Source organism: Hyaena hyaena, unplaced genomic scaffold (genome assembly GCF_003009895.1).
Source record: "Hyaena hyaena isolate Hyena2069 unplaced genomic scaffold, ASM300989v1 scaffold_113, whole genome shotgun sequence".
NCBI lineage: Eukaryota > Metazoa > Chordata > Mammalia > Carnivora > Hyaenidae > Hyaena > Hyaena hyaena.
This window is the reverse complement of record NW_024080745.1, coordinates 3,111,972-3,220,016: the sequence shown is the minus strand read 5'-3', so window position 1 is coordinate 3,220,016 and position 108,045 is coordinate 3,111,972. Positions and strand designations below refer to the sequence as shown.

General features: G+C 44.9%; 1 protein-coding gene across 2 annotated transcripts; it reads right to left on the bottom strand.

Annotated features, from left to right (window-relative positions):
* Positions 1-467: 467 nt before the first annotated feature.
* On the bottom strand, positions 468-65,798 carry ELK3 (ETS transcription factor ELK3). Of its 2 annotated transcripts, XM_039236562.1 has the most exons (5): positions 65,458-65,798; positions 38,778-38,986; positions 16,553-17,332; positions 8,715-8,837; positions 468-2,962 (listed from the first exon to the last, which is right to left on the bottom strand). In XM_039236562.1, exons 2-5 carry the CDS (start codon positions 38,982-38,984, stop codon positions 2,864-2,866), a joined length of 1,209 nt encoding a protein of 402 aa, XP_039092493.1. In that variant the 5' UTR covers positions 38,985-38,986; positions 65,458-65,798; the 3' UTR covers positions 468-2,863. The 2 variants fall into 2 exon arrangements, with proteins under 2 accessions (XP_039092493.1, XP_039092494.1); XM_039236563.1 differs by lacking the exon at positions 8,715-8,837.
* Between the last annotated feature and the right edge of the window lie 42,247 nt (positions 65,799-108,045).

Sequence of the window (108,045 nt, the reverse complement as noted above, 5' to 3'; positions counted from 1 at the left end):
ATTCCTTTGGTTAGACTTTCGGTACTATGTTGAAGTAGAATTGGCAACAGAGAGTATCCTTATCTTGTTCTTTATGGTAGGGAAAACACTTTCAGTCACCATTGAGTATGATATTAGTTGCAGCTAAAAGAAATAAATGATCATTTCTTTTTTCCCTTCCTTACCACCTACCCTATCTTTCAATGTAGAATGATTGGGAGACCTTAAGATTTAAGAGATCAAGGGACCACTTTTCAAACCCATTCTCCTCCCCAACCCTCACAAATGCAACCTTAATAATTGTTTCGTTAATAATTGTTTCATTAAATACCTCTTTAAAGCAAATTATGTATACAATAGCATGTTTTGATGTATCATATTTAAGGCTAGAGGCCAAGACTTATTTTTCAACTTGTACCCATGTGGAAAAGTAAAATTTGGATCATCCCAGGTAAATGGAAGTAAACCAACCCACTTGCCTCCTCACACCTTTTATCACAAAGTATTTATTGAACAAAAATAATAGTAAAATTGATACATATATGAAAGTGAATGAAGATATGCACTCATAGAAAAGGTGTGTACAAAGAGACCAACGTTTAGGTTATAATTCTATAAAACCTTAGCCATAGCAATTTAACACTGATCAAGCAGACAATAAAAAGGAAAAAAAAGTTATTTAATATGTTCTTTTAAATCTATTCTCTAAAATAATTGTTAACACACACACACACACACACACAGAATGAGGCAGAGCTATAAGGGTTACATTTCAATACCTCCAATTCTCTATTTGTGTCATAGTTTTCTGATTCATAAAAATCATTTTTCCATTTCTAATAAACAGAGCTAGAGTTCATGTTAATCATAGTATTTCAAGGAAGGAAATACAGGAATCCAGCTTATAGTCATTTGAGTATTTCCAATCAGCATATACACTTAAAAATATTCTTGAAGTTTTTGTACATTAACTTTCTCTGTTAAGAATCTTAAATTGGGGGTGCGTTCTTCACTTATCTGATTGAATTTTTTTTAATGTTCTATCTTTATCTGCTTTTTTCTACCTCACATACAGCTTGGGGCCAGTAGTTACTTACAGCCAGGCATGGGAAAGCAGAACTGGACTGAGCACCAATCACTGTTCTACCTTTAATGAGCTGTGTGGCCTTAGGCAGCTCCCAGTTGCTTCTGTAATTGCCTTATCTGGAAACAGGGGTGAGAAGCATTCCCAGAGGCCCCCTCTACCTCTGACATTTCATGTTTGGTACATCTCAGTTCCCCGGACCAGCTCTTGTAGTACAGAATTATCCTCAGCACATGAGGGAGTGACAGTAGTATCTGTGGATTTTGGAATTTATGTACAGAGGTGTATATTGGAGATGTACAGAGACGCTTAATTCCAATTGAAAAATCTCAAGATTTTTAGGTTTTTTGAAAAATTCCAGAAATGTTTGTGTTTTTATAAGCCTTATTTTTAGTATGCTTTTTCATAATCCTTGCCATTTAACACCTACTTTGGAGTCCATTATTTAGCCACAGTTCAAATTGGTTACTTCTAGTTCAGGATAATTAATCTGATCTTGAACTGAAAGCACAGAGTACTTTCCAGTTCTCTTCATTGGAAGAATTTAGAATTTTCCTACTTAGTGTATAGAACAGTGCCTTAGAGTGGTGCCTGATGTTTGTGCCATCACTGTTCTGAACTGTGCTGCACAAGAGAGCTTACAGCCAGGTGCTCCAAATTGTTACTAATTCAGTTCCACAATGATGAGTTCCTGAAAAATTTTCTATTTCTTGTATCCAATTTTCTTCATTCTCCCCAGAAACTTACTTATTAATACATAAAGCAATGTATCCTACCTCTCAATTTCCACAAGCAAGGCTATGCCTATATACATGAAGATCCTTGATGTTACAAAATTGTCTGTGAGCCTCTTCCAAAGCATAGGATTTTTAAATGTTAATTGTAGGGCTTCAGAGAAACGCTGTAACTTCATGATGATACAGGAAATGTATCAAGGGTGTGATTCTCTAGGAAAAACTGGGAGAACCACAGCTAATTTTTTGAAATAAGAACATGCTTACATAGGAGATATTACAAGGGCATGGGTAGAATGAACTTGATGTAGATCTCTATCTCAGGTTTTTGCCTGGAGAAGTCTAAAAGATTGTAAACAGCTAGGTGGCTAGCCTTTCAAAGTTCATTTTTTAAAAAATGCACTTTAGAACATTTTATGAGTGTTTTATTTTCTAAATATGGCTTAGTTTCTTTTATAAAAACATTAACTTGGACATTTACTGAATTTCACTTCAAAAGAGGTTCTAAGGCAATTCTTATACAATTGAAAGCAAAAAGGAAAAATATGAATATGCTTTCATGTTGCCTACTTGTGGAAAATAATGAAATTCTACTAGAGAGCGGTTTGATACTAATTTTTGTCTTTCAAACATTTTCTCTTAATACTAAAAAATATATAAATCATTTACATAAAACTAAATGCAAAGGAAGGCACAGCTGGTTATAGTGTCTATAAGCATAGTTCAGCATATGCGGAATTAAAGAGGAAAAAAAAGCTTCACATCCTTATTAGTTATACTGAAAACCATTAAGAAAAGTTCTTCACTGTCAACAGTGTTCAACACTTAAGAACTAAAAGGATATAAAAACAAAAACATTAAAACTCACTTAATGCCAAACAGATCTTCATATATACTTGAATATAAAAAAAAGTTTTAAAAATGCTAACCTAGACCATCCATGTTATGAAAAGTGCAAACCAAATTAACAGGGTTTCACAACGTCCTTCTCATGACACAGGTAAACTAGCCCATGGGGACAAATTTGTCTCATCAGTTAATAGTCTTTAATTGTGGCCAGATGTCATCAGGATTTCTGAGAGTTCGAAGAAAGCAGAACTGGAGAAGTAGCTCTATCCAGACTGGGGATTGGCACTGGCATGTGGCCGTTAAGCAGTGTTGGAAACTGTAGGGAAAAAAAGATTTTCAAAATAATTACTGCAAACCCATTGGATGAACTGGAGTTCTTTACATTCCTACACAGACCATGGTGGATCGCCCCTGGGGCCATTTTACAGAATGAGATCATGGTTACACAGAGCAAACTAAGAATAAGGCCCAGAAAACCTCCCTAATGATTTTATATGCCTAGGCCACTAGAAAAAAATGTATACTTTATATGTTGCTAAAGCATGTTCTAATACTCCTTTTAAGAGGTTGCAAGCTACTCAGAATGCTAATTTGCTTTAAGTCTTGTTTTTGAGAACCAGAGACAACAAACTTAACTGATTCCCATGTAAACTTTCTAATAGTATTTTGAAAATGGCCATGGTTTATCCAGAGTGCTATAAAGATGCTTCTCAGTAACTATTAAAAATGAGTATTTTACCTTAAAAGATTTAGGAAGCAAGAATATATTTTGGGCCTGAGGAAGTATTCTTCTTAATTACGATGACAATATCACACTTCACAGTGAAAAACTTTTTAACTGACAAAAAGTAACATTAATTCTGTATTGTTGGTAACTAAGATGGTAAATGGTATAATGGTATATGGTTTGGTGACAACTTTCAGGTCTGAAAGAAATACCACAACTATACTCCCACGTGAACAGGAATAATTGAAGGCCTCCCTTTAATACATTACGATTGCATGACTAGATTTTCATTGTCCAGAATGAAAGGTGTCAAAATGATCTCCTGGGCCATCTTCTAGTTTAAATTTCTATTTCATCTAGATAAGTTAATATTAAGTTTCAACACTAAATATCAAACTGCAAAACCTAGCACAAGTTAGAAGTACTGTGCAATAAATACTTACAGAATATATTTTTTTCAGTTTTCAAAGTATCTCAATAACTTACATCTAATATTAGCCTTAGAGTTTATCAGTGGCTTTCACTTCAGTTGATACCTAGGAGCCTGTAAAGTAAGTTGGGTTATCCCCACAGAGCATGGGAGGGTGCCCTTTAAATACTATTTCAATTTCCTTAATGGTCATTAACATATTCAAGGTTTTGTTTCTTTTCTGACACTTTGGAACTTTACTTGTTTTTAACATTTTATCCATTTCAACTGGTTATCAAATCTATTAAACCTATAGCTTCTACTCTCCTAACTACTATTTTCATTGACTTAAGAGTGGATCCCAGAAGAGCAGATTTTGAATTTTCATTCTTTTAGCTTATTTGCAATCTTACCTCATTTTGATTTGTGTCCATTTTACTGGTGTTTTCAAAAGAATGAGCTTTTGGTTTTATTAATCTTCCAGTTTAAAATGTATATTATTGATTTCTGCCCTCTGCCCTTTATTTCTGGCTTTCCTGGCGTGCTTCATCTTTATTGACTCCCAACCTCTACTCCCTTTTCCTAAATTGCAACATTCCTCCAAACTTTACTCTCAGCCTGTCTTTCTCCCATACGGGATTCAACAGGCCTTTCCTGCTATCAGTTGGATGTCCCCACCAATGCGTCTTCCCCAAAGCCTGCAGTTCCGTGCTCACTCTTAAGTCATGACCCTAAACTTGAATCCAGGTTTTGCTACTTATTAACTTGTGATCTCAGGTAAACTGAGCAAAATCTCTGGGCCTTAGTTTCCTTAGGTTTTCAAAAAGAACTACTAGGAGTACAGGTGACTCTTGAACAACACAGGTTGCAGATTTTTTCAACAAACAGCATAGTACTATAAAAGTCTTTTCTTTGTGATTTTCTTTTCCCGAGCTTGCTTTTTATAAGAATACATACGGCATATAATACATGGAACATGCAGAGTATGTGTCAACTGTTATCAGAAAGGTTTCTGGTCAACATTAGGCCATTAGTAATTAAGTTTTTGAAGAGTCAGAAGTTATACATGGATTTCCAACTGCAAGGGCAGTGAGCCCCCCCCAACCCCCACATTGTTCAAGGGTCAACTGTATTAAATGAGAAGCCACGAAAAGTGCTTCGAACAATGTCTAGCCTATAGCAGCCCTCAAAAAATGTGAGCTTCTGCACAAAGCATTTCCAGTCTTGTAATCACATAAGTAATCTTTGTCTCTTCCTAATTTTCACACCCTCTTACTCCTCAAACCCAACTAAAAGTCTTCTCTCAGTTTTACCTCTGGAATGCCTTCTAAATATTCCCATTTCTACTACTTTAAAAGATTATTTTTCCCCTCAGTATTTGGAGCAATATAAAATTTTCTCATGCATTCCTGCCCCTTACACTTTCTGCTTTCTCTTCAATTCTTTCTCCACATCTTTCTAAAATCGAGATTATAGGGACGCCTAGGTGGCTCAGTCAGTTAAGTGTCTGACTTCAGCTCAGGTCATGATCTCATGGTTCATGGGTTCGAGCCTCACATCAGGCTCCATGCTGATAAACTTATGAAAAATATTTAAAATAGAGATTTTATTACGCTATCTCCAGCTAAGAAAGCCTCCCATGGTTACTTAGGGGATTATGGTGGAAAATTCTGAGCATAATATTCAAGGCCCACAGCTGCTTTTCCTGTTACCCCGTCGCTGAGCAGACTGTGGACTTGCATAGCCAGATCATTCACATTATTTAGAAGGTGCTTTTCTGTCTGCCAATCCTGTCCTTTCTGTCCAGCACAGGTGCCACTTCTTCCTCAGAGCCTCCATCTGTTCCCCAGCAGAAAACTAGACATTTTGTCTTCTAAATCTATTCCTACAGCATTTTGTTTATAAATCTGTTAATGCCCATATTTTAGATCTTCTACAATCCCTGATAACAGTGCTACAAATCTCTTCTGGGTTAGATATGTTGAATTACAAGTTACAGAAAACCTTCTTAATTGAAAAGCTTAATTAGCCCTGCCTTGTTCTGAGATATTCTCTGTACCTATTCTAAATTTGATCAAAATCTGTTTCAAAAGTGGAACAGACATCCTCTAGGTAAGTTCAAAATGCCAAACTGTTCTGACCAGAATCACTTTATTTTTAAATATACCTCTTTCAGAAGGGCTACTATCTTCCCTTAAATTCCTCAATATATGCTATAAATTACCACAATAATTACATCAGTGGACATTCTGTGCAAAAACTCCTCTACTCGGTCAACAGCTACCCTAAGGATCCCGATCTACGTTTCTAAGCATCACAATAGGAAACTTGCCAGCATCATTTAAAACGTACTGTAGCCCAAGTGTATTTCTTTTATTCCTCCAGTACATTTACAGTATATGTGAAAGGTTTGTTATTTTTAAAGAAAATTATTTCAAAAAAAGCACTATTGATAATCTGAATTTCAAATATTCTTCCCACATTTTATTTCGTGTTTTAAAAACTGCTATTTCTAATTTCTGTCACAACTGGTCTCACCCTAGGAAGAGTGCTAATATTTTAAAAGGTACAAAGTTGCTTTTCCTTAGTTTTTTGCACCCCAAAGACAGGGCACAAGGAAGGCCCTGCCAGCCATCTAAAAAAGACTGTATTCCCCGTCCCAACCTCCTGTTTGTAGTTTTTGCTGTGGCTTTGTTTTGAAAGGCTCTGGTAGAGAGGACAGGTACGTTTTGTGAAAGGAAAATTTTGAACAGGTGGTCTTTAAATGCAGCAGTTTCTTCTGCCGAATTCTAATCGTAACTTAGGAACCACTGGCCTGCAGTGGTTCTCAAAGTGGATTCCTGGGGCAGCAGCATTGCTAGGATCTCAAAAAGATGGTATTTTCAGCCCAATCCCAGATCTTCTGAATCAGAAACTCTGGGGTTGGGGCCCAACAAGCTTTTATCCCACCACTTAAGCACACTAACTTTGAGAACCACTGGTTTACATTCATGACCGAAGAGAAAAGGGGATGTATACCCAACACCCAGAGCTCCTACTATCCTGATAATGTGTAGAAACACTATAGACATGGGCAACTGTCACTGTTAGGAGTGATGGACTGGAGAAGGTGTAGATTCTAAGGCAAGGGATCCCAAAGAAATCCCAACCAACAGTTCTCCATGGAGTCCTTAGATCACGAAGTCCTGTGCCAATCACGTGGCAGAATTCCCAGTAAGAAAGGAAGAGAGATTCCATTCGTTATTCACAATCATCTAGTGAACCCTACGGAGGCCTTGTAGATGCTAGGACTGGAGTAGTACCGCAGCCCCTCGGCCCATGGAGCTTACCATACACATGCCCCAAACAACTTGTGCTCTAATCAGGAGCTCCAATACTAGAAGAGTGCCACTCCAGCCTGAATACCAGGAAATAAGGTCTTTTAACTTTACACCAAACGATTACTAATCTGAAACTTTGCTAGTACTTCACTTGCTCACTGCTTCTAGTTTTTATTTCTCTGCCTGAGTCCAGATGGATAAGTATCACCATGTTGGCCGTGTATGACCATAGCTCAAGTTCTTGTGATGAGAAGAGGGCCCGAAGAGAAACCTGATTACTCTAGGGATATACAGTCACATCATAACAACCCTACCTCAACCTTCCTAGGAAACCAGAGAAGCAAGTTAGCAATCAAAACCTCTTTAGCTCCACCCTTCTTCCGAGACCCTAAATCCCAGCACGTACAGCTCCTGACACAGAGAAGGTAAATATTAACTCTGACAAGTAAAATGACCAACTCAGAAAAGCATGGAGACCTCATCTTTTTAACACTTAACATTCCTAGACAATTCTTATTCTTTTCTTTTGAAAGTAATCTCTACATTGAACATGGGGCTCAAACTCAACGACTATGAGATCAACAGCCACATGCTCTACAGACTGAGCCAGCAAGGTGGCACCCAGTTTCTTGGTGAATTCTTAGTCAGCGATAATTACTAAGTATTTGTGTGCCCAGCAATGTGCCCGACCCTGAGGGCACACCACAGTAAACAAGAAACACAATGTGGTTCCAGCCTCCTGAGGACCCACAGTCTAGTGGAGGTTGCCAGGCGAATGAGCAATCATAAATACAGAGTGGCCAGTGCTAGGTACAAGGGGGAGAAAAGAACTACATTTACCTTGGGTAAGCCACACTGGGGGGACAGGCATGGGATTCAGGGTGGGTGAGCTCAACAGGCTGGAGAGGGGGTTTTCACTGCCCCCTGCTCTGATTCACTCCTGTCACTAGGACTCTTTCTATTCTCTTGGTAATAACATCTTGGTCTGGGAGACACAGTCTTTGGAGTCTCTCGAAGAGGAAATACTGATTACCACCACATGATAGCAGGCATGCTACTGCATAATTCTAGTGTGTGAATGAATAATAAATGTGCCCACCCAATAACAGGAGCTGTGCAAGAAAAAGCAGCTAAGACTTCGTTTTTAACCAAATGCCCTGGATGTCATGGAACAGGGAGAATTTAATGATGATTCACAGAATTCTACAGATAACTTTTCTATTACAGTATGGAGACCTTCACTATCTTTGTTCTTCAGTGTATTTCAAGTAATGTCAATATGTTGATTTTGTTAAAGTGTGAGATTCTATAAAAATAGTTTTAAATGTGTCCCCTTTCCTTAATAGATTTCCAGTGTTCACAGTCAGTGAAGATATCCAAACACTTCAAGAATTAATTGTTCCATTTGTGGATATCTGACCTAAATACGCTATGTCTGCCTTAATGAAAATGTCTGCCTTTGAAGGCTGGCTTTTACAGCCCCGTCAACTCCCTCTGGAAACTTAACATTTTAACCAAATGGAGGGCAGAATTCTGTAACCTCTGCAGGATTTACTAGGGAAACACATCCCTTAGAAGTTCAACGTGTAAAAGTTCATTTCTAAATGCTCACCTGGAACAGCGTGTTTGGCCCTTGCAACCGGGCAGGACTCAGAGGAGCAACTGGACTAAGGCTGCTCCAGAAATGTATGCTGGATAGCAGTGGACTCGGGGTCAGAAGCAATCCATTTGGTGTCTGGGGAAAAAGCACACAGATTTTGATGAAGGTATCACCTGACTCTGGCCGTGATCAGCACTGAGGTACACTAGCCCGGAACCAAGAAACAAGCCTCGCCGTGTTAGGAAAACCTGAAAACCATGTTATTTCTGCAAGGCTGTGCACAGGTTAATTTTCTTCAATGCTAACTGTATTAGCAATTTTATAAAGGAGAAAAGTATGGACAAGTTACCTTCCCTAAACCATTCTAGTTGTAAAGCTCAAGTTTATAGCAACTCTTGTCCAGGTGGTTTCTGTAATTGGCCTCCCTTCCCACAGTAAACAAGATCTAGTGTACAATATGGGATTCCATGAAGGCACTATATTTTTATCTCTCTTTTCTTACAGTGGGCATCCATTACTTGGGTTACACACACACACACACACACACACACACACACACACACTTTTTAAAGGGCCTCTCAAGACTCACTTTTCCCAGACATCAGCAGCCCTTTAAGATTTTAGGACCTGCTGTTAAAATACCCTGTAGCAGCTTCTTCAAAAGTTCTGAACTAGCTTTTCCAGATTCCACTCCGGATGTGGGGCTGATGGGAATTCATCACCCTGGCAATGGTTTGGACGGGGGGAAAAATTCTCTCTTGTTGGACTGGGGGTAAAGCCAAAGCTCTGGGTTTCCTGGGAGAGTGCGGAGGCCTGCATCTGCACGCATGCCGCAGGCAGTCAGCGGCAGGGGGGACAACTCGCCGGGCTGCTAAGTCTGCAGGGTTTTTCTCCTCATCTGAGGCCAACTCCAGGCCCAGGGTGGTTTTGCAACTTTGGGGACTAGAAGCAGCCCCTCAGCGGTTTTGTGATGTCAATAAGGTGCTTTGTGTACTGAGAGCTGCGGCAAGGGCTCCGGTGTTGCAGATTGCATCATGTTGGATGCTAAAGTGTTATTTTTTCCTAGAATTGGCTTCAGCGGCTTCGTTAATTATCGGGAACATTTGGCATAAACCTAAGTTGAAAGGTCTGCTGTGTTCAGCAGAAAGGAGACAAGCCTCCAAAGGTTCTCAAACTGTGAAGCTACTGAAAGGTGAACTAATTTCTACCAAGTCATTTGAATCTTTGATTCCACAGCATTGCCTACATGTGGAATGACCAGTGAGGTCCCCGGGATAAATACACGTTCCCGAGCGGCTTCCGCTTCCCGGTTCTAATGCGAGGCAGCTTCACAAATACACCGGGCCATCTGGTCTGACGATTAAGACTTGAGTACGGGCTCTGTCAGGGTTCCAACCTCACAACCACTACTTACTACCCTAGGTCACCTCTCTATGCCTTGGTTTCCTCATCTGTAAAATGAGGAGGAAAAAAATGCCTGTGTTACAGGATTGGTAGGAAGAGGAAATAAGATGATCTCTGTAAAGCTCTTAATGTGTGCCGGGCACACAGCAAACGCTCAAGAAGTCATAGTGAAAAGTGAACCTGATGGATTCTGTGAACTTCATCTGTTCATGGCAGAAATTCTCAACGTATATGTAAACGTCCCCAATGTCCTGAAACTCGTACCTGCCGGTACCTTCAAGGCTCCTCTCAGTCATATTAGGCTCAAGTGCACAAGCTCAAGTGATCAGAGGCTAATTTGCACGTTACTCTGGAACGGAATTCCAACCACAATACGCCACACTAACAGTATGTTCAGGGCCTCCTAGCTTGCTTATCAGTGGAGCTCCCCAAGCTCACAAGAGAGAACAAGCCTTCTGGACTACAAAACCTAGCTAGCTAGCCTTCTCTACTTCGTGGCCGTAAAGTATACACCCATTCCTTTGAGCAATATGTAAAGTGTAGAAGTTTTATTTTAGTCTAAGATGTGTACCCATGTCTGGATGTGTGTGCACACCTGTTTCCTAGGGATACGGGATGTGCTCAGAATACACTAGCTATTTTGCAAGTCTGACATATCTTCTATAATATATGCAAATACTTTGAATGGGCTTCACTCACTCTTCTCTCCCATCTCCTTTCTCCCTAAAGATCCTGAGGCTATAAACAAAAAAACTATTTGGTTGCTCTTTTAAGGGAAGTTCCTCTTAACACTCACCCTGGCTAGTCTCCAAGACAGTGAGTTTTCAGAGCCTCTTTCCACAAGCTCCTGGAAGGCAGGCAAGGTGGTGTGGGCTCAGCCTGAGGGCTCGAGGCTACAGAAAGAAGCCACAAGCAAAATGCATGCTTCCTCTTCCTTCACCAAAGAAAATTTTAGCAAATGGGCTCTTCTGAATGGCAGACAGGGAGTTCTTGATCCCCTCAGCTGTAGGGAAGCAGAGGCCCTAGGACCCAAGGCAAACGGCAGTGATGTTCAAGGGGAAAGACCTTCCTATTGGGATCTCGTTTTCATCTCCCCCACCCCAACTCAGGTCTTCCACATTAAACAGGGACTCCTAAAAAGCCTGCACATTTGAGCTGAACCTGGTGAGCTGGCAATGCCCAGACATAACCTCATTTGAGGGCCCTAGTTCAAGGCCCTCTGGACCATGCCATCAGACCTCCTCTACCCTACCCTTGCATCCCTCTGCCCATCAAACCACCACCCCCTCAGAGGAGACTTTTCTGCTTCTCCCTCAGTCGGGTGACCTTTTTCTTCTTCCTGAATCTGTACAACACTTTATAACCACTTTTTTCCTTAACATTTTCTGCCTCCTTAACAATTTGCATATTATTATTATACCTCTTTTCTGTTGCTCTTAAGTCATCTTACTCATCCTTATTCCTCCTGTAGTACCCAGTTTCCAAATACTTGATGAGCTGAAGTGATCTGTAACTCCAGGTGCATCCCCTCACTTATCTGTCACCTGCTGGACGTGTCCATTTGGAATATCCCACATGTTCAAACTGGAATCCCTCACCTTCTTTCCAAATCTAGTGTTCCTTATGACTTCCCATTTCTCTCAACAATACCACCATTAATCTATCCACCCAAGAAATACTGAGCACCTGGTACGTATCAGGTGCCGAAGATACAATGATGGGAGGAGACATGATCCGTGGACGTACAGCCCTGTCTACAGCCCAGCATCCCAGTCACTGAGATGCAAAATGCCTTCCCACTGGCTACAGCCTCTGGGCACGGCCAGTGGACTTTGAGGTGACTCTCTTCTTTATCCTACCCCCCATTTCCATTCCTGCTGCATTCAAGGACCTATCACCTTACCAATGGCATTCAACAAATGCCACCTAAACCAGTCCACCTCTGGTCTCTCTCCCAATCTAGTCTTCGTTTTATTTTATTTTATTTTATTTTATTTTCTTAAGTTTATTTAGAGAGAACAGGGGAGGGGCAGAGAGAGAATCCCAAGCAGGCTCCAACTCCCAAACCGTGAGATCATGACCTGAGCTGAAACCAAGAGTCGGACACTTAACCAACTTAGCCACCCGGGTGTCCCTCTTCCAGTCTATTTTGAGCACCACTACCAAATCAGTCACCCTAACATAACATTTCCCTTGAAATTCTTTGTTTCAGGGGGAAACATCCCTTAGCCACAATTCTAGGTTGCCCCATAACTCCAGAGCTGGGACACAACGCAATACATCCTCAGTGCTCCGCCTCAGACACATCTGATACTTTACTCCAAATTCCCACCTTATGATTCTGGCCCATCGCTGTTACCCCCGCCAGCGCATGAAGAAAGGAGGTTTTGGCCCTGCGGTCCTTGGCAGGCTCTCTCCACTCAGTTAGTGCCAGTCAAGGCCGCCGCTAAGAAAACCGCCTGGGGCGCGCATGCTCAGACTCTGACGGGGAGTTCATGCCCGGCCGCCCGCACGTCTCTGAGGTCAGCATCTTAAACGTCACACGGGAGATCAACAGAGGCCTTGGCATATATGAAGGGAAAAGCAACGTGGCGGCCTCCAGTTCTGAACCAACTGCACGTTGCAAAGAGGTGAGGAGGGAGACCCTGAACAGAAGAGACACAGAAGGAAGAGGGACAGAGATAAGCACGGTGCTGAGGGCACACGGAGTCAGCACTTCCAGCCGGCACTATCCAGGCCTCTATGGCGCCTGGCTGGGCACCAGCAGGGTTTCACATCCCGGCTCCTCCCTCGTCTCAATTTCTGTAGCTCCTGCCATGAGAGAGAACATCCTTGCTCTTCTACCAACAGTCCAATATGACCTCGGTGGCTGAGCTCCAACCACCTCACTTCTTGGGACACGGCCGACTTTAGCATGTGCTGCCCTCAGCTCCTCACAGTGCACGCGTGAGGGGTGTCTGGGTGACCATCACGTCCGTCTATAGTCCTGACCTTGGTTCCCAAGAGTAATCTCAACAGCACCAGCAGACGCACTGCACCGAGCCTAGAGGCGTGGAGGTTATGGTTTGGGGCGTAACGAACATTTTTTCATGCACGTCATACCATAGGTAACATTTCGGATCTGAATTTGGGCCTACCCAAGGGAGGTGGTTTAACAGAATCCCCAGAGGAACTGTAACCACAGGACCCTGCTCATGTCACGACTCTCCCGATCCTATCCTTCCTCCTGCCATGGTTCTGGCTGAAAGTAACTGGGAATTATTCTTGGGATAAGTAAGTAAAAACTAAATACATAAGCGGTGCTTGGGATAAATAAAGGAAATTCTTGGGAATTTCATTTTCAGGCTATCAAGTTGTTATATAGCACACCTTTCGTTTCTCCTAAAGCCAAGAAGGGTTGATAGGAGGTTCCCACTGGTAACATAATGTTTGCATGCAAACGTGTCCCTCTACCCACAGCACAGCCCATGGAGGGAAGTAATTTCTGTGACAGAAAGAGCTAAGGTAGAAGGAAAACCAATGAGCTGCAGGAATGAGGCATCACTGCTGCCTGTGGGAGAAAAGGCCCAAGTCCCCTTCGGGAGAGGAAACCCCCGGAGCTGACCTGGAAGCCAAGGGAGAGTTTTCACTCCTACCCCCTGGGAAGGTTTCAGGGACATGGGCTCACCCCTCAGGATGAGGCCGGCTGCTGAGAGCGCTGACCTTGCCTCGGACTGTCCACTGAGAAGAGAACCGTGGCTCCAGGGTTAGTTTCTGAGGCACCCAAAGCAGTTCCTGGGGGAGGGAATCTGAGAATCCAGATCCTACACTGACTCCAGGCCTGCCCTGCACATCTGGAGAACTGTCAAGCCGAGACAGGTGTGGCCATCCTGTCTGATCTCAGAGAAACCACTTGGATGAACACCTGACCTGGGCCCTGTCCTTGCTCTGCCCTCTCCGGTGTCTTCCTCCCTGTGGGCCACTGCTGGGCACAGCGCTGACGCTGCTGGAAGATGAGGGAATTCAAGTCCTGAGACTCCACCGTCCCCCAAAGGCAGCCCTTAACTCCTCGGAATCCATCCGGAGCACTTCCCAGTGGCCACCCCCTGCCCCCTTGGCTCGGTCCAAAGGCACTCTCTGCCCTTGGCCTCTCTCCCCTTCGGAAGCCCTGATCCCATTTCTTGGACTTCCTGACACCAACTCACAATCAAGATCCTACCCTCGCAGCGTAGCTGAGGACCACTCACTCTCATCTGCCCAAGGCACAAGTCCTCTATTAGAGTATCTGGCTTTCCTGTGCTGTCCCCTCCCTGGTTTTAGGCTGTTCTCGTAGGTCCTGCCTCCCAGCCCTGAGGTTAGCATCCACGTGTTCACACCCACGCTCTACCCCTGTCTCATGTCAAGGTTCCTCCTCGCCTCGGCGCAGCCATACCAGCCTCAGTCCCACTGGGCAGGGCCCCCCTAAACTCGCTGTGTCTGGTCCGAAACCCCAGGGAGGCTGAGCTGCGTCCCTGAGACAGCCACAGGACGGGTATCTGGTCAGAGGCGGTGATACGGGCTCACAGAGAACGCAGATCCAGAAATCAGAGCTGCCCCTGGCCTCGCTCGGGACCTCCCTAACCCTTACAGTTGTCCACACAACGGAGGCCAGGGGAGATCATCCTCGGACTGTGCGTGCCCGCCCACTCCTGCGCGTACGTCTCCGAGCTACTCCAGCAGCCACTGTTTCTGAGCCGTTTCCCTCAGCAGTCCTTGCTCACTGGACAGATGTGTTTGACTAGAAGCTGCATGACTGAAAGCACACATGCTCGTTCTGCCCAGTAGCTGAGCCCTCAGCCCTCCCTCAGGCCGACCAGCTCACCAGGCTTGAGCTGACACAAAACCCTGGTGACACCACAGATTTGGGAGAAGCCACGGAGAGGAAAATGGCCAAGAGCGCCTTTCAGTTGCCTTGGCAGACGCAGCAGACTGTTACGATCAGGGACAACTGGGTGCTTTCCCAACAGGCATGCCAAGAACATTTTACTCAAGAGGATGGATTCTGGAGCAGACGGACAGGGTTCAGTTTGCTTCTACCACCTGTTAGCCGTGACCGTGGATGAGTTACTTTACTTCAAGTGCCTCATTTACCTCAGCTGGAAAAATGGGACGTGGCATCTACTTCACGGGTCTGCCACGAAGAAGAACCGGAGTGGCGTGTGGCAAGTGTTTAGAACAGCAGCTGGCAAACACAGAAATCCGTGCTGCCGCCGCCCCTCACGAGGGCTACGTCAAGGACATCTACGGCAGTGAGTGCGGAGGCCGGTGATGAGTGTCCGCCTGCCTCAAAGCCCCAGGAGCCGGCCCGCCAGTGGTAGCGAGTGCTCTCAGCGTGCCCCTTCTCCCGCTCGGTCCTCACAACAGTCCACTTCATAGGCAGGCTCAGGGGTCAGGTGTCCGCAGTCACACTGCCACCAAGCAGTGTAGCCAGGAACTGACTCCAAAGCCAGTGTGTCTAACCTCTGCCACCAAAGTGTGTCCAAGTTTCCAGAGGAAGCAGAAATAGGGTTTAGCAGCACCTGCTCCGCTTTGCCTACAGCTGCCAGCTGGACAAGAGCGAGCATCTGCGTATCGTGTTTAAAGGAAAAGGCTGGGGGCGCCTGGCTCGCTCAGCTGGTGGAGCGTGTCACTCTTGATCTCAGGGTCCTGAGTTCGAGCTCTTTGTTGGGTGTAGAGATTACTTAAAAAAACACTACCAGAAAACAAAAACAAAAAAACCCCAAACCCAAAAAACAAAACCAACAATAAAACTTTTCCTTTAGTGCTTAAAGGAAAAGGCTGCCTTCTCATGGGAGTTCGTAACACTGATGACTTTCTCATGCCACAAGTTTGCTTCCCTCCCCCTCGTGATGTGGACCCGGGTTTTCTCAAAGCACTGCTTTTATTGAAGAATCTCTTTCTCACCACTTGGTGTGGCCGTTACGTTTCTTGGTGGAGAATACGGGACAGCGCACGTCCACCCCGGCGACTGCAAAGGCAGGATCAGCTAACATCTATCTTCTCATTAACAGAAAACACATGGCTACTTTGTCAAGTGCCCCAAGAGAAGACTCTGCCATAAAAATGTCATGAAGCCCAAATGCCTTCCGAAACGTCACGCGGCCTGCCTAGCTTTCCCTAGGAAATTATTGTTCGGATCTCCTTTGATGGTCAGGGCGTGTGCTCTATATCATGACCACTTTCAGCCACTAAACGCGAGAAACCAATCAAGCATCGCACTGTAGTCAACATCCCAAACCTCTTCTCTTGTGGACGGCTTGGTCTGGGGAGGGAAAAGGAATTCCCCTCCACATTCACACAGTGCCTTTGGATTACGGGCCCTAAGATGACCTTTCGAAGGGCAGGAGGAAGTTGCTCTGGTTGCTCTTTCTTCCTTCCTGCTCTGCCACTGAGTCTGCGTGCAGCCCGGGCGACAGGGGCGCTCTTACCTGTGCGGTGAAGAAGGCTGGGGTGAGGGATCCCGAGGGGAGAGCTGGGCTGTTGAGGGCGATGGAGCCGATGTCGGTGCCAGAGAGCACCAGCGGGGGCGCAGAGATTTCCAAGCCTTTGGGTTTTTTGGCCTTTGGGGGAAGAGATGGAGACCTGGTCTTGGAGCCCGATGACAGGTTCAAGGGCTCTAGGGAATCGGAGTCATGGCAGGCGGCCTCCAGGAAGAGGCTTCTGTGTTCAGAAGGGAGGGGCGAGCTGGGGGACAGGGACGGGGACCGAGACGAGGAGGGTGAAGCGGACGAAATGCTGGCGGCATTTGGCAGCATTAGAGAGGAGACCTTGGCCGAGGCGGACGAGGCCAGGAAGGCCTCGGATGTGCAGGGCAGGGGCGCCACGGGCCTGCTGGCGTGCTTGTCGGTTTTATTGGTCACAAACCTGATGACAGTCCTGACTTCTTCCACCGGAGGGCTGTCTTCCGGCTGCTCCTCCAGCTTCTCCGTCTTGATGGCCTTGAAGGATTCTGGCGGGTTCTGCAGGGAATTAATGGTGAAGGACGAGTACAGGCCTGAGTGGATGTATTCGTTGCGGCTTGCGCTTTTGAGGGCTGACAAGCCGTGTCTGTGCGCCTCGCGGCCCTCGGGAGGCGCCTTGCAGTCGCTGTCCTGCAGCAAAAGGCTCTCCCGGCTGATCTCCACTGCGTGAGGGTCCATTTTCAGTATCTCCGGGAAAGAGACAAACTTGTACACAAACTTCTGCCCAATCACCTTTTTGATGATGTTCTGTGAATACAAAAGGAGACATTGAGAAGATAAGTGCACCAGAGATACGGAGTAAGGCGTTTGTTGTCATGGGGAATTTAGCCGGCAGAAGCACTAGAACGTTCCTCCTGATTCGCGCCTCCTGGCTAAGGTGTAGGGGAAAGAGAACTCAAGTTGGAGGCAGCAGAACTGGATTTGCGATTTGCTTCTTGTTCTGATTACTAATGGTGTGACCTTTAGCAAACTGGCTGTCATTTTTAGTCTCCTCACCTGTGAAGTAAGGATTATTTACACCTAATGTCATAAGTCGCCATTTATTAAGCACTTACTGTGTGGCTGGCAGTGTCCATGCATCGTCTCATATAATCTGTACAGTAATCCTAAAAGGAAGATATGATTAACTAAAAACTAAATTATTAAACTCTCATTTTAAAACTTCAGGAAATAAGCTTGCAGTGCTTCAATAACCCACATAAGCCACATGGTAGGTAAGCGGTAGAAGCAGCATTTCCTCAACCATGATGCAGTATTGTCTTACCCACCTCTGAGCAGTAATTCACTTGCGAGAATTTGATGAAATAATAATGGGAACGTGTTCTGTAAGCTGGAAAGCATTACAGGGATGTAAGTCATTATCACCAAACACCACAGTGTTTTCTTAAATCATGTAGCCATTTTTTCCTTTTTAATTTTCTGCCAAGAAAGCCACTGGAGGAAAAACAAATTGTCTACTTTGATATTTACATCACTCCCACAGTATTTTCAGTTGCTAGTATCGACTGCTGGTTTTTCAGTTTATGGCTTCAGCCCTCACACATTAGGATGTAAATGAAAACCAATAATCACTGCAAAGGTTTTCACATCCCTTTGGAGGAAGGGACCTCATAAGAAAGGCTTTATGATGTCCTTGAGGTTTATTAAATTGGAACATGAGCAAATATCTATCAAACGTTTGTGGGGTACAAAGTGCTCCAAGGAGACAAAGCTGGTCTTCCCTCAAGCACAAAGAGATAGCAGCACCATCCTGTGGGAAAAAGATTCAGAATGGTTCCTTACAAACTTTTCCTCCTAAAACTTAGGTATGGGTCACGGTAAAAAAAAAAAAAATCATTTTGGGGAGGAGTACTTTAGAAGTAGTAGCTCCTAGTAACACCCACTGTGTACCGGGTGTTGCACACAAGCTCTTATCTGCTCTCACACTCGCCCTCCTGGAGGGAGAAGGTGTCATCTTATGACACAAGCTCAGACATAGGGACTAGTCTGCCCAAGAACCACCTAGATCTACTCATTTTGAAGCCTAAGCTTTTTCACATTTCCATAAAAGTTTGGGTGGAATCAAAGGACCCCTTATAAAGGTGAAGTTTTCTTTTTTTTTTTTAAGTTTAAATTTATTCATTTCGAGAGAGATATAGCATGAGCAGGAAAGGGGCAGAGAGGAGAGGGAGAGGGAGGGGGGGAGGGGGGGGAGAGAGAGAGAGAGAGAGAGAGAGAGAGAGAGACCCCCCCAAGCAGGCTCCATGCTCAGCGTGATGACGCAGGGCTCTATCTCGTGAACCCATGAGATCATGACCTGAGCCAAAATCAAGAGGTGGACACTTAACTGACTGAGCCATCTAGGTGTTCTAGAGGTGAAATTTTCAAAATGGAGATGTAACTGACATGTAATATATTAGTTTCAGATGTACTATGTACTGACTTGATATTTGCATATATTGTTAAAGGACCACTACCAAAAGTCTAGTTAACATCACCACAAGAGTTAATTTTTTTTTTTCTGGGGCACTTGGGTGGCTCAGTCAATTAAGTGTCTGACTTCAGCTCAGATCATGATCTCATGGTTCATGGGTTCGAGCCCCACGTTGGGCTCTGTGCTGACAGCTTGAAGCCTGGACCCTGCTTCAGATTCTACATCTACCTCTCTCTTTCTCTATGCCCCTCCCCCACTCATGCTCTCTTTGTCTCAAAAATAAACATTAAGAAAAATTAAAAATTTTTTCCTTGTGATGAGGACTTTTAGGACCTACTCTCTTAAAAACTTCCAAATATACCATAGGGATGAAATTTAGTTAAATGCTGATGTTCCTTTTGTGATGGTAGTTGAGTTCGTAAATGTATTATGTTCTTGCCTTCCCTCTTGTTACGTCACAGCATGCTGATTTGCAGTTTTCCTCCTTAAGCAAATTGTCAAATCCCAGAAGTGAATTTATCTAGCAGTCAGGAGGAGAGGCTGCATTTACTATGCCACTGAGATTTTTGAGCAGGAATCCCTCAAGGCAGGTATCTAAGGGCGGGACACACAACGTCCCCATTCAGCACCGGAAATCCCAGTAACGCAAATCCTGGCGAACCTTTGCTCAGCACCAACACACAGGAGGCTCCCACCCCTGGGCACGTTAGATTCAAAGCTGAACAATTCTAGTGCCTGGCACCCTGGCCCAAGGGACCGCAATTTAACTAAATGAATGCCATTTATACCCCCATCTGATCTCATTTGCACACTCAACACTAGGAAAGCTGAAAACCACTTATAAACCTTCAGAGAAATTTGAAAAACTGAAAAGTCCCGCCGGCGCCTGTGTGGTGGCATCTCAGCGGGTGCTCCAGCAGGCGCGGGGGGGCGGTGGGGGGACAACGCCCCTCGGAGAAACCCGCTCCCGTAGGACAGGGTTCAGTAAGGGTGTCACTGGTGCCAGGGACTCAGAGTGGGTTCTCAGCAGAAAGGGAGCATGCTTGCCCGGTGTGTGCTGCTGCTACAGTATTTTTGGTTTTCACTAATATTTTTCTCCCTAGGGGAACACTTTACTCTGTCCTCAGCCAATTGGACATCCCTCTGAACTGACTGAATTATTAGAGCCTAAATAGTTACACCACAGAAAAAGAAACTGTACAGTGTGAATCATTTCTTCAGGCACATCTTGTAAGCCTTTTCTTTAAAACCTTTAATTTTATCATGGGTATTCAAAACATAATGTCTGAGCAGGGATTATATTTATAAGCAAACCAAGGAGTAATTTGGGGCTGTGATAAAAATAATAGAAAGGTCTCGCCTCCTGTAAAATGGTTGGGAACCGAAGGGCAGTCTCAAAGAGTGGGGCTTTGATGTGTCGAAAGAATGTAAGGAACAACTCACGTGACCATCAACAGACAAATGGAGAACCAAACGTGGTATATTCCTACAAAAGATTATCCAGCCATAATCGGGAATGAAGTATGGGCATCACTGTGGGTGCACCTTGAATGCATTATGCTAAGTGAAAGAAGCTGGTCCCAAAGGCCACGTTTGTGAGAGACTCTATTTCTATTAAATGTCCAAAAAAGACAAACCTATAGAGACAAAAAGCAGATTCGTCATTTCCTAAGTTTTGGGGTGGGATGTGGAGGAATTGCAGGGTGACACCAAAAAGTAAGGGTTTGGGAGGGGTAATGAAAATGTCCTAAAATGTACTGTGCTTTTGGATATGCAACTCTACAGATACACTCAAAACCACTGAACTGTATACCTTCGATTGGTCAATTTGATGATATGTGAAATTATGCTTCAGTGGAGCTGTTTCTTTAAAAAAGAAAATGAGGAATCTTTTCTGTCCAGCTTTACTGAGATATAATTGACATAGAACATTGGAAGTTTAAGATGTACAATATGAAGATTTGATGCACGTACACATTCCAAAATGTTTACCACAATAAGGTGAGTTGACACATCCCTCACCACACATCATTACCATTTTGTGGTGATGGTGGTGGTAACATTAAAGATCTACTCTCTTAGCAACTCACAAGTATATAATGCAGTATTGTTAACTACAGCCACCATCTGTACCTTAGATCTCCAGAACTTATTCATTTATGGCTAGAAGTTCGTGCCCTTTGACCAACATTTCCCAATTTCCACTCCCCTCAGCACCTGGTACCCACTACTCTATTCTCTGTTTCTAAGTTTCACTTTTTTAGATTCCACATATAAGTGAAATCATACAGTATTCGTCTTTCTCTTATTTCATTCAAACCACTTAAATGTTTAAATGGCAGATGGTGGGAGCCTCCTATGGCTGGATGGTGACTGCCATGACCCTAGTCTGAATGTAAAAAAGGAGCTTCTGCAAAGGTTACTAAACTCAACCATAGAAAAAAGGCCCTTCAATAGCTGCTGCCTCTGTGGGGAGAGCTGTGAGGATACCACCAGAGCTCTTTAGGAAAAAGTTATAGTGACAGGGATAGAGATGATTTAAGGAGCTGACCAAAAGGAGGAAGAACCATTGGAAAGAACCAGGGAGGGGCTTGTTGATCTATTTTATCAGAAAAGATGGATGGGGCGCCTGGGTGACTTGGTTGGTTAAGCATCTGACTCTCGATTTTACTTCAGGTCATGATCTCATGGTTCATGAGTTTGAGCCCCACAACCGGTTCTGTGCTGACAGTGTGGAACTTGCTTGGGATTCTCTCTCTCCCTCTCTCTCTGCCCCTCATCCACTCGCACTCTCCCTCAAAATAAATAAATAAACTTTAACAAGAAAAAAAGAAAAGAAGGAAAAAGAAAAAAAAGAGTAGATCTGGCTACCTGGGCAATCTGGAACCTCTGGGAAGGAGGCTGGGCAAGAAGGCGTGTGGAGCGTGCAGGAAGGAGGTCAGAGCACAGTAGCGCCACTGTTTGAGAGCCCAACACTCCACAGGAAAATCTGCTCAGGAGAGGAGCTGGTAAGGAAAGCCCCCCACCAGGATGCCCATGGCCGGAGACCTCAGGAGTAGGCAGACTCAGAGGAGGCATGTGCCTGGCAGCTGACCTCCCAGCCCCCAACCTCCAGGACAGAGCCTGGGAGCACATCAGTGGCAGGTATGTTCAGAGATCTCTCTGTGGTCTCCAAAGGGAGATGTCCTTTCAAGAGTTTGCCCAGGAGGAGTTTGCTGAGAAAAGCGACAGTTTAGGGAGTAACAGGTAGTAGTGGTTGAGCACATATTATCTGTCAGGCTGCATACTAAGAACCTGACCACCGTGAACTTATTTAATCCTCTGAGAGGCTGGAACTATTATGATCCCCATCTTAGAGATGGGCAACCGCAGGCTCAGAGAGTATAAATTACCTATGGTCACAAGCTAGTACGTGGACAGTCTGATTCCAGAGCGCCTGGTCACAATGGAAGGTGACTCCAGATTCAGGCTGAGACTGCCCAGGACACAAGAGCACTTGGGGACAGTCTCTTATTATAAAAAGTGAGGAGAGTATTTACAGAAAGTCCATTTTTTTCACCCCTTCCTCCCAGACCCACAAGTATGTGTTGCTTAGAGTTGCCTGGTAACCTGACCATTGCTGTCTGTGTCCGGTTGAGCTAAGTGACTTTCTCCAACATGGTTTTAGACCAACAGTTGCACACATCTGCTTCCCTTTACACATGGGAGACCAGCCTCCCTGTTGGTAATTTCCCATTAAGTGTATATTCACAACCAGGGTGGACTCCTGACCCCGCATTCTGTGTGAGGTCACAGGCAGCCGGGAAGAGATGGACTTCAGGAAGGAAAAGAACATCCACCCGACACACCCTAAGTGGAAGCTCCAGGTGACGGAAGCTACTCCCACCAGTGCCACGTCCAACTTGGCGTTCTGAGATTGCAGGAGCCTAAGGGCAAGCAGTCTGCTGGGGACAGGACGACAGCTGGCCATATTGTGCAAAGCAATCCTTCCCACCGACCAGCTACCTCTGGCAACAGAGGGGCCAGTGAGTCTCTCCCTTCGTTATTCCAAATAACAGGATGGAAAACACAGCGAGCAAGTCAAATTTCCATTTCCCTCGATGTTGTCTGTTGCCCTGATGGGGTCCAGGCTTACTGATAAAAATAGAAGCGTCTGTACGTGTGGTTTAAATACATACACATGCACTCAACTCTGCTTCCTCTTCCCACTGAAGAGAAAGAAGGAGACTGTGTAAGTAATGCCATCGAGCAGATAAATTAGAAATGCATCTATTAAGTACAGTGATCATTAAAAAAAAAAAAAAAAGATAGGCAGTGGTCAGTAATGAAGAGATGCTTGAGGAATTCAATTTACCCTCTGAATTTTGATGTTATTAAGGGTAATATGAAGTTAACTACATGTTTGTGGAGTGAATGACTCTCACTGTGAAGAGAATTGACCCAGGCAGGAAACCAGAGGCTTCACCCCCTGAGAGACACAATTTTCTGTGGCTAATCCCTGGGCTGGTTCAAGCTGCATGTGAATGTGTCCCATATGTATGGCTACATGTGCTTTCTTGTTGGCATGTTCAGACTGCAGACTCCCAGACACCGAGGGCCATATGCAAAACACTACAGCCCCACGCCTCCTGTGAGGGCTTACTGCATTTTAATTCCGCTCATCCGTGGACTCGGCAAGTATGTGCTTCATGCGTCGGCTCTGCCCTGGCACCCCAACTGTGATCTGACGTCAGGCACCGGACTTTCCGGTGCTCAGACTTCTTATCCCAGTGCTCCCCTCCCCACCTACCACCGCTCCTGGACCAAGGAGGAGCCAGACTAGTTACGGGGAAGGGTTCCCCATGGGTATGGCTACCACTCCCTTGATTTTCCACCATTTGTGGGCTGCCAGGGACTCGGGACTCCTGCCCTGTGATCCTGCAATTCACCCAACTTGTTCTCAAAACCACGACATGTCAGCAGCTCCTACCTCAGCAGGAAAGGCTGTGCAGGAGATTCTTCCCCACAGCCTAACCTACTGCTAATCCAAAAGCAGCAGCAACAGGGCTGAGAAGACAGAGTGATGGATCCTTCCGCAAAGGCCCACTTGTCCCGGTCACAGGCTGTCACTGGCTCTCAAGTCACTGTCTGAATTCAACTGCCGCTCCTGTCTCTTAACAGCCATGTGTCTCAGTTTCCCCATCTATAAAATGGGGACTGATCTACCACCTGTCTCATGAAATTGAATGAAATAATCCATTTAAAGCTTATAGCAAAACACCTGACACAGCCACAAACGATAAGCCCACAATACACAGTAGCTCTTAGCAGTATTATTTTTACACTCCCATTTAAGCAAAAGCAAAACAAAACATAAAATCTACTCTCTGTCCACTCCAGTGACAAATAAATAGTCAAAATTAAACCTCACAGAAGGCTGTGCATACTCCCCTCGCTTTATCCACAGTTCTGGGTACCGAGCTGGGTTGTATGGCAGACAGAATTACATCTGGTTTATATATCTCGACCAACGGGGGAAACATGATGTTTTATTTAGTTGGGTTCAGACAAAAAATAGATGCAAGCCTTACAGCAGATCATACCTAGCATGGCCAGCACTTGACATGCACTGTGAAGAAAACCCCACACACTCCAATTAACTCAGGCGTGGGGTGGAGGGGGCTGGCCCTCAGGGCAGCAGATGTGGAATCCAAGTGTCCCACTCAGAAGGCAGAAAAGCAGCTCGTGTAGCCTGGCAAGTGGTACAGACACTAACCAGACACCCCGGCTGATCTCCACTGATCTCCGATGCCTCTCAGAGCAGGAAACACCCTGCCCAGACAGGCGGGAGCAGCCCAGCTCTGCGGTGTCTGCCACGGCTGGGCCCCAGGGGAGGGTAGTGCGGGCTGCTGGCCCTGTGCGCCTGTCATCAAGATCCCTGGGCAGGGGAAGCGGGATGGATTTATTCCGAGGACACTCATCTCCCCAAGGGAGATACCCTACATGAAAGGAACCCATGGCCAGAAAGGGCAAAGGCAAGAAGCAAGCATTTATGAGAGCCTACCACATGCCATACTCACACAGCCACCTTGCAAGATGAGCACTGTGATCCCATTTTAAAGATGAAGAAGTCAAGGCTGTTGATGGGAAGGGAGGTTATATCCAACTTCCTGTCTCACAAGACTGGATTAAATACTGGAAGGGCCCTAGTGGAATACCACGTGGCTATTTTACTTTAAAATATTTTTAATGTTTATTTATATTTGAGTGCACACACATGCACAAAGCAGGGGAGGAGCAGAGAGAGAGGGAGACACAGAATCCGAAGTAGGCTCCAGGCTCTGAGCTGTCAGCAGAGAGCTCAATATGGGGCTCGAACCCACAAGCCGTAAGACCATGATCTGAGCCGAAGTCAGACGCTTAACTGACTGATCTCTCCCCACCCCCCACCCCCGTTGCCCTCCATGTGGCTATTTTAGATGACAATGCATTGTGAACATTTCCCATGCCTTTAAATAAATGTACAGTAAGTGAAGGGACACCTGGGTAGCTCAGATGGTTAAACGTCTGACTCTTGGTTTTGGCTCAGGTCATGATTTTGAGGTTTGGTGAGTCTGAGCCCTGCATCCAGGCTCTGTGCTGACAGCATGGAGCCTGCTTGGGAATCTCTCTCTCTCTCTCTCTCTCTCTCTCTCTCTCTCTCTCTCTGCCCCGCCCTCACTCACATTGTCTCTCAAAATAAACAAACTTTAAAAAATAAAAAATGTACATTAAGTGAAAAGAGCAGGATGCATGGGATGCTTCCATTATTTTAACGAAATAACTAAATAAAAGAAAAAATCTCAAAAAGATGTATAATAAAACTTAAGAGTGGTAGGATTGCCAGTGATTTGTAATCTTTCTTTTTGCTTCTCTGCATTTTTACATTAAAGAACATGCGTTTCATATGCGCTAGTTGTCAAATTAAGCCCTTTGTTTTTCTTGTCGAGAATGAAGCAGGCTCTAAAAAGCTTACCAGCCTAAGACCACGCAGCTTGCAACTGATGGAGCTGAAGCTGCTTAAACCAATTCCAAGCGCCAAGCCGGAAGCTTTTTCTGTCCCCGCCACACCCTCTCCCAGAAAGCAGCCACTGTGCTCAGAGGCTACTGCTCAGGGCAGCTGGCCAGGGCCTTGGGGCTCTGCATTCCAGAGTAACAGGGAGGGGGTACCTGCGGAAAGCCTGGGAAAACCAGGTTTGTGCTAAGGAAGCACGGTCCTTGCTCAGGAAGAGTCATTTCGAGCTCTCTGGGAGGAAGACCAGCCTTCCCTGAAGTCTACTCCGTAGCTGGAAATACAAGTGCGTCTGCCCACCCACAGAGGAGAAGAGGGCCCTGCTCTGATGGGTAACGCTGCGCGTGGCACCAGAGGGACCCGGCGGCTCCACTGCAGCAGACTGGACCTCAGAAGCCCACCTCAGAGAGGGTGACAGCCAAGAGACATGGCTGACAGAACAGCAGGAGGCTGGCATCCACATTCACAGGCTGGTCGTGGCCCCACTAAGCAGCAGAGGTGTTTGCAGGGGAGCATGGGGAGCGCGGACCAGCAGCTCTGAGTGCCCACGGGCCTGAGCCTCGATGGGCCAGATGTTAGACGGAACCAGCACTGGGGGAACTGACCTGACAGCAAATCCCAGTTTCTCTACTTTCTCTGACCTTGGGAAAGGTATTGAACTTCTGTGGCCCTCAGTTTGCTCACCTCTAAAAGCAGAACAAAAATACTGATTTTTTTTTCTAGAAAAACCATAGAGGTCCTCAAAACGTGACCTCTCACCCAGTGCACTTCCCCTTAGCAAGCATTGATCTAATGGTAGGGCATCCCCATTATATCACACTGTCTTTGCATTGTTTTCTGCCTTCAAATAACCTAAATTCCTTTTTAAAAAAGATTTTATTTTATTATTTTTTTAATCTTTATTTAATTTTGAGACAGAGACAGTGCGCGACCAGGGCTAGATCAGAGAGAGAGGGAGACACGGGATCCAAAGCAGGCTCCAGGCTCTGAGCTGTCAGCCCTGATGCGAGGCTTGAACTCACGGACCACAAGATCATGACCCATGCCAAAGTTGGAGGCTTAGCCAACTGAGCCACCCAGGTGCCCCAAAGATTTTACTTTTAAGTCATCTCTACACTCAACATGGGGCTTGAACTTTCAATTCTAAGATCAAGAGCGGCACATTCTACTGACTGAGCCAGCCAGGCACCCCTCAAAAATCTGATTTCCCTATCTGGGCACCTCACTTTATAGTTTACTGAAGGCTTACGCACGATCTCATATAATCCTTACAATATGCTAATACCCATTTTACAGATGGGGGACCTGAGGCGCCAAGCGTAGTTCACAAACTGGTAAGTAGCCGAGACGTGTCTCTCGGCCACCAGTTCCCAGCCAACACCCTTCCTTCAGCTCCTCATTTTTGGGTTCCCATCCAGACCACGGGCTGACTCACTCTTTCCTGACACAAAACCTGACTGTCCTCTCTCCAAAGTTAGAACAAGTACTCACTGTAGGAGTCAGGCTCAAAGTTCCTCCTCTCTAACAAGCAAGCATTCTTTCAACAACATTTCAGACGCTTTCATATGCAAGGCTCCTTGGTAGGCCCCGAGGAACAGAAAAGGAAGTGAATCCGGCCTCTGTCCCCGAAGCATCTGCCGGCTGCTTGCATCTGGCCCCTCTTACTTCCTGCCATCTGAACCCAAAGGCACACGGAGCAGTCGGTGAGCCGTACAGAACTCTGCTGCGAATCTGCTGTGAACGGGCTCACCCCCCACCTGCCATCCTAAGGAACAGCTGTGGGAGCACTCCGACCCGCTGTCAGCTTAAGCTGCCTCTCCCTGGGGCAGTCTTTCCTCTCTGTAGTGAGTTGAACAGTGCCTCCCCCAAATTCATCGCCACGCAGCACCTCACAACATGACTTTGTTTACAAACAACATCTTCGCAAATGTCATCAGTTAAAGAAGTTGAGATGGAATCATCGTGAAGACAGTGGGCACTAAATTCAATGCGTAGAGTCCTTACAACAAGAGGAAAGGCACGGGGAGACACACAGGGGAAAAGGCACAGAAGGAGAGCAGGGACAGACGCAGAGGCTGAAGCCATACAGAAACACGGACGGCTGCCGCAGCTACCAGAAGCTGCAAAAGGCAAGGAAGGATTCTCCCCTAGAGCCTTCAAAGGGAGCGTGTCGCAGCCGACACCTTTATTATGGACTTCCGTCTTCCAGAACTTTGAGAGAATAAATTTCTGTTGTTTTTGGGCCAACAAAATATAACCACTCTCTTTTTTTAAAGGCTCTGTCCAGTGGGGCGGGGAGGCACAGCCCCTCCTGAGAGCTTGGCCTGCCTGTACACGGCCACACTTCCGAAGGCACCAAGACAGATGACGCCCGGGCTATCCTCTGTCTAAAGCTCAAGCTTGGAGCACACATGCTAGCGTGCGCGCGTACACACACACACACACACACACACACACACCTACTTCCAACTTCTAAGAATAATGTGCTGCCAATAAAGGGCTCCAACTCTGTCTTTGAATTGGCGAGCTCCCGGGGGAGGTTTCTTTGTGGTTTGGGTTGAGATTTCTTTATTCTCTGGCACCGCTAAACTGCAGTGGGAACCGTTTGTCCACATTCGGCCAGCCTGACATTAGAGGGCTCCTCACCCTCGCTGCCCGAGTTACTGTGCTCTCCTGCGCGCCGGTGAACAAGAGCCTGGCCGGACGCCCAACCTGCGACTGGACGTTCAGAGCATTTTTCCACTCCCTCCGGGCTCGTGGCTGCTTCCCCTGGAGCTGAGAGTCTTGTCTCCCTGCTGGCTCTCCTTCAACACTCAAGGGTATTTTTATTAAAGGCCTCTGGAGTGTTAATAAAACAAAATGTAAAACTGTTCCCCCAGCACAGGCTTTCCCGTGTGCCCTGCTGGGCACAGAGTCCCAACCATGACTTTGAGCGGTCGCCTCCAGCGCTGGGGCTGGGAGCCGGGCAGGCGGTCGGGGAGCACGTTCTCACCCTGGCTTTGCCACGGATTTTCAGATTCACCTCCTCCTCACTTGCTAGAGGGCGGGCAGGCGGGTGGGCAGGGCAGGTTTCTTAGGTCCTTGGCAGCGCTGACATTCCAAGATGACGTACTCCTTTCTATGCTACAGAGAATAAGGTTTGCTGGCTTCACGCCCGTCCATTCCTGTGTCCGTCCTACATTCATTTGGCACCACTGCACGCCAGCCGCTGCACAGAGCCGAGGAATGGGAAGGAAGGCCAGCACTCTAGCAGCAAGGCAGGCGCGAGGGCTGGGGAACAGAGTGGAGAAGACAACGCCAAGCACAGGCACTGGGCGGAGGAGAAGCAGAGAGGCGTCTGAGGATGAGTGACAGTGGGTGGGCCAGGCAGGGAAGGCAGAGGGAGAGCCCAGGGAAGGAGGCAGTCAGAGTAGAAGTCAGGCAGGGTGGCAGGCTGCGGTGGTGCAGGACAGGCAGTCTGGTTGGGGCCAGATGGAGGGAGTCTGGAGTCTTTCCAGGAGGCTGTAGGATGCTGGGCAGGCGCACAGGCAGGGGGGCTGCCGTGCTCTGATCTGGCTTCTTTAGGAAGTGTCACTGGACACATAGGAAGTGGGTGGGGGAAGGGTCCAGGGCTGCCAAACGTCACGTTTTCAGATGCTTGGAGAACTTGGCCAGCAGTTCTTCCATTGTCATTTTGAACAAACGGGCTGGTCTCCCTTCCCTGCCTACCCTCGGGGTAATAATCAGCAATACTGGGAATGTGGGATTCAAGTCTGGGCCCGTGACTCTGTAGCCGTGCGATCCTCCAGCCTCAGAATCCTCAGCGTGAACCTGGGGGTCAGGCCTCTCTGCTGCTTTACCAGCTGCTCCGTCTTGAATGTGTTACTCGACCTCTCCGACGCGCAGCATGCCACCCCTAACACGGGCCCATTACCAACTGTGACAAGAGGCATTTCACATGTTAGAAAAGGAGTCAATAAATGTAAAAATATCTAGCACGGTGCTGGCTTCAGACAAACCCTCCATACAAGCGAGCTTCCGCTCCTCATGTCACAAACAGGGGGTAGGAGCTGAGGTAAACTGTTGTCGAGCACAGGCAGGAGGCGGGGAGGAGGCCTGCCCAGAGGAGCAGCTGGGCTGGTGGGTGGGTGGTGGGCGGTATGATGTGAATGTTAAGGGTTCTGTCAGTTTGTCTACACAACCACTGAGTTTTCCTGCAGCTAGAAGCTGCCCAAAAGCAGGAGCACTCACGCTGGCAAACCCGTGTGGGCTTGGGCAACGGCCTGACGTAAGTGGATCTGGCCAGGCTGCCGGGGAGCACTGGCAGCTGAACACGGAGCACAGCAGCCCCGTCAACACAGCACTGAAGGTACTCAAGACTCCAGGTGTTTCTTAGCAACAGCCCTATTTGGGGGAACGCTGAGCGCCACCACGAAGCTAGCTTGGAAGCATGTGCTAAACAGGCAGCACCCCCACTAACGTGCGGTGCCCCCCTACAGCCCGGTCCCCTCGTACCAGCTGCTGACTCCTGGAGCAGTGTGACCAGAGTGGAAGACCTTCATGAGGCACTCAGCTCCCCCACTCCCCGCTGAGTCTCTAGGCAGCTTCCAGGACCAGAAGCTTCCAGAAAGTCCCTAGTTATCCCCTTGGCCCCCAAGCACAGTGTAGTTTCCATCTGTGGTACTTCAAACCATCTGAGCAGCTTGACATGACAGGAAGGGAAAAAAAAGATACCCAACAGAAACACCAGACCCTTAACACTCAGATCCAGGGCTGGGCACGGTGGTGGTGGTGGTGGTGGGGGGGGGGGGGCGGCACAGCTTTGATGTACAAAACACTCCTGAACAGAGCCCGGGATAGATGAGGCTTCTGTGGAATTTCACAACCAACAAGAGTGTTCTAGAAAGTTCCAGGATGCAAACGCTTGCTGGGCTTTTGTTCCATCTCCACTCTGACAGACAATACATCATTTTATCTTCATAAAATTTATTTTGGGGAATTAAAGAACTCTGCCAGGGCCAGGCATCTTGGCACAGGCAGCCGGTCTCTGATATGTATTATTAACACGAACATTTTCCTGTCGTGCTTGCACACCCAATTTAAAATGAATTATCCAATTAAGTTAAGAAGGTGACGCGTTCTACTTCCAGGAATATGCTGCCAATGACTGTGTCTTGACTGTTCTCCCCTGAACTTCTTCCAATTAAGCAAAGACCGTTGGGTACATGGTGAGGATACGCCGGGATGTTGCTGTGGAGACGGGAGGGTTTTTCATCGTATCGCCATTTCAATCTCCTGATGAGAAGGGAGCTGGGAAAGCTTCCAGCCTCCCCCTGGGATGAATGCTCACCGCCAACAACAACAAGGACAAGAGCTCTGCTGGACGGAAAAGGACAAGGATTGCGTAAGCTCTCAGGTCTCCCGCAGCCGCCCGCTCAGGGAGTCTGCGGCTGGAGCTGCTTCCACGGAAGTCAGCGGCTGCTGCGTGTGCACGGGTGTGCAAGCGGCAGCCCCACCGGGCTCCTTCTCCCCCAGGGAGGGGCGTGCACACCCCGATCTGAGGGCGGGAGAGAGCCCACTCAGCCAGCTCAGAGAGATTGGTATGTGGTAACTGGCCAAAAAGATCAGGGCTTGGTGGGGAGGGGCGGGGGGTGGAGAGGGACAGCATCAACACCCAGAAGAGCAGGGGGAGATGAAGACTTTTATTTCAAAATGCGAATCTGACCACGGCACTCTCTCGCTTTCAGCCCTTGCCACGAAGTTCCAACTCTTCCGCATGACACGCTCCATGCTCCATTCCCCACTCACTCTTCCCACCCCCTCCTCCCGATCATTCCCTGGAAAAGCCTGAGAATTCCCCTGGGAAACCAAAAGTCAAACTCTCTCACGCCTCCCCGCCTTTGCACGTGCTGTTCCCTTTCTCCGTATATCTTTTCCCAACGTGGTTCAACCTGAAACCCATCCTCATTGCTCCACAGCGGGGCAGGTGTCTTAACCTCTGCGGGCTTTCTCTCTGCCTTTACCTCCCTTCCCTGCCCTGGCAGCTGCTGGTGTCACGGCCAGGCTAGCGCTCTATGATAACTGCCTAGAAGGTCGGTCTCTCTGACGGGTCTCAGAGCCATTCAAGGGCAGTGGGTATGTTCTCAAAGGAAAGGCTGACCAGGGAAGAAAAAAGGTAGGGGTGAAAGAAAGAGACAGACGTGTGACTAAAAACCACCCAGGAGCTACTCAAGAGGTGGACAGATGCTGTGGATCACAGCAGTGCCTCGCGGGCCTTGAGCTTGGGCCCACGGGTGTGGCTGTTTCAGGGGGCCACTTACCGGTGTGCTCTGGGCTTTGACCCCCCCTCACTTCTCTGCCCCAAGATGAGAGATTTAAAAACCAAGCCTGTCTGACGTTGTTAAGGAACGAAAGAGAATTGTTAGACTAGTTAACAAAGAAAATATCTGAAAAAGATCCTTACTATTACACTGGACTGTGAAAGGGCTTTCCAGAAGACTCAGTTTAAAAGACGCTAAGAAAGGTAAGAAACAAACCCTACCCCCAAATTCCAACCATCAGAACTACGACGGACAAAGCCATATCCCAGGATGTACAGTGAGACCACAGGAAACGTGGTTTGGGGAGGCTGACTGTGAGCAAAGGAGCTCTGGTCTGTGCTCATGGGCTCCGACACAGGCTCCTCGCTTCACCTGTATGTTTCCAAGCCGACCAGGGGCCTGCAGTCCAGGCCTGAGGAATAAGATGCGCTGCAACCCAGCCTGGACATCACTCCTTTCTTGGGATTCAACATGGGTTTGCCCAGCAGCCTCTTCAGAAGCTGTAAGTGGGGAAGCAGGTCCTTGCCAGTGCTCAGTCGTAAATCCTGCCCCTCCAGTCGTCGCTAACACACGTGTGATGGGCAATCCGCAGAAATGCAGGCTATGGAAGGAATCTCAGAAGCCTCAAGCCACAGACACTGCTAAGCCAGGATTGGAGCTATTAGGTAGTCTTTTTCTCCCCCCGCCCCCTTAAGTATACTCCATGCCCAGAGCAGGGCTTGAGCTCATGACCCTGAGATCAAGACCTATGCTGAGACCAAGAGTCAGACGCCTAACCTACTGAGCCATCCAGGCACCCCCCAGGGTGGTCTTTCCTTCCCATCCAAGTCCTCTATTAGAACTGTGGGCTCTTCGCCTAAGTGTCCATCAACAGATGAATGGATCAAGAAGATGTGGTTTATCTATACCATGGAATACTACATGGCAATGAGAAACAATGAAATCTGGCCATGTGTAGCAACATGGATGGACCTTGAGGGTGTTATGCTGAGCGAAAGAAGTCAGGCAGAGAAGGACAGATACCATATGTTTGCACGTATAGGAGGATTAGGAGGAACTTAACTGAGGAACAAGGGGGAGAAGAAGGGGGGAAATGGTGGGGGAGAGGGAGAGAGGCAAACCATGAGAGACTCTTGAATGCTGAGAAAAACTGAGGACTGATGGATGTGGGGGGGAGGGGGGGATGGGCATGGAGGAGGACACTTGTGGGGATGAGCACTGAGTGTTATGTGGAAACTAATTTGACAATAAACTATTTGGAAAAAAATATATATATATTTTTGGCAAAAAAAAAAAAAAAAAAAGAACTGTGGGCTCTTCCAGAGCAGGAAGGGGCTGAATTCCCAAAGACTCTGACTCCTTCCAAGGCCAGACTCATCTTCTTCATCTTTGTTCCCACCCTGGGGACCCAGCACAGTGCCACTGCCATGATGTGCCTGGCACCGAATCTAGCACCACACCTGCTGTGGGGTCTAGCTGCTGTCCACGTCACGGGAAGCAGTTTTCCTTCAGAGTGTGTCGCATCAAACAAACCATCATCTCTGAGGCCCTCCCTCGTTAACGTTGTGAATCCACATGAGAGACTAGTGTCTAAGATACATGTATACATTACGAATTTAATATGTCCCCCACACTGAAATGTTGAAGTGCTGACCCATGGTACCTGTGAATGTGACCTCACTTGGAAACAGGGTTTTACAGATGTAATTAAGAGGAGGTCTGTAGGGTGGTCCCTAATCCAGTAGAAGCGGTGTCCTTAGAAGAAGGAAATTTGGACACAGAGACACACAGCAATAACACCACATGGCAATACAGGCAGAGACTGGAGTGACACAGCTAAAAGCCGAGGAACACAAAGGACCAAGAGCCACTTCCGGAAGCTAGGAAGAAGCAAGGAAGGATCTACCTAGGGTCTCACAGGGGGTGGCACATTGACTTCGGGCTTCTGGCCTCCACAACTGGGAGACAATAAACTTCTGTTGTCCTAAGCCACACACTTTGTGCTTACAACAGCCCTAGTTACGACAAAAACTAACACTCTGTTTTTGAGTTTAGCACATACTTAATGTCATCTTTCTTTACATAAGTGATTTGTATTTGGGTGGTGTCCGCCTCATTATGTCATCCCATCACTCTTTCATTTCACATTTCCCGAGCAACGCCTATGTGCCCGGCCCTATACGAGGTGCCGGAACAACAGAAGGGGTAAGCTGGGAGACCACAGTGAAGATGGTTTTGTGAGGAAAGCAGCTACATAAGCAGGTGACTGTCACTCAACGCAATACATTTCACAAACACAGATCAGAGAAACGATGAACATGTACTGAATGTGCACTTAAGAGGTGCCTGACGCTGTGCTGAGCACCTCGTACATGTGGTCATATTTAATCTCACACTATCCGATGAGGGAAGGCGCCAGTGTGATGCTTCCTTTCCCATGGGTGAACTGAGACTCAGAGGCAGAGGGACCACTGGACTCTACCGGGAGAGCACAGAGTGTAACGCCTCTGCTGGCTGCTCGGGGAGCACAGGAAACACAGAGACCGGCTCCAACTGGGGGTGCGTGGAGAGGTGTGCACTTTGATTCAGAGGGGCAAGGAAGCATCAGGTAAATATTAAAGCATCTTGGGGTGCCCTGGGGTGCCTCAGTTGATTGAGCATCCGACTGCTGGTTTGGGACCGGGTCACGATCTCATGGTTCCTGAGCTCAAGCCCCTTGTCAGGCTCTGTGTTAAGAGCACAGAGTCCTCAGGATTCTCTCCCTCTCTCTCCCCTTTCCCCAATTGTTTATTCTCTCTCTCAAAAATAAACAAACATTAAATAAACTAACAAATGAATATTAAAGCGTCTTAGTCGCTGAATGTCAGAACAGCATAAAGATAGGCAGTTCGGTAAACAAACCGTGGTCACCCATTTTCAGCTACCGGAAAGTATGACAACAAAGCGCTCATGGTAGCTCATACGTGAGAAGAGCTGTTAACCCCCAGATCTCATGTGCTCGTACAGGAAGGAGGCACACAGGTCTGAATTCTCTTCTGTGCACCCGTCTCAAGTTTTCAAATTACTGACCAAAAGATCATCTGAATCATTACTCTAATACTGTGTAGCACCGAACGTTTTTTGAGCACTGTTCTCAGAACTGACCATATGTGAACTCAGCTAATCCCCAGCACTGCCTGGTGGCCGCCCCATGGTGCAAACTATTGTCATACCCGTTTTAGGAAGGAAGCCAAGGATGTACAGGAGGGAAGGACGGAGGAGGGGGCCGAGGAGCACACCGAAGGGCAGCAGGGTCACACAGAGAGCCAGGTAACCGTGAGGAACTCCAGCAGTGCGGGATGGACACCCCAACGCGTGGCCACGTGGCCAGCAGCTTCACGGTCACAGAGACCCTCCTCGATTCTCTCTCTCAGGTTAGAAACCAAACCATTTGACACTGCCATTTTTGTGGGTCAGAAGTGGGTCAGATACTGGCAATTTCTTACGGTTCTTACAGTTCAACATATAGATATAGTCACAGAGTAATGCTGGCAAAGTTGAAAGAAGTGTTCATTGTGAAATGTGATGAACATAAAATTTTTATGACTGTTGCCATTTCTCCTTTTTCTCCCCCCTCCCGGCCCTCTCCACTCCCATGTCCCACTTCCCCTTTGTCCTCTGCCCCCCTCCCTTCTTCCCTTTGCATTTTAAACTGTATCAGGAGCCTAATGATCATACTTTCTCATCACTTGAGAACATTTCATGAGAAAGATTCCAATGCCCATGTGCACGTGTGTATTGTGTACACGCCCATATATATTGTGTATACATGTGTGCTGTGCACACATGCATGTATGTATATTGCATATACTCACACGTATACTGTGTACATGTGGATGTGTATTGTGTACACACGTATGCATACGTGCATGCATACTGTGTATATACGCACATATACAGCATGCACACACATGTATATTGGGTGTACACACAGGAGTTGTGTATACACATATACTGTGTATACGTATGTGCATGTCTTTTGCACACACATTGTGTTCATGAATCCCTATTGCATATATGTGCATGTATATCACATACATGCATGTGTACATTGTGTACATATACATGTACGTTGCATACACACACGTATAGTGCGCACACATATACTGTGTATATGTGCATGTATACTGCATTGTATGCATGCATGCATATTGCCTTGTGCGCGTCCATATCATACATATACATGCATGTGTACATTTACATGTACACCGCACACACATGTATAGCACGTGTGTACACACGTATAGTGTGTCCATGCGTGTGCATTGTGTGCACACATGTGTTGTGTGCGCACGTGTATAGTGTGTTCATGACGCACGTGTTGTGTGCACGTATGTATTGTGTTCACACATAGGTACTGCGTATGCATGTGGAAGGAAGGACATAAACAAGAGCTGCTCCTGCCCTCCCTGCCCAGCACCAGCTGGCTCCTCAAAGGTCATGTGGCCAAACCTCAAGCTCGGCCCCTGTGGGAGAGGAAGAGGACAGCGGGGTGAGTAACCACACCACCATCGGAGCCCAGGGCCTTGGGCTTGACCTGAGGCACAGCTCACACCAGAGTTCTTCAGTACTGAAGTGTTTGATGATAAACAAACACAACCATCTTGTGCTACCTGACTGCCTGCCTGGAACTCAAATATTCAGGAGGCAAAGGAAACAAATGGCCCAGAAGGTAGGGCATATGCCTTTTGGCCAGGAATGTGGGCAGACAAGCCGGGTTCAAATCCTGGCTCTACTGCCCCTGGCTGCTGACACACGGGCAGGCTTCTCCACGGAGCCCGCCTGTGCCGTGTGTGAAAAGAGAGGCGCCAGGTCCATCTCAGGGGCTGTTGTAGTTTACACGAGACAAGGGCAGCTTGCACTAAGGCAGACGGTGCCTTGGACAAAGAAGGTACCAAAACACACCTGGTGACCGAAGGCCCTGAAATTACCTTCCCTAGACATTTAAGCTCTGCCAAGGGAGATCAAGTACAGTCTAAATAGCAAAGGCTCTGCTAGTCTTTCTAGAAGTCCTTTCCAGCCCATGACCTTCCTTCGTGCTGAAGACACACAGTCCTTAGCCCCGGTGCCCAGGCCACAAGTAGAGAGAGAACGAGTCGCAGGTACTGAGGCAGGACTCCTTATATTTGACAACTTGGTTTAAAACAATACATTTTTTTTTAGTCTCAAAGCCATGCTTTTAGGCCCCCTGCCAAAAGGCATGATGACTGTTTTCCTTCTGAGGGGCCCCAATTCCCATTGTGCAACTTAGAACCTGGGGGAAAATGCAAAACAATAAATCCTCTGCATTTATTAAGTCTTTCAGACCGTGCCATTTACAAGAAGTGCTTTTACATCTTGGTAGGACTCTGCAATAAGCCAGAACTAATTAATTGCTACATTAAAGGAAACCACCTTTAACATTTCAATGACATAATCATATGTAATTACGATCATATAAAGGAACACTTTATAATTAATGATGCCTCCACTTCCTGAGATGTGTAATCCTTCTGTCTTGAATTCCAAAGAGGTTGGCAAAAGGCAGGCACTAAATATAGATCAGGAACTAATATTTAAATCAGCTTTTAATTCACCTTTCAATATGAACAGTAAAACCAGAACAAAAGCTTACCCTTATTACGACTCCAAGTCTTTATGTCTATGAGGTTAAATATACAGCAACAACAGATCCACGCAGAAATGGCCAAAATTACAGGCCTGAAATGATTACCTCTAAATAGCAATAATTTTGCCCTAGCAGGCACATTAACTGCTTTTCCAGAAATGCATGAAAACTCACCCCAACTGTCCCTGCTTTGGCAACTATGCTGTATTATCACTTAACAAAGCGCTCTGACTCATCTCTCAGACTTAAAAAGGAAAATGGTTCTTCTTTCAATGAGGGAAATTTCCCACGAAAGGTGCAAACCCTAGGTTGGTAGCAAGCATTGTTCTATGTGCTAAATGTGTTTAGTCTTCTTAACAGTTCCAAGACGGAAATACTATGATCCCCATTTTGTACATGAGGACACTGAGGCACTGAATTGTTCATGAACTTGCCCAAGCTACCAAATTCCCAGGAAAAGACCCGGGATAAATAGACTCTCTAGATTTTAACAGTCATTCTGTCACTCAAGCAACTAACAATGAGGGAGGCCCTAGAACCTCCCCACCACCAATATCTGTTGTTAGCAAAGGTCTGCAGCAACCACAGGCAAACACAATCTGACCCACAGAACACCCAAGGGGCTTCCAGAAAACAAATCCCCATAGCACCAACCACCACCGCCTACCTTAATTACCTCTATTTGATTTTTCTAATTTATTTCATGGCCCGTGATTCTCTGCTTTCATCAATGAAACAGACAGACAGGTAGCACTCGGCCACTCACGGCCACCTCCTGGTCTCCCATAAGGTCGAGGGCTTACCTTGTCATAATAGTATCGAAGGGCTCTGCTCAGCTTGTCGTAGTTCATGTTTGTTTTGTTCTTGCGGAGTCCCCACAGTTTGGCCACTTCTTCCGCTTTGAGGAGCTTGAATTCGCCATCGCTGGAGGTCCAGCAGATCAGATGCTCATGCTTCTGGTCTAGCAGCAACTGCAACAGGAACTGCCACAGTGTGATCGCGCTCTCCATACCTGGGGAGAAGGAGGCCTGGTGAGAGCTGGTCCACACAGGTGTGAACCAGGGTGCTAGGGACGGAGTCTCAGATGAGCAGCACAGCTCCTACCGTTCCTCCCCTAGTGACCCTAACAAAAAAGTCACTTTCACAGGCCACTTGGACTCAGGTGCCTTCTGAATGCATCTTTGTAAACGGCCACAAGTCAGAAACGCAGGGGAGCCCTGTGATCCTTGCAGTTGTGGCACACGTCCCCTTGGGTGGCAGGGTGGCATTGGGGGGAACTTGAGAGAGAGATTCATGAGCTGCCCACTTGCAGAATGAGTCCCCAGCCAAGCGATTCCCTGCTTAACGCTGGAGTCGATTCCCACCCATCCTCCTATCTTAGCCTTTGGCAGTCAGCCTCTCGTCTGAGATCTGCTGTGAATGCTGGGTTCCATGATGAGGGCATTTAGGTCGGGGCTGGGGTTCCTGTAACTACAGGGTGTGCTGCCTCAGGAAAGGTCTTTGTTCGGTCCCTCCGTGATCTCCCAGTGCTCTGAAACCCAGAGCATGTGGGCCACATGCAGCAGAAGCCCAACTGATAAAGGTTTGTGGAACTGAAGAATCACCAATGCCACTCGAAGAGCCCTTGGCTTCCCCGTGACATTTGTCATGTTGCAGATCAAACCCACTGTCACACACACTGAGATGGGAAAAGCATCTCTTCCTTGCTATGAGAGGAAAGCCTAGAAAATACTCTCTGGTGTGGAGTTCGTAAGTGCTCTTCCTTCTGTCTGAAATGCTGTTCCCTAGCCTTGGATCCTGGTAGACTCTTACTTATCTGTGAGGACCCAGTAATAATGAAACCTTCTTGAAGAAATTCTTCCCCAACTCCCCCAGGCAGTTTCATATCTTCAGACACCTGAGGGCTTTCATGGCAATGCTACTGATTCTCCTACTAATAATCCACTTGTGTTACCAATATTCGTTAAATTAGTAAGTGATGGAGATGAAGGAGGGCCTTATGATGAACACTGAGGGATGCATGGACTTGCTGAAACCCTATATTGTACACCTGAAACTAATATAACACTGCATGTTAGCTACACTGGGATTCAAATAAAAAATAAAAACGATACATCCTCTCAGCTAAGGGGGGGGGGAGATGGAGAAAAAACATCTGAAACCATTGGTTATATTAGGAAAGCATAGGTGGTTGGGCCGCCTCCAAAGCTTCAACTCAGACCACCTGTCATGGCTGGGCGCATGAGGTGTCCTGGCTTTTAATCTGGGCAGGACAGGGGTGACACTCCAGTGCCAAGTTGAGGAAGCCAGGGATGACCAGAGGGTGGAAATTGGCTTCTGGCCCAAGAGAAGCTTCAAAGGCAAGCTGTGAGGTGGGGACCGAGACGGAGAGATTGAAGGCTCACCTGCTATGATGGCGACAGGGAGACACCGAAGCCGGGGTGCCCAGAACAAGGGGCCAGTGAGGAGGCGGAGGACTCCAGGAGACCCGGAGGCCAGAATAACCTCCTGAGGCCACTTCTTTCTCCTTTTTATATTTTTGCCGATTCCACCACATCTTTCATGCATTTGTTTTAAAGGAGAAGCTTTCAGACTGACAAGCTATGTTTCTCCCACCCGGGAGTGGACGTGGAAGTACCTAGCCATCCAAGAAGTAGTCACTTACTTCTTCCTTTTCATATGTTTTGCTGAGAAAACACATTCTATTATGTCTCCAAAGCGACCGTGGAGCTTTTCAGTTAAAAGAAAGCAGATTAGGAATGTTCTCCAAAAACCCATCCGGCATTTTATTTACGGCTCTTTAAAGGAGATATTCTTTATACCAATCAATCTTTGCCACAACAGCCACTCAGTCAGTAAGACAGTAAATCGTTTCATTGTTGGATCAAAACCGCCCCCTGCATCTCATGCACGAGCCTGGTTAGGCACAACTGCTGTGATACGCAGCCCACTGGCTCCAGTTCCTAATACGAACCACCCTTCTGACTATTTGTGGAAAAGCCACAAACTTGCTTCTCATCACTGGCACTAAGAATTGTTAACAGTCGTCTCAAATTTTTGGGCGTTTTTTTGGCCAAACGCTTCAGACAGTAAGCTTTAAAACATCTTTGAAGCTTCAAGCAGATGCTCAGAGGAACCTGTTCCAAAGGGCAGAAGGCTGCCAGTGGGTTTAGAGGTCTGGAAGACAGCGCTTGCTGGGCCCTGGGCTCATGCGCCAGCTAGGAAGGCGGTCAGCTGCCTGCGCGCTAAGACACTCAGACCATCGTGTTCCCGATGGGATGACAGAAACATATTCATGTGTTTGAATGTATTTTACAGTTATTGCTTCTATCAAACAGGGCTCCCTGGAACTTATGTTTCCTGGAATCCCAGTCCATGGCATTCCAGCACCAACCCCCACCCCCCCGCCCCATTATCAGAACCATGTTCTCTGGGCATAACTGAGGAGGATAGATGTTCTCAATCTTTCACCCCTTCCCCCATTCACAGCATGTGCTCAGGCGGGTGGAGTACTTTTTTCCCACCCCACTCCAACTGGGGCTTGACCATGTGATTCAACTTGGCCAATCAACGTTCTAGTAGACATGATGACCATGCAGATTCCACGCCCACGTCTAAGAGGGTTCACATGTGTGCACTTTTCCTCTTGTGCTCCTGTCACTGCTGTGAAGCTACTGCCCCAAAATGAGACACGCAGAGCCAACCTGAACTCAACCCAAAGCCTGGAGCCAGGTTCCACAACCCACAGTCTGAGGCAGCATCCCTGAAGCTCGCCATGAGAAACACACATGCCCTGGTAAGCCAGTGACTCTTGGGGCAGCCTGTTATGTGGCACCATTGAGCAAAAGTTGACCATGACATTGTCTTACATACCTTTTTTTATTACTGCTTTAACTATTTTTTAAAATGTTTATTTACTTATTTTGAGAGTAAGATTGAGAGACAGTGCAAGCAGGGAAGGGCAGAGAGAAAGGGAGAGAGAATCCTAAGCAGGCTCTGGCTGTCAGCACAGAGCTTGAAGTGGGATTAGATCCCAGAAGCCATGAGATCATGATCTGAGCCAAGATCAAGAGTCTGATACTTAACTAACTGAGCCACCTAGGAGCCCCTAGGTGATTTTATTTCTAAGTTAACTCTTTAACACCTAGAACCTTTAATGAAGTGCTATGTCTTAAAATGCAGGTACAATAAAGTCCAATTTACCTGGCTGCCATTATAAGGAAAGTGGGTAATTCAAAGAGCATACTGTGGCTCTTAAAGTAAAATGTTCAATAAAGTAGATACTTGAGATTTAAATTTGATAATTATGCAAACAGAGACCTGCTTCAGTTAAAATACTTTATCAGCCTAAGCTCCTATAGCTGATTCCCCATAACTCTCTGCCTAAAATACAGTGAACACATGAAATTGCTAAAAATCTTTTTAAAATATTCCCCAAACTTTTTGCTAATTAGAAAAGTCTTCTCTCTCCCCTTCCCCTGACCAGACTTCATTTTGAACGTATAGGTTTTATCCAGTATTATAATGCCATCCTTTACGCAAAATCAAATTCTGCAGCTTTTTTTATTTTCTTAAATAGTTTATTGTCAAGTTGGTTTCCATATAACACCCAGTGCTCATCCCCACAAGTGCCCTCCCCTTCATACCCATCACCTCCCTTCCCCTCCTCCCCAACCCCCATCAGCCCTCAGTTTGTTCTCGGCATTCAAGAGTCTGCACTTTTTATATTTAGGTGGACGAGTCCACTTTTGAAGGCACCATTGCTCTTCAGGAAGAGCTGCTTCTCAGCAGTAGACACTGTCTTCCGTTGGCCCCCTTCAACCTGCCCCCTGCAGTAGGTTTCCCACCCTGTCTCCTGGAGCTAACCAGAGACATCAGACTCTGCAAAGAACAAAGCCACCCACTCTTTGTCTCCGCCCTCCTTTGCCTTTGTAATTTACAGCCTAGATCTCCCCACAGTGGAGTTTAGTTATTTAAAACAGTTTGTCCAATTTGAATAAGATGCACACTTCATTTTAAAGGTCCCCCATAAAAATAGGTCCCACATATTGACAAATTATTTTCATTAAAAATTTTGTTACATTCTCCCTTCGGTAAAAACAAAACTGGATCTAAGCTTCTCAAGGTTTATGATTCTTATATAATGATAACATGAAGTTTACAAATTAGATTCCTCCCCTGTCCCACTCAAATTAACAATTTTACAGATGATAGATGATGTTTAGTTGAAAGGCATCCCACTCACAAAAAGGTCAGAGCAAGGATAGAGCCAACGTAAGTTTGCTTGAGTAAGATGTGTTTGTACCACTACTTCCTATAAAGATTCAATTCTCTCCTCACTTCTTTCAAAAAAAATTTTTGAGCATCCACTTTATGCCAAGACACCATCTGGGTATTTGGGAGACATCCACAAACAGAAGAGATGAAGACCTCCGTCCACAGGGAGCTCACCTTCCAGCGGTAAAAGAATGGCCATAAACGGCAAACATAAGACTATTGGGCTGTAGTGTCAGAAGAACAGCGCTCTGGCCAGAGCAGGTTAAAGGGCTGGGAGCCTGAGGCACATGACCGGAAGGTCACGGAAGCCCTCAGCGAGAAGCTTCGGGTTGAGAAATTCCTCTGTTGTAAAATAATTTTCCAAGTGGGTAAAATCATTGCTCTCATGCAGACATAAAAATGAAGACATGGTAAAGATTTTCTTTTACTCACTGACCAAGTAGGGAACCGGGCAGGCCTTACAATAAGTTAAAAAATATCTGAGTAATAGAAGCATTTATAGATTAGAAACACTGAAATGAATGCACACATGGGGCAAATCTAAGGGTGGGAGAGAAGCCTGCAAGACAGAACAGAATTTGCATGTCTATAGACAATCACTACTTTGCTGTCACTTATCTATAATTAACAGAGTTGCAAACAGCTTCCCTAAAATCAGAATCACATCACCCAGAGGGGTTTTCTCCTTAATTCTAGACAATGCAGTTTTTCACCAAAGCACAATTATTCTGTACAAATTGCAGCAGGTGAGAGAGTGAGCCACTTTGTCTATTTAGAAGTCTACACAGTGGGTCAGAGCAGATTCAAAAGCCTGTCTCTCTGGGTTCCAATCCAAGTACTGGTCCTGTCTGGCCATAGGACTTATGGTAAGTTGCTTAGCATTTCTGCGCCTCCTTATCCTCATAAGTAAAATGGGGATGATGATAGTACAAGTATCTCTCTTACAGGGCTGCTCTAAGGACTGCTTAGGTTCCTCATTACGCACTTGAACTATACCTACTACAAAGTTAGTGTTACTCAAATTTTACTATTATTTTTTTAAGCAACAGGAAACCTCTTCATAGAGCATGCTGCTTTCACCTATCACAAAGGCATCATTTAGATACTGGATCACCTTGGCTGTTTGTTCATTAGGCAATGACCCCAATACAGTCACTGGAATCCTTAAGTTATCCGGTGACTGCTGTTTAGACAGTGACTCAAAACATGCTTATATTTGTTGTTTTAGACTATCATCAAAAATGAAAGGACAATTTTTTTTTTTTAATTCTGAGAAAACTCAGATCCCTGGGCACATATTTGCTGACACCAGCTTAAGAAACACCGGTTCAAAATGCTTAGCCTGCGGCCTCCAAGCTGCTGTGAGCTCCTGGGTGCCCACACCTCGCTCGGGGCTGGTTTTCCCCCTGGAGGGTCTGGGGCAGGGAATCGCGTAGATGATAGCCGTTCGGTCAGGAAAAGAGAAGTGTTCTAAAGTGACAACCCAAAGGCCATCTGTGACAACACGCTTATGACCACTGGTGATAGAGCCCACACCAGTGCGTTCCCCGGGGCTGGTCAGGGCAACAGATGTGGAATGGAGAGGGGTGGGGCTAGCCACACCAGGAGACAGTAAGGGACTTGTCTACTGGCACAGACTGGGAGTGACAGGAAGGCAGACTGAGTGTTACTTTCCACCCCCATTCTGTGTCTTCAACTCTGTTGTTTTTAAAGAATGCAAATACTGTCCTTGATTCAGTCTTTAATCTGGATGGAACCGCACAGAGAAGGATGCTGTAGACTGAACACGGTGATCACTCCGCTTATCCCTCGTGCCCTCCTCTGCCTGCCTGAGAACTGCCAGGCCACATGGCTCTACCACACCTGCAGCATCTCAGTGTCTCTCCCTCAAGTCAAGGGTACTAGCCACCACCCCCACCCCAGCACACATACGAACTCCAGGCAAACCTCCTCTGGCCCCTGGGGGTCTAATGAATGCCCTGCACAAAAGAAGTGAAAGCTGCTCCCTCCTCAGGATCAGGAAAGATCAACACTCATGAAACAGGGTGAAAGCACTTTCCTGTATTACCTCATTTAATTTGTGTTACACCCTTATGAGTCAAATACATTTATCATTCCCACTTTGTAGATGAGAAATTGAGGACCGATTGTGGAAGAGCAGGTGCCCCCTAGAACAGTTTACTCAGTATGTGGTCAACACACCAGTGCTAACTACTGATCACCAGTCGAAAGTAAGAGGAGTATAAGAATCGAGAATAAGTATTATAGACATTTTTACTGCAACTTGTCATCACGAGATCCAAGTATGTGTCAGTGTAGGCTCGTTTTACTGGCACAAGCTATGCACAAGCCAGAATCGTGAAGTAGGACCATGCTAAACATGTGACAGTCAAAGGTTTTCAACTATAGCCCAAGAGTATACAAAAAATTTAGAATTCATTGATTAAAAGATTAAGTATAATTATAACTTTATATGAAAAATTGTGGGAATTGACAGCTAATGGATTGAAGATGAATTTTAAAATGCAGCAATACTTGCTTCATCTTATTTTCTTTTTAAAACTTGCTTAATTTTAGGAGCTCCTGGGTGGTTCAGTCAGTAAATCCGACTTTGGCTCAGGTCATGATCTCATGGTTCATGAGTTTAAGCCCTGTGTTGCACTCTATGATGACATCTTAGAGCCTGGAGCCTGCTTCGGATTCTGTGTCTCCCTCTCTCTCAAAAATAAACATTAAAAATTTTAAAAATACTCTATTTTAGATAAAAGGTAAAAGAATTAGTATGGCAAGTTTGTGTAAATGGGTTTCAAAATCTCTTTTCTAATGCTGTTAACATACCTCTATTAGACGGGCTTCTCACCAGTGTAAATGAAACAAAATACAGAAATAGTTTATATACATCATCTCCTGCAAGTAGCAGTGTCATATCCAACCTAGATTAAATTCATTAGTCAACAAGAAGCAAACTCTTTGTACACTAAAAGTGAAGTACTTACTGATAAATGTGGTGTTTGTTTAAAGTGTACTTACAGGCATTTAATACAAGGATTCTCTACTTCACTTGCAAACCTTTTTTGTTTGGTTAAATTACTGAATGGCAAAAAGTTATCAGTATTAATAATGATATTCTATGTTATTTGCCTCTGTATGCATTTTCAATGAATATGTAGTTGTCATTTTTTTCCTCCTTACATTTATTCTTTTTTTTTTTTTTAAATGTTTTGTATTTATTTCTAGGAGAGAGAGAGAGACAGCGTGAGCAGGGGAGGGTCAGAGAGAGAGGGAGTCACAGACTGAAACAGGCTCCAGGCTCTGAGCTGGCAGTCAGCACAGAGCCTGACGCGGGGCTCGAACCCACGAACCGCGAGATCATGACCTAAGCTAAAGTCGGACACTTAACCGACTAAGCCAGCCAGGCGCCCCTCATTACATTTATTCTAACTGTGTATACTGAAATGTCATTTCATGCCCATAACATCACTAATTAAAAATCGGGCTTATATTTTGGTACCTTTGGTCTTTATTTTCCTAGTAACTTATTCTTCTTGCATTCCACAAAATTATCAGTCCACCGTATGTTGGAAATTCTAAAAACTTATCCTTTTCCCCTGCTGGCTTAAGAAGCACTGACCCCAAATGCTGACCTGGTGAGCACCGATCTTTGTTTTGTTTGCCAACGTGTCTCCACCTCAGATCGGTGACAGGTCACACTACACACCCAACAGACATTTGTCACATGAATGGATGAATAAATAAAACTGAGGTTAGCTTGCGCCACAGCCTGTACCCTGTATTACCTGCTCTGTGATACGGCAATGCAACACGCATGAGAATCTGGAGTAGGCTCTTTTGGAGAAGGCCTTCCAGAAGAGGGAGCATGAGTGCTCACCCTTTAAACTAAAGGGTGTGTAAAACGGTAAAGGGGTGAGCGGAGAGAGGCAGACGTCCTCCAGAGCAGGAACAGAGCAACAGCAAAGGCCAAAGCAAGAATCGGGATGGGGGCCTGGAACAAAATGCACCTGCAATTTACCCAGAGGCAACCTCCTCCACTTGAGTCTGAAAAAGTCACCAAGTAGCAGGGGTGATGTGCTCCCTCCAATTCCACCAAACCTCCAGCAGCTGCTGGGCTGACAGGAGAGTTAGGTCCCCCATGAATACCAGCGCTGCTTTGGCACCTAGAACCTGAGCCCCAAGGCCAACTCACAGCGACATGAATAGTGTAAGTTAATGCTTCAGGAACCACCTCGTTGCTAGGGGCTCTAGTAATGCTTTAACTCTAATTTGGAGGGAGGAGAACAAAGAGGTACAAAGAAGGTCTCTCCAAACTGCTTAAGTTTCAAGCCCCACAAAATGTGGCCCTGCCTCTATAGAGCCTCTCTTCAAGCTGCTGCTTTACTCAGAGAAGCTGCTTTTCCTCTGCTAGGAAGTGGGCATTCTCTCTGTCTGCCACAAGGTGGCGCCAGACATCTTAACGCGAGAGGGGACTGCACAGAACCGCTTTATGCAAAGCATGAGGTTTTTGCTTCCATTCTTAGAAGTCGAAATACCAACTTATTTGTTCTTCTTTCTATTGATGGCAACCTATCACTTCTCTTTGCATGTTCCTGGTTTCATTTTTAAAGTTACACTAAGGTGGGAGTTGAGGGGACAGTACTATTTGATTTTCTAAAGCTTACCTATTGTACCAACAAAAGGAACTAGTCAACTTAAAAAACAAAACAAACAAACAAACCAAAAAAAAAAAAAAACAATGTCAGGGGTGCCTGGGTGGCTCAGTCAGTTGAGCGTCCAACTTTGGCTCAGGTCACGATCTCACCGTTCATGAGTTTGAGCTTACCCCCACGGCTCAGAGCCTGGAGCTGCTTCAGATTCTGTGTCTCTCCCTCTCTCTGCCCCTCCCCTGCTCCCACTCTGTCTCTCAAGAATAAAAAACAAAGTTTTTAATTAAAAAAAAAAACAACTTCAGTCAGAAATTAGAGAGCTCAAGGAATGAAGAAGAGCACCTACATAAGAACCACACAGAGTAGGCAGGTGCTCAGTAAGTAGATGCCTTTTCGCTTGCTAAAACCTGGATGGTTAGAGAAAGGAGGCTAAATGTTAGCACTTCATATGAAAATTCTCCTACCTTCCAACCCTCTGTCCGAGCAGAATCTAGCAAGCATTTGTATGCCATTATATCATCCAGGTCCAAAAAGAAGGGCAGAAACTATTTCATTATATGAAACAAACCCTGCACTTATCAAGAATTGGAAAACAACACTTTGTATTATTTGAGATGGTACTAACTCAGCACAGGACACCTTTAAGGCATTAAGTAAATGAGGATAACATTTGGTAACCACACCCAGACGTGAAGTCTTTTTCATTATTTTTATGAGGTGGAACAAAGATTCAATTTTTTTTTCAAAAGGCATTTTAATTATCATCAACCCCTGCATGTAAAAAAAAAATGCCAATCTAGGAAGTCAAGTTCAAGTCCCTCAAAGCTCTTTTTACTTATTAACAAATGTTTGTATTCTCATTCATTGTGGGAACATCTACAGAATGTGCATTTTTTAAAGAGCAGGGTGAACAGGAAGAGAGGGAGAGAAGCCATTGCTCAGTCTACTTATTCACTATAATAAGTCCGCAATGTTTTTGCAAATACAATTTTTCAAATATCTCTTCCACCTGAGGAAAGAGATGGGGAAGGCACTGTACTAGAAATAGCCACTGTAATAGAAACTTAGGAAACTGTATTGTCTCTGGGTAAATTAGAAGCAACTTGATAGGTTCGTTGATGACTTTTTATAAGTGAATTTCGTTCGGACCAGTAAATGGATGGCTACATTAACTCTGGCTGGGAAATCATGTTTGAGCCATTCTACTTCCTCCTTCATCTGTATATTCATGCCATTTTCCACCCCACCCCACTATTGCACAACTCTGCTCATCTTATCCTGTGTTTTCAGACAGACCTGCACAGAGATGGAACATGGCCTATTTTCCCACTATGCTGCCTCACATGGGCACTTCTATGATCCCTAATTTGGCAACATCCCCAAATTTCCTAATGTTCCTGCTCCAGAGTTTGTTCTTTCTGGGCTTGAAGAAGCAGCATGGAGCAGTCAATCCAGAGGGTTAATAAATAACTGGTTGCCCCAGAAGCACACACCTATTTCTCTGTACCTCAAAGAGGCAAGTCCATTTGAGTGGGACGGTGATGGGAGAAGCTCAGTCACTGCCCCATCCATCATGAGCCTTCAACAAGGCTTACTGCTGCCTCCACATGTGCCTTCTATGGGGCCTTCAAGAAGGCTTCCACACGGGGAGCCATTTAGTGTTAGCCATCATTTCATTAGTGTCCTCAGCAGTTTCAACAGGGCACCTGGCAGACAACAGGCATTTTATAAACAGGGGTGTCGTGAATCTAAACTTCTTTGGGTCTTGATTTCTTTTTAAATGTTTATTTTTGAGAAACAGAGCACAAGTAGGGGACGGGCACAGACAGAGACGGAGACACAGAATCTGAAGCAGGCTCTAGGCTCTGAGCTATCAGCGCAGAGCCCAATGCGGGGCTCGAACACACAAACCATGAGAACATGACAGGAGCTAAAGTCGGACACTTAACCAACTGAGGCACCCAAGTGCCCCTGGATCTCAATTTCTTTAGCCGTAAGGAGGGGATTGTAATATCTGACTTCAGAAACTCTTCCTTAATGTGCTAATGAGCCCAAACATAGGATAATTTATCATTCTCTTTTTTATCTCGGGAGAAAAATGGACTTGTTCACCTCTCCAGTATCTTCTGACTGCATGAGCCCTGCATCTCTCTCCTTGGCTTGTCAGGGAGCCACACAGAGTGTGCGTTCTGCAGCCTTAAACATACACATCTCCATTTAATCTCTTCTTTGAAAACATCACACACAACTTTATTGGGCCGTTAAAGGAACACAAGTCTGCTACATCAAAGCAGCCAACTGGCCACCGAGCCTTCCGAAAGTGAGGCTGTAGTTCATTATAGCCACTCGGTTAACCACATCCACCTCCCTCGTATATCAACAGGCCCAGGAAACAGATTTAGAAATCCTGGGCACTGCAGGGAAAACGTTTTCAGGTAACCAACTGTATTTAAAAAGCAGACCACATCTTGACAGATGAGAAGGACTATAAAAATCAGAGGCTCCTACAACCTGGGACAGTCCCCAGGCCCGTCCCCCGCCCCCCCGCCGAGTCTCACATGGAAGCACGGGCTCTACCAACAAATATCTTTTCTTTAACAGACGGCTTGTTCCTTCCCAGACAGTTTTGGACTAAAACCCAAACGTTCACTTTCTTTGCAATTGTTTCTGTTGCCCGTGTGTTCTGAGCACATCTTAATTCTGGCCTGAAGCACGTCGTCCCCACTCAGTTCTCAGACTTGGTAACACTTGGCTTCCTCTTCTGCAGGTTGCAGGCAGGAAACTGGAAAATGGGCCACAGGAAACCTGGCCTCCTACATCTGTCCCACTTTGTAATTGCAGCTCTGGTTTCATTTTGCTTTGTGTGTCAGCTCTGTTTTAACCCTCACTACGACGGCCAAGCTCTGCTTTCTGGAAGAACACAGCTATTCTTATTGCCCAAGAAAACTCACGGAGACTGTTTTTTCCTCCCCAGAGTAATTAACCCCATGAATTCAACAGGGAATAAATTGCTAAGCAAATTCTTCTTCAACAGTAGCCATGTGGATCAAAAAAGTGCATGGAACTAGAAAAATGATTCCTTAGATGTCTTAAAGCTACCAATAAACCCCTGGGGGGAAATCAAGACTATTTTGGAGTACTGGACACAGAAGTTATTGTAGAGAAATAGGATTACCAGTGGTCCAAGGCTCCCTGACAAAGTTTGACTTGTGAGGTTTTGATAAATAACATATGAAAATAAGCTATACTCATACCTCACTATAATCGCTTTCATTATGACACTGTCTCAAATTACATTTCTTAACAATTATCACCATTATGTTGAACTACATGAAACTGTTGTTTTTATGGGTCAAAAACAGTCAAACATCCACACTCTCATACAGGCAACTTAAAGCATATAATCATATACAGAGAACACACACACACACACACACACACACACACACACACCCAGGATGGTCTCTCCTTCCTGTGTTTAGGTCCATGGACCCTTTTGAGAATTTAAAATTCTCTAGGGGAAAAAAAGCTAAGCTACAAAATACACACAATGTCAACATGATTTATAAAATACTAAAGATAATTTCTAAATTTCCAAGAGCCTTATTCTAAAGGAAATGTTAGGTGTCTCCTCCCCGACCAGTAATAGTGAGAGTCCACGCAATACTCTAGAAAAGGGCTCATACCAAAATAAAAATCTGTTACTTCTCTAAATAGGATCTTTTCTTTTTTTAAAATAACATTCTGATGAGCATTTATCATGTACCAGGCATTGTGCTCCGCACTTCATACACATCTAAAATATAATCCTCCATGAGGAGGTTGTGACATTAGAAGGTGAAAGAAGATGCTCGTGGCCACAGGAGTGATGTGGACGGAGACTCCTGTCCAGAGGCTGGTTCCACGTCCAGCTTCTTAATCACCATTGTTCCTCTGGCAGGGGCTTCATTTCTTACACGCACACCTCACCGCTGCTCAGAGAGAAAACTCATTTCAATTCAGTGGGACGTGAACGTTCCCACTATGAATCAAATCAGGAAATTTCCTTGTTCACTTCTGGCTTTGCCTCGTCTGTGACTCCTGTTACTGCAATTGGTTCTGTTTTAAGGAAGAGACGTTGAATCCATGCTACCATCATTTTTTAAACTCATTTCCTTTCTTAAAAGATCTGCATGTTGGGACACCTGGGTGGCTCAGAGGGTCAAGCGTCTGGCTCAGGTCATGACCTCACAGCTTGTGAGTTCGAGCCCCGCGTCGCGCTCTCTGAGGTCCTCGCAGAGGCAGAGCCAGCTTCGGATCCTCTGCCTTCCTCTCTCTCTGCCCCACTCCCACTAGCTCTCTCTCCCAAAAATAAACATTTTTTTTAAACAAAAGACGTGTATGTTGGCTTAGCCCCACTCCAGGTTCATTCAGCACTAAATAATGGTGTTGGTTCCTGATAATAAAGACAAGACGTGGGAAGCTGCACCGTCTGTGACTCAGCTCCCCCTCAGCAGGGGAGCTCTTCCTCTAGCCGGGGTGCACACAGGCCAGTGGAAGAGGAGGATGCGAGGCAAGAACAGAAATGCTGCGGACTGAGCCTGGCTCCAGAGAGGGCATCTAACACCTGCACGCTTTCCTCCTGACAGTAAAAGGAATCCTGAGAAACACTTCACCTGAGAATAGAGACGGCCTGGGAGCCTCACTGAAACCACATGATAGCACCCAGCGCGGCCCCCAGAAGCCAGCAGAAGCTCACGCTTCTTCCTTTAAAAACAAACAACTCTGGGGAAGCCCTGTTTTGAGTTCTAAGATAGAAATATTTGGGATTTCGGGGAGGATCGTGACAAGCGCATGAAAACAAAATACTGTCTTGGGTTCAGTACCACTTACTTAAAATCTTGCCAACAGTCCTTAAATGTGAACTTCCACTGAACGGAGCTCCCTAATTTCCAGTGGGGATTTTTCCTCCCATACTACCCTGAATTCTTATATTTCATAGGCCTTTGAATGGAAAATCTTTTACCTAAGCTTTTGTACTATTCCTATTTTGAAACTTGATCCTGTGTGTAAGGGGAAAAGTTGAAAATCAGAATATAAATTCTCATGACAGCCACGGCCTAAAAGAGTTGTATGATCTCAGGCAGCGATGTCAAAAAAAAAAAAAAGTTGAAGCACAGAGAAATTATCTGTAAAACAATGATAAGGCCAGTCTCAACCCCCTCCATACGTGAGTGCTATCAAACTGAAAGACTTTGGGGCGCCTGGGTGGCTTAGTCGGTTAAGTGTCCGACTTTCGCTTAGGTCATGATCTCGCGGTTCGTGGGTTCGAGCCCCGCATCGGGCTCTGTGCTGACTGCCAGCTCAGAGCCTGGAGCCTGTTTCAGTCTGTGACTCCCTCTCTCTCTGACCCTCCCCTGCTCACGCTGTCTCTCTCTCTCTCTCTCCTAGAAATAAATAAAAAACATTAAAAAAAAACAAAACTGAAAGACTTTATATGTTTATTTTGAAAATAAAAGTCCAAGTTATCCTTTTGGCCAATACACTGTATAAGTGATCTTTAAAATAGGAATGGAACAATGCCTTCAGCTTCAAATAAAACCTGAACAGAGACATTTTTTAAATCTACGGTTGTCTTAACATGAGGAAATGTCTGTTTGCTTACTTTGTTATGATAGTTTTACAGAAGTCAAGAATAAAGGAAATCTTACATGCCGCTTTCACTAGGATGAAACCATAATCTTTCAGATAAACTTGAAAGCTTTTTAGCCCTAAATAATAAGCTGTAAATGCCAAAAGTATATACCCAGCATAGTAAGAAACCTTCTGCATGATACAAAATGATGGTGGATTTTCCACATCCAGAAACTAAAACATTTCCTTCCAGAGCATCCTCCAAACCCTCTATTGTGTTGAAACTGTAAAATCTTTCTAAATCAGGACTTCCTCCTATTATGCTTTAGAGGCGTCTTTCTGGGAAGGGTAGATCCAAGGCAAAAGGTAGGAATTCCCGCAGCACCACCCAGTGGAAACATTAGAAAAAAAACACACACACACAAGATAAAATATGTTTAGTCAAAGAAAATGCATGCCTTAGCTCTTCTAACTAAAAATCTGGACACTGCCTCTTTCCATCAATGGCAACCAGCAATATATTTTGCTTAATAACAGTGCCCTTCTTCCTGGGGCTGTTCCTCAACCACCACCCATCCAAAGGATCACCAACGTCATCTTCCCCGTCTCTCTCACACGTGTTCACACACACTGAGCAGACACCGGGCTGGAGGAGGAAGGAGGCCCCAGTGGGGTCAGGTGTGGGCTGCGACACCATCTCTTCCTCTCTGAAGGATTCCCAAGGGACCCTGGGGACCGGGAAATGTGCACAGCTGTGCTCAGCATCCCAGGCCTGCTGCAGCTCTGGGCATTTCCTGACAGAAAGGTAACCATCTGTGCACCTTCCTCTTCCCCTGGCCCGGCTGCACCCGGTCTGGGCCACCTCCAACATCTGCACGGCAATTCTCCCTCCCTAGCTCCACCCAGGGAAAGGTACAGACCCTTTCCTCTTGGCCCATCTCCTCCGTGCCTCCAAATCTCTCCCCATGGGACCACTGCTTCTGCCCCGTCCTGCCAAAGCCGCTGTGGGTCCCACATACCCTCCAGGGGTGGTTCAGTCTCTCTGCTTCATTTACTAGCATTATAACACGTCTCTCTTCACCAGTGGCTGCTTCTCACACATGCATGACACATCAGGCTACTAATCTTAGGAACCCTTGACCTCCTCCTTTCAAGCTTTCCTTCACAGCCTGGAGAGAGAGAGAAGCCATGGGACCTCCCAGAGCCACTTCTCTGCCTTTTCTATAGAACTTAAGGTATCATTTCTTCTATCATCTCTGGATGGTTAAGCCAGTGGGTGGTCCAGTCAGTTAAGCAGCCGACTTCGGCTCAGGTCATGATCTCATGGTTAGGGGGTTTGAGCCCCATGTCAGCACAGAGCCTGGAGCCTGCTTCAGAATCTGTCTGTCTGTCTCTCTCTGTCCCTCCCTCCCTCATACTGTCTCTCTCAATGATAAACATTAAAAAAAAAAAAAAAAAAAAGACAACTGTCCCCAATATCAGCACTCCTGGCAAAGTAATCTTTCCCTTTTTCTAGAGTAGGATAGAACCCATTTTATAGGTCTTTTTTAAAAGAGTGTATCTAGAAAATGACAGTAAGCAACTGATCTTGATAGTCACCAGTGTATGATCAGTGTTAAAACTTTATAATGTAGCATTTTTGAGCTGATAATTTACAAATGGCTCATAATATTATAAATGTTCTTCCTTTCCTTTTCTGAAATTTAACATGGGCCAAAATATGGTGGCTCCCGGAAATGCTAAGATTTCGGTGGATAACATAGGCATTAGCTCGGGTCTGGGTCCCGCCCTGTGCGGTGCTGGTGCAAATATAGTTATGAGTTACCGGTTTCTGTGACATCTTTGGAGACTGCTGAGAAGTACAAGGCACTGCCTTACACGGATGATTAGCTAAGCAAGGAAATGGACTCCTCCAGCTTCTAGATTCTGTGGTCACTTCAGCTGTTCGGCTCTTGTTCAGTGCTCTTCTCAGCAAAACTCTTTCATGGTTTAGGAAATGCAAATTCTAGGCATCAACAGTTTTACATAATCTGGTAGGGTAATATATTCACTTTGCAAGGGATCTATAAAAAACAGTGACGCTGCAGTCTTCAAAATGTCATCACCTGCTCATGTGGTGGACACCTGTGGGGATTTTAGCTGCATCTCAAGTCATGAAGGCAGACTATCCCTTTTATGGTTTTACGGTCTCCACATGCATACGTTTCTCTCACATTTTTGTACCTTTCGCTACATATGGTGATTATGGTACCAAACGCAGAGTTTCATCTAAACTTAAATAACTTCTAATCGAGTTCTTTTTAACACAAAGCAAAAATATGATGGCATTAAGATAAAGTGGCACACAAAAGGCATCTCATTTTCCACTGAACGTCTATTTAAAATCGAGCCCGACTGGTCGACAAACTACAGTAAGTGGAACACATTTAAAATATCTTCGTGTTGAGTACAGTTATTTCTAAGAAAACTGTTGCAAAAATAGATGAGTGATTTCAAAATTAATCTTCGCTCAATGCCATGTTATTTTAAACCTATTTATTAACTCCCCCAAATGTACTGAATAAATGGTTTACTCATTTGTGTCCGGTTAATGCAGACACATTTCCTTCAAAGGACCTGTAAAAGCATCTGACAGAAGAGAATGGCTGTCGGTGGCATCAGCATCACACATCAGATGTATACCCCGAAGTGTCCTGATGGCCCTTTCTTCCCATTCAGGAATCTGCCATCCACTAACCCGCCTTGGCCCTCTCCTGAAATGGCACATACAACTTGATACTCTACTCTTCGAATAATTGTTCCACATGAATATATTAACTGTAAAAAAAGAAAACAACAGCCAGAATTTGCTTTAGATGATCTTTTCCCTCTTGCTAAAGAGAGTCACCCTTCCTACGTTTTAATCACCCGGAGCATGTATAATCTCTTATGTCAAGGTCTTAAAGTTTCTACTTTCCCAAAGTCAAATTAGTATGTCTTAATATTTAGGTTAAGAAAAAAAAGAAGCAAAGGATGTGGCCATGGCTGGAAGAGGATGCTGTGCTTGTGGTTCAGCTCTGATTTAAATCAGAGCAGAGCAATGCTCTTATTTAAAAGCAGGCACTCTGAGCTTTGGAGAACCCCAGTGTACTTGGGTCATTTGTTCAATTCAAGGCATCTTCTAACAGCCCATACCTTTATAATAAAAGTAATTCACGTTAAGAAAATGTTACCATCATTCAAAATTGCTCAATTTGTCCAAGTACCCTAGATGCCGAATTGAGAGTTATCACCCAAAGAAGCGAATGAAGCCAAGTAAGGAAATGTCGAGGGCTGACTGATATTTTTGCCTCGACTCTCAAAGATGAATTTAACCTTGTGCTAGAGACTCAGCACAGATGGGCCAACCTAGGCCTGCTTGGGGCTTAATCAGTTCCAATCCTGCCCTCAGAATGTCACCTGCAGAATCTGGAGATGTTTGTTCCAAAATACTTTTAAAAAGAAAACAATGAAATAAAAATAGAAAGTAATGCTCTACCACCCAACATCTTCTGGTCTAAGTGATCAGCATCTAGGGCTTGGATTAGCAGAAATAACTTCCCTACCAATGCTCATGGATTCTAGATTCCAGAAGGTTTCGAAAAGCAAAACCATACAAAAGATTGAGGCACTGCATCATATACAGTCTTCCAAAGACTACTCAAGGGTTTAGTCTCTTCTTATGTCCTTAAAGGGACCTGCTGAAATTATCAGGAATATCTACTTTCTCTCTCCTAGAAGTTATATTTTTAAAAATCCAAGTTTTCTCTGGGTTCTCACAGGGGAATAATGGTGTTTTTGGATGAGAACTTCAGCAAATGTTCCCTTATGCTCCCGTCCTCTCTACAGAATTAGGGCTCGGATCTTACAGGAAAACAGTGGCTCTGGATGCAGAAAGAACACGAACTGAGAATATACAGTCCCATGTTCTCTGAGATGCCTGCCTCCCTCTTCTCGCCAACATATGTGGAGGCATACCCAGATAGACAGATGGACACACACACACACCTGTCAATGCTTATCTTTTTCACTTTCGAATGAACTCCAACTACCAGGGCTTATGTTTTAGCCTCTAAAGGAAAAATTTTTCAAACTCCAATAAGGAGATAGTGGGGAGATTATATTTCCAGTTCACTGAGTATTAACCAGAGAAGTGCCCTTCTTAACTCCAAGGTTCAGAAACTGGATGACCATCTACCCCTTTTCTCACTTAATTGAGCATTCTGACCTTTCTGGCCCTTGGTATCATCTTTCCAAGGATGAAGAGAACTTGCAGGTGCAGATAGTGTAGGAGAATCCTGGCTCTTAATTCCTACAGAGAATTCCTGAAGTTACCCAGGAGCACATCCTGGAACAAATTCTGGGGCTTATTTTGTTGCCGTTTGGAACTCTTTCTTCTCACAGTTAACTACAGAGAGAGAAATCTGTTTAATCATACATTCTGGTTAATCAAGGTTTGATGATCAACAAACTGCTCTTTGGCAAAACCCAGCTGAAACTCACACAGATCTACCCCTCCTCCACTAAAAGCAATGTAGATATTAGTCATTCATCCTTTCAAATACACAGGCAGAGAATCTTTTATTTTAAAAAATCAGAAACATCATCCGTTAATTACAAAAAATTACAAACAAAAGCTACACACACAGGTTTTAGTAGAAAAAGAACTTGTAACTGTAAATATTATGGAATTCAGCCCAAAGAATTATGAAAACTTGGTCACTTGAAGTCTTGATGAAAGACTACTGATGGTTACTATAGAATGATCAGTTTTAACAAGGAAAGAATTTTACATCAAGATCCTTCCAAGTTGTGCTGACCTATGAATTAACTGTTAACCAACCATTCCCAGAATAACACCGATATCAGCATCAGGGCTGAGTGAGGTCTATCCTCTCAGATATTAACAAACTTGTTTTCTGTACGTCCACCATTTTTGCAAGTCTGGATAAAAACTCTGGAAAATGACATATCCTCTATACAGTTACTTCCTGGCTGTCTTTATGATTTAACCAAGAAATATGCCTCTTATTAATCCCAAATAGTTCACTGTCTAGGAGAGGGTTGGATTTATGCATAGCAATAAAGTGCTTTATCAAGTCCAATGGCAAGTTTCTCCCCCTTTAGATTGTTTCTAATTCAATGAATGCCAGGTATTGGACAATATACTGGGATAAATGTGAGGATGAGAAAAACAGATTAGGCCCAGAGGGAGCTTCCGGACTTCTCAGATGTGAAACCCATCATGGCGCGTCTGTGCTCAGGTACCCCTCGCTCTCTGAATCTAATGGATTCAAATGTTAGGCAGAGACTTCAGATAACAAGGGACGCCATGCTATCAAGTCTACTTGGCTCCTGAGTTTGGGATAATGAGTATCAACGAATAATGAAGGACACCAGCCCTATCTCTAGAAATATAGATCTCAACGTGTTCACTAATCTGCATGTGGATAGTAAGAATTTGGAGAGGGAGAATTCAGGTAAATGAGAAAACCTATAAATAAAGGTGGCAGGGGCTTAAAGGCCAGGGCTGATGACCAGATGACGGTGGGATCTGAGCCTTGAAGAATGGCCACAAACTGGCAAAGCAGAGTGAGAACAATCTATGCAAGTGGGGGCAGGGAAGGGAATTCCCAGGGAGAGACAAGAGCATTTGGAAAGGCCCAGTGGCCAAGAGCTCACAACTGGCTTGAGGAATGGATGAAAAGCCAGGGTTTCTGGCTCAAATCACAGCTTACATTAAGGAGTTGGGTCTTTAGCCTGGCAGAAGCCACTGGGAGATTTTAAGCAGAGGGATGAGGCAGTCAGACCTGTGGTTAAAGGATCAGTCTAGCTTGTGGGTAGACAAGGGACTAGACAAGGTGAGAGGGAATGAGGGATCCCTCAGACACAGCAGTGGAGGATGGACAGCATTTTCAAAGACAATAGGAAGGAAGGAGCAGGGACTAAACCTTGTGATCAAAATCCTATCTGGGGCTACTCAGCATACAACCCAGACAAAGTCACTGGTGTCTCCAAGAATGACCCAACTGTAAGCCATCAGATAGGAGTGATGCTGGTCACAAACCTTTAAAAAAAAAAAAAGGAAATGAAGCATGGCAGCGAATACCAACCTTGCCTAGAGTGTTCCTCATTCAACAAGGAGCTAGAATGGGATTGAAGGGGAAATTTATGGGGAACCCCTTTTCCCACAACATACTTCACTTGAATCGTTGTCTGAAAGTTGGCTGTCTGCAGAGGACAGCAAAAGTTTTCATATTTTTACAACTTAGAAGAATTCAAGTTCCTTACTCCAAAAACTAGTACAACACAACTTTGACTTGAAAGGGTTTACCCCAGTCTCTCCACCTGGATCGCTTCACCATCCAGCTGGAAAACTGATGTTCAGGAAGATGAAGGGCTAGCCTCTCAACCCAACTGGTTTGAAAGGGATCTACCTTTTCCTGCAGCACACAGCTTACTTTGGGTTAGCTTAAGTGGTATTAAATAATGTAGAAGGACCTTTTCCTCCTATCCTAGTGCTAAGGAAATCTACACATTTTAATGATTACGTTTAAGCAAGCAGTTAAATAAAGATACTGCAGTATTTTATCAAGGCGTTCTGGGCTTTAATAACCTACATGGTAGAATCATGAAATTGTCAGAACAAAGAGAAATAGCTAAGGCATGTTTTAGGGTGATGGAAATATTCTCTATTTGAAGGCAAGGGGTATGGATTCCCTGGATGTATACAAAAACACTGAAGACCTGTCCATTTCCATGCGTGAAATTAAATCTCAAAAAAAAAAAAAAAAGACACCTATGGTCTCAGATTCCTTGTTCTACTGCTGGGAGTGAAGGAATTCTGCCCTCGGTCTAAGAGAAGGCATTAGATAAGTGTGTTTTATATCTACCCCATCATTCCCATATGTAAATGTAGAAAATTAGGAAGTATTCTTAGTAATGGCATCTTTAAAGATACTTATGATACCATGTGCTTAAGAGCCTCTTTTTAGAGCAGACATGTGAGTAAACTAATTTGTCCAGTTCAAATGAGATTAGTATAACCATCATCTTAATTTCTTTTTAAAAATATACAGATAAGTCTTACAGACATTATAAAATAACCCTATTTAATTCATAGAATAATTGAATAATTACTTTCTAGGAAATGCAAATTAAGACATCTCATCGATGAGTTCCTAATTTCTAGTGGCAATTCACACCAAATTACAATTTATTGAAATGACCAATTCAAGGTTTATTTTTAAACTGCTGACACATATGTTAAGTTTCAGGTAATGGACGAAAAGCCATTTTTATTTTGGTTACAGGTAGGAGTCATAAGGAGTCAAATTTCTGCATAGAATAGTTACTTAAAAAAACTGAATAATCTATCGTTTTTGAAGGCCTTCAGGATTCGTTACCAGATGGTTACACACACACACACACACACACACAGACACACAATTTCCTGGGGCTGCACTTTTGGTGGTTAAAGGCAGAGTTGTCACAGTCTCACTGCTGCAATTTCAACCAAAAAGCTGGATGATCTTAATTCAAAGTGGCCATGAGCAATAGTAATCTTGAGCTGCAAATCCACTTAAAACACCAATTTCAAAGTTTGGGAACTCTCTGGATATAAAATGAAACTGTAATAACTAAGAATTGTCTCAATGTGCAAGAGACCTCTTCCTCCCTCTTTAAAGTTCAAGGTATATTTTCGGTTTAACCTAGCTTCTCTTTTTTCATCATCTAACATTCTATTTTGATGTGTAGGGCCCTGGACTTCCTGTTACTACATCTTGATATTCTACTGTGAATCATGACTCATTCTTAAATCATAGAGAAACTCATCGAAATCCCAAATTTCACAGCACGTATGAATTCAGTTTTTTAAGAGGTCAGCATTCTTCGAACATTACTTGGAGCTGCAGAGACAAAAACACTGAACAAGTCCATGTAGAAATTATGTCAATCCACTGTTGAGTCAACACATTTATTAGATCAATAAATACATGCTCTATGCGTAGTAATTTTGGTCTTGGTACTAGTTATGAAAATGTGTTACATGATAGGTTAAGTAAAAATAAGTTACAAAACAGAAAGCGTAGTAGGATTCCAATGAAAAGTTTTACGTATGTGTGCATGTGTCCATACACATACACACACACACACACACACGTATTGTAGAAGACTGAAAAAATATATACCAAAATGTCAACAGTGGGATTGTAGGAAATGTTTATATTTTTCTTCGTGGTTTTCTGAATCTTCCTAACATAACTCACATTACTATTTTTTAAAACAGAAAAAAAAAAAAAACCCTCCTAACCTTTAGAAAATATTGTTATGCTGGTGTGATCTCAAATATACTATCAATCAATCTATGAAGGCAAAGGGGGAATTAATGGATAACCAGGACATAAAAAGCTCTTGCCAGAAACAGAAAAACCTGACGGGAGTGGGGTCCTTCATTCAAATGACCCACGTCACTCTCGTGTGTGTAGGCAGAGGCCGTCAGGAAGGGGCAGAAGTCAGGGCACAGCCAGAATACAGAACCCATTTCTTTTAAAGTTTAATGAGGAACCCCAGGTCTGGGGAACATGGAGACGGCTGAATCATTCCCTAGGACTGGAAAGGAGCTAAGCAGTATTAATTCATAAGCAGTAATTCACCATCAGAAAAAAAAAAAAAAAAGAAGGACTCTACTCCAGGAAGTCACATCCTTGGACAATATTTGTTAGTGTTTTGGGTTTGTCAATAGGGAATGTTTTATAGCCATATTGTTTTTTGGAATCAGATAGGTGTATAAACATGATTGGGTACCACAGAACACACAAAACCCAGTATCTGACAGTTAAGAAAGGAATATTTTAATTTATATGCACTGACTGGAAGGGCTTTAAAACCGATTTCAGGAAAAGATTCAAGTTCCAAAAAGTTATTACAAATATAAATTTCAATATATGATCTCTGAGTTACATTTCCTGTATATTACAGTTTTGAATTATTAATTTTTTTTAAATAAGAAAAAGATCTTTAATAGAGGTTTCAGGAAACTCCAAAATTCAAATGGGGCTGAAAACTTGCTGCCTTCCTTATCTGGGCTATTGCCATTCTGATCCAAAAAGCATTAGTACCAAGCAAGTGAGGTTCAGAGATGGTCTAATTCAGCTCACAAAGGTAAACCATCCCAACTCATCATTTAAATGTCCTTCTATTGTCTATTACTGACCAAAAAGAGAGAAAGGGAGAGAAAATTCATCCACACTGTGTTACATACGTGGCAGAAAAGTACAACTTATAACTAGTAAATGTCCTATCCACTGAATGGCTGCCTGTAAAAGAGTTATCATCATCATTAATGTAAGTAAGAGTTTCTCAACTCAGACACGGACATTTGGGGCTGGAAAATTACTTGGGGGCTGTTCTGTACCTTGCCAGATGTGTAACAGCATTTCTAACTCTTTACCCCACTAGATGCCAATAGCATCGCCTCTCGTTAAGAAAACCAAAATGTCTCCAGATATTGCCAAATGTCACCTGGGGGACAAAATTACTCCAGAAAGTCTGTTCATCCAGATTTGTTTGTAGTTTGCTCAAAGGGGCCTTTCTTGAGCTTTTGGAAAGCTATTTTCCCCCTTATCTATTTATTATAAGTTCTGTTATCCTACACACAGCTTTCGATGCAACAATTTACTGAGCATCTACTCTGTGCCAGGCACCACGTTAGGGACATCCTGTACTTCTGTCCACTGAGTCACACCCTGGTTGGGCTGTTTTCAGGACATGCTTTGCCACCATAAGAGAAACACCAACACCTCAAAAACCCTCAAGAGTATGTCCCCAAGCAGCAAGTCCTTGTCCATAAAGGAACCCCACAGTTCCAATCAGGTTCCTTAAAACTCTTTACCCTTTTTAGCAACTCTACATATTTCCAACACTTAAAGGTTTAAAAAGGGGGGCGGGGGGGTGGGGAAGGCCAGAAGGCCTTTGCTATTTTGCTGTATTTGGCACAGAAAGACCATCAGGGGGGTTTTTACAGGCAGGATCATTACTGGAAATTCTAAAAACACTTATGGACAGTCTTCTTAACTGTCTGACCCACATGCCCTCCTAACACAATTTGTAATTTTATAATCCCCATAAATTGAAACCCATAACTGACCTATCCCAAATAAATGTGTCACAGACAGAGAAAAAGGGAGAGAGATCAGAGGGTATTTTGTTTGGCAATAAAGCAATAAGGCTCAGAAATCGATTTGAACTCATTAATATATGCCTGGAACATGCTTAGTTTCTCATCTCCTCCGGCTCCCCACCGCCCACAACCCCTTCCAACAAAGACATAAGCACAGAGGAGAAAAGATGGGGGTGCTTAATCTGCTTGGGCAATAGAAACTTCACACACACACACACACACACACACCCTACACACAACTAGAAAAGAAAAACCTGTAAGTCTGAAATCCAAAATGGCCCAAGTGACTTCAAAGTTTTCAGGATAGTGCCCTGAAAAGGTTGTCGGGCAGCTGCACCTCTAAGTAAATAAAGCCGTAACTTGTCTCAGTCTCCAGCACACGGCTCCCCCGGCTGACAGTGGCTGCACAAAACCCCTCCTGTGCCGAGCAGCGGAAACTCCTAATGAGATTAGTTGGTGTGTGTGCAGACATTACTTAGCAATGACTAAAGGGGCTCTCTCTTCCTGCAGCAGCCAGTGGAAAATTCAGGGAACTTTTTCCCCCTGCAGCAGCAGAATCCCTTTAACCCTCTCCCCAGCCAACTTCCAAAAACAACTCAGCCGCCCCCCCACCCCAAGCCCCCGTCCTGCTGGGGAGCTGGGGGTAGTTAAAGACCGGCCAGGGGCTTCCAAAAGCCGGAGCGTAGGAGGGGGGCCCGCGGGGAAGGGGCGGGGGACCCCTCGAACACTACAAAGGAAACTGTAAAAGGCACAAATACATAAACCTGAGAAGGAGCAAACCAGTTTCTTTGTGAGCTCCTCTAGTGAGTCATTTTCAAGATGCTGTCTGCTGCCAGTTTCAAAGCGGAAGCGCATGGCAATTAGTCTTGCCGTTTCCAGACAAGCCAGAAACTCTCCCGACACTCGTTTTTTTTTTTTTTTCTAAAAAGCCCCTTTTGCAGTTTCTGAAATAACATTTCTTACTCCCACCCCCACCCGCCACCTAAATGCGAAGGTTCGGTTCAGAAAATATAACAAAACCGAGACTTCTTATTTTTCTTTTTTAACTCTCTCAAAATTTTAATTCCTCCTCCCGAAAGTTACAGTAGCATTACAGGCCAACATTCAGTTGCAAGCTGACCAGCCCCTTCCTAAAGAGCTGGGGGCTCCAAGACCGTCTCCTGCCCCGATCCTTTGCCCAAACCGTGTCCAGTAAAGACTCCACTGGCTTTTAAAGGTCCACCTAGGCGTGCGCCTAGGGCGGTGACCCAGACGGGGGTCACCTGCCTAACGAGAATGGGAGCGGCCCCCCAGCCCCACATCTTCACTCCCCACGCCCTCCCTTCCTCTCCCCGAATGGGAGCATCGGTGCCCACTGCCACCCCAGGGGAATGCCAGCCCCAGCTGGAAGGTCGGCGGGGGTCCAGCCTCCAGGCACGCAACCCGTCCCGCCGCCGTTCCTCCCAGGGACCCCAAGTCTCCACGTCCTCTCCTCCCCCCGCGCGCCCCCTCCTCCGAGCTGAAGCGCAGCCCCAGGGCAGGGTGCCGCCGGCTCGGGGTCGGACGCGGCGCGGAGCTCGGGCCGCGCGGGCGGGCGCAGGAGCATCCCCGCGGCGCCCCCTTCCCAGGCCCGCAGCCCACCCCGCGGCCCCCACCAGCCCCACCCCCACCAAACGAAAGAAAAGAAAGAAAAAGCACCCCGACGAAACTTTGCAACTGTCCGAGCAACAGGCAGAACCCCCTGCTACCTACCCAGATGTGGGGGAGCTTTCAAGATCCTTCTTCGGGGGAATTTCTAGGAGGAACCGGGCGAAAGCCCCCGACTTTCCATGCTGACAGGCGTCTGCAGACGGTCTGTTGCTCTTGTAATGAGATCCTGATTTTTCCCCCTTTTTTTTCTTTCTCTCGCTCCTCTTTTTTTTTTTTTTTTTTTTTCCTCTGGTGTGTGTGTGTGTGAGAGCAGGAAGTTGGAGCAGTCAGGCCGAGCCGGCTCACTTCCTTTACTGCATTATTCCCCAGGCGGTGTGCAGTCTGTGTAAACAGGCTTTTCCGCCCCGCGCCGCGCGCCCCGGCCGCGGCTGTGCGCCGGGGCTGGCCGCCGAGGCCCGCGCATACTCCGCCGCCCGCGCCCCGCGCGCTCGCCCCGCACCGCGCCGCGCCCCCGCCCGCCGCGCGCCCCGCTTCCTGCTCGGCCACCCCAGGGGAGGAGCCTCCGGACCCTCTGCGACTCCGGGCGGCCGCAGCCCCTCCCCAAGGCCGGGCACTGCTTGGCCAGAAACCTAGAAAAGACAGCCCCCCGAGGCGCGGGTGGGGACCCCCGGCTGCGGCGGACCCGGGGATCCCTCCTCTCCGCTGGCGGGGGGGGGTGTCTCTGCGCTGGGCACTGCAGTGGGGTCCTGCCTTGCCCAGTTGGCCTGGGCGGGAAGGCCCGAAGCGAGGAGGCAGCCAGACTTGGCTGTTTGCAGTTAGCTGAGATGGCTGAGTTGTGGGGCAGTGGGGCACGGGGCGTGGGGTGCAGAGTTAGGTGGCTTTGGGCAAAGGGTTGCTTTTATCGTGGGTGGGGACGTGACTGCTTAGGATAAGATGTCTGATGTGCAGAAAAGGAGGCAGGGTTTCTGTGTGGGGATGGACACAGTTTCTGTCTAGAATTAAAAAAAAAAAAAAAAAAAGCCAGAGCTCAGAGTAGGGGGCCCACTGTGGGGAAAAGAATAAGGAGCCATAAACTGGAAGCCAGGATTCGCCAGGAAGAGACCTCTCTGGCCGTTTACTATGGCCAGCCACAGGCCCAACCTTCCGGGCCTGCAAAGGAACTCCGAAGGGAGAGGGACAGCCAAGGGGGCCCAGGCGACCGAGGCTTCAGAAGGAGGCTCTGTGGTCGCAAGACAGGACTAAACACCACAGGATCCCTTAAGGACAGCGCACCCAGAGGACTCAGGCCAAGCTGTCACTGGAGAGTTTGTCCATTGCCCTGAGGCTACTGTGAGGAGGAGGGGGCCTGTGAAAGGGTCCCTCACCCCCAGCACTGTGCTCCAACCCCAACTGCTCACCTTCCAGAAGCCCTCCATGTCTGTGCCTCCACTCCTTAGCTGGGCAGCCCAGTGGTTCTCAAACTTGAGTGTGTACCAGCATCCCATGGGCGTGGGGAGTTGTTAAAATACTGGTCACCTGGGTCTCACCTGCCAGAATTCATGATTCAGGAGATCTGGGGCCGTTTTCAGCCCAAGCTTCCTGTTAGAACCACCTGGGGAGTATTTTTGAAAAACTACTCCTCTCTATACACAACCCAAACCAATCAAGTCAGATTCCCTAGGGACAGGGTGTGCTTCCTTTCAAAAGGAACACACCTTAAGAGTTCCTCCACTTGGTTTCTTACTTTTGCAATCTTTTCTGAAGACTATTTGTGAATCTCTCACTTCTACGAGCTGTGGGCTTCTAAACGGCAGGCATTGTATTTTACTCAGGTATGCACCAGCTCTCCACCCCTAAGTGCCTGTCAGAGCACCTGAGTCATAGGACAGTCCATTCCAGAGCATTTGCTTCCTGGCTGGTGTGGATAGTTCACTGAGAGGTGGGACATGGCCCACCAGATCTCTGAGAAGGGCGGGAAAACATGAGATATGGGAGGTGAGGGCAAGCTAAGAGAGCACAGAAGGAGAAGGAATGGGCAAGAGAGCTGTTTATCAACCCCTGATTTTCTACAGCTAACTTTCCACTTTAGGGATTACTGTAATCCTTAGTTGCTCTCTCTTGTCACTCAGGAGTGACACTCACTCCGTGTCCCTGTGTGATCCAGCAATGTGTGGACTGGGAGAATGTAAACGTATTTTATTATACTTCTCAAGGAGGAAAAAAAATCTCACACACACAACTGAGAACACCATGTTGCTTTATTTTAAAAAGTATAAGCCAAAGCCAAACATAAGTATATTCTAAGCCAGTAGCTTTCATGATTTTTGTTGTTTTCTTTTTTCACAGTAAATCTTTGTAGAATCCTAGTATGTATGCGAGAAAAGGCATACGTGCTTTCATCAGGCAGTTTGATTGTTCTGAAGAAATACTTCCCGGTTTCAAGCACACATGAAACATGGGCAGCCCTGGGGTTTCTCAGGCTGAATGAAGACCTCTCAAATTTTTCTGGTATTCTAGATTGTCGACGCCACTACTCTCAGCTGTCCATATGAATGAGTGATTCAGAGCTGACTCTGCTCTTCCTCAAGGCACAGGGAATAACTTTTACTTTTAGGTGTTTCCAGCTTCTGTCCTTGGCATTCTAAGGGAAAACTGCTGTGTTAGCTTGGACCACGATCACAAGTATCATAGACTGGGTGACTTAAATGACAGACATTTATTTCTCATCGTTCTGCTGGGTGGAAAGTCCAAGACCAAGGTGCCAGCAGATATGGTTCTTGGTGAGAACCCGCTTCCTAATGTGGACCCCTCCTGCTGTGTTCCCGTGTGGCCTTTGCTCAGTACACATATGTGGGAGAGAGAGGAAACAAACTCTCGTGTCTCTTCTCATAAGGACACTAATTCCCCATGGGAGATCCATGGTTATGGACTTCATCTAAACCTAATTACTTCCCAAAGCCCCCACCTCCTGATACCATCACATTGGGGGTTAGGGCTTCAATGTTAATTTTCAGGAGATACGAACTTTAAGTCTGTAACAAGAGCTATTTGTTTTCCATGCTTTCCTGCCCACTATCAAAAAGTAGCCAAGAGGTGTGTCATTTAGTGTTGTAGGATCCACTCTTCCATGTTTTTCTTATAAAACAAACAGGAGTTAAGACTAGACAGGTTATGAGTAAGATTTCTTTAATTTCTTTAGGACCCCTTTTGAGTAGGTAACAAGGCCCAGGATCATTCATTTCTGCTGCAGAAAGTGTTAGTCTCAGCTTTGATAAGAAGAGCTGAGATCTCAACAGAGATGGAGTTAGTCAGCATGATGTGTTGGAGGGTGCTACGCCTGGATACGGGAGGGCCAGCCCAACTAAACCCTATGGACAAGAAGTGGAGGAGGGCTGGGTCTCCATAAGAAAATAAAACTGTCAATCCAGAAGAAGGGATGTATTTGTCAGCTTTTTCTGGTATAATACAGCGTAACAAAAAACTCCAACCCTCAGTGACTTACAACATGGGTCTGGGTTAGCTGGGTTCTGGTCTGCTTCACCTATCTTTTCATTCTGGGACATAGGCTGAAGGCATAGGTTCTACTTGAGACATGGTTCTCTAGAAAGGCAGGAGCTCAAGAGAGGTGAGTAGAGACACATGAGGTCTCTCAAGACCTCTGCTTAGGACTCTCACACTCTCACTTTGACCCACAATCCATTGGGGAAAGCAAGTCTTATGGCCAAGTCTAATGTCAGTGAGACTAGGGGAAGGACAAGGAGGGAAGGGAGAATTCTGAACAAATAAGACACTCTACCACAAGAAAAAAATGGTTGCTGGATATACAAAAATAGCAAATCTGTCAGGTCCTTCATAATTTAACATTTCACAATGTATAACAGAATGGGATGCTATGAAAAGTAAAAAAAAAAATACAGATGGATGAGGAAGCATAATTAGATAGGGCAAGAGATGAAAATGAGTTTTAGAATATATCAACTAAAATATTCTAGAATGTGGCAGAACAAAACATATATATATATATAAAACTTATGAATTGATGGTATTAAACATGAATTAATAAATTTTGGAAGAGACTCAAAAGTGGTTTGCCATCACTACTTTGAAGACTGAGACAATAATGGAGGGATACTTAGGGGCTGGGAATGGAGAACCAAAGCCCAATGGAAAAATAGCCTATTGAGGTGGAAAGTATACATTTGGAATCAGGAATTTTGGGATCCAGTCCCATACCTGACTTATTCTAGCTATGTGACTTGATTAAGTCACTCACCCTCTTTGAGCCGGTATGAGTGTCAATTTTTAGTGAGTTTTACAGTGAATGCCAATTTTACATTAAAACAACATGTGGTATAGACTAAAATTCAAAGACGTTCATGAACTTCAGTTGAAAGAGTACTTAAAAGAATTTTATAGACTTGTAGGCAGACCTCTGTGGGAGTCTGCATTCCTCCTTTTGTGTTGTTAGAGGTCTTTCAGTGGGGACATTTGAGAAGCATTGATTCAGACCATCCCTTTTGCCCTCTGACTGGCCACCCATTGGCAAGAGTTTGGCAAATTACAGCCAACAGCTGCCTGTTTCTGTATGACTTTCAAGTGAAAAAGAATTGACTTCTTTTAAAAGTTTTTAATTATGGTAAAAAAAAACAACATAAAATGTGTCAATTTTTTTTTTCTCTTCTGAAACGGTACATGCCACTTCCACTAATATTTCATCGGTCAAAGAAAGTCATCTGGCCAAGCGTAGCATCAATGATGTGGGAATTGTAACACTCCTACAGGGAAAGCCTGGTAACGAGGAGATAGTAGGAAACAATGATGAATGTTTTTACATTAATATAACCTATCCAATAACTATTCAATGCTATAAGTTTTTATTCAATCACTCTTGCATTCTCACACTTAATTCTTCCTACACTCCTTCAAAACTCCAATATTTCCTATCCCAACCTACTCCCTGTTGATGACCTTGCAATCCCATTTCACTGAAAAGAAAATCAAAACAATCAGAAGAGAAACCCCACATGACCTCCCTACCAGTCTAGCATGCATTGGTAGCCACGTATGCTACCTTCCCTTGGATTAACCTTCCATACTCCTACTTAGGGCTGACCCCTTCATTTGTCTACTCCGTCAGATTGCCTCCATCTACTAAAATTCATTGCCCCAGCTACTCTTTTCTCACTTCCACATTGTCAGTTTCTACTCTGTACTGGACTATTCCTATCAGCGTACCAGGATGTTGTAATTTTTCCAATCTTAAAAAACAAAACACAACACCTTGACCACATTGCCTCTCTGGATACGCCTCTATTTTTAGTTCTCATCTTTGAAAGGGTGATTTATGCATGTTGTCACTATGTTCTCCCTTCTAATTCTCTCCTGAACTCTCTACCCTATCAATGCCCCAGTGACCTCAGTGTCATTAAGCCAATAGTCAGTTCTCAGTCCTCATCTTCCTTGACCCATCAGCAACCTGGAAATATCTTGGCTTGCCACTTATAATTGTAAACATACCTGATTTTTATTCTCTCTCTCTGACCACTGCTTCTCAGGGTTTTTTGTGTCCTTGCCATTTCCCTGATTCCCTCATGGTGGAGTACTTCAGGAAGCAGTAATGGGTTTTCTTTTCTCTGTCTTTTTTTTTTTTAATGTTTTATTTATTTCTGAGAGAGAGATAGAGAGAGCATGAGCAGGGGAGGGTCAGAGAGAGAGGGAGATATAGAATCTGAAGCAGGCTCCAGGCTCTGAGCTGGCAGTCAGCACAAAGCCTGATGCGGGGCTCGAACCCATGAACCATGAGATCATGACCTGAGCCGAAGTCAGACGCTTAACCGACTGAGCCACCCAGGTGCCCCTTCTCTGTCTTATACTCTCTCCATTGGTAAGTTCATCCAGTCCCACGATTTTAAGCACATTCTACTTGTTCTCTCTCAGGTAGAAGGAGCTTGGGCTCCTCCCATTAACTCCATACTTGTAAATCCCATGCCTATTTTACATCACCAATTGGATTTCTGATAAGCATTTTTAATGTAATGTGTCCTAAAATCATCTCAAACCTCCCCCAAACTGCTCCTCTTATAGACTGTCCCATCTTAGTAAGTGCCCATGATACTCATCCATGTATCCCATCCAAAACCCTGGCACCTATTCTTGATTCTCCTCTTTCTTTCCTGTAGAATATCTGTCTGACTCGTCCACAAATTCTTCTAGGTCTACCCTCAACATATATTTTTTTAAAAATTGATCACTTCTTTCAAGTACACTGTGCAATAGTGTTCAGTGTGTTCCCATTGTTATGCGAGCAATCTCTAAAACTTTTTCATCTTACAACTGAAGCTGTAGATAGATTAAACACAGCTTCCCATTCCCCTTGCCTTAGCCACTTGCAACATTATTCTACTTTCTGTTTCTATGAATCTGACTACTTTAGATACCTCATGTAAGTGGAGTCATACAGTGTTTATCCTTTTGTGACTAGCTTATTTCACTTGGCATAATGTCCTCAATGTTCAGCCATTTGTATCATGTGACAGGATTTCTTTCCTTTTCAAGGCTGAATAATATTCCATTGCATGTAGATACCACTTTTTTAAAAAGAAAACGTTCATCTGTTGATTGACATCTGGTTGCTTCCACCACTTGGCTATCATGAATAATAAGAATTTACATTTTTAAACTGTTAAAAAACAAATCAAAAGAAGAAGAATAGTTTATAGCATGTAAAGATTATATGAAATTCACATTTCAGTGTCCATAAACAGTTTTAATGGAACACAGCCATGCTCATTCACTTACACGTTGTTTAATGCTGCTTTTGCACTACAAAGGCATAGGTGAATAGTTATGACAGAGACTGTGTGGTCTGTCAAGCTGAAAATATGTACTTTCTGACTCCTTAACAGAAGAGTTTGTCAACCCCTGTCACAAGGCATCTGACACAAATGAGATTCTGTTCTGTTTTGGGTTTTGGTTTGCTTTTAACTGCATTTTCTTCCACGTTCAAGAGAAGGCCCTTCCTTGCCACACTGGGTAAAAATCTTAGTGTCTTTAACACATTTTACATCCAGGAACTTCATCTTCAGAGGAAACCAAGTTGTCGTGCTTCATTTAATTCCTCTTATTTGGTCTTCCCATGAGGTGGAAAATACTGTCCCAGCAACTGAGACAGCCTTTCAGGCCTTTCTCTAGTCTCTGACCAGGTCTGTGCCTTTGTTCCTGATGATTCCCAGCCCTGGTTACACTTCAGAACAACATACCAGGGCCTCACCCCTGGGAGTCTGAGGCTGAGACTAGGAATCTGTGTTTCTCCACCCTGACAACCTCTCTCCTCATGAAACCTTCCTCATCCCCATCCATGTCTTTCTCCTCCTTGGGAGTCAGCTCAAACCCTATCTTCTCTGAGAAGTCTTCCAAGAGCCACCAGACGAAGTACAAGGGCCATTTCTCTTGACCCCCCAGAGCATAGTGTTTGAACTTTATGGCTTGACATTGTTTATATTACTGTTGCTCTGCCCCACCCCCCATTCCATCTCTGTATCACCAATGCCTGCCAGAAAATGCTAATTTGTTGGTGTGGAATCAATCAGTTCATCAATAATAATTTTTTGGTTGGATTGTTCAATGTATTGATAACAAGAAATGATATACCATAAAAGGCTGTGAGTGATGTTGGATAGTACTGATTGAGATGTGAACAACCACTGGGAAGAAGACAATTGATGACTTTTGCAGAGCATTAACACCGATTCCAAGCCTCAGATCTTTTACTTTCAAAATTGATTGAAATTCATTAACACTGCAACCTCCATACTCACCCCAAGTTTACACTGCACCAGTAGAGGGGAAGGGAAAATAAAGCCCAGTGTTGGGGTGTCACAGCTCCACAAACTGAGTCACGACTGTAATTCCCAGGATGAGTGCAGTGGAGACACTGTCCTGATCAGGGGCTGGTCAAAATCACTTCCTTCATAATAGAGATGTGGCGTCCAGAAAGATGCAAATGGTCTTAGGCCTTTTCTCTTTCAGTGAGGCCCAGAGTTCCTGTGTAAACAACTGCTTTGGGTTTTAAATGTGTAAATCAAGAAAAAGAGGGTATTTTATCTCTTGTTTTGATCATACTGATTGCATAAGACTTTGTAGGGAACTGTAATCCTTCTTTTTCAGGCAGCATCAGACTGTTAAAGGAAGCCCAGGAGGTAGCCGGTGGGTAAGACGTCATGCTGTGGATTAATGGCAAAGATGGGTAAGCGGCTATTTAGGGGGTTTCAAAACTAATTCCTTAATGGTAGAAAAAGCTAAGGGACTGGAAGTTAATTATTACCTTTTAAAAATCCCTGAAACTCAAAAGAGAAGAATAATTTGAGAGCAGGAAAGGAAGGCCAGGGGCCGCAACTAGGCTTGCCAGATATAATAGTAGAGTAGGAGTCTTCAAGCAAGTGGAAGCTCCAGGACCAAGCACAATGATTCAATCCCTTCTCAAGGGTCTCTTCACATGGATTGATAGGCTTTGTCTGGGGAGGCTGGAGCCAAGTAAGAGATTTGACACAAAATCAGAATAAATGAAGTTGTTCCACCTGAATTTCAGGGTATTCTGAAACAAGCACTTCTTCCCCTTTGGGCCCAAAATACAGATGGGGAGAGGGCATTTTCCCCATATTAGCATTGAACTTCGTACTCCTTGTAATCAAGAGGAAGCCCCTGAACAAGGAAGCCAGACAACACATGCTCTTAAGACATGGGGGGACACCTGTGTTCCCTCATGTTTCTGTCTGGGAGAATCTCTAGTGGGAAAGAGGGAAGGAAGGTCTCTGACTGGCAAGTGTAGGAGAAGAAACTGAAATGCTTGGCCCAGCTCCTTCCCTCCCCCTCTTTGGATCCAGCTTGTCCCAAGAAGATATAGTCTCTGTTCTCCACGTCGGGGGTTGCTTACAGTTTTCCAGCTTGGCCCAGGTAGGTAAGTTTAAACTGGGAATGAAACGACATCTAGCCAACTGTGCTCATCGATGGAAGGTTCATCTTCCAGTTTAGCTTTTGTCAGGAGTAAGGCCATCATTTGGATTTCCACTCATCTGGCTCCCGTGCTGCTCTCAGTTGGTTCTGAGATGGGACAGGAAAGAGAAGTGTTATTTATTGGGCCAGGCGTTTACCCAGCCAGCTCATGCGAGACACCGCTCTTGGAATTCTGAGCAGTAACTAGAGAATACTGTGTTTGCAGGGGTGCAGGGCACAGAACTGAGTTCCCACAGGAGTAGGCAGAGGTCAGATAATGTCATAAATGAGGCATCCATGGTCACAGGGCCTCATGTGCACCCACAAGTTAATGAGGCTATTAATGTAACCCGGAGATGGAGGAGAAGAAAAATGCCATTCTGCAGGCTGCTGTCAGGAACCAGGCACCATGGTTTGTAGGTAAGGGAAGCTGGGTGATGTCGTGCTATTGAATTAGCTTTAAACTAACCAACTTCTGTAGGGCTCTGTGAGGGCTCTGAGGACAGATGCTAGGGTGAAATGAAGGGGAGTAGCATCTTCTCCCTGGAAAATGTCAGTAGATACTCTTACAAAGGGGTGAGACTTGTTAACATTACATTCATCCTCCTTCATCTCTGTAGCAATGTATATTTGTTGAATAAATACCATGGATACTCAAGGAAGAAAAATTATTATTTGAAAATGTATATAATGCCTCAGTCCAAAAAGTGGCATTGAACAGATGAACTCAATTGGCCCCTAATAGTATGAATCCTGTTTTATATTTGATACAACCTGAGTAGAAATATTAAGCAATTAAGGAGTTCAAGGTCATAGTAAATGACAGACTGCAATTAAAATCCAGGTTTTCTGACCAAAATATAAATCCTTTCCACTAATCTTTGCCGTGAGACAACAGAGGACCATGGAACCTATAGAAAAAGACCCTAGGAAGGAGAGGAGGAGGAAACCACTGACAGGTCAGGTCCTACTGCTAATGAGTCTTCTTGCTCTTCTTAGATTCAGCCTCTGTACTTGGAAAACGGTAAGCCAAGGGCATTGGACCAGAAAGTGTCTAAGACCTTGACATGCTGTGAAGGTCCTGGATGGTTCTCCGCATTAACTCACCTCCTATCTCCGTAATTCAAAGCTATTCTGCCTTAGGGAGCGGGTGCCCAGAATCCATTCAGTGGAAAGTGGGGGCATTCAGTCTGTTATCTAGAGCAGCGGATTGAAAACTTTAACCAACCTACAGCAGGAAATTCAGTTTACGTCTGAACCCAATGTGCACATACACGGACTCAAAACGGGTTTCAGAAAACAATGTTCCTTTTTAACTTTCTTAAAACATTTACCAAATGATACATTATGATATATCCTATCCTATTTATTTGTTTAGAAAATGTTGGTTTTAGCCCACCAATTTGATTCTATGACCCATGAATGGTATGAGACACTCAGACCGGGTAGCTGAAAACTGACAGGTGGGACAGAGCATAGGAAGACAGGATCACAGAAGCCAGAGAGAGCCACTGAGAGAATTGTCTATCATGCCTTGGGAGAGTATATGGCTGCTTATGTATGAGTTGGTGTCCTTCCAAACATGCTCCCACATTGTCAACTATCTCACCAAGCACCTTCCCACCTCTGCCATGAAGGTATCTTCCCCAAATGCAATATTTAAAGGATGTTCCTTTTGAATGTCCTAGCTTGGTTTATCACTGGCTTGACTTATCAGCTGGTCAGTCAACAAGTTTCTTGAGGATTACTTTACCTGTGTACACAGCACGCTGCTATACTTACCATGGGGGGACATGTGATATTTTAAGGGAGTGGCACATGACATGGTCAGGGGTATGCCAGGCAAAGGCTGATTTAGCTAGTGGTTTATGGATAGCATCACCTTGCTGATGGTGTGAGCTTGAGCTGGAATGTTGAGAAAGTGGGCCTAAACTTTTGTACATGGCCCTTTGGTCTTGATCCTCACCACACAAGGCCTCATATTTAGCTCTGATATTATTCCCCAAATGGTCTTATTTATGCAATTACAGAGATAGCCTGACAAACTCCTTACAAGGCGTTCATCGCACATCTTTAAATTTCCAACCTATTCTCCAAGTACATTGCTTAACGTGCGCTAATATTTTAGTGGGTCCCTAATTTGTATGTTGCTAGCACAATAATACTACATTGTGTTTTCTATGTAAAAAGTCACAGTTGGTTCAAGGCAAACAATGAAAATACACCACACGTTTTATAACTATGTTTTAGCATTTTTTCAATTCATAATATACTGAGAACTTCAAAATATGGTCTATGACTTTCTCAACTGTAAGAGGCCCCACCCCCAAAATTTGGTGACACAATTTTCTTGGAACATTTGGAAGTGAATTCACTTATAATAGAGAACATTCCTTTCTCAGAGTGACTGAAATGCTTATCTCTCCTGCCTGGAGGACCCCCCCACTAGGTAACTAGACAGACAAGTTAACATTTGAGAATTTGTTGCTTGGTGATCAGTTATTAAAGTACCATGAAGTGAATATCTTATCATAGAGGGTACTCTCTGGAAACCAGACAATATTCATTCCCCACATACATTGCCCCCAACTCTACATTCTGCTAGACAGTCAAGCCAAAGATGGCCTTTCTCTTTGTGCTCCATTCTTCTTTCTAAGTTTATTTATTTATTAGAGAGAGAGAGAGACAGATAGAGAGAGAGAGATTGAGAGATAGCACATGTCAGTGCATGCATGGACACATAAGTGGGAGAGGGGCAGAGAGAGGGAGAGAGAGAGAATCCTAAGCAAGCTCTGCACTCATAGTGCAGAGCCAGATGTAGGGCTCAAACCCATGAACCAAGCCATGAGATCATGACCTGAGCTGAAACCAAGAGTTGGACACTCAACCAACTGAGCCACCCGGGCCCCCCATCTTTGTGCTCCTTTGTTGACTACACTGTGTTCTGACTGAGTATTCTTTCTTCAGACATTAAACTCTAATCAAGTAGCTGTTCCAGGAGGACTTGAAGATATCTGTTTTCTTCCCATCACATGTAGACTTAATTTGATTAGTTTAAAAAATCTTAAATATTATTTATTTTTTTAAATGTTTTATTTATTTCTGAGAGAGAGAGAGACAGCGGGAGCAGGGGAGGGTCAGAGAGAGAGGGAGACACAGAATCTGAAGCAGGCTCCAGGCTCTGAGCTAGCTGTCAGCACAGAGCCCAACATGGGGCCTCAAACCCATGAACCATGAGATCATGACCTGAGCCGAAGTCGGACGCTTAACTGACTGAGCCACCCAGGCACTCCTTAGTTTGATTTTCCAAGAGAAAACTTACTGCCAAGCCTTAGGTCGAACGTCCCTGTAAGTACCACATACTCCCAATATGACAAGGTACAAAAAAAAAAAAAAAAAAAAAGTCGACACTGTGCCTGACCTTGAGGATTTACCAAGCTAAAATGGTAGGTTAAATCAAGCAATCTGTCCTAAACAGATAAACTGGAAGCAATGTGGCTTGGTGGAGGGACCCATGGATTCAACAGCTTAGGCTTTCTTTCCAGCCCCATCTTGTGATTTTTGGGGAAGACACTTAGCCTCCCATTTGAAAATGGTAAGCCTGAAGTGGGGGTGGTTCAGGAAACCTCTCGTGGCTGGAACCCATTCATTCATTCATCAGATATGTATTAGTGCTTCCTATGTGTCAGGGGCTGTGCCACAACTAAATGGCAAGATGAGTAAGATATAATTCTTTCCTTCAAGATGAGTAAGATATAATTCCTTCCTTCAAGTCCCAAGCTATAGATTGGGACTTCCAATCTATAGCTTCTAGCTCTAAAATTTCATACTTAAAAATATGATGGTAATCAGAGAAATTTGTTTGCTCAGGGGCAGGTCGACCAGCTTAGTAAGGCCATGTGCTACATGGGAAGAACTCCCACAGCAGAGTCAGATGGTCCTGGGATCAAATTTGGTCAAATTTGAGGAAGTTCCTTTATCCCTTTCAGCCTCCATTTTCTCTTCTACAGAATGGGCATAATAAGATCTATTTTGGAGCCTTGGGAGGATTAGAGTTAAGGTATAAAAAGTACCTCTCATATGGTGAGCATCCAACAAACAACCTCTCCCAACTTCACTCTTGAACTTCAACATCCATTCTCCGTCCAAGCAGCCAGAATGATCTTTTGATTGATCTTAAAAATGTAAATTGTGTCATATCACTTGTAAATTGTGTCATATCACTTAGAACACTCCCATGTGCCCACCCGGATGTGTGAGCTCCCAGTTCCACATACAAGGTCCTGCATGATCTGGCCTCTGTCCCCTCCCTGCTCTGTCTCCTTCCTTTCCCCTCACCACTCCCACCAGGAGACCACAAGCCTCCCCTCTGCTTTCTCAAATAAGATGAGTTTGCCTCAGGGCCCTTACTCTTTTCATTTCCTGAAGAATTACTGGTTCTTCACCAATCAGATATCACCTCAAAGTCATAAGGCCAAAGAGGTCTCTTGTGGCCATACACCCCTCAGCCCAGTCACCTCTATCACATTTTCCTGTTTAGTTTTTGTAACACCAGCCCCAAATTCTCTTATTTGCTTCCTTGTGTATTGTGTGCCTTATCTTCCTCAAGAATATAAATTCCCCAGAGGTAGATTCCTTGTTTTATTCACTATAGCCCCAAAACAGAGGCAATGTCTGGCACATAACAGGTGCTCAATAAGTATTTTATTAATTTATGTTGCTGTCTTAATGATTATCATTATCATCGATGGCTGCAATTTATTTGAGAAAAGATTTCTCAGATTATGTCTGAACCTTGAGCCAGAACAGAAAACTAGTTTTATGCCTGAAACACACAGCCGAGGAGGACTAGTCAGGAATGGGAAGGAAGGAGAGTGTGGGCCTGGAGGGGCCCACAGTGTAACAGAAAGAGTTCTGGATTTGAAACTAGAAGGTCAAAATACTAGGCCTAATTTAACCACAAGTTACCTCGATCCTCAACTCCTCAGGCCTTAGTTTCCTCGTATGTATAATAAAGAAAAGGTTGAACTAACGCCGGCCTTAAAATTTCCCCAGCCCTGTGCCTTTAGGAGAGGGCCGCTTCTGTGGAAGCCCAGAAAAGTATTTGCATGAGATGCTACAGGAAAGCAGCCAAGAAGGCGGTGATGCGTGGGAGGCCCCTGGTGCGCGCGCCCACTCAGCCGCACTCAGCCCTTCCCAGGGCTTGTTTCCCGGACAGGGCCTGGCGCGGGGCAGCTGCTCACAAGGTACTGACTGAGCCAATGAGTGGAACCACAGAGAGGGGGAACTGACAATTCAGTGACTCAGAAGGAAGGACCACTGAGTCACCGAGCCACTTCCTGTCTTGCTCAGTGTCCTCCACGCCAAGTCCTAACAGGGTAGGAAAGTAGCAAAGAGTTTCAGTTCTAGTGGGTCCTCGTGCAACAATGCCTCATGGAGAAAGCCCTCAGGGTCAAGGGTGTGAGGAACAGGGAGGAAATAAAATAGTCACCTAACCTTTGTTTGAATTCTGGGCAGCAAACCCTAACGTACAACTAAAGATCATACAGCAGGATTCCTTTTTCAGAGCAATAAAGTCAGTTTCTAGAACATCCACTATAAAAGGGGCTGTATCATCTATCTAGGCTTGTGTAACAAAGCACGACTTAGTCGATGAAAGCAATAACTATTTTATTTGCTCACCGTTCTGTGGGTCAGCGATTTTGGCTGGGCTCAGCGGAGCGGTTCCACCGCGCTCTTGCAGAGGTTGTGCACCTGACTGTGTTCATCTGGCGACTTAACTGGGGTTGGGTGGACCAACCCAGCTTCACTGTGTCTGCTGGTTGGTGTTGGCTTCTGGCTGAGCTTTTTCCCCTGCATGATGTCATCCTCAAGTAGGCTAGCCTGGGCTTGTTCTTGTGGTTGCAGCATCATTTCAAGAAGACAGTAGGAGAAGCTGTAAGGCCTCTTACTACTTAGACTCAAACATAATGTCACTTGTTCTCCATTTTATGAATGAGAGAAAGTCACAAGCCTAGCCCGGATTCAAGGGAAGGGGAAACAGACACTATCTCCTGTTATGAGAATGAGTACATTGCAAGGGAGATAAACATACAGGGATGCAAGAAATTGTGGCCATCTCGGCCAACAGACACATGAAACGATGCTCAGCATCCCTCCTCATCAGGGAAATACAAATCAAAACCACACTGAGATACCACCTCATGCCAGTCAGAGTGGCTAAAATGAGCAAATCAGACAACTCTAGATGCTGGCGAGGATGTGGAGAAACGGGCACCCTCCTACACTGTTGGTGGGAATGTAAACTGGTGCAACCCCTCTGGAAAACAGTGTGGAGGTTCCTCAGGAAACTAACAATAGAACTCCCCTAAGACCCAGCAATAGCACTGCTAGGAATTTACCCAAGGGATACAGAAATGCTGAGGCATAGGGGCACATGCACCCCAATGTTCATAGCAGCACTCTCCACAATAGCTAAAACATGGAAAGAGCCTAAGTGTCCATCAACAGATGAATGGATCAAGAAGATGTGGTTTATCTATACCATGGAATACTACATGGCAATGAGAAACAATGAAATCTGGCCATGTGTAGCAACATGGATGGACCTTGAGGGTGTTATGCTGAGCGAAATAAGTCAGGCAGAGAAGGACAAATATCATATGTTTGCACATATAGGAGGATTAAGAGAAACTTGACGGAGGAACAAGGGGGAGAAGAAGGGGGAAAATGGTGGGGGAAAGGGAGAGAGGCAAACCATGAGAGACTCTTGAATGCTGACAAAAACTGAGGACTGATGGATGTGGGGGGCAGGGGGGATGGGCATGGAGGAGGACACTTGTGGGGATGAGCACTGAGTGTTATGTGGAAACTAATTTGACAATAAACTATTTGTAAAAAAAAAAAAAAAAAGAAAGAAAGAAAGAAATTGTGGCCATCTCATCAATAATCTACTGCAGAGGCCTCAAGCCTCATGCAGGGCTCTCATCATACACACATGGATTAAGTGACTTGGTAAAGTTCAGAGAGTTAGTGGCACATGTGGAATGGGAACCTGCACTTCAGTCCCAAGTTCCACACCTTCAAGGACCTCTTCCATCCACAGCCTTATCTTCTTTACCCAAACCTTCTGACAGAGCCATTCTTTGGAAGCACCCCACTTCTCAGCCTTCCTGCGTTGGATTTGCTGATCAATCCAGTGACAGATTGAGGAACAGAGTCCTGTTTCTAAGGCTACAGCTGTATTAGTCCAGGGGTCTCCTTAATAGAAAAGGAGGTTCTAGTCCATCTTCTGGTCCATAGGGGGCCTGTCAGGCTCCCAAGCCACAGGTAGATTTGGCAGCAAAATCTCATTTGACTGGGCTATGTTACAGTCATTTAATAAAATAACACTTTGTAGTTATAGTTTTTAAAGTAATATGCCCCTAGAATATATTGGAAAGGTAGTAAAGCAATCTGTTAGACACAATAGGACTATCAAGAATTAGTTCACCAGAACAGCTTCTGAAAGTGAAGGCTGAGGGAATAATCATCATCATCTAATATTTATTGAGTTTTAACTACATCCAGGCACTGGCTCAGTATTTACATGTACCAGCTCATTAATTCTCATAACTACCATATGACATAGGTATTATTGCTCTCCCTGTTCATAAAACTGCTCTTAAATGTCACCTTTGTGTCCAGTTGCCAAATTCAAGGTCTTATTTACAGGCTTCAGCCTTTTCAACTCTGTATAATGAGAAAATACTTATTCATTCATTCATCCACACGTTCGTCTTGTGTGTCACCTACTGGGTGACAAGACCTGGTTAAGTGTAGGTGATAATTGCAGTGAACAAGTCAAAAACACTTCTTGCACTCACGAACCTTCCCATCTAGTAAGGCGGATAGACGTTGAATAAGCAGCAGCCTGCAGGATGCATGTTGTAAAGAGGGAGCTGGGGAAGCCGTCTCAAAGGTGAGTCTTCCTTCCCTTGGTTTCTGGAAGTTGAAACTCTCCAGATTCTACTTCCTATTTTTCTGACCACTTCTTTGCTGGCTCCTTTTCCTCCATTCGTCTTATAAACCCTGCCATTCTTCAGGGGTTTGTCCTCATAACTCTTTCTTTCTTCTCCAACTACTGGTGAGCTCACCAGTCCTGCTTCAGCCATCACCCCCTGCTCCACCCAGGGCTTGGATCTTGCTGTCTTCCCTTCTGGTCGATAGGCTTTTCTCTGGGGCTCTCCTGCACTCTACGGCTTCAAAATCTGCTTGGGATTCCCAAACTTGATCTCCAGTCACTCATATTTCCATCTCGCTACAGGATTGTTGTAATCCGCACAGCCAGAATCATGCCTTGGCCATTCACACCCCCTCGCTGATATTTTTAGTTCTGCCTTCAGCTACCCTCACCGGCTATACACACCGTCCACCTTCAGGGCACAGGGAACAGTCAGCTCCTCAGGGAGGTCTGCCCTACCCTCTTCAGATAGAGCCAGTCATTTCTGCCTCTGACCTCTTCTCTTTCCCCCCTCACCCTCCTACCTTCTAGGACAATTCGCTTTGTCTGGGTCTGCCTCTGCCACACTGAGTGCTCCCTACAGGCAGGGACCACATCTTGTTCATCAATACATGTCGCTATGTTTCAACCCCCAGTAAATGCCCAAAGACCATTTATTGAGCTATTGAACTCAGTTTGGATCTAGGAAACTTATTCAATTCCGCAGTCGGAAGCCATGCATTTTAAGGAGACCACCAGGTGTCCTTTAGCATTTCTGTGAGGATTAGCTATGTGTGCCTGTATCAGTCACAAGATTGTGAGCAAACCATCTCTTTGCAGGCAAAAAACAAAACAAAACAAAACCCACATTTTGTCTTTTATCCACGAACACCCTCCAGTACCAAACTTACAATGAAAATGTTTGTGGTGCAGAGTCATTTCACTAACTTTGTCCAGCCTTGGTCAAAGGTTCATTCATTACTTATTTAACAAGTACTCATATACTTATTTAACAATTGAGTGCCTTCTTTGTGCCAGGCATTCAAGACACAAAGAAATGTAAATTCTAGTGAAGGACATGGGTGATACATAAGCAAATAAATAAACAAGATAATATCAGTGCTGCAAAAGGAATAATGGGGTGATAAGATACAGTGTCAAAGAGAGGGGTGCCATTTTAGCAGGCATGATAGAAGGAATCAGGCACAAAGTTCCAGGAAGGGAACAGGAAGGGTAACAATCCCAATTCAGGGGGAAAAAAAAACGGGCATCTCTGAGAAACTGAAAGAAATGTAGATGTGCATTGAGTGGAACGAACATGCGGAACAAGATGACATTGGAGAGGTAAGCAGGGGCCAGGTCAAGTGGAGTCCTGCAGGCATGGAGGGACTTTTGATTTTTATTAAAAGCAAAATAAGGAGTTATTAAAGGATTTTATACACAGGAGACACAATCTGGTTTATTTTGTAAAAAAAAAAAAAAAAAAAAAAAAGGCTCTCTAAAAAGAAAGTACAGAGGGTAGAGTGAGAACAGAAAGACCAGTTCCAGGATTGTTATGTGGTACAGGCAAGTTCACTGAGGGCTTCGAGCAGGTGCTGGCTTCGGACAGGGAGCAGACAGCTCCCATAAGCACCTGGCTCCATTCTGTCTGCTCTCACTACCCTTCTGAACCATCAACCCAGCCAGGAGAGTGCTCAGCGACACCACTGCATGCCCAGGGCCCAGGAGAAACCCACGTGCGGTGGGCGAGAAATACCCAGCGTTGGTCAGCTGCCCACATCCTCTCGTCTCTCAATGTCTCCTCTCTCACTGTCTCCTCGGCCCCTTTCCTTCTGGCTCAGTCCCACAAGAAGGAGAGCTCTGCTTCTGTGCCCGCCCTTCAGAGGCCCGGAGAGATTGGCAGGGCACAGGAATGCCTGGAAGCTGGGGCGATCTAGCAGGTGTGGGCAGCGGCCGCAGTGGTCCTGGCTCATACCAGCTGCCTTCGCTGTAGCTCCCCGTTCCATTCACCTGAGCCTGCTGTCCCTATCTTGATTTACTCTCAGACTATCCAGATGTTTCATTGTTGCCCTGACTGCTAAAACACAGTGTTTTCCCCTGCAAAATAGAGAAGTGTTTTAAATTCATTAAACTGAGTTGAAGCGAACTAGCCAACTGTTAGGAGGAGCTCCCCCATGTGCCCAGGGGCGCTGGCCCCGGCCTACCTCTTCACCTGCTTACCTGTGGCCCCCAACCCCCTCGCACTCCTGCAGTGGGCCAGCCTCCTTCCTCCCTAGGACCTGGTGCTTTCCCTGCTTACCTAACTTCTCTTTCAGGTCTCGACTCTAATATCACTTCCTTCTACATGCTGTCCCTGAGGGCTGCCTGCCAGTCTCTGTTTAGATGCCCTGATTAAATGCATTCAAAGCACTAGGTACTTTTTCTTCATAGGATTCACAGTAATTATAATGCATACTTACCCAGCAGACTAGAAACATATGCACCGTGGCTCAGGGTTTTTCTCAATGGTTGGCTTATATATTTTTTAATTAGTTAATTAATTAAATTTTTATTTAATATATTTATTTGAAAGACAGCGAGAGAGAGAACAGGGGAGTGGCAGAGAAAGGGAGGGAGAGAGAAAGAACCTTGAGCAAACTCCATACCCAGCATGGAGCCGGATGTGGGCCTTGATCTCATGACCATGAGATCATGACCGGAGCCGAAATCAAGAGTCAGGCACCTAACCAACGGAGCAACCCAGGTGCCCCTTAAACATTTTATTTCCATAAGCAGTCTCCTTTGCTCCCACTCCTGCTGATGGTGGTGGTGGGAGTGGGGCAAACCTTCAACTTGCCAATGAAAAGTAACAGCCTCTCCCAGTGTAAAATAATGTTTCCCCCAGTCAATTAATTAACTCAAGGTTGAAAGTTGCTGGCCTTGGGTATTATCAGGACGCCTTGGGCTACCACTGCCTCCATGCAGTCTGGGGGTCAGCTCCACCCTCCAGCTTTTGACTGCAAGGCCACCTCTTAGCTGCCTGTGGCCGGCTCACAAGCCAGCATTCTCAGCTGCCTTGGGAGTATGTCTTGAGGAATCTGTAGATGCCCTACATGCCACACACAGGCCAGGAGGAAGTGGGGAGCAATCTCAGCCCCTCTCCATGAAAACACATCCACCACCGTGTGGACTCCACTGTGGCTCCCCCATGGTTTATGGTGTGCCTGGGGAGAGAATTTCCTCTAACACCCAAGCGGAAGGCAGAGCCCAGTGGCTGGTGATCTGACCCCCCCCCTCTGCCACCTGGACTGTTCTGTATCCCTGCCCTGAGGTCTTTCTCCTCCTCCATTCTCCTGCTGCTGGGGTTGGGTCTTCCCTTCCCTTGCAGTCTTGCTGATCGGCGATGTGGCTTCTGGAGACAGCTTACGCATGGCTTAAGCTGAATGAAGCCCATGATGCAGGTTTGCATCTTCATATGTAAGGGCAAGTTTGGGGAATTAACTACCACCTTCCCCCTGCCTGCCACACCCCTCACGCTTTTTTCTTTCTCCCACAAAGTGTGTCGTTTAGGATTACTTTCTTACAGATTGAAAAAATCAAGTTTGACTTCCAAAGCTGAGGAGTGACCTCTTCCTTCTTCCTTGCCTTCACCCTCCCTCAATCCATCCATTCATGGGTGGGGCCACATGGTTTCCAGGAAACAAAAAGCACCTCGGCTTAATGTTCTGTTTTTTTAACTTTTTATAATAGTAATTTGTGTCAGTCTCTGCTGAAGGTCTGCCTCTATAATCTCTCTGGCTCAGCACTGTTTTCTTTGTGACTAACACAAATACATGTGATTCACATATATTTTGTCGTATGACTTAAGCCAAGAATTAGACTTTACAATAATGATAAAATGTCAAAATTGTCAGGGACCATAGAGATCATTTAATCCAATCCTTTGTTTTAGAAGAAATCTAAGGCCAGAGTGATCAAACATACTATCCAAAATCATACTAATAATGGCAGGTGTGGATCTTGAACCTCTAATTTTTCTGTCCCCAATTTATTACTGTTTCCCAACTCAGACAACTGCCTTTGTATGGGATTTCATTTGCCTATGTCTCCTAAACCCAAACTATGTAGTTTCATCACAACCCAGTTGCCTCAGTAGATTTGTTTATGGAGACAGAACTTTTCCCCTTCTTATTTTTTTCACCTATCCATATAGCTATGTCATTTTCAGAATGGAAATAGTACTTGTGGGGATGAGCACCAGGTGTTATATGGAAACCAACTTGACAATAAACTATCTGTAAAAAAACAAAAAAAAAATGGAAATAGTTTCCTTTTTCATGATTACCAAAATCATACATTCTCACTGTAAAAAAAAAAAAAAACTGTTAAGAAATCTTGACCCTGTGTTTCTAGCGTTTAACATAGTGTGGGTAAGCACTGAGTTTATGTTGAATGAATATTAATGAAATAAAAAGTAATGCATAGTTGTGCTACCTAGAAACAATTATTCAGTATATGTGTTTGCTATTTGTACATGTATAACAAAAATAGAATTAGATATTTATTTTTCTCTTACCTGGTTCCTGCAAACAAACACATCAAAACATATTCAAATAAATTGTGGCCCATTCAAGGAGATCACCTGGGGAGGGATATTCTTATTTTAATACTGTTATTATTGCTAATACGTTTATGGAATTATCTTCCAAGATTGTTGCTAATTATTTTATTTTCAGTGTGAACAAATATTCATCCTTTGATGGATTTTATTTGGAACAGCAGTATCACTTGAATAATGGTGAAAAAGGCAGGCATTACTGTTTTGGATAGAAAGCAAAATGTGAATACAAAAGAACGAGATTGACATTTGAGATTGATGTATGCTTAGAAATCGCTTTGAAGATTAGCCCCCATAAGGAGTTACGAAATATTTCTTTTTTTTTTAATGTTTATTTATTTTTGAGAGAGAGAGAGACACAGAGTGTGAGTGGGGGAGGGTCAGAGAGAGAGGGAGATAGAGAATCTGAAGCAGGCTCTAGGTTCTGAGCTGTCAGCACAGAGCCTGACACAGGGCAAGAACCCATGAACTATGAGATCATGACCTGAGCTGAAGTCGGCCACTTAACTGATTGAGCCACCCAGGCACCTCCAAAATATTTCTTGCAAGAGGCATCATAGGAAAATATGTGTATCTTCCAAGGGAATCACTTAGAAGGTGGTGGTTTGCATCTGAGTGTAAATATTCCAGCAAATGTGTTTTAAAGACTATTATATTGGTTTATAGTAATATTTTGTACAATTTCAGACTCATAGAAAACAAAGTGTAGTTGTAGCGAATTTCAAATTTAGCTTAATGGGATTGTTTTGTTTTGTTTCTTAATGTTTGTTTATTTTGGAGAGAGAGAGAAAGAGAGAGACACTGTGAGTGGAGGAGGGCAGAAAGAGAGGGAGACACAGAATCCAAAGCAGGCTCCAGGCTCTGAGCTGTCAGCACAGAGCCCGATGTGAGGCTCAGACCCACGAACCTTGAGATTATGACCTGAGCCAAAGTTGGACACTTAACCAACTGAGCCACCCAGGCACCCTGATTTATTTAATTTCCATTTTTTTAAATTTTAGATAGAAAGAATGCATGAGTGGAGGAGAGGGGCAAAGGGGCAGGGGGAGAGAGAGAGAGAGAGAGAGGAGAGAGAGAATGAATTTCAAGCAGGCTCCACACACACCTTGGAGCCTGATGCAGGGCTCAATTCCACAACCCTGAGATCATGACTCTCTGCAATCAAGAGTCGGGGGCTCAACTGACTGAGCCACCTAGGGGCCCCTGTTTTGTTTTTAAGTAAACATCTTTAGGTCTTACATGGTCTGGGCTGGAGGCAATCAAGGAGTTTCTTCCTGATTGCAACAAGCTTTCTCCTGTAGCTGCTTTGAATTTATTCCCTATAGCTTTGCTTCTCTTCTCAATGTCCACTTTTGATTTTCTGATACTTAGTAACAATTCATAAGAGACGTGAGCCTCTCATATACTTCTGTACTTCCTAAGTTATAATCCTGTTATTAGAGCAAAAATGCATCCTGTTTTCACTTGAGGGGGCACAAGTGTCTACAAGGGCCCGGCAGGTCATATACATGAGGGAACGGGGCGTCTGTAGGACAGTAGTGCCAGCCTGATGCCAAAGGTGAAGGACTGGCGACCTTGTTCGTTGGAAGGCAATAGGGAATGGTGGGGACTGGGAAAGTCAAAGAACACTTCCCCATGCAAAGGAAACCAACTTTTACCACAGAGGAGTGAACTCAAGGTTATTAGAACTCCTGCTCTTTCATTTTGACAAGCTGGAAATCTAGGTTTTTATCTTATTTTTCTTGCTTTTTAAATGTCAACAAATACTCAAACATGCCGGAGAGGCAGAGGAGCATAATGGTCAGGAGCTTGTATTCTGGAGCAGACTGTTTGGGTTCAAATTCCACCTCTGCCATTTATTAATTAACTGTGTCCCTTTAGTCAAGTTCCTCAACTTCACTGTGCCTTGGTTTCCTCATCTGTAAAATGAGAACAGTCATTTGATGTGAAGATAAAGTGAGTTTGTATATGTGAAATATATACATGCCTGGCCTATGGTTACTGCTACAGAAATGTTCGCTTTTGTTATTTAAAGTGAGAGGTCATTGTGTGGGCTAAATAAAACACATCTGCAGGCCGAATTCTGCCCATATATTTCCAATTTGAGCACTGTGGTCTACAAACAGGAATGAAAGCTTTTGGTAACCTAAGGCAGTTTGTATAAAATTACACTCACTATCTCAGCATACTCCAAAACACACACAGAGTTTAAAATAGGCTGGAAAAGTCAATCTGACCCTTAGTAACTCTCCAATTTTCTGATAAACATAGTGGTCACCCAGCTGATGGATGGGAGGAGGGGGGCTCTGCATTTCACCCGGCCAGGGCTCTACAGGTATGGCAGCGTGAGTGGTTAACACATTGAATACTGCACTTCTGATCCATAAACAGATGCTCTCCTAGCTGACCCCATCCATGACTTGGCCAGTCCAGCTACCCCAGCCTCTGCCCCAGTGGCCCCTGGCTCTCAGACCCTGCTCCTGTTCCATGGCATCTGTTCTGGTTGGTTAGTGTCCACGCCATACTGGTCAATAAATATTTTATCACTTCTGCACTTAGATACAGCAATGCCAAATCAATTGCAGATTCAACCATTAGAAGGTTTGTCTTCCTAAAACCTGTTATTTAACCTCTTTGAGCCTTCATTTCCTTATCTGTAAAATGGGGATAACATTAGTAACTATCTCTTATTATGATAAATGAGAGAATCCATGTAAAGTGTTTAGCACAGTGCCTGAAATATGATAAGTGCTAGCTGTCACTGGTATTAATTCAGGCATTATATCACCAGGTAAAAGTCATGCCTTGAATCTCTTGTAGCCTCAGGAAGGCTTATTCTAGTTCAGATGGGCTTGCTATTCAAGGCCTATAGATTTAGAATTATATATATTTATAACTATATACAAAATTATATTTTATTTATTATTGTAGATTACAGAAGCATATAAATACATTAAAATAATTTGGACAATAAAGAAAATGGGGGAGGGGATCTATCTACTCACTAACCTAGAACATCAGCTTCTAAATAGCACATTTAAATAGGATAATGTAAGAAGAAATTTTCAAGTAAATCAAGTACAATTTGACACCATCCTATCATTTGGCCAGACTAACAGCCCCCTGAGGGCAGGGTTATGTCCATCTTGATTATAGCTATATCCCTAGCACCTGCAGAGTGCATGGCCATGACTGGCACTTAATAATTATGTATTGAATAAATGGGGCACCTGAGTGGCTCATTCAGTTGAGTGTCTGACTCTTGATTTCTGCTCAAGTCATGATCACATGGTTTGTAGGATCCAGTCCCACCTCAAGCTGTGCGCTGACAAGCACAGAGCCTGCTTGGGATTCTATCTCTCCCTCTTTCTCTCTCTCAAAATAAATAAATAAACTTAAAAAAATGTTCATTGAATTAATGCACAAATGTTGAATGAATGAATGAATGAATGAAGACAGGAGAGAAAGCAGGCACAGAACATTAGAGCGCAGGGGAGACCCAGGCTGGGTATTTGCTAACCAGGAGTTGACTGGCAGGTACCATGGATCGGAATTCAGTTTCTGGGAGGGTAGAGTGGGACAGAAAGTCGGGAGTCAAGATCTAGGAATATACATGCAACAGAACAAAACAGGGTCTCAATGTCCAAGGAGAAGCCCCAGCATGGAGGTGGCAGCTTGGAGTTGAGTGATCCTGCTCAGCTGCCTGTTTCAGAGACCCCCTAGCCCCACCCCTTCCTCGGGCATCACTGGTCTTGGGGTGTGGTACATCTGATTCCACAGGCAGCTACACCCCTCCTGGGCCAGGTGGGAAACGAATCACCTAAAGATAGCTGGGTAGTCCCTCCCCGGGTTCATCATCTTTAACATAATTCTTCTATTCGTTCTAGCTCAGCCTCATACCCAGCCTTTGATTAGAAGGGCCTTGCCTCACTCCTGCTGCTACCCTTCAGCGGGAATGAAGGCTCCTTCGGTGGAGCTTACTGAGGACTTTAGGCTCAGGTCAGCTTGAGATTAAAAGATCCTTGTAATATGTCTCTCTGTGAGCTGATCCTAACTTAGGGAAACCAGTCCTGCATTGCTGACTTCCAGAGATGAGGCCCTATGTTTGGTATATCACCTTATTCAGGGCTGTTACACAGCTGGCATGCAGAGGCACGGCTGTAGTGATTACTAAAATACTGAAATTAACCCAGCAACTGGAGGGTTGATACTGGACACAGAGGGAGGGATCTCCAACAGAATGTCCAGCAAGTTCTCCAAGGGCTAATATCTTGCTGTGAAATGTATTGAAAATCACCACCGACTGTCCTTAAAATGTAACCCAATCCTTGGCATCTAATTATATAAGTGAGTGAGTGAGTGAGTGAATGAATGAATGAATGAAGGCAACAGTTGTTCCATAAATTTGTGTTGCACGAATGAGTTCCCTCTGTCAACTGCTTTCTGAAAAGGCAGGTATCCCTTACATGCAGCAGAATGTCCTGAATACATCTTAATCAGCGTTTGAAACTAGTCTCAGAAGTCGAGGTCACCCTTTTACTTGTAACTGGGCTTTTATATAACACACTTCAATCACCTGTCTGGGTTGACTGTCAGAAAAGCTTTCTATGGTGAGTAACACATCCAGAGCACAAGTCGTATTTTGCTTTACATACTTAAGTGAAGAATTGGTCCCTGCCTGAACATAATGGAAGTCATTTGTTCTGGAAAAAGCAATTGAGAAAAAGATATCACCTAAAAAGCTAGAGTAGTCTACTCAGAACTCTCTCCTCTGATGGGCTGTGAAAGATACTCGGGCTTAAGCGCTATTTTTTGAGGGATAAGGAGTGTTTTAATTTCCCATAATGGCATCGTCTAGGAAGTCAGTCTATTCACGGTAACCATTTGCTCCTGCAATGTGTGATTAGCCCCATCTGAGAAGTAACGGATGCTCCTTTTAGTGCCTGGCAGTTAAAACAGTTTGGAAGTGATTTCCACAATTCCTAGCCAGAGTTGAAGGGGTTTCAATCAGTGGGAAAAGTGGAAAGAAACTCCTTGCATATCAGAGGTTGTCCTTGAGAAGACTCTCTGAAGCCTCCAATCAGAGATCTTGTAACATTTTTTTCTATCATCATTCATCGTCACCCATCTCTGCAACGAGAGGAGCCCAATTTTGGTTTCCTATATAAGGACCAGCAATGAAGGGGGGAGTCCCCCAAAGCCACTGTATATTTTTATTTTGGCCCCTTTCTTTCAGGTTTAACCATGGAATTACTTCTCTCTGTTAGAACTATGGTTTTCGTAACTCAACTCTAATGCCAGAGTGCCATGTGGCCTCAAAGAGGCCAGTACACATCCCTGTAGAAACTTCTTCTGAGCCCTAGAGGGTAGAGGAGAGGAGAGAAGAGGGGTGGAGGGGAAAATGCGAGCCCTCCCTGGAGTGAGGATACAACTCTTCTCACATCCCTTATGAGTGAGCTTCTCCAGGCCCATCTCTGGCCAAAACGGGGGAGCTGAACCCAAACCCTCGCCTTGTGGGAAGCAGAGATTTGGCCCCTTTCAGCTTTTGTTCAAAGCCTCCTAAAAGGGAGCCGCCCTGTCCCACCCGGGACTTCAGGGAAGCCGTGCCCTCCCCAGAAATGACAAATGGAAAAGACAGAACGGACTCCAGCCAGGCCAGGATACAGTCTCTGGAAAGAGGTTGTTTTTGTCTCCAGTGCCATAGAAAACACATCCTCTTAACTTATTAAGTAGGGAAACAGCACGATCACACACGCTGGAGGTTACCAAGGTGAACAGAATCCAAGATTAAAATCTGCCAGCCCAGTGGTGCATGGGAGCATGGAAGGCCCAAAGAGGAAATCTAGTTCACTGTTGGTAAATTTTTTTGGATGCTGTTTATGTTTGAACTTTTCTCTGTTTTCCTGTAGAAACTTCCGTACCCTCTTCCTGTGTCCCTACAAAAGGCCTGGACAATGCAGTCCCAGCACCGCTGTAGGACATGGGCAGGGCCCCACCTTCCTCCTTCCTGCAGGGATATCCTTTCCTATAGAAGAGGTAAGAATGTAAGGTTCATGTGAAAATGTTATTATATTTCTTATCTCAGTCATTTCGTGATTTGCTGTTTGGCGACAATAAGTCAGCCTGGCCACATTCACAATAGAGGTGGCCCCAGTTCCTAGTTTTGGCTCGTGCTGTTTTCTCAGCTGAAGAGGGCAAACGGCTGTTTAAAATGCTGCTTGTTTTCCAGGATCTTATCAAGAGTTCATGTCTAAGGCCAGAAAGAGAAGGGAGGGCTCCATTTTTTTTTCTCTCTCCTCATTGTTTCCAACTGATTTGGCAGGAAATGGGAGTCCTCTACCTGTCCCTCTCGGGAGTAAAATTGATTTGATTCCATTTTTCAGATGTATCCGCTACCACCAGGAGTTGGGGACATTTCTGCTCTCCCCAAAGCAAATGTGTCCTGCATTTGCACAAATGACATCTTTCAAAATTGGAAACGAGTCAAATTTAAATGGGGAGCTTTGGGATTGGTGATTGCCATAAATTGCCTCCGAGAATCTCAGCTTTGTTTTATCTTCTAATTTACCCCTTTGTAAAGCGTCTTTTGGGGCTGTGGACTTTGGCTGACTTCAACAAGTTTGTGTGTGTGTGTGTGTGTGTGTGTGTGTGTGTGTGTGTGTGTGTGTTGTATAGCATCCTTCACACAGGGTTTCACATAAATTAGGGCAGCTCTCATTAACAGCTGACTGGGAGCATATGTCACAGGTGGGCAATACAGAACTCAGGAGAAGGTAAGTAAGTTTCTCAAGAATCATAGTGTATCTGTGGTTGACCCAGTAGTTTCCATTTAACCGAGTTCAGCCAATTCAGTCCATTGGAACAAGAATCAAAGTCCACCTAGATGCTTTGTCTCATATAAAATCAGCCTCGGATGATTATATTTTGAAGGGTGGGTTGTTTTAGTGTTTCTAGATAAAGTTTAAATATAGGAATTATGTAAACCATAGTATTCCATAAACAGAAGAATCTTTCCTTTCAATGTCAACACTTCACCGTAGAGCTAAGACGCAGAGCCTGGACAGTTACTAGGTGGAATCAGAAAACCATTCATCCTTAACTACCCTCAAGAGTACAAGAACTGGAAAAAGCAGCTTTGCTCTGCTCCTATGAGGTCTTGGTTTTCCCAGGCTATGTTGTTCTCAATCCAGGACCCTGCCTCTAATCCAAGAGGCTCTACCCCCACCCAGTTTCATTATAGAATTTCAGCTCCTCATGTGCACTGCTCATGCTGGTGGTTTTTTGTGGCTCTTCTGCTGTGTGAGGATGTTTTCAGTCAGGGAGAAACCCTCCAGACTCTCTCCTACCATGTGTGGGTCCTAGGTGGCCCATGGGGTGGCTGCTGCTCCCAACACCTGCCTGTTCCCCACCTCCTTGGCCGTGTTTGATCAGAGCCACACTTACCCTCTCTGCTCATCCTGGGGTACCCAACTGCTGCTTCAGGTACAGAAGTCTGATAGATCTGCCAAGAGCCACCCCAGATAGTTTTTCTACCCAAGCAAGACAACCAACTTTAGGCCAGCCTCTAAGGGATTACATTTGTGGGAGAAAAATACTTGACATCCTTGTATTGTGTTAACCAATGCTTTCCCTCAATCTCAACATTTCCTTTCTCTTCTTGGTGCTTCCCCCATGCCCCTAACTCTCTTTGAAGCAGTTGGGCAATTCTGTGCTGACTGCCTCAGAGAAAGGATGTTACAATGGAAAACAGCCGGGAAAAGACTCTTCCTGACTTTTGAGTTTCAAAAGCTTAGGCCATTAGGGAAATGGAAAAGACCCACAGAAAGGACAAAACATTTGGCAGCGATGTCATGAGTGAGAACAAAATCCCTCACTAGCCCTATTCCCTGAGCTTCAAGAGTTGGAGAGAGCCAGAGGGGAGAGAAAAAAATTGGTCAAGTCTAGGACAAGAGGGCCAAATCTGAAGGGGCCACACACACAGGAACAGCGGCCACAGACTATCTATAATTACTCAAAACTCTCTGCATCACCCATGTCTATGGGCTATACCAGTCGACATCCGGTGAGGATTTCTTACTGACTGTTTAGCAGGAGTAATAACTGTCTGTGCTCCCAACTTGGCTATGATGTCACAGTTGGACTTACCCCATGTGATCAACCCAGCAAACAATATCTCAGGGCACCCGTAGGCTCCCAACAAGAATGATGGGGCTCTTGGGCACCTGGCAAGGTATTGTAGTAGGAGGAAAAGTCCCTGTGTCCTCAATTAAAAGCTGAATGGAATCAGCTCAAGATTTTCCTAGAACAAAAATCATGGTTAAGCCTCACCTCTATCCAAGCTCTCCTAATTATATGATTCCTCTGGCCTTCTCAAGGGAACTACATTGTTCTTGTGTGTTGAAGATCTTTGTTCCCACAGAGCTGGTCCAGTGATCTATTTGAGTGACTCTACCCTGTGTTGCATTCTTAGCCTCTGACCTTGATCATGATCGTAGGTAATTGCCAGAACCTTTTCCAGGTCCTCATACTTCTCTTCATAGAACCCTTTCCTCCTCAGTTCCCAGGCCAAGAGGGTTTGTACAGCCTTCATCCCTCCAACTTCACTAGGGTGTCAGTCCCAACATGCCAGCCACCCTCCTTTTCATGGGGTCATCAATCACATCAATCACACACCTAGAGATTCTCTAACTATGAAGACACTCAACCTCTGTCCCATCTTCTCTAAGATGGAGTGAGTTACAGATAAAATGGAGTCTTCAGAGCCACACCACAAGTACAAGAAGGTGGAGCTTTTGCCTGGGATGAGTCAAGGTATGAGATCAATAGAACTAGACTGAGCCAGTAGCTGGTCTGGATCACTTCTCATCAATATGGGAACACTTCTCCGCCCTCTTTTCTCCCATGTGACCGGTACCATTAGACCATCCTGAGGACAGTCCCATTCTCTTCCTCACTCCGGAAAGGGTATTAGGGTGGCTCCAGACCCTAAGGAAAGGCTTCTTCTTTAGTCTAGAGTTACGTAAGTTCCTGAGGGTCACAAAGAGGGCCTGAGAGCCAAGTGCCAGCAGTTGAGGTTTTAAACTAGAGAAGGAAGGGTCTAGGGACACCAGGTGCGTCCTCAATGCTAAAGTTCTCTGATGATGTCTACACTGAAAGATGACGATGGAAAACTTAGAATGGAAGTGTCACTTCTGATTTATGGCACATAGTTAGCACATTATTTATTTTCATCTTTGCTTTTTCCTTTACCCACTGCTGCTTCACAGAGGTGTAGTGAGGCCTAATGCTAATAAAGTGTTGTACAGGTCTCAGATACAAGTTATTAAAGAAGTACAGGAATGAGCACCATCACTGACCCCAATTAGCCTGAAGTCAAATGAGTATTGACTAGACTTAAAGGTTAAAAGAATAGGGATATTAGTGTGTGTTTCAAAGGCTACCACCATCTGGGGGAAGAAAGGTACCATGAAAGGTGATTTTTTTCATGGTTAAATTATAAAAGCATTCAGAGGGGGAAAAAATGGAGAGAAGCAAACATCAAGGGATTATTAGCGTGACCATGAAAGCAGATTAGTTAGCAAAAACAAAGCAGGTCCTCAACCAAGGTGACAGCATGACTGATTTTTATGTTAAGATTTTCACATCAAGACTATGAAAGGAACTGTTGGCTCCATGAGTGTTCATTGTGGTGGCATTTCTCTGGATTGAATACTAGCTGAATTAATGGGGCATGGGATGGAGGTGAAAACTTTTTATTAAAATACAGGGGTTTTGTGGTAAATTATGGTAGCTAGGGATTTGCAGTTGGGAGTGGGGAATGCTTGAGAATATTCCTTCTACCAATTGCCCTAGCAATCATATCCATCCAGGGAGGCTCACTGCCTCACTTCTAATCTTTGGTGACCTTGGGGGTAAATTATTTAAGCCTTTTGTGTTTTGGTTTCCTCATTTGTAGAAAGGAAATAGTGAATATCCTTATAGTGTCAGTGTGAAGAAACATTAGTTAACACATGACAAGCACTGGGACATGGAAAGTACTACTAAAGGGCTTACTATCATTATGATGATTTTGATCATTATAATTTCACCCTTGTCCTTGGAAACATCTTGAACAGGGAATTAGTTGGAAACTGAATGTGCCCAAATAAGCCCCAGAGAAGTTCTAAGGACCTAGGGAAGAGAACTTTGAGAAGACAAGACGCTAAGTGAAAGGAGAATGGATCTGCCATGAAGACTTCTTGAACAGGTTTTCACATATTCCAAAAGCGTTTACAGGCTGCTCTTCCTCATCCAAAGCCATCCTCAAAATATTTTGCCCCATGGAACCAGGCTGTTCCAAGAATCTTCAAGGCTTGTCTTTAGCCCAATATTTTGAAGCAACATTAGATACAACAGCATCACTTAGTCCTTCTCCATTGTCATGTTTTTTTCTGAGAAGGATTTTCTTTTTTTTTACAAATAGTTTGTTGTCAAATTAGTTTCCACATAACACTCAGTGCTCATCCCCACAAGTGCCCTCCTCCATGCCCATCCCTCCTTCCCCCACATCCATCAGCCCTCAGTTTTTGTCAGCATTCAAGAGTCTCTCATGGTTTGCCTCTCTACCTTTCCCCCACCATTTCCCCCCTTCTTCTCCCCCTTGTTCCTCCGTCAAGTTCCTCCTAATCCTCCTATATGTGCAAACATATGATATTTGTCCTCTGAGAAGGATATTTTAGATAACGGAAAGGAGATGGTTACTTGTGATGATTTGTCAATTATTTTTAGCTCTCCTCCTGCTGGGTGCTTAATGGCATGGGATTATAGTTCTGGGCCCTTTGGGGCATTGGATGGTGTCAAGTGGCTAGTTCTAATGGCCACTGAGGTGAGAAAGGCAGTGAAATGGTCACTTCCAGGCTGAAGCATTTAACAGCCAATGTAAGGCTTACCAACCCTCTCCTTCCCTCTGGCTTGGAAGCTACCAATGCTGAAGATGGTGACTATCCATCTGCCTGCATCCCTCAATGACTCTGATACATAATAGACAGAACCTTCTCATTGCCACCCCACTTCCAACCAGTCCCTGGGGCACAGGTAGCATGAATGAGAAATAAACTATTGTTGAAGCCACCATTTAGGGGTCATTTGTTATGGCAGCATAACCCAATCTCTTGTGGCCGATGCCAGTATCTTTAGTATAAATATCTACTTGCACATTAAACAGTGAACTACAATAGTGATAGTCTGTCCTGACTACTGTCCCCAGGTAAAGCTTTGTAAAATACGTCTTATGTTATGAGAGTCACCCTTTAGCTTGGTGTAAAATCCCAGCTCCTTGGCTCTGGTCCTCTAGTCTGACTTTCTGTTCCACAGCTTTAGTTAAAGGAACCTTCTCAAATCAGACCACACTTCTCGCCATGGACCCTCAACAAGCCGTATTTATTCCTGCCTCCCAGAGTGCTCACACTGTTTACCTAACAAGAGCAGCAATAGCTACTGTTCTCTGCCTATTTAAATCCTATCCTTTGATTATAATTGTTACTACTATCTTTCCAGGTAGCAAGAAAGAAATGATTGTGAAACTCCGGAACATGATGATTGTGTTATTATTAGCAAACATAGATCAACACATAAAATACAAGAGGGCCATACAAGGACCAATGACAATACTGTAGGACAGACCAAGGATTACAATGTGTGACTGAGGTCCTTGCATGTCAGTATGGACCTTATCTAGTGACCATAGTGTCATACCCACGACTTTACCTTGCAGCTGCACTATCACAAGTGTACAAAGCTGCACTTCTTTTTTCTTAATTTTTATTTTTTTAAAGTTTATTTACTTTTGAGAAGGAGAGACAGAGTGCACAGGGAAGAGGCAGAGAGAGGGGGAGAAAGAGAGAATCCCAAGTAGGCTCTGAACCACCAGCCCGGAGCCCAGTGTGGGGCTCAAAATCATGAGCCATGAGATCATGACCTGAGTTCAAGTCAGAGGCTTAACCAACTGAGCCGCCCAGATGCCCCCAAAGTTGCACTTCTGAGATATTTGCTGCACAGTGTTTACCATGGTGAGAAGCTGGGAAAGCCTTAGGGGCCACCAATATGACTACTGCTCAATAATTATCATAGATCCATAAATGGGAATGCTGGGCAAGTGTTAAAAGGAGTGAAATAAAAGAATATGTATTGACATAGACAGATAAGCATGATATATGGTTGTGTAGAAAGAGCAGCCGGAAGAACAGTATATGTGGTATGATTTGGTTTATGCTGTTAAATACATTTTATATTCATAAAACCTCTGGAAGGATATTCACTAAACCAGTAGCAGTGGCTGTGTCTGTGGGGCAAGGCTGCTGGTGTGGAGTGAGGAACTCTTCCACTTTTTACTGTATTTCTGGACTTGGTACAAGAAGCATTTATTACTTTTTTGATAAAAGCTGTAATACTATCGTTCATTGAGCATTTACTATCTGTCAGGATGCCACTAAGTTCATGTGATAATCCTCATGATAAAACATCACGAAGAAGTATTTGTATTACCCTTACCCAATAGACAAGAAAACTGAAGGACAGAGAAGTCAAGCAATTTGCCCAGAGTAGGTGTCAAGATCAAAATTTGAATGCAGGTAGCTTAGCTACATGATGTGTGCTCTTCATTACTGCCCTATAATCAAGATAAACAATAACAATTTTTTAAAGCCTGTTCTCTTTTCGGGACACAGTTCAAGTCTCACTTCTGTGATGCCACCTCCAATCACATCAGGCAATTCATTCATTCAACACACGTCAAGGGGCCTGTTTGGGGTACTGCAAAGTATACAAGTCAAATAGGTCACAATCCTGGCCATCCAAGAGCTTATGAGGAAGATAAAGAGCTTAAAAACTGGAACAGGGGTGCTGAAAGATGGTGACAAGATCCTATGAGTTCAGAGAAAAGGGAAGCAGAGTCAAGCCTGAAGGTAAGAAGGGCTTGAAGGAAAGCCATCCATTTCTTTGGCTAAAGTGAAGCGGGTAATAGACAAGCCTGCCCAGATGGGAGAGAGACAACCGGCTGGGGGGTGTGGCTTCTGTTTGGTAGGAAATGAGATCCCGTGAGAAAAATTGTATTAGGCCAGTGATACGCTCACAAGAGCAACCTAATGATACCAGTAAATATTTATTAAGTGCTAGAAGAATGCTAAGAACTTTTACATATACTACCTCATTTCATCTTCAAAACAACCTTCAGAGGAAGATATTGATACTTTCCCAATTTTACAAGAAGTTGAACTGACTGACTAGTTAGGCAGCACAGCTGGGAAATAAGCCCAAGGAGTCTGTGTCTGAGGTCTCTATCTCTAACCATTTATTACACCACTTTTGTTGGAGAAATATCTCTGGTGCTACTACATGGGGTGGCTTGAGGAGGAGAGAAACTTAAAGGTCAGGAAAGCTGGTTAGGAGGGTATTACAAAACCCCAGTCCACCCTCCCAAACTCTGATAGTGTTTTCTTCCAAAGTACTCACTTGGTCCTTCATCCTACTGTGAGTTTTACACAGGGTGTGTTAATATTCTCAAGCACAAAGGAAACATCGAGAAGCATATTGTTGCCATAACACACGGAACACATATAAACACACAGGCACACATGTACTATGTAAAAGGGTTTGAATTAATAATTTCTAATATTCTGTCATTTTCTGATTCCATAGGGAGATCTTGATAGTAATTAGAGTAACAAACTACAGTGCATGGCACTTTATGGAAGGTCTAGTTCTGACTTTTAGAACAAACCTTGAGGTGGATAGAACAAGCACTGCTTTTTAGAGAGGAGAAAATAGATTAGGTGAGCATAAATGCCCAAAGTCACAGAGCTCCTAAGCACCAGCATTTGGGCTCAAATCTAGGTATTCAATTTCAAGTCTGGTGGGTTCTTTTTTTAAGTTAAAGAAAATCCCACGATCCCCCATGACAGTGCTCTCTTCAAAGTGCAACCTAACCTTCACATTAAACTCTGCTCCTGAGAATCTCAAAGTTTCAGAAATTGCGATCATCTTTTTGGCATTGAAAGGGGTGGCCCATAGGACAAAACCTGCTTTCCGGGTGGATAAACATTGGCACGATGTATTGGTGCATCGGACCTGGAGCGATCAGGAGCGGGAGTAGGGCCCTGGCAGGGAGCTCCGCTGCCACAGTATTATTTTAGGCTTCAGCTTCCTGCACCTTCACTGCAAGGTCGCATTAAGTTTGCTGCCCTTGCATTCATCCATAAACACTTTGATGTGGATGGACTTGGGTATGAAGTCACACTCTCTGACTCACTCCTACTTCAAAGCAACTAATTATGAATGAACTCACCAAGTATGTCAAAAAACTGGAAATTATTGACAATTCCCTGCTAACTTTTGCAAGAAACCCTTCTGGATATGATTACATGAAATACTGTTTGTGGAAGTCTCTAGCACAGTGCCAGGCCCACACTAGTCTTTCAGTAACCAATCATTTCTGAGCACCAACCCAGGCTAGGCTTTGTTCTGAGTGCTGGGAATAAGGCAGTAATTAAAACAGATGAGGTTCTTGTCCTCAGGAGCCTAGCTGGGGAGATCAGAGGATGAATGAGTAAACAAGAAAGTATATCAGGTCTTGAGAAGTGCTATAAAGACAATGAAACAGGTGTCATGATGGAAAGTGACCATGAATGACTTTAGATAACAGTGGCCAGAGAAGGTCTCAATGATGAGATGTCTTTGGTTTAAGGGCCAGCCTTCCAAATGGCTGCAGGAATTTGGGCAGCAGCACACATGGGCATAGCCTGTGAGGGACTGAACAAAGGTAATGTGTCTGGAATGTGGTTAAGAGGGAGAGGGCTAAGACAGAGTTCTAGAAAGGAAGTGGCAGCCAGATCATGAAAAGTTATTACAGGTTGGGGAAAGGAGTGTAGGTTATATTCAAGTGTGAATAGGGTGGTTAAGGCAGAATAGCTTGAACTATCATATTGGTAAGAGCTGACTCCAGCTGTTGGGTAGAAAATGGAGTATTAGGGAGCTATGTCTTAGCTCATGCTGCTAACACAAAATTCCATAGACTGGATGTCTTAAACAAGACATTTATTCTTACAATCAGCCTTTTCCAGAGGCTGGGAAGTCCAAGAGCAAGATGACAGCAGATTCAGTTCTTGGTGGCCCGCTTCCTAATTTGCAGACCTCGCTTGTCATGTCCTCACGTGACAACACAGAGAGTGAGCTCCAGTTTCTCTTTCTCTTCGTATAAAGGACACTAATCCCATCTCAAAGGCTCCACCCCCACGACCTCACCTAACCCAAATTACCTCCCAAAGGTCCCATCTCCCAGCACCATCACACTGGGGGTTAGGGCTTCAAGGTGTGCCTTTTGGGGAGACAAACATTCAGCCCATCACAGGGCAGGTGGAAACGAGAGGCACCTGCTATAGAGGTCTGGGTTGAGAGGAGGGGCGTCTAGACCAGGATGGGCGAAACTAGGTGAAGGTACTAGACCCAACTCATCCATTGGAGCTGGAGCTGATGGGGCAGACCCTGAATAAATGTTTCCCACATGGGGTTACTTTTCTTCCTTTCCTTCCTTCCTCCCTTACAACCTCCCTATTTCATTTTATTTGTTGAACTTTGGCATAAGGTATTTCTTAGGTAATTTACATCTTTTTTTTTTTAAGTGCATAGATAATGATTGTATCTAAAGACAAGTCAATTCAAGTCGATCCAACAAAACTTTGTTGAGCATGAAAAACATACAAACTCTGCACATCAGATACTCTTTCTACTCATTTCAATTCAACAGTGGGTTGTGATCGGTGGGTATGAGCTGGGCACTATGATTGGTTCTGGGAGTTCAGATGACAAAGACACAGACCTAACTCACAACAGTCTTAGTTCAGTAACAGAGGAATATGAGCAAGGAAATAAAATACAGTACAGGAGACAAGTGAAACACAGAAGCATCTAAGATACAGGACACTGAAACAGTGCAGGGAGAGAGAGTAACTGTCTGAAGGCGGAAGAGGAGAACGCTTTCCGGAGCAGGTGCCTGCTGGCCCCAGTATCGATGAAGGACAGTTCCCAGTGGGACAAGGAAGGTGTCCTGGGTCTGCAGCAGCATGGGCAGATGTTTGCAGGAGCCAAACAGCAGGGTTTATTTGGGGGAACCGCAGGCCACTCAGTATTGCAGGAGCAAACATAACAACAGAAAGACACAGGCTGTCAACACAAGTCAGACCCAGATCACAGAGGGCTTCGTTTATTGTGAGCCTGTACTATTTTCTGTGAGTGATGTGGAGTCAGAGAAACATTTCACACAGGGAGAGATCATCAGATTTCACTCAACTCTATGCATTCACCAAGTGTATCTTTAAAACACACACAGACACACACATCATTTGAGACTATTTGCAAAGGTGTGTGAATGAGACTTTAAAAACATGTGGCTTCAAGGAAATTATATAATTTGGAAAGGGCAGAGAGTGAGGAGAGGAAAAATTCCAGCAGCTCAAGGAGAGATTCTCGGCCCCTTTCCAGCCCCTGGGAAAAGTCTGACGGGGGAAAAGCAGCCCGTCTGTTATGTCTGCAGGCGTCTGAGGCGAGCCCTGCTCTTCCACAGAACGGGGCGATTCATGCAGAATGTAAAGATGAGAGGTGCCCATTTTCCAGGGGCTGAAATGCCAATTCCAGTTGCAGTTAAGAAAGTGACAGGAGCTGGGAGGCCTGGGTGTGCCAAGGTACACATTTCCAGTGGGCACACTATTAAGGCATCTAGTAAAAAATCCGAATTGTGCTCCGAGGACTTTCATAGGCCTTGGCAGCCTGGACACGGGTATGGAATGTGCAGCTCCCAGGCCTGGCTGAGTGTTGTCTCACAGCATCTCAGAGGGTCTCAAGAGGTGGCATAAAAGTCCACACCAATGCACAAAATCAAAGTTAACTTGAATCCTACTTTGATATCTTTTTTTAAGATGCCACATAAAACTTGGGGAAGGTGGTGCTGCAGACTCAGAGGATGGAATCAGTCTGCCGTTCCCACTGTGCAGGACGAACTGGGAATGTCAAGGTTTTGATGCGGAAAAATCCCCCTGAGGCTTTCAAATGTTGTTGTCTTCTTGGCTTACTTATAGAAACCATAGGGGTGCAGCCTGGCCTTTGTAGTGGGTAGAGAAGCGAAACTGGGCTCAGGGAATGGCTAGGGAATGAAGTGGGAATTTTTATGTTATTTGGAATGAAAATACTTGAACCTTCTCGATCATTGGCTGCTACAAAAATCTTATAATTCTGCATTGCCCAGTAGGATAGCAGCTAGCTCCATTGCTATTTGAACTTAAACTTAGGTTACCTACGTTTCAGGTGTTCAATAGCCATATGTAGCCAATGGCTACCCTACCAAACAGTGCAGACTGAGAACATTTCCACTGTGGCAGCAAGTTCTATTGGACAGTGTTGTTAGATACCAGCTTCAGGGTGCTTTTTTCTCAGGCCACAGACTCTGAGTGCTGCTTCATATATGGGGGTTGTGATGAGAATGATAATTACATTAATAATAATAATAATGAGGGTTCACATTGTTGAGCTCTTATTCTATGGGACACTGTGCTAGAATCTTTCTATGTCTGCCAGCTTAACTCATTAAGAAGTTGATATTTTTCCTCATTGCTTTTTCCCCCTCCCCATCCCAAAATCTGGGAGGAGGGTGGCCATTGGTCCCTGCATAAGAAGAGATTGTGTTGCAGAACCAAAAGCCAAAGCCAACTAAAGACAACATATCTGCTTCTTTTGCAAGAAAGCTAAGTGTGTGGAGGAGAGTGTGCTAGGTCTCCTGGGAGGAGAGAGGAGGAAAGGGAAGAAAAGGAGAGAATGGGGCAGGTCCCCCAAGACTGAAAAGAGGATAAAGGTCAGAAAGTCTTTTTTGGTGGTGAAAACAAAGCCCCACTCCCTGGAGCTAAGCTACTGGTAAGATTTCCCAGAGGGGAATGGCTGTCTGTATCTCTATGGAGGCTGGACCCAGGCCCTAGGTTCCCAGCCCTTACCAAAGCTTCTGTGGCACAAGCAAATCACACAGACCCTGGAATCACTGAGTTTTAAGGGACCTCCAGCTGGACCACAACTAGTCCATTTGGTGCCTTGGTGCTTACTAGAATAAGATATTCTCTAGGGGCGCCTGGGTGGCTCAGTCAGTTAAACGCCCGACCTCAGCTCAGGTCGTGATTTCACGGTTCGTGAGTTCAAGCCTTACATCAGGCTCTGTGCTGACAGCTCAGAGCCTGGAGCCTGCTTTCAATTCTGTGTCTTCCTCTCTCTCTGCCCCTCCCCCACTCACACTTTGTCTGTTTCTCTCAAAAATAAATGCAGAAAAAATTAAAAAAAAAAAAAAGAAAAAGGCACTCTCTCCTTCATAAAGAAGAATTTATCGTGAAGTTAGTATGTTACTGATATGGGATGAATTGTTCCCTCATACTCTCTGCATGTTGAAGTCCTAACCTCCACTACCTAAGAATGTCTGCATCTGGAGACAGAGCCCTCAAAGTGGTGATTATGTTAAAATGAAGCCATGAGTGGGACCTCATCCAGTCTGACTGATGTCCTTATAAGAGGAAATTCAGATTCACAAAAAGACAACAGGAATCTGCATGCACAGAAAGACCTTGAGACAGGGCAACAAGGGGGTGGCCATTTGCAAGCCACGGAGTGAGACCCCAGAGGAAACCAATGCTGCCAGACCTTGATCTTGGACTTCCAGCCTCCACAACAGAAAATACATTTGTGGTGTTTGAGCCACCCACCCTGTTATGTACTTTGTGATGGCGGCCCTGGCAGACCAAGACAAGTATGATGCAGTCTGAACAGCTCTCCCTGGTTAGGCTGCAGCCTGGATGGCTCATACACCGAGACTCTTCTGTGCAGTTCACAGTGGACACCTGGACAGGGGCTGCTGGTCAGTGAAGACAGCCTGTCAGGTTTAGGGGGAGGGACACATAAGACATGTAGTCCTTGCAGGGCCTCCAAGGACTGTGGGTGGGGAAAAGGAGCAACCTCTAGAATGAGGAGGGGTAGGCAGGGCCCACATGCCAGCAAGTGCATGTGCACCTAAGCTACTGAGTGCGTGCATCGCTGCGTGTGCCTTACTGCGTCAGGACTTGGCAGGGAGGCTGGAATCTTCCTGTCCACCCACCCACTCCCCTAAACCTTTGTCCCTGCTGTGAGCAGCACCATTAGATGAGACACTGATGTGTGGTGCACTGCCTGACCCGCAGATGGGATCAGACCATGACAAAATCTCAGGAGCATCAGGGAGAGGCTGGAGGCCAAAGACTTCAGTTCCATGTTCTCACGAGACCCTAGAGCAGAGAATTGCTGTGATATTTCCTACCAACCCAACAGAAGGGGAGCTTGGAGGCAAAGTTGATTTCCTTCAACAAAAATAGATGGCATGGGCATTCTTCAGCACTTTGTGAAATAAGATTCATGCTTTATGTATGATTCAGAAGCAGGGTTCCAGCAGGAAATTGGCGGCATGCTCAAATGGAGTAACTACAGAGGGATGAATGGGATGATTTGCAAAGATGAGGCATGGTTAAGAGAAACCAGGAAGAGATGATGAGGGAACCTGGAGCTAGCCACAGCTGGAGTGGTTACTCCCCACACCTGATGGGTGTATGGGGGGAGCAGTTTCTGGAAGTGCTGAAGCTCAAGGATGGAACTGCATGGCAGAAGCTGTGGCCATTGGGGGAGATGAGCAGCCACTGTCCACCAGAAGCCCAGCAAGCAAAGAGGTGGGGGGTAGGGAATAAGTCCCCCAACCCTAAAATCCCACCCTCTGATCTCTACCATAAGAGTCCTCACAGCAGAGCCCAGCCAGAAGCCCAGAGTAAGGTGAGAAGGATGGAGAGAGAAACTGGGAGAGCACAACCCAGCACACCTTCTAAACATGTGTCATTTAATCTAGCCCTCCAGTGACCCTCTGGTTAGACCCAATTATTATCCCTACTTATAAATATAAAAGTTTAGGGTTTGGGAAGAAGTTCAGGGGTTTTGTCTCACTAGATCTAGAATGTAAGCTCCATATGGGCAGTGACCATATTTGTCTTATATCCAGTTATATTTGCAGTGGCTAGAAAAGTGCCTGGAATATAGTAGGTGCTGGCTGCATGTTTGTTGAATGACTAAATGAGTGAACTTCTTCAAGAGCACACAAGTACCATGTGGTGGTGCAGGATTTGAACCCACACTATCTGATGGCAAAGCTCACTGGCCCAAGGATCACATCAATGTTCCTAACCCAAGATCTGTAGATCCTTATAAGTCTAAGAGTTTCACAAGATAATTCTACAATTTTGTGATTTTGCATATTCATTTCAGTAATAGCCTTAAGAAGTAAATATTATCATATTCTAGATCACCTGGATGATCATCTATCCCCATAAACAGAGAATGTTGTGAGATTTCAGCACCCACATCTGTGTTTGCATTCACTGTCATATTGGTACAAAGTGGTACTATTGCAATCATCTACAATCTAGGGCTAATGAGAAAGGAACATGGGTGAACTTAATTCCTAAGTGATTCATAAGTGATGCCTATAAAAGCTGAATGACATCATGGAATATTGTATAAACAAAAAAAAAAAAAAAAAAAGAGGGGCAGGGTACACACTAAAGAATTGGCACCAGAGGGTCAATGCCACTGTCTCCTCCTGGTCAGTGATTTAGGTTAATACAAACATCATCTCCCACACTAATGTTGCTATTCTGAATTGTACTGCTTATGCAGCAGTTTGGTTTTTTTTAAAAAAATTTTTAATGTTTATTTATTTTTGAGACAGAGAGAGACAGAGCATGAGCTGGAGAAGGGCAGAGAGAGAGGGAGACACAGAATCTGAAACAGTCTCCAGGCTCTGAGCTGGCTGTCAGCACAGAGCCTGATGCGGGGCTCAAACCCACGAACCGTGAGATCATGACCTGAGCCGAAGTTGGGTGCTTAACCGACCGAGCCACCGCTCGGTCATGATCCTAGGATCGTGGTATTGAGCCCCATTGTGGGCAATTTGCTGAGTGTGGAGCCTGCTTAAGATTCTCTATCTCTCAAAGTCGGGATAGAAGGAACCTACTTAAACATCATCAAAGCCATCTATGAGAAGCCTTCAGCTAACATCATCCTCAAC

What these genes read in the sequence shown, in the direction of transcription:
- ELK3 (XM_039236562.1), bottom strand. Translation starts at nt 38,984, where the DNA reads ATGGAGAGCGCGATCACACTGTGGCAGTTCCTGTTGCAGTTGCTGCTA. An exon ending in TTCGATACTATTATGACAAG is followed by an intron (nt 17,333 to 38,777) that starts GTAAGCCCTCGA and finishes TTGTATTCACAG; the next exon opens with AACATCATCAAAAAGGTGAT. An exon ending in GGCCAAACACGCTGTTCCAG is followed by an intron (nt 2,963 to 8,714) that starts GTGAGCATTTAG and finishes TTTTCCCTACAG; the next exon opens with TTTCCAACACTGCTTAACGG.